The sequence below is a fragment of the Achroia grisella genome, unplaced genomic scaffold, assembly GCF_030625045.1.
Source record: "Achroia grisella isolate CSIRO2021 unplaced genomic scaffold, CSIRO_AGI_Agris_v1 utg546, whole genome shotgun sequence".
In the NCBI taxonomy this organism is placed as follows: domain Eukaryota; kingdom Metazoa; phylum Arthropoda; class Insecta; order Lepidoptera; family Pyralidae; genus Achroia; species Achroia grisella.
The window spans coordinates 4267219-4394660 of record NW_026712931.1 but is presented as its reverse complement, the minus strand read 5'-3'; the positions used below and the strand labels follow the sequence as shown (position 1 = coordinate 4394660).

At 33.4% G+C, this 127442-nt stretch overlaps 1 protein-coding gene across 1 annotated transcript; it reads right to left on the bottom strand.

The window, feature by feature from the left end:
- Window positions 1–69435: 69435 nt before the first annotated feature.
- Window positions 69436–126349, bottom strand: LOC131848131 (zinc transporter ZIP11). Its single transcript, XM_059197895.1, has 7 exons — window positions 126101–126349; window positions 125780–126014; window positions 122150–122340; window positions 119224–119411; window positions 92600–92698; window positions 81800–81958; window positions 69436–71144 (listed from the first exon to the last, which is right to left on the bottom strand). Exons 1-7 carry the CDS (start codon window positions 126206–126208, stop codon window positions 71066–71068), a joined length of 1059 nt encoding a protein of 352 aa, XP_059053878.1. The 5' UTR covers window positions 126209–126349; the 3' UTR covers window positions 69436–71065.
- Window positions 126350–127442: the final 1093 nt, after the last annotated feature.

Genomic DNA, 127442 nt, shown 5'->3' with positions numbered 1-127442 from the left:
AAGCATCGAGCCGCGGCGTGAATGGAACGACCGACATTTTATGAATCGAGAGCCGTCGCTCATTGACCTGAGCGCGAGTAGAGTGCCGTCGGTCCGCGCTCGCAGAACCATCGCTGCAGGGTCCAGCTCGGGTCCGCACAGCTCTAAGCGGTTCCGACTCCGGCGGAAGTGACGTCCCCCAACTGAACATGGCGGCGCGCGCGCGCGCAGGAAGTGCGCAGCTTACCTATCGGGACTTCGACAACGATGGTCTGCGCCCGATCATCGCTGCTACGTTGCCGCATCGTGCATCGCACACGAACCCGCATGCGCCGATACCGATATCCGCAAAATTGCGCACGATCACTACCTTACGAATAAGTTATTCGTGCTGTTATCTAAAAATATTCGTGTGCGCAAGGCGTTCAAGCCCGCAGTCCGAGACGATACGGAGTTGCACACGCGAACAACTGCTCCGCCGCGGGGAGACTGATGAGGGCAGGCCGCGCCGGCGACGGCGGAGGCTCCAACGCACGCGGACACTAGTTCTGTCCCTTTCAACGGAGCGCAACTGTGGCAGAGCGAGCAGGATCTCACATATCACTATTGCAGATTCAAGAACCAATAAAGCGACGAGATGAAAAATATGCGACCTTCACGTTTACGTGTGCGTGCCTTAATGGCAACGAGAAGCACACCAATACACGACTCGCGAATTGTCGATACCGCCGCATTGATGCCGGCGGTGTAATACTTTTGACATTTTTTTCAAAAATTGACATGCATAGTTATCTACTAAAAGGCGCGCCCGTCTACCACGTTGCTGTTATATGATAATCTCTGCAATTTATACTGAAACTTTTATATGTTATTGTTGTGATAATTAGTATTTTACAGCTAGTTTTTCAGACATATTATACTGAATTTCTTTACTGATTCTATAAAACGTGCTATTTTGTAAATTAACTTGGATATAGTGTACATTTTATACTTCGGTCGTTTATTAAATCATACAGATTGTCAGATTTTTCTAAACAAATTTCATAATTATCGTTTAAAAAAATTATTAAAATGTTTAAAATTGACTAAAACTACATAAATTCCATAATGTTAGATTAGAACGCATTTAAAGATACAACTCTATTACTATATTACCACACTTAACATTCCTCGTCTATATATCCATTATTTACTTGTTGATGTACTGCTTTTTTTGTTTATCTACCTACCCACATGATGTTTAAAATTATCAAAAATATTACCAAATAAAAATTAAGCAAATGTAAAATATGTGGAAATAGTTTATTTAATTTTAGGAAAAAGGATATTGAATATATTCACTAAGTAGTTGTTATTAGGAATAAAATTTTATTTTAATAATAACGTAACTGTCTCTGTTTAATATTGCTAAATATAAATTTTACCTCTTATTTTAGTAGATGACTGGTAAATTGTAATAAAGGTAGTTTATTTGACTTTAGCAATAAGTTAATACTTTTGACAGTAAAAAGTAATTACTTTACAACTATAAATTAGTTGAAATATTGCTAATTTCATTATTTTGTGTTAAATTTGGAATCCTTTGAACAAAAATATGTTTAATTTGTAAAAATGTTTAATTGTAAATTATTTTTGTTAAAAGCATAATAAATAATTTAATATAGTATTGGTATCTAATTTTTATATATTATAGTGAATAATATGGTAGGAAAAGTTTTGTGTAATAGCAGAAATTAGCTTTAGTTTAGAACAAAATAAAATTCTGTATAGGTAATCTATATAACAGATATATCAATAATAAATATATGTACTTACTAACAATTGATATCTGACAAAAAGGTTGCAGTTCACAGGAAGCCAGAATTTGAGTGACACTAGAGAAACATTAATGTAATGCTGTACTAATATATTATGATGACTACCTATACTAAATATAGTAGCATATTTATTACAATAATAATTAAATAGAAATAAAACATATCGAAAATTATATAATTTTTATGTCTGTAAAATTAAACCAACATAATATTTAGTTTCAGACCACTAATACTTAATTAGGTGTCAATGGATTATAGTGTTCATATAAATTTAAACAAACATTATATTTCTAATTGTCTATTATTTAAATAAAGATTTTCCATTCTATTTTCTAAAAAATATTGTTTAATTCTTATTTTTACTACCATATTAATATCTAGTATCAAGATTGTTTGCATCTTGCCTAGAGCTACCGACCACTCCAATTGAAGTACATAGAAAAATGATAATGTTAAATTATTATAATATTTATTTAAAGAAATACATTACATTATAATAAAATATATTCTAAAGAATTTGTTACAACTATTTAAAAATAACTAGTTATTTAAATAATTTGAAATTATCGCATTAATAAGTTTATCATTGCCACGAAAATGTGTTATTCGAGCATAATAAAATAAGCTTTTCTACTACATTATTTGTAATTAAAAGTATATTTTTTTTTAATTTTCTCATAGGCGCTGAGTTGTAGAGAGGGTAAATAGCTAAAACCCTCGCGTTACATGCGTAATAGTGTTGCCACACGCAGCGGTAATAGTGCGCGTAAGTCCGCATACGCACCAGCGGGAACACGATCTGTTGACGTTTGACAGCACTGACAAATACATATTGAACATTTTGGTCTATAAAACAAAGTCTCTTTTATTATTATTTCAAAAAAACATTTGAGAAAAATGTTTAATAAATTTATTTAAAAAATAAAATTAATAAATTATTTTAAATATTATAAAAAAACATATATACCTATGTTTTATTTTATTTTATATATTTAATACATATATACATGTGGAATAAATTAAATTATAGGTATAGTTTTATTTGGATATGTAAATACTTCTACCTAGAGTATCTACTAAGGGTATCTATCTAGGTAAATATCTAATCTGCAAATAGTTAGGTAATAGTAGATAAAGAAACTACCTATTTGTCGGTAGGTATATGACTGCACTGTATTAACATGCAACGATGGTCTGTAAACTTTGAATAATTTATAAAGTATTTTTGTTAATAAAATATTTAATTACCTAATTAAATAATTATTAATAGGTATAGGTGTATTATTTTGTTTTTACTTTACAAAAAACATAGTTTATGTTTTTTTAATAATACCTAAATTTTTGTCTATATTTTCAGTAACAGTAATAATGGAGTGTAAATATTAGGTATACCTAATAATCATACTCTATTATATTGCATCAAAAATACATAAAAGCTTTGTTTTAGAAAGAAATAGTAGTAGACCTATAAGAAGCCGCTTTGTCAATTTTCATTGATTAATTATAATCAGTTTGGAGGCGCTTCCAAAATAAATATACCTACATATAACTCCAAAAAGCCGATACCTACCTATGGGAATAGGTGTATACACCAGTAATACTTACTATAAAAACTGACTAACTGCTATTCTCTGTTAGTATGAACAATTATTACATTTCTACCTAATTATTTTCTTTAAAATATCTAATAATTTCATTACTTAGTTGCCAGTTAAATTGTAAGTACATTTGTCAAATGATCTGGCAACACATTAAATAGTGTAACTACTAAACGGACGGCTGAAACGGTACGTGTGTGACCGCCTTTACAAGTTAAAATATTGCGACTTTAATAACAATTAATGTTTTAACAATATGTATTGTTGGTAAAAAAGGTCATTCTGTAGTAATAATGATTCAAATTAGATTTAAGAATACTGTCGCTTAAGTATATTTGCATAAATAATGCAATAAGTTTATATATAAATACATTTTGACAAAAAATTGAGGTTTTACTCTAATAATTCTGGAAATCCATATACAGAAACTCTATGTACTGTATGTGTATTAGGTATTGCCAAACTTTGACTCATTATAACAGTAAATGTGGCAGGTGCATTTGCAATTGTTCAAAAGAATTCGCTTCCGGAACCGTGAAACATTAAAATTAAAAAATAAGTTATATGTGCGTACGAAGGACATAGGTCAGTCAGACAGATAAGCTACTATTTACCCTAAAATACACTACCCGCTATACTACTATACTACTTCTTTATGAAATATTATCATATTGTTACACTGATGTTAAATCAAGGAACGTAATTAGGTACTTGACTTATAGCACTAAACCCTTTTTTTATACATACGTAAACAATTAACATTTAACTTTTGTTTCAATGGCTTTTATTTGAATTTGTAAAATAACAATGAAAGTTTCTATTTAAATAATATTGCAGTAACAAATTGGTAAACTCAAAATAAAGAAACAAATTGTTATTGTTAGTGTGAAATAAAAATAATATTATTTCAATATTTATGGATATATCCGTTATAACGCCTAGCGCCATCTAGTATCGGACTATGCATTAATCGTACTGCGGTAGGTAGGTACCCATAGAATTAGACAACTGATAGACATACTTAGCTACATAAATTATTTTTTTAGGCTAGGATCTTAATTTCATATACCTACAAAAAATATGCAAATGTATACAAGTACTTTATTCTACAGATTATTAACGCGAATTTTCTTAATAAATTGTAGATGTAATTGATTATACAGTATCAGCTCAAGTTTATTAGAAAAAGAAGAATAAATAATACATGTATCTACGTTTTAAGGTAAAATACACAATATATTTTTAATACAACTATAATACTCACTTTATATACTTTATAATATTTAGTAAATTTGCGGCATTGTACAATAAAAAAAAAATTATACCGTTAGTTCATAATTAACTACTAAATTATGTGACTTCAACTTTATCCGGAAGTTATCACAAATATAAGAAAACCGTTGATATACCGACATACCAAAGTACTTGTAATGCATATGTAGTAGTGGCGAGTAGGGCGTGTAAATTGTATGGAATTCGATGTTTCTTATCGCGTAGGGCCATGTTTATCTAATCATGGTCTCCCATTTTAAGTCTGTGATAAAAAGTTACATATTTTGAAAACAAGTTTTAACAATCTACCACACAAGTCGGAGCCAATCACCAGAGCAAACATGATACACAAATAACTGGAAGATTGATCCATACATGACAGATTTTTGTTTTAATGTAAAGAAAGTAGTAATCGTTAATAATAAGATCAAACCATAATCTTGAAATTTTTCTTTATAAAAGGAAACGAAAAAAATATTAACTACTAACAAAGTGAAAATGTTGCCAGCATTATCCTAGAGTGCGTATCTAAGTAGACAATTCTATAATGAGTCTTTACAAACATAATACAGTTAGTTTATTTAAATTTTGCAACACTTTTTATACGTAAAATGATATTCATCATTTTACGTATAAAAAGGGTTGGCGAAAAAAAATTTTAATGTTTGATTAATATAGGAACAATACTTCTGTGTGTAATCTTTATTACACGTCGCTTATTCTAACGGCCATCTTATGACGGCAGCCATTTTGAAAATTTAATATTTTCGTTATGGCATGCATATTACAATATTAATATTGTAATATTCAATATGCAATACCCTAAATATTGTATTTTATATTTAGATAATTACTACCTATACGTGAAGTTTTAACTTCATATATAATAAATCATATTCAACCATGATAAGCAGTCCTTTAGTTAGTTATTAGAGTTAGATGTGGAAACCATCTAGACTAAGAATTGTCTAGATTCCGTAATATTTTTATAGAACATCGTTACTTCTCTTTTTCTTAGTATAAGTTTGTATCTGTAGAACTTAAATATATAAAATTAAACGCAGTTGCATGTAGAAAAACAGATATACAGAAAGAATAAATGAACGTAGTGATGCTTACCATATTATTTAATGACGTTTAGGTGTCTACATTTGACTGTTTCGTTAAAGTATTGGCTATTTAGGTAGTTGTCGGGATTCGTGGACAGCCGGAGCAGGCGGCGACGGTGATGGCGGCGTGCTGCACTCGTCTTCTCTCAGGCGTGACGTCCGGCCGGGGTCAGCGAACGCAGGGCCGTCGATCGCTTTCTTGTGTCCGACAAACGTCCCTTCGAGATGTCATTCACGTGCTCTCTCGTCCCTTCCGTGTTCACAACTTTAAATGATACCTTACTACATAAATCGGTGCTGCAACATCACTTGTGCTATTTTCACAGCAATACTCTAACTCATTAATAACACCAAAACTGCGAACGTTTAAATAATTTGAATCTCTGATTATTTCAGTTGTATTAAAATTATACACGAACAAAACAAGCTTATATTATGAAGCACATTTTTTGCTTAAGTAAACGATTGTTAATTGTTGAATGCGGTTCCGTTTCTTCGGCGCAGGCGCAGTCATCATCGTTAACAGATTAATCGCGCCAATGTATCACACGTGCAGTCCGTGCTAGCGGCCCTTCTATTTGTAAACCGGCGCCGAGGGCAGCACATTCCACGCGTGCCTCTAACCCTGCACTCCGTCGTGCCAGCACTCGATGAATGCAGCGACTCTGCACCACTTACGTTTGTACAGAGGCACCGAACACACTCAACGTTCTATTAGCCCTTTCGCGTGCAGCAATGAACTGCAGTTATCTGATTTAAACGACAGAAGACTTTGCTTTTTTAAATTTCGAATATAGCCGATGCCACTGTGACTGTCAAATGCTCGATATTGTTGAGAACTTCTCTTCAAATTCTTTAGTTGTATATGGAGTTGTAAATGATTTGAACATTGGGTTTAAAAAGGTGTAAAAATTTATTTTTTTGAACACGTTCTCAATTCTACTCGTTTTCGTATTAGAGTCAAGCTATAGCTATAGATGTTTTAGCTTTAATGTTATTTGCTAGTGCACGTATCTACAACAAAATTATATAATTTATTTGAAAAGTTTGAGTTCTTTTAACGACATTTTGTTTTATATAATAGAATTATGGTTAAGGAGTCATAATTCTACTCTATCTTCTATATTGTTTATCATCCAATCAAATTCCAAAAACCGAATTGATTTCGAAGTCGTCGATGTGAAACCGCATATTACAACGTTGAACGGTCAGCATTGGTTCTACGAGCAGAGACTCATTGATTTCATCCTTACACTTTCATACTTCTCTTGCACTCAGCTAGAACTAGAACTCAGCTAAAACTCAGCGCACGATTATTAATGCTTCAATGATTATAAAATGCTATTGAGTGTAGCTGACCTGACTGACTGACAGTTTCACCTATTGAAATTGAGGGCGTGGGGAGACCTTCAAACCCGCGGAAAGCCTTTTTTTACATGAATGAGAACGGATGGATCCTTTTCGTTACATGAATGAGGACAGATGGAGATGAGATGTCCGCAGATGGACTTATGGATTAACTGAAGGCATAGTTCCAACTGACAGTCACAACTTTACTCATTAGAATGGGTTAGGAAATCTATGAGGATTTTTTATTTAGGTACGGTACAAAGTAAACAACATGATTATAAAATTTTAGGAATTTTATTATTTTAGGAGTTACGATTTTGAGCATGAATTGCTTCTTGCAAGCTTACACGAATAAGCTTATAATTTTTACCTTCAGGCCAGTTAACTAGCTAGCTAGGTTAAAAAGTATTATATTAGTAGTATATCAGTCGTTTAAGCATGATTTGGACATCCAAACCTTATTACTAACTTTCATAGAGGTACTTACAATATTAACATAAAACTATCGAAGTTACTATTTAATAAAACTACTGTAGTGATTTATAATACATATGCGCTTATCGTGGAATTTATTAAAACTACTCATAAATGTTAGTCAGTAGACGGTTAGTTCATGGTATGGGGCGTTAATCATGGCCATATAATCACCATTTCATGCAAGTATCATTATGTTCCTATTTACGGAATAATTACAACAAAAAATATTTTTCTCTAACTGTTGCATACACAGGAAATCGATATACCTACGTTTAAGTGAGATCGACATATATGTAGGCACACGGCACATTGGCGCCTTATTGACGCAAATCAATCTTGTATTATCTACCTTTATTTACATTCACTGTTTCCATATTATCGTGTAATTGTATGACATTATTTTGCATAGTGTTGACTAATCTGTGCAAGGAATCTGGTATCTGAAGTGCATCGAATGCAGTTCACACGAAGCCTAATAATATCTATCTTATTATAGATATTTTATTTTATCTTGAATTATAGATATTTAATTGTTTACATAAAACAATATCTAGGATTGCACCCAACGGAAGATCAAAGACTTGATAAGCCTAAATAGATAGGAAGATATCAAAAAGTACAATCCCTGCATTCCGATGAATGAGGCGCGACGTCGACCTCAGACTGTGCGGGGTGTAGACAGGGGCCAAGGGGAGAAACAGTTGGGTATACGCACGCATGCCTGCGCGTGCGCTTAGCTGCGACACTAAACAAACAACAACCAACAACAAATTCTAACAGGTGTCCAACTGTCCAATACATTTCACTTTTGGTCGAGGCACATTGGTATTACCAAATTACATGTCACGATGATTACCTTTTCACAATGTCAATATAATTACAGAGTATTTCTTATTTTTATTCTACTATTTATATATCACTATAAAACCAATATATCTAGATCTAGAGGGGTATGTTAATAATATCTTACCAAACCAAAAAAGATACTTGAATTATTTTATTAGTTCATTATGCACTTCGTTACTGAAATAAAATAACACTTTTAAAGGTGTGTATGGTCTGCAGTTACTGCTGCAGTTGCAGTTGTAATGTATACATATAAAATATTATTTTTTTAATAACACAATAGAAAAGTGGATCTGCATATTGTTTACCCTATAGTAGAATTGTTTTAACTTCCGTCCTTTTAAATCTATCACTACAAAGACAATGTTTCTCAGAAATATGCGCGAGTATTGTTACAGAGTTCTCTGTTATTATAACAATAATATTAATAATTTACTGTAATATTAATGATGAAGTCGTCGAACAGAAAACGTAAAAGCGATTTACACACAATCCTGAAATTAGGGCAATTAGAAGCAAAGATAAGTATCTGAATAGTGGTGGGAAGCACCCTGCATTGCCTCGTGTGTAGACAATTTCTTAGGAATAATTATTGTGTCATGTGTAACGAAATCGGTAATAATTTTATTCATTTTCAGTTCATTTCAGTGTACCCGCTGACTGATTTTATACCCACCACCTAGGTTCCAACATCACCCTAAATTTTAGGGTCGAGAAGGTCTACTGTTTTATACGGCATTTAAATTGCACCAATCTCTACTAATGTTTTTTCTTGAATACTCGCATTATAGTAAACTGTTGTCTGTAAGGAGTATTGTTGTTTACTACCTTTCCTATTCACAACAGTTAGTTGGTAACATTATTCTATAAATAGCAATAAAGCTATAAAACTTCTTTGAACTAATACTTTTGTAAAGGACAGGTTGGTCTAAGAAACACTTAAGGAAAACACAAGTATAAGACTTAATCTTCCTTAGTAGTGGTGACAATCCATAAAGTTTCTGAATCATTGTACTGTAATGTTCATTAGGTAAGTACCTATACAAAATAAAGAAAATATGGTTGGTCTAAGAAACACTTATAGAAGATATAATTATAAGACTTAATCTTCCTTAACAGTGGTAAATATCGATGAAGTCTTTGGGTCAACCCATTGTAATGTTCATTTTATGAACGTTCATGTATGATTTCCTATATCGAGGATTAAGCAAGTATTGGAAGGATTGTGTGACACTTATTACAACTATTAGTCGCGAACATAGATGTTAGATATGATTAAAACTCTGTAATAAATACTAGATTTGCTATCAATAACAATTTGTAAAGAGTATGACTTCCTTGATGGCATGAATGAATATAATTTTGCATTTCATTTGCATTAGTACTTAGGTATTTTGATGGCGAGAAGCGGAATAAGTTAAATAGAAGATATGTATCATGCAATTATTATTTATTTATTAATAACTATATTAGTTGCGGTATCTAGGTATGTAACTTAGATGAATCTAATTATAGGTACAAAGAGTCACATGAACAAAAAATAATTTACTGTTAACCCATTACGGGTTTTGTCAACCTATATAGAAATTTCTAATATACAGCACAAAAAATGCGCCATTATTACAATAAGATATGCATTAACTTAATAAAGATCAATAAAGGTAAATAAATTAAGGTAATTTTTTAAAGAATTAGTATAAAAGAACAAGTTGATCTTAGTGTACTTAAAGAAAATGGCACCAAAATGCTCTATTAGAAAAATATTGAATTTCTCGTATGTTGAACTTTAATTGATAAAATTTAAAGTATTTCCGTTTTATTGAGTTTATAATTAACTGGAATTGATGAATCAGAAAGTGGTAGAGCCTTCGTTAATTAACTTGTTTGTAAAATAACACGGATAGTTTCATTCAGTGGAGATGGAGTATGGCAACCGCATCCACATCTATTGGCGAAGTGTTGGCATTCGTTGGAATGTTAATGATTGTGGTGCAGTGTCGCAAATGACTCATAGCGATGTATTGAACAGCCTCCGATAGGGCATTAAGAACATGTTCTTATGGAATGCGGATGCTTCCGAGAATTTACAACTAGATACGTGTTCGATTTGATAGCTCCTACCCATCTTTGATGTCGAGTATGTTCAATTTGTTTTTATTAGTCTGTGCCGCATACCGACTTATATTAGAGATAAGGTTTTAAGGGTACAATTAAATAATGCAGTCAGGCTTTTAACTAACAATGTATTGAAGAAATTAAATTTAACGATCCTAACATAAATATAACAAAACATATTCAACTTAAAGACGATGGTAACAAATTGAGCTCAATAATTTGCAAGTATATTTAATTGTAAAATTAAATTGCATTAATTTAAACTTAATAATTAACTACGATGGATGGTTTTAGCATCGTTTTGCTAATATTTACAAAATATTATTATCATTCATGAACCGACTAATCAGATTTACCGGGATTAATAAATTCCGTTTGTATATGTTAACGGGTCTAAAATCTCTATGCTTATACTAATAATTTGAATCAAAACATGATATTTCTGTAGTATTTATTCAGATGCATGCGTTCCTAAGTGTAATATGATTTCCACCAAACACTACTAAGAATGATTACCATAATCCTACCAAAATAACAAAACCATTGATATCTGTTCATCTGATGTACATATGCATATATGCAGACTATACATATATACCTACACTGATACAAATAAATTGAGTCCAAACTATATGTTCTATTTGTTAAAATTTTCTGAAATGATTTAGTTACATCCTAACTACCGCCTGAATATCAACAAAAATAGTGAGAACATTTCTGATTACAGCCACGAAATTGGTCCATCCATTCAAAAAATACGACACATCTCGACCCCATCATATTGGCGTCGAGGATTAAAAAACAACAATATTTAAAGAAAGTAACTTGTTATCGGCGTTATCGGGCAAACAAAAGTAATGACAGTTATTCATCTTTAATGACAGTGCGTTGACACTTGCTTAAAAGGTATTTACAGTGCGTGATATCAATAAAGGCATTCCATTGCACTGGTAAGTAAGTGGCTGCGGTGCATCGACGTTGTAGCGCTACCTGAGCAGCTTGCGAGCGAGCGAGCGACACGACGCGGTGCGGCAGCGACCCGCGCGGCGCCAGGGTTGCCAACCTTAAAATATTTTGCCTCGTGCGAAGGAATAAAAAATCTGATCAAATCTTGTATATTTTCAATCTGACTCTCTAACCTCGCACTTTGACTAAATTTCGTAGATCAAAGTCTCATACAAACTAGTACTAGTTTGAAAATGTCCTTATATGGTTAGAAATCTGGTAAATTGTTCAAAGACCAGGGTACGGTTGGCATCCTTGCGCGGTGGGCTGCGCGCGGGAGTGGCGCGTGCGGCGGACAGGTGCGCCCGCGCAGCCGGCAACCTTGTTAGAGCGTCGCGAGAATTCTCCACCCGTTGTAATTACTACTCTTTAGGGTTCGGCACGGGCTCTTATTTTCGATGTTAACTCGCATCGTATAATTTTAAGATATTATTCGTTTAAATATATAATAGGTACTTTTAGATTTGAGCAATAATTTCCTAAACTTTGCTTTTTTTAAATATAGGTAACGTAAATCTGATACAAATGTGTATACGCGATACCTGTTACGTTTTTGTGAATTATTATATATCTACGTAGTTGTATCACGTATTTATATAAATGACAGATCATGGAAGAGATTGACTAAGAACTAGAAGATGGAGATCAATATAATTAAAGCCATATCCTAAGCAGTAGAAATAGTGAATAGTAACAATGATTTTTTTATGGATAAAAAAATCATTGTTACTATTGTTATAAAGGTATTGTTCTCCCGCCTGCGCTAACAGTTTACACTGGTGGGGCACCAGTGTAAGAAAGGTTGAAGATGAGGTTAGGTCAGTTAGCCCATCGTGGTTAATTTATCACGATGGTTTGCAGGGAGAACCGAGTAGAGGTCAACCTGACACGGTACATTAGGGTTATCAGTCAACATTACTAACAATTCCCTTCCTACCAGAAATAATAATTCTAAAATACTTAACATTTATTGACGGCGCGGCGTCGGCCTCGATGGTTTAGCGGTTTAGCACACTGCCTTAAGTATTTCCGATGGTTGCGGATTAGATTCTTTGCACAGTACAAACATTAGTATTCTTGAGTACAATTGTTTGTATCGGTCTGGGTGTTTTATCTATACATTTTGTATGTATTTAGAATAAAAATGTACGTCTCCGTATTTATATGAGTTGTCAACTACCCTAGTATTATAACACAAGCTCTGCTTAGCTTGGGACTAGATGGTGCTGTGTGAAATGTCCAGAGATATTATTATTATGATTATATTTTACAACTATGTACGGATTTTAACGTAACCGTAACCGTACAAACTGTTGTCAAGAATTAACAGTATTCACCCTGAAGAAGAATTTAGGATGAATACAACGGGACGACACCATCGTAGCGGAAGACGAAAACATAGTAAGTTTATTAAATTCCCCCCTGATGATGAGACACCTTGACATTAAATCCATCGCTACCAAATTGACATTTAAATCAAATTTACGAAAAGACCTTTTCCAGGACTGGAGTATTTTCTTTTATTTCAAATTTAAAAAGAATATTCCTCTACAGCTCCTTCTCTACGCCTTAGTTTCACTGTTTATAAATATTTTTATATGCGTAATTATTTATTAAATATTATGTATATAAGAATGGTCACATATGTATGTATATGTATATTTAATTAGATTAAAAGTATTTTTTTTACATAGTATTTTTAATAATGCCCCACATGGATCTCTGTTGGACTGGTTGCCCCTGTGGTGGACTGGAAGAAAAAACTTCAAGGTGTCAAGTCTGCTATGTGCACTTTATGTATTTGTGCTTTAAGTTTTAATAAATAAATAAATATTATAATATTAAATTGAAAATATACATATGTTTTATAAATAATTTATATTTAACACTATTTAACCAACTTCAATAGACGTTGAGGGGGAGCTAACAGTTCATCTGGTTATAGTTTAAAATGAAGTCTTCATTTATTCAGCATAATTATGTTCAAATACATAATGGAATTTAACGTTCATTAACCACGTAATGTTTTTATATAAACGAATGATAAAATGTAGTCATTAGACCTTGTTCGATTAGGCCATAGTCGTAATCTATTCCACCTGTTTGCCTAATAAGTAAAATGATTAAATGCCGATATCTATACAATAATAATTCTTCCCTTCCCTTATTAAGGTTAAAAAATGCATACGATAACATTACATCGTCTTTAATGCTTAATAGTGTGAAAGCGGGCTTAATTAAGTTTTTCTCTGTTTAAAGTACACATGTTGCATATTGGGTTTGTATTTGTACTATGGTTCTATGATATATTTATTATATGGGTATTTATTATATATTTATTATTTAGTTATTTGGACTTTTAGTAATAATAATAATAACCCTGGACTTCCAACAGTCATCTAGTCCCAAATTAAGCAGAGCCTTTGTTATGGGAATTAGACAAATGTTAGAAATACTTCATTTATTTTTTTGGTAAATACATGTTTCGAGTATTTATTATAAAAAATATTTCTAAAAATTTAATACATATACGATGTATTAAATTATTAGAAATATTTTTTTAAAACATAGCCTTAATTTTGCGTATATGATATCATATTGCATTGATACTGTGTTTCATTAGTTGTTTCGCTGAATTTTGTAGGTCAAGTTAGCTGATAACTATACAGTCCTACAAATTATCTTATAAACCGGATCTGTACTGATTTGCAGGCCTGTCCGTGCAATATTGTTGTATTTCTTAGACTAGGATCTCAACATAGCACAATTTTAATATATTCTGAGATTTTTAAGTATTATGTTTATGCTTAGTATTGTTTCATGAAATGTACCTAAAGATTGAGCAAATACCGTTAGGATGTGGATAAAAATTTATTGTTTGTGATTTACTGTAGTTGATTTTGTAAAAAGTCATCTTAGTGATTATTTCAGTCTCTTCTAATCCGTTGTGAAACATCTTGTTATCAAGCTGAATCGGGTGTAGGGTGAGAACAACATTACAAGAATGAGAGGCATGACATCTTATTCAAGGGCTATATATGTCATGATGTCTTTGATGCTGTTCATGATACCTATAAGCGACAGTTATCCTCAGATGAGCCGTCAGCTTATTTTCCATTCAATTTTTTTATTACTAATCAATTGAATTAAGGAATAGCCTCCCGTAACTATCTAGCTTACGAACTACTAATTTCATTAGGATTTTTTGTTGATGTCGAGTCGTCTTTGTGTACCTGTAACGTAATTTTTTTTCTGTGCATAAAATAATACTTTATAATTGATGTCTCCACTGGCAAAGCGCGAATAAAAACTAAAGAGTAATACATCCCTCAGATTCATACTAATGTAGTATAATAGAAAATGCAGTTATAATCATAAATATAAATATTGCAATTTTTCCGCTTTTTCGTATATGCTTATGAAAAGTAATAATTAGGCAGTCAGACACTACGACATGAAAATATTTTTATTCAAACAATGAATAAAGATAATTAAGATTGAATAGCATGGATGACAACGACATTCGATTGATAAAGCTAAATCGCAGAGTCGGAGCGGTCGGAACGAAAGTGGAGCAGGGTTTGTCAACATGGACTCAGCTGGCCCCGACGATAGCGCTTATCGCCCGCGGGACATAGTCCGCTCATTCACAAGCTAGTCCATTCATGCGCCCGCTCCCACAGTTCCTTACGATATAATGTGTTCTTTAAGATGCATATCGAAGGGTCTACAATCCTTTGTCTAGCGGCGAGGGCGGAGGGGCGAGGGATAATGTAGATCGAGGATATCGCGGGGTCAGCGCGGATTGCAGGCGCCCGATAAACATTGCTGGCGTCCAACGACTTTAACTACCAACAAACATACTCATGTACTCGGCCGAACACATTAAAACTCAACTATACCGCGGTTAGCGGACTGATTAGGTCAGATTCTTATGTTTGCTTTTGTTGGAGAAGTATAAAATTTACTTCTATAATTATTATTTACGCCTGTTTATATCTAAAAATCCTGTTGGAGTGGAATAGATATATTATCCATGTAGCAGTACTCGAATAGATGTTAAGACGCTTGATCACTACTTACGAGTAAATACCGAATTCTAGCATTCCTTTCCTTTATTATTAAGGAACCCGGGAAATTATCAGAATTTTAATACCGGTTTTACATTATACTTGCTGCAAACTGTGGTGCTTTTTTGTATATGTTTTTATGATAACTTTATGTTCTAGATATGTAATGTCCCCATCATACCCCTGTTTCGTATAATCATAACTTATCTCCAACATTTTCTGTATAGATTGCAACTTTTTTAAACTAGCTGCTATTAATTATTTTCCTTGGAATTTGAGAAAATAATTTCCAATACATGAACTACTACAAAGTTAAAAAAAACTTATTATGTTGAGTCAGCCGGTCTTGAATTGATTCTTTATATAGAACTAAAGACTGAATAAAACGTACAAATTGTTATAAACACAGGACTTGTTTAGACGCGACACAATAATCATTTTTTACTCGCCATTTCGATTAAGTTGCATCTGTCATGGTCTCGAGAGAATGAAATAATGTCGGTATCTTGAGCATGGGGTTATTAGTGTAACTAATTTAAAAGAGATTTTCTAAAGGTCGGTTTTTGGTTTATTTTTTAAAAGCTTAGAACTTAGCGCCGAGGCTATTATCTTTCACTTTTACTGTTCAATGGATGGTAGTTTTCCTTTAAACAATTAAGGTGGATGCAACTTTTTACCCTTAACTGGCGTATTTACAATCGCTTTTTTTATCTATTTTATTCGTTATGCAAACTTTTTTTATACCTTAGGTCTCTGGGAGCGGCAAATGCATCAAGGTTGCCTAATAACGTACGTTTATGATTTTGACAATGAATCTCCACTAAAGTTGTGTCCAATTATAGGTCTGCTCTGGCACTAATTGTATAGGTATTTCTGATGCTTTTTTGTCTAAGGTTCACACCCAAAACAGCTTTTGAAAGTTGTGTTTCGGGTAGAAGGTGGCATTGGCTTTGAACGAATTTTTATTTTACATTTCTATAAAACAATATGTTTTCATTATTATTTTGTGAAAAAAGATATACTCGTATTTTCAATACATTACATGGAAAATGGTCTATTTTTTCTGTATATTCCTGCGCCTTGAACCATCATTTCAGTCGCTTGCACTGAGTTAAATATCCGAGTATCCCTTCAAAGTCTCTATATAAACTTCAAACGAATAAAAATATATTCATAAAATGCCAGTGGCGCAATATCTATTCGAGCTCGAGGTTTATACGTCTGGCATTAATAATAAGACTACTTACAGGACAATTACGTCATAAGGCATACAATGTAGCCTATAGATTTAGTGATTGTAGACATATTCAAGGCTTCGAATACTAGTGCAATAGCTTAGACCCATATAACACTGTAATTTTACACGTCCAAGTATTAGTCATACAATTAAGTAGGTACGTATCACCGATTTAATGCATCATCGATTTCTCGATCACCACATCATATGTATATAATTTCCGGAAAACTCACCCTGTTGACACTTGACATTGTTATGCGGTGACTCATTCAAAACATGTTCATTCAAAATGTTTAACGTATATCCGCTATACTTGGAGTTTTATCACCAGCAAGTAGTACCTACCCTGTGTCAATGTGTCATCGGCGTGAATGAAAACAACAATTTCATTGTACTGTTAAATAACACTGGCACTGTATTGTGATTCCAGCTCTTAAATCCGTATTCACTTATAGTCAGTGCATTCTCTGTTTGTGTTGACAAAATCTCGATTTTCAGTATAGGAACATAAGGTTGAAATTCATTGACACTGATATCGGTATCAGTATGCGATTGCGCATTCACCTTTATAAATTAAATTGTTTTGATCTGCGGCTGCGCAATAACAGCTTATGCGCATAATAAACCAAGTCGCATATTTAAAAGAAATATCTGACTACCGTCTAAACTGTTAGCGTCATAATATTAGGTATGTTATCAAGCTAAAATTTATAATCTCAGCAATAGAAATTGATTATAAAAAATATCAATGCATTTATTGTGAGTAGAACCCCAATTCTTTAATCGTATTTAAGAAACTGTAATGCGATAAAAGGCATCACAATCAACTGTAATACAGTTGACGCGTTCATCACCGCACTACCTGTATACATGGCTTCAGTAGACATCTTGGGCGACTATGAACGACATCAATTGATCATTTTGCCACTAAGCCGAGGGTGCGAGTTTATTATCGTGCGATTAGGAGTCCGTCGATAATGGCACGTCATGGGCGCCATCGCAGAAATAACTAGTTATCAATGTAAACGGTTTGTTTACACAGTTAGCCGTAATCTTATCCGGTGACCTCCTTAGACTCTCCCGTTTCGAAATTATACCGTCGGTATCGCTTGGTGTCCTTATTATAGTCGGCGGAAGTGCGCGCCGACTCCGACCCGCCGAGCAAATGTTCATTCATGTTATTTATTTAGTGACCGGCCGTACCTACCTCCCTCAGATAATGTCTACATATTTATATTTATAAGTACTTAACCGCCGTTCTCTCTACTCTACTGAATTTTAGTCCTGCGGGTGCCCTGCGCTTCGCTTGTTTAGCTATTTCGATGCGAGGGTGACCGCACGTTGCGCTCAATGTTGGGCTTTCCTCACGTAATATTTGTAAATAAATTAATCTTCATTTGTTATTGTTTTAAATAATGTTCAGAACGGATTGTAATACTTTGGTATACAATTTAGTAATACATTAATAGTATCAACAATCAATTAGAAAAAATATTTACAAATCAAACAACAATTTCTTTCTATTTATATTTTGGTTCACTAAAAAAAATATTTTTTAGATGCAATACCTACATATAACCTCTTATTACTTTAGTGAGTATGAAAAAATATCGTGATTATTATGAAATATAATGATTTGATAAAAAATAATGATTTACAAAATAAATAAAAATGTAATAAATATTCATATAAACCAACACTAAATAAATAATTGACATATAAATGTTTATGCATAACTTTTCTTATTGGCGTTTATAGATCAAATTTATGGGACATACCAGGAAAATATGTGAGCGTACGTATTAATTAATCAGTTACCTATATTATTCTCAGAAAAGGTCACTCGCGATGACCCCGTGACAGCCAGTTCTATATTTGTAAATGGATAACAAATAACTTAACCGTTATACTATTTACTTTAACCGATTTAAGGAGTTGGCGGGTTGAGCGGAAACGGCCCTGGAGTGAGAGGAAAGGGTCGGTGCGCGCGCTACTTAATTGCCGGGAATTTCGGAGGTCGTCCGATAACCCGCGTCTGCGCCGGAAGTCGATAGTGCTTTGATGTGGTGCGATGGCGTCCGCTCCCCTACATTATGTGCTTCACTAATAAGTGGATTCAGCAGTCGAATCAACTTGGACAACGGTTAGGGACGTGTTTGGGGAAAAGCTATAAAATTTAGACCCTAAACAAAGACACCTTACCACACAAGTTAAGTTACGACATATTGTAAATGTAGTATATGATACCGTACAAAACTATATTATAAATTTATCTATATAATTATTAAGATCAATCAAAGTATGTATTAGGTGTAGTATTTAGCAATGGAAGCATTAACATAAATCAAGATGTGGATGTCATAGTGCATTCCTTGACGGTCATGACTGTTTGTAGTCAATAGGCGACTGTATTTCATCTGATGGGATTTCAATTGTGTTGGGCATTATATGAAAATTAAGATGTTAAGTATCATAGTCATTAACTGTTTCATTGCTATTAATCATTCTACCCTTGTTCAAAATTTCCAAAGACAATACATATGTTGATACGCTGAGATGTCTTTTTGTTCCCCTAAATCTACCAAGAGGCGTTTGAGAAAAGATTTGTAAGTATAGGATTATTTAACGACTGAAGAAAAGTCCGAGCCTTGGAGTTTGTTACTATATAATGAACGTTTCTTGACAGTACGTACATATAAAAAATGAATCTGATTATACCAGTCTCCCAAGTCTAGGTGCGTTTCTTAATGATAACAGTTTTAACAACATCGTTGCTCATAGTCTTAAAATATCCGTCTGCTATACTTATATCGATTTATACGTGCAGTACAGATCTTGACTGTTTTACACGTCATGGGTTTTAACGTTTTAGAAGCGCAAGTAAATCAATTACCTGGTTATGCATTTGTATTGCAATAAGGACTTTGAGTCCAGATGTTAGATGATATTTAGACCATTCCCATCGATGACATTTTAATGAATTTCGGAATAAGGCTCAATACTCCAATAATAAGTATTTAGAATTGGTAATGAGTAGTTACCGTTTTCCTGTACTATGTCCAATTCTTTGAACTCAATGTCCCGCAGTCCGGATATTTGCCTATCAAAATAAGAATATCATTGAAGTATATCTGAGATATCTATACTTTTCCAGGAACTTGTCACAATTTTTTTAGTATTCCGTTTTTTTATGTCACCGACATATCGCACCATTGAGTTGTAGCTTTTAACCGGATATTTATATTTTGTTATGTTATTGGAATGACAAACAAACTAGTGGTCGAAATACGATGGGAATGTACGGAATCGTACTATACTACGAAAATCCTCGATGTGTGGGTATGTTTATAGAGGAAACATGGGTATTAACAATTTGTCGTGCCATTTCCTATTTCGAATAGCACATAAAACTGTAGTGTTTAAGTGTCTTCAGTTCATAAAGTTTTTGACCATTTTTATCAAATTGATTTTATATTTAATCTCGGCTACGTGGGATTTCTCAAGTCAACTGCTTCTATAGCAACCTTAGAAAATATACCAAATAGTAAAGTTATAAACAAAGTATTAATATCAAGAAATGAATAATAATTAAACATTTCGAATATAGCATCTACCACGCAATTGGAAGAGTTGAAGGAAAACAAAATATGAAAGATATAAAACTTATCTTTTCTTACAGTAATACAACTTGCTATGCAAGTTGTTTTTCTCCAGGAATACATGAGACAGTCAGACTTCGTAAAAAGTCTCGTTTTGGCGATAGAAGATATTGATCAATCTCTGATCTACATTAACATACTATAAGATTTGATTTTTATATCAATTCAGACTTAGTTTGATCTTGGTATTCCTAGGCCATAGTCAAGAGCTCAGATTAACAGAGATATCCTCGTTTATATAGGTATTCCTTATTGTACTGTACTGTACCCTAATGTCATATGGTTTAGTTTGTTAAATTTATGAATAGTTTGGTTTGAATTGAGTCGCAATCATTGTATGCAAGAAAATTGGGACACAGGTGTCTTTGAAGGATAAACAGATGCGATTTTGGTTTTGAATGGCTTATTATAATTAAATTTTACATTATATCCCTTTGGGATACGTAGTGTAGGATTGTATATACAACATTAAACACCCCTTGGTTTTAAATTTCATTTGTTGGAAGTGACATCTATTATTATACAGCAGCTTATTAACTCTCGTTTCTATTTGTACATTAATATTTATTTTAAATGTAATTTATGTGTACTTTACAAATAAAGGAAAATTACTGTATTCCTTTAGATGTCACTTACAAGATTCAGGGGATGAATCTCCATTGATATAAGTTTGCATTCTTCCTCCATTACCACACGTACGACATAAAACTAGATTTGCCTCATAAATTGTGGTTTAAAAACTGAATTAAAAGAAAAGAGCCATGACATTTTAGATAATTTTTAACGTGGACTGTATTTACGGATATCCTCATTTCTGTATGCAATGAATGACAATAATCATACGTCTACATCATATAATTCATAGGATATCGTAAGAACCGACTAGGGAATTAACGCATATCACATTTTGACTGCCTGCAAAAGAAGAAAAATTCGAAATATAAACCGTATAATCGAATATATATGACTAGCAAGGTTTGTCTGATAAGTCTGATTTAGTAGGTGCGGATGGGCTGGTGTTCCATTCTGCACTAACAGTACATCCGGGCGGGGCACCAGTGAAAGATGACCGACTGAGTAGGAAGTCAGGTCAGTTAGACCTTTGTGGCGTAGTCATTTAGAATAAACTACAATGGTACCTAGGTGATTTGATCACTATTCTTTCGTATTAATAATCTGCTTACTCTTGCTAATAGTAGACTAGATCACCTTTTTTTAGGCGAAACTCGTCAGTGGTAGTTATTACAAACTTACAATCAACAAACTTAAGCCAAAGGATATTTTTTTCGGACTACTCTAATGTTATTGGCCTTTACAGCTTCACCATACTATAGGTGGCGAGTGCAGATAGCACTCCAAACCTGGTTGGACTTATGGTGCGGCTGAAGACGAGCTCCCGCTTGATGAATACGACTTAAGTCTGACGGAACCGCTAGGGGTTCGAACCTCGACTTAGTCTGTCGTAATTTCGATCCTCGTTTGAATTGGACGAGGAATCGATTCGAAGGATACATATGTTTGTATTTTAAGATAGATTGTGACTTTGTGTTTATTAAATTACATTTTTATGATTCTCATTGTACTGATATTACAGTACGAAGGTTTTATACGTGCATAGTGATAATATTTAATTAACACAGGAAAAATTAATATGGGAATTCCATCTAAATGGCGAACGCTTATGGTATTTCCTTGTGGTCCATGTATTTTATTAGTAGCTACATATTGTTTGTAATTTTATCTTGTGGGATATAAGTTATATATAAGTTTAGAGGAAATTCCCGTATGTGGTTAATTTTCTGGGAAATAGTGGTAATTTTGTATTTATCAACCATTAAACTTTAAGCATCTATCAAAAGTTTAACAATGAAACGATTTTATCTAACTCAGAATCAAATATTAAACGAAACTTGATCGAAATACTAAACGTAACTACTCTATTTCTTTTGTGATCGATTACCATAAATATTTAAAATATTTAGTTTATATACCGGTCATTCTATCTTTTTTAGGAACTTTTGTATCGACTTATAATATCGATGTAGCGCATGCTTCATTTTATCAAAAGTAATACAATTTAGATATATCGTCCCCAGTCTAACACTGATCATGTTTTAGGAGTTTTTTATATATAGCTTCATCTAATCTAGACGTTATATATCAGCATGCATTCTGCATTTAGTGTGAAGTGACTACACAATCGATGCACTTCAATATGCATTAATATTATAATTGGTGTAACGACCGGAAGGGACGTTTATAACCGAATGATAGAATTGACGTTAATGTCCTCAGATAACACAGTTGAGAAACTGACATCTGCAATTTCGTCACATGTTAGATGATAAAAAATCAATTTGTGTCATCAAGAGCTAGTTATTTAACCTTTCTTATCATTGCCAGTGGTGGATACTGTCACGTAGGTATTCTTCACTCCATAACTGGGACTTCATGAATGTAACATACAACAAATACCATCCTACGACCATTCTAGTGTTAACTGTGTTTGGAAATTCCTCTTGAAGTATTTATGTTTGCTAACAGAAGCTCCACATAGAATATAGAGTTCTGTATTAGGCATTGTGGTTGTTCATTTCCTGTATCTTCTGATATATGTGCACATGAAGACACTCATCTCAACTGAGTGGATAATTTATCAACACCAGTTAAAATTTGTAAATTTCAGTATACAATTTTTCGTTAGTATTAGTCAGTATAAATGCCATAACATTTCAATAATTTCCAGTTCTCAAAATTTTCCGAGAACAATGAGGAAGCGATTATACATTCGTTATCGACAGTTTAGATTTAGGAATTTAGTTATGAAAATATAAAAATGATATTGAACGAACTACAACCGGTATATTCATTTTCTCAAACCTAATTTTGTCCAGTCAAGGAGGTTAAGGACTATTATTACTACTTAATTTTTTTAAATATAATATAAACGGTAATATTAAAAAATCTGCGATTTCTTTTAGTGCTTAATATTTTCTTTAAAGCCAGGTAATGTGTCACGTATGCTCAACTACTATGTGTAATATCGTATTCTAAATTTCTAGCACTCTTGTTATCTCATGCTAGTTTCTCACGTTATAATAAACTGACTTGATAAGGGTGGCCGATGACACTTGTGACTTGCAATGTGATTTCTTAAGAACCATCACCCGGATATTAGTTTATATTGTTGTTTTGATTTAACTATAAGTATTACTATTTCCTAACAAAATGTAATAAAATAATTTAATGGATTTTTAACATTGATTAATTGATTATTTCAGTGTTCTAGAGTGTGAAATGAAGGAAAAAAGTGCTCGATGCAGAAATATAGTGTGAGAAAATGTAAGTTATAGTAAAAAGTGGAAAAAAGATAATTGAGTCGACAAGACAAGATGATTGGTATAAGCTTTTAATTTATGACATGCAATAAAAATTAAAAAATGGTCACACACATGATTAATTGTGTAGGTACTTTTAATTTAATTTAACCAGTACTAGGTTAGATATCGTTTCGATACTCTCAATAGAATGATGTTACGATGTTACTTATGAACTTTTTTATCTGTAGGTATGAGTTTCTTCACTCTCTTGTGCTACATTTTTATCGTTTTGATAACTTATTTATTCACCGTCTATAGTTAACGTGTCTCAATGAATTTAATGTACCTATATAAGTTATAATGATTCAGAGAGAATCTGAATTGGTCTGTCTAATTAGCGATAGCTATTTTAACACAATTTACTTCTTGTATTGAATAAAAATTGTAGAAATTTGTTTGCTATACACTACCTCTATTCACTTGTCACAAATAGAACTTGGAAATAATAAAAAGATTATACTTTTTATTTATATAATAGCAAGTAGCAAGCAATAAGTCGAGTACATGTTTGTACTAGAAGTTTCGTATAGGAATAGAAATATCGGTATTGAAAGAAGAAAATATGATTTTAAAATACTTTTGGAAATGAATAAAACTATAAATATATTGTGTTAGTTGAACCAAAGACTTCGTGAAGGAGTAAAAGTAATAAAAAATAAACATCTATAGGTATTAATTAATTATTAAAGTAATGGCATTGCCATTACTTTATTAATTAATTAATACATAATAGTAGTAGGAGTACTGAAAAATATACATAAAAATAATTATTTCATCTCTTCAGGAATATTTTTTGCATAGAGATGATAGAATATACTTTTTGGCATTATATATATAGCTCTCTGTACAAATACAATAGGGCGGCCTTATTGCTAAAACAATTTATTCGTGAAAACTTTAGGGTAACAGAAATAATTGTGGAATATATGTATAAAAATAATTTCTGCTTAATTTAATTTACATGTTGACACATACATATTTATTTAAAATTCATTCATGTTTAAAAAAATATTTTTTCGTTTAGCATTCATAACAAATAATTTTCGCCATTGTCATGATTCTACAATATTGTTATATGTAAAGAAGACGTTTTTTTTGTACATAGTTAAAATGAGAAAAATGAGGGGATCCAGGCACTGAGTACTTGGTAGAGATGGGAATATGAAAAGGGGCAGCACACTCCGCTCGCCTCTGTGCTGCGTAAGCGGCGCGTTCTTTTTATTTGACGACGCGAGGTTGCGCACAGTGGCGTCAATGCGGCGACGACGCTACCTTATCGCTTCGTTGACCTATTTTGGCTAGGTGCGCATAATTACATTTTTACTAATAATATTAAATACGTATTTCAAGTCTTGAATTATACACTTGCTATTATTTACTATGTTGACGTGTTTGTTTTAGAAATACTTTTAATAATGATGAGCCATGTCATGTGATTACTTAGTCGATATAAAATTTTAAAAATAACGGATAGTTATGTATATTTGATCTGTTACTGTTTTTTTCGTAAGAGTAATTTTTTTAATGAACTTATTTAATTTGAGAGATTATTACGAAACACACAGTAAAAATGTGTTTCTAGAAAGTTTATACCTTCTAAAATAATGAATGTGAAATTGTATATATCTGTCTGTTTATTACCTATAAAATTTCATTCAAGTTTAGCCCTGAAAAAGTTAAAGACAGTCAGATGCACAGTCTATATGGAATTGTGTAATCATATAAATAATATGTAACTGTACTTAAATTCAAGTCCTGTGAATAACTAATATTGTAACTTTATGTTGACAGCTTCGTTCTCCGGCGAGAGCTTCACGCTTCACGGATACCAGTATTATGAAGTAGGGTTAACTTTACACGCAACCAAACGGAAACTTTAAATAGGTACCTTTTCAAGTTGTGAACAAAGTTTGTCTTATTATACATTGTAATATTTGTTATTTATTTCTAAATTGTGTCATTCTTCGCATCACTTGTTCTGTTAATTTGTTTATTTACTCTTAAGCATTCATTTTTATTACATAATTAGAAGTGTATTGAACTCTCCATATCTGTACACAATAAAAAGTAATAAATCATAAATTATGTAGATATAATTTACACTTACCCATTATACATACATATTTGATTATCATTGCCTGAAACAAAAATAATATAATATATAAATGAGAGACATCATAACAATTAAGTGCATATGGTGATAGTTTTAATCTAAACTGCTCATAAATACCCCAACTATACAGTAATCTAGCCGTTCGACAATTCAGCAATACATCAGAAACATCTTAAAAACTGCGTAGTAATAGATAATTTCTCTTTCATTTTATTTAATGAGAGCATCTAAGTACCTAAAACCTTGTACGTTACAGACGTGCATAAATAAACGGTGCGGTTCAAACTGGTAACCGCGAAGGTGTTCAAGGATGGCCACGATCTAGATCCGGCGTGGGGTTCATCGGGTGTTTGTCCACACTGAGCCCCCGTTCCGTGCTCCAGAAACCTCAGAACCGGGGCGCCAGGCAGACAGTTTGCAATTAATCGATTACAATAATTGAATTACGTGATGACGTCGCGGCAGCTGCGCAAGCGGCGCAGGCCCTGTGTGCGCAGGTGCTGCGCAGGGTTGCCTACCTTTAAACACTTGCCTCTGATATAATTTTCATAAATTTCGTACAGTAGCTCAATTTGGCTCTTTAACTTCGTACGTCGTAAAACATGATTTTCGTAGGTCAACATTTGGAACAAACGTGTATTGGGGTGAAAATATACATGTACAAATGCCAAAAATTCTTGCATTTTTATGAGCGTGCTCGTACGGTTGGCATCCCTGGTGCTATGTGACGCGCTCTCTGAGAAAATCAAAGGAGAGCCACGCGCTCGTCTTGCGCTGTTCGACACGTTTTCATTTGCAAAATGTGTGTTGGCACCTGTATGCCGATTATACAGAGGTATTTTTGCCTCTATAAAAAACGTAACATATTTTTTTTCTTATTATTTCATCGTGAATTATTTCGGTATATTTGTCAATAGTGGTTTTGTATCGACACAAATTAGAAATGTGTCAAGGACTTCACTTTTAAGTAGTACTATTAGATGGCTGCAAATTATTGAAATTATTTTCAACGCAAAATATCAACTTTACCTTGAATATTTTTAAAGTAACACCTAAGTTGACAAGATAACTATCAGGGTTATAGGATTGTGTAAAATGTATGTACATTTTACACAATCTACAGTACCTACTTGGGTAAATTCTAGATAAGTATTTCAGTTATTTACTTTTGTTTTTCTATTTAGAATTATTAAAGAATCATAACTATTATATTATGCTACTACTATATAAACTATATAGATGGTAGTTTATAATTTATTAAATTGTCCTCTTATGGATAGAAATTGTAGTCCAGCAATGGGATTGGATGGGATCTCAGTGGTGGCCAACAACCATAGTATCTATACTATACTATGGTTGCCTATGGAAGCCTAAAACATAAAGAGTGTCTTGTTCGTTGCCCACCCTTAAGATACTTTTTGGTGGAGCCTTCTGGAAAAAACGTATCACCAAACTATTCATGGAAGAATATAAGAGCATTTCTTTTCGCCTCAAAAGACAACATAGTATTGCTTCTTATAGTTTATTCAAACGCAAATGTGATCAATAAGTAACACCTGTGTGAGAAATACAATACACAAAATAAAATATTTGGGATCAGGTCGTAAGTTTTTTTAAGTTATTGTTAAAAATACTGATTAAACAAATAATAGATGTTACAAATATAGTTCTTTTGTAATTTTAAATGAATAATTTAACCAATAAGTAATATTAGTTTCATAGCTGATCTCGGATGAACAAGACAAAGACATGAAATAGTTATTATCTAATAAAATTAGTATTTACCTTAAGATCCTTTCATAAGAAGTAATATAGAAAATAAAAATAAAAATTATAAAATGTACTTTACTACTACATTTGATACTAATTAGAGTATTTAATAAAATGCAAAGTCATTTTTAATGACTAATAGCCCACCCAATGGAAAGTTTAACAGGGTTCTATATTAATAGTGGGTAGTACAAATCTTATAATATCATGCGTCGTATATAGTAGGTAGTAAAGGTGGTCCACGAGGAAAAAAGATTTTACCAGAGGTAGACTGAAAAAATCATTTGCGTGGGTACATCAGTCATTTCTACCGTTCATCTATATCGGTAGAAATTACGTACAATAGAAAATCTGGAAACAAAATATTTGATATCGGTTTTCATAAATGCATGTACCGTCTGAGCATTCAAAATTGAACCCTTAAGTCAACAACAAAGAGTCGAGATTACAATAATTACACAATAAAAACCAAGGGCGCCGGTAGGGGTACCATAAAAACGATTGCAGTCTTGAATAAAGAACCTCATGCTTTACTTAGTTTTTTAAGGAAAACCTTAATCCCATTCTAATACTTGAGCATTTGATGCACAAAACTGCTAAAACAGCATTACATCAGAGTTCATTTAGTGGGGATGATCATTCTAGCGCCTGAGATGATGATAATATTTAACTACTTTAAACAGAGACAACATAGTCGTTAAATTAACTATCAGCTCAGTAAATTCAAATTTTAAATATTGTGTTCAAAGCTAAAGCTAAACAATAACTAATTTTATCTGTCACAATTTATTTGCCATTCATACCGATATTTTTGAAATGACATAGAAAATATTCTGTTAAATATTACACTACAATTTGTTATCCACTTTATGTGGTCATCTGTGCCATTATCCCAATATTTCTATTTCAATGGAGAAATGCCAAATAGCTATACAATAGTCTCGAAGACAACAGGCGGTCCCATTCAACGCCACAATTGGGACACATAGAAATACCATTATTCACAAAAGAGACAAATGTTATGAATTATATTTCCCTTGCCAACATGTAGATAAAGCCAACCACGTTTAGTTTAGTTGCAACCTAGTAAGAAAGATAATTTTTTTGATCATCATAATCATCAATGCACAGAAGTGGAGTCAAGGGCCTAACATAAACTTATATTCATCAGAACATTTGATTTTAGACTTAAGCAACGTTAGGCATGTGATTTAAAAAAATATATCTCAGAAATATAGAGGCACTTGATCAAAACTAATGATCGTTCACTAATAAAAGTTTCATTGTGTTCGAGTCATATAATAAGAAACATACCAATAAAGGGAATCATATATTAAATTAGAATAGAATAGTTAAACTTAAATACAAATATTGTATGCTTATTCCATCTCTAGTGATGGAGGTTCCGAACAAAAAGAAAATGATAGTTCCTTTTGTATTTGACTTTTGTCCACTACAATTAGAAAAGTTCAGATTTTATGTTAATACTACTTTTAACTTCATAGTCTAAAAGTTTCTTCTGTATGGGTGTCTGAAAGTAACTTATAGTGGTCTGTATCTATTAAAGTACTAGTAAACAAAGATCGTAAACAAAATGCTCAGAAACTATCTAGTTCTAAACCTATAGTTATATTCACAACAGCGACTGATACCTGAAGTTGGGGTCGAAATTTTGAATGCATAAGTAATCACAGTAAGTTGTCTACCCGACAGCTTTGCATTTGCATTGCTTTGTCTATTGTCTACTGAGTATGTAGTAGGTATCGACTTATCCAGTTATTTAATATCTATTATCTCTACATTAGATATTGTTCTTCTAATTTGGGATTTTAAGAGTCTCTCTTTAGATCTTCGATATTACATGGATATCTAGGGAGGTGTTCAACTGGCTATACATTAGGAGTCTTAGTTCTACGTGTATAATGGCCCAAATACGAGAATAAACGAAGAAAAGTGTTTCTGCTTAATATTTCTTTACGTAGACATCCAATACACCCTATATTTTAGTAACAAAACTTCACAAACATACATACAATAGTTATTGACTTTCAAACAAGGTTTGTAATATTAATTACACCATGAATTGGTCATTTATATATTAGAATCTACAGGTGTCTGTAGGTTCTAATATATAAATGATTTTCAAAATCTCCAATTATTAGTGTTTTGTTTTGTTTATATCGCTAATTATCGTTTAGAATTGGAAGTACAGAAATCAAACAAAAAGGAATATGGTAAATATGTAAAGAAGCCAAACGGTGATAGCGAGGCGAGAAAGTCCTGGATAATTTATTATATTACATTATAGATACCATACCATTATTATCTGTTGGTAGTTAGTAGGTAAACTAAATAATATGACAGTTAGAGACTGTTGGTTCAACAAGATATTTTCCAGAGAACCTAAAGGTTGTTCAGATTAAACAAATAGACTTCTTCTTCCAATATCGAGATATCTCTACATATAGTAGTTAAGATACACAACTGTAGGTAATTTTGTATCGATTTAATTCAATAATAAGGAAGGTGTTACATATTAATGTGGGTAGTTATAAGGGCAGAGGAAGACCGAAAAACAGATGGATGGACCGTATGAAAGATGAAATGGTAAACAAGGGAAAAAGTAAATAACGAGATGACTGCGAACAGGGATGAATGGAAGAGAAAAACGCCGACCCCAAATAAAGGGGATAAGAAAAAAGCAGATGATGATGATGATAAGTATTTGCGTTGTAAGTTGCTATTCCAGAATTAACCAGTAGTGGGCATATTTAAAGTCAACGCGCATTAGATAAATTAGATTTTAACTAAATGTGTACTTTTATTTAAGTGTTTTTCTTTATGAGTAGTTTATGTATTATTCTCTAAAGAAGTCTGTACCTATTCTTTAAGTTACTAATAAATAGGGATGTCTAATCTATGGCTTTTACGTTAACGTTGTTATTATATAACTTCAATATTTCCTCTACCGGATACATTATTCGAATGTCAGACACTAATTGTAAGTAAGCTATTGTTGCTTATAAATGTATCTGAAAAAGAAAGTCCTATAGGTACCTAAAACCTTTTTATAATTAACAGTAGGTATATTAACTATAGGTATTTCGTATTTGAATAATAAAGACATGTAAACAGTTACACATACATATTATTTTCTTTATATCTATGATATTCAATATCCTTATGATATTGATTAAATATTCGCAATAAATAAGTAAATATAATCTACTCTATATCTACTTGTTCATTGTAAGTACGTATTAATTATAATAAATTTAAATTTTATTGTATATCTATATATTTATTTTAGTAATAGTAAACATTAGACAATTTGATTGATTGGTTGATAATTATGAAATGTATTTATTTGATTATGTTTTAGGGTAAAGTAACCGGGTAATTGTTTATTTATATAGCTATTTATTTAGGTAGTTTTAAGAAACTAGGCATTTAATAGGAATAAAATAAGTAGAGACCTAAATATATTATTTATTTATGGGATGTAAATAACGACATAAGGGGGACATACATACATTTGTAGATAAATTGTGTAAAAATTTATCTTAATTATTATTTATTTACATAGCAGAGTTACTATATCTACTTAGGTAGACAAATGTTTGGATTACCTAAGGAAAATATTTTTATTGTATAATATTTTTATATATAATGTCAGTCTAAAATTCAGTTATTAAGTACTATTATTATTTATTTATATATTGATATTTTAAACAACAAAATTATACGTAAAAATAAATATATTTTTAATTACTTAACATATTTGAAAATACTTATATATAACTATTGTTAAAATTGTGTATATTTTTCGAAACTCTATAATAATATTCTAACATTAATAATAAAATAAAACGTGTCATAAGTTTTAATTAGCGCACGTGCGCGTGTGTGCGTGCGGGCGTCGGTTGGTGTGACGGTGTGACGGTGTGACGGTGTGACGGTGTGACGGCGGCGCGGCGCGGCGGCGCGGCGGCGGCCGGCGCGCGGTAGGTATGGCGAGAGGCCGAGCGGGGGCGCGCACGCACACAGCCGCGCGGCGGCCAATCGCCGCGCACCGCGCACACACACCAACGTGCGCCAGCGCCGCCAAAAACCTAGTTTTCTTGCGAAAAACGCGCTCATTTTGTGCACGTTTAGGGTGTGGGTGACCCCGCGCACACCACCTGCCCTCTTGTTAACCACCCTCCGCAGGTTCCCACCGGTGCAACCCATCGAAAAAAATTCATAAATATTTGCACCCGAAAACGCACCTCCGCGACTTCATAGAATTTTCAGCTTTTCCCTTAAAGGAAAATTCCAACATTGTTATAGTCTTTCGAATCTTCCAAAAATGCGCTTTCCGTTAAGACTGATTGGAATGAAATAAAACTATGGGAAAGCGGCATGGACTGCCCTTAAAGTTGACGTTTCTTCCGAAGCCTATATTTCAGGAACTCGAATAAAAAAACGTGTTTTTATTAATTATTCACTTAGAGGATATCCTAATAAATAGTTTTATTTAAGAAAAAATTAAAGAAAACCATAGGTGTATCGTTTGAGAAGCTTGCGCGGGGGTCCGCCCAGGCGGCTACGAAGCGGGCGCGGGGCGGCGGTTCTACTGCGCCCCTCGTGCTCGCACAGTACTGGTAAAAAAAAAAACTCCCGCAACATGCACCTTATGCCACCGACGTACAGGCGCAAAGTTTAGCATTAAATATATGCAACAAAAATCTGTAATATTTGCCCCACGTTTTAAGGAAAATTGCTTGAAATTTTCCGACGTCGTTGGTACTTTGACGTCAACACCGCAGTACCTACAAGCACAGAGTATATAAATTACATGTGATAATATTCCCTAAAACAATTTTCTTCATTTTAAAGCCATTATATATAGCTATATACTTTGTATTGATTATAATTCAGAAATGATTAAATACAACAGTAAACGCTCTGCAAGTAAAAATTAGTGGTTGCGATTATACAGTCTATACTCAAAATAAAAAATACCTGGACTTATTATCTACATCATAATATAGTAAATTCATAATTAAAATTTTTAATCATTTTAATTACCTTTGAATAAAAAGATTTTAAAGTAAATTCGCGCACGCGCCTTTTCTCTCCAAACGCTGGGAATGGTAGAGTGCATGCGAAAGGGTAACTATGACATACATATATACTTATATTAAGCGCAATATTTATTACAAGATAAATATATATTTTATTTAATAGACAAATAGGTAGAGACATAGATAAAGGACGCGGTAATGGAATATGAGATTTTAAAGTCTATCGCCAATATCTCAAGAATTGTTCCTTATTATTAAAGTCTTTACTACAGAGAAGGTGCATTCTTGTATTTTATCAACGCCAATATACATAAATATTTATACTTAAAATTTATGCGACTGAAAAATACAATAATACCCATACATTAGTATGTGACTAAAATATTTCAAAATTGGTTTTTTTCTCGGTTGCTACAAACTAATGAATTTAAATTTCAGCATGTACCTATATTTCTATAAATTATAATTTACAAAAAGAGTTACCACTACCTACTTAGGTTTTATGTTTTGGATACACGTATACCGTGGATACGAATACTATTGCGGTAGCCCCATTCCATCATCATCTATTAAAAAAAGTAATGTGGACGCTGAAGAACCTTACGTTACGTATGCACTACATATATTATAAATACTCATCTATGCACACAAATTGTATAAGACACGATATATTTGCTTAATTATTAAAAACAATATTCGCACTTAATAAAAACCAAGTTAAGCAGACCAAGGAAGATATTGTTGCTAGGGATATGATAGACTCCTCAGAGAAAGGACGATGTCTGTGACAGGATAAAGTGGCGGACAAAAATAAGGAAAGCTGACTCTACCACCATGTGACATAAATAGCTAAGAAGAGAGAGAGAGAGTTCATAGAGACTTCTTTAATTTAAACGGAAATATTCTTTAATATCCAGAATAGTGCGCCTCGGTAAGTAAGAGGGCACAGTGCACACTGACAGGAATTCCAGGAACGGCCCGGGCGACTGGCGCGTCGTGGCGCATGCGACCGTTGGCGGCCCCTCGCTCCTCACTACCCTACTCAAAATTCTTTGCATTTCTAATTAAATTCGAGCCACTCTCACACGTTCCATTTGTTCCCTCAGTTCGGTTAATACTGTAGTCAGTCAACAGGACTTGTTAATACCGTTATGCGTTGATTCTTGGTAAATCTATATACGATAACAAGACAAAGGTTACATATAATATATAAGTAGTTATTAAATAATTAATGCAATAATATTTAATGCTATATTTATATGCTTTCCTACTGAATGGTGTTTTCAACGGATTGTACCTATTTTAACGGTCGCTGCACAGTTAGCTGATCACGTGCCAATATATTATAGTTTAATATGGATTTATATATGAGGTATGCATGAAAAGTTTGCATGCATACCTCATGTATAAATCCTCATTAAAGGAATAATATTATATATACATTATAGGAATAATATTAGAATATGATTTTCGTACATCTATTTCTTTTTCAATCCCGCAATATTTATTAAAATATGATTCTTAAATTCCTTATTTATGTAAGTTTCGTAGCATACTTATATAGCTAGTTATTGTGTATTATTTATGTTTCAAATGTTGCTGTTATAAATGATTAAAGAAGAAGAAAGAATAATAATTTTATTTGTAAAGGAAAGAAGAACACAGAGGCTTCAGCAAGAAACGTCGAAGAAGAAACGAAAACAGAAGTAGCACAGAATTATGTAATTACCTAGAACTTAATAATATTATGGTATTTAATAAACTAGTATGTAAACTATTATTCTTATCTAATCTAAAAAAATAGTATTCAATACTATTTTCACAGATTTTTTACGAATTTTATTTAAGATCTTGATACATTTTTTTGTTATTTATTTATATATATTAGTATTTTATTAATCTAAATTGAAATTACTTAGTAACGTTTAAGTTCACGTACAAGAAAATATATGTATGGAAAACATGTGGTATAATGATAAATAAATACCTATCTACTACTACTGCTGCTACCACTAGGCGGTAAATATTTGGGCCACTCCTCTCAGAATGGGCATTAACGAAGGTATTTGAGTACTGCGCACAAAAAGCTGCTAGAATAAAGGTAGCCGGCGAAGGAAAAAAAGAAATTAATAGAGATAATATTTTTTTTAAGCGGTTGGAAATGCTAAATGAACTAACAGCTAACACAGTAGAAAATGGTATTATACCTATTGTTATTCCTATTGACAAGTATCCGTTTGTTTGTTCACATGATATTATATGATATAATAATAATAAGTTTATTGTGCAATAAACAGATACAAAATGGACTTAAATAAGGTTATATACCTATATTATTGTTTAGATATGTAACAGTTTATTTTTGCTACCCGATATCTATTCGTTAGTAACTAAGTTAATGGATGGTTACTCAACTATTAATAAATCCTTTGGTGTTTCTCAAGGCAGCTTTCTTGGTCCACTGCTCTTTTAGTTCATTAATAATATCTATGAAGTAACTATTTTTATTTTATCTGTCCCTACATGAACGTATTTTGTTAGTTTAATAATTGAAAATGATAATAACCCAGAACAATCCACACTAGTAGAGCCCCAAGTAATAAAAAACACAAACAATTGATAGGCATAGTTGAATATATTTTTGCAGATACTTAAATTATATAAAAGTTTACAAGAAGTTTAAAAATTTTGTACTTTAACTTGACTTAAAAATTATAAATTTAAGTGAAATTCTTTTTTTTAACCTTGAAAACCATAACGGATCTTCTAAGATCAGTTATGGTAGACAGGTAATTACTATTAATAGAATTTTCTTAATAGTGCCTGCTTTTTATACATATTTTATTCGTTATTATCATGTAATGTTGAAAATTTATGGAAAATGCGTTACATTTTTAAATAATTAAGTTAAGGAGAACGGGACCAAGATCAGATCCCTGAGGGACTTCGCATGTTAAAACATCCCGCAATAGAAAAAATATTCTGGTATAACTTTAAACTGCGGTGACCAGAGGCCAACATCATTACAAGATATTTAAAATTATATAAATTTGTGTACTACAATGCTATGCTTTTAAATTATATTATTGTTAGCTATGCGTTGTAAGTACAAGTATTGGATTACAGTTTTGTTAAAAAATCTATAAGTAGGTACTGGATCATCTGTTAAATAACTTTTCATATACCTAGTCAATTTTGATAGGACTCTGATATTTTGAATAGCTTAACGAAATCCACTCAACAATGTGTACCTACAAGCATTCACTCAATTTTATGCAAATGAACACAATAGAAGTTTTAGTTTCCGTCGTTAAACAATTAAACTTTAAAATATAGTGTCGATTTAGTTTGAACAAACGTAACTATTCGTTAATTATTAGTGGTAATTAAGCAAGACTTTTATTACTGGCCTTGGCGTCCCTGAGGGAAACGAGGCGAGAGGGGCGGAAATGAAGCTACGGAACACGTGTGTCGCATGCGACGATAACGGCCCCTACAAACGCTTCTCAGCCTACCTAGGTACTTATCATCGAGTGTTAAAGTTCAATTTTATGTAACATTAACAATCCGTAAGTAGGTACTATGTACGTGTAGGTATGTAACCTTTATGTACCGTAACTGAACATGGTGCCGTAAGTACAGGGAGACATGGAAGCTATGAAAGTTTAGACAATTTGAACGTAGTTAATAGACATACTGAATAGACTTGCTTTGTTAACATTTATTTAAAAGAAAATTTTCAATCACTAAATATAATTTGCTTGAGAAGAGAAGAAGCGAACTTCAATGAAAGTTAAGATATAGACCATATCACATATTAATAGACTTTATTGTAATTACATAGACCTAATAACTCATACTATACATACATAAATGATGATTCCCGCCAACAATTGACTAAAAATTCCTTTAAGATCAACGCTACTTACGTAATAATAATGAGTAATTTGTTTGTATTTAACATGAAACAGAATTTTAATCCCACGTGGCATGGGGTAAACCTATGGGCAAGTCTCGGAATGTAAAATATGTCTACAAATATTATACTTACAAAATATCTAAGTATATGTACGTAAATATATTTCTATTAACGTTTATAAAAAAGAATATATAAGTAGATGTTCCTTTTTGTAATGGATAAAACTGTAAACCTATCTACTCTCTCGGTGTACGCTAGCGGGTCACCATTACAGGATGATGGGATAAGTATGAGCTTAGTCTCTTATTTGACTGATAGCCCATCGTGGCGATTTCAATGGAGATTATTTGATCTATGTTTTGTAAATAAAATTGAATTGGACACTTCAAAACATTATTTTTTCTTCAAAAGAAAATTTTCCACGCGGTCTAGTTAAAACAAATTCATTCTCACCATGTATTTAAATATGAGTTAGACGGAAAAGTCTGTGTCAGGCGTTTGTACATTACACGTGGAAATGATTTCCGATTCCAAGTAATAGAAGTCCCGTATACCTATCAATTCCATAGGTATGTTGCTGACGCAGTAGGTACTGTACAGTGCGCTCGCTTCGTGTATTAAATTATTCGCAATGTCGATAACAATAGAAACTATATCATATTTTCCTCATCGACTTGTGGCATATGTTTCTAATTATTGTAAAAACCATGGTCATTTTAATAAATTTATTTATTTATAGTATTATACTGTTATAGTGATCACTGGAAAAACGTTTTAATTAGTTTATGTCATGTATTTTAACTTTCCATAAAGTACGAGTAGTCAGTGTTGGTATCCATGAAATTGAAGATCAGAAATATATTTTTATAGATACAAACAGATATATGTAAGTGACCGCACAGTTTGTGCGGTCCCTTACATGATATATGAATGATAAAAACATTTTCAAATTTCCAATTTCTTCCACTCACTGTAAAAAATAAGAATTGAAAGTATAGTACAAAAATATGTAGAATTCTTACAAACTTGTGTTATACAACAATTAAGAATCGTAGGATTATATTTCTTCTTGAATAATAGAAATATAAATTAAGAAATGTATCGTACTCAAATCGAAAGTTATTTAATTATTCATGATAATTTCAATATTAGCACACGTTGAATGGGTAAAAACTAGTGCAAAACGCTCATAATGGTACGAGGTTTGTTTTGGTTAAATTTTGAACTTAAGGAACGCTATAGAGACTAAATATAAGTAGGTTTAAAGAAAACCCTTTACATAGTTAATTTTAAACTTTCGTGTTTAATATACATTATTAAAATTAGGAACCGGGTCTTAACACGAATAATTGTATGGCAAATAAAGGTATTTTCCTCTCTCGACGTTTCGACTAGGTTGTACTAGCCGTGGTCACGAGCTGACTGGAGTAACAGCGATGTCAATGTAGATAGGTGACAGCAGTTTTTTCTTCATCTACCGTCACTATATTGTTTAACAAAAGTTCGCGACACACAGCACTCACGGTATCCGTACACTTATTGACTATTGATGCTACTGAACTATGCTTGAATTTATTTATGACTGGATAAATTATCATCTGCGTGGAATCCCACGCAGATGATAATTTTAAGCCATCCTCTCTGTTGAAATTGGGATGTTTTTTAATTTAAATCGCCTCCCGGACCATTCGTGTGTAATAGTGGCGATCAGTAGAGACTTTTATACTTACACACGAATTGCTGTAAAGTAGTTGACGTTTCGTCTAGGTAGCACTAGCCGTGGTTACGAGCTGACTGGAGTACAGCTAAGTTAATGTGGGTAGATGTTACTGATTTGTTTAACTACCGTCAAAACAACATAAACAACTGATAAGTAACTAACACGTACCTAAAGAAGCCAGTGTTGTACAAAATCTCTACTTCTTCTTAACATAATGTGTTTTGGGTTACCAGATTTCGAGAAAAAGAAAAATTCTATACACCTTTATAATTAGAGCAAATTCTATATATGGTTTTTTATTATATATTACATGACATTTTCGAATATAGACTATTTTGGCGATAGTAAGTACAGATAGTAAATAATGTACCCATTACACCTAAGTATGTAGTTAAATATCGGTGATTAAGTAATATATACGCAGATTTACTTTGTTAATGTTATTAAAATCTGTTTGAGAAACATGTATAATGTATATATCTAAAAGTAATGTAATATATATTCTATTAAATAGGTTTAGAAGACAACACCAAGTCCTTTGAAAGGAATACCACCACATGAGTTATCATTTCTATATCATATCTATCATTCTTCTGCAATTAATAATTTAATTCAGGTTTAGGCTGGTTTCATCTATGTTCTGTAGTTTGTTTAATACTAGATAAGGGAAAGAAATTATGTAAGGTTACGTAATTTTTTTACAAACCTAAATATACAGTTTGGAAGTTACACACTTATATTAAATTTATTGCTACTGGCAAATTATATAATATGTATAAAAGTAAATTTAACCCCGTAAGCCTCTCGGATATCAACACCTACTGATCATAAATTCCAAGTTTGCGAGGCCTCCCACGACATTAGTACATTCATACACATGTCAATGAACCGTCCAACGTTCAATTGAGTGAATTGCAATATTTCAAGATATTGCTCTATTTTCCTTGAAACAGAATATAAGTAGGAAAATAATATGGTATAATATTTAGTACAAAGTGATCGTCGTAAAGTTTTTAATTAGAACAATAGATATAGGCATGTCTAATTTCCCTAATCGGTGGGTATTAGTGTGCGCACGCCGCTGGCGGCTGCCTACTTGGGGCCACGAGGTTGCGCCACAGGCACGCCTCCTAACTCACACACCACATTCTTATTCTATTATACGACAATATAACATCATTTCGAACTACCAAAGGTATATAAATACTATATATTGTACATACCAACAGCAATAACAACGATTAAAACAATTTTTTGTGAACTCTATCAATTTTAGCAGCACTGAAAATTTTCCTAGGAAAGCTCTGAACTCGCGGTCGAGTCTCGTAACGCACACCCGCATATATCGTATAGACATAAGAATATATTATTATAGCGTTGTGTTCATATAGACACATACACGCACACATACGTAATAGCTCTGTACTATTTTCTAATTGCAATTAATGACAGAAGAGTTAAAAAATATTATAGACACACATTACTCCCACTGATTCAACGATGTATGAAGAAGATAGTTGACATGCAAAGGGCAACGTTTTATTCCAGAAATTGTTAACGACGGCACTGGATTCGTGTGTGTGTGAGTGAGTGCTGTTAGCATGTTGCTAGAGATGTGTGTGCGCGCGCGGCCCACCAACGAGGTTATCAATCTATGAATCGTAAAGTTATAGTATTTCAAAAATTGCGCATAATTGCGTTTTGCGACCATGAACACATATAACTACATATGCACGCATGAACATTGGTTACATCAACTTTTTGTAATATTAACTCTATAAAAGTATTACTAAAATATAAACTAAACATACTAATAGTTTATTCATTATCGTCCCACCAGTGGGCACATATTATGACAATTGTGGGTACTACTAAGATAATCGGATGGATTTATTTCATGTTTTTCTTCCTTACATAAATAGCGAAGAAAAAACCATAAACCATCTGACTATGTGTGCTTAGATGGTTCTTATGAAATAGGGTTGAAAGGGAATAATACATCATGAAGATATTGGGTAATAGTAGTTATGCACAGATTAATCTGTCTATTATGATGAAGAACGAAATTACAATTACAACAGCCTGAGCTGATTTTGAACCTCCAATGGTGCCCCGATTCTAAAGCCGTAATCGTCAGAGAGAAGTTGGCTTTCAACCGCCCCATAGTAGATGGAATGGAGTGCACTCTGCACTTGCTCGCGATTCCTCCGGTGAAGATGTAACGAGGTAATTAGTCATTAAAACAGCTATATAAAAATTTTAATATTTTTATAATCAGGAAAATATGCCAACAGAAATATTCACAAGTAACGCAACGGTCAAATTTTGTGGTTCTTACTGTAGCGATGTCCAAATCCATATTCATACGAGCGACTAATCTAACTACTTAATTAAATCACCGCATTAGTATACTTAAGCATTTTTATTATAAAGTAGCTGTACTTACCATTTCGTTTCAGTTTAAGTACACTTTACTAAGTAAATACCAGTTTGTTCATTTCTTGTATAAATTGAATCAATATTCTAAGATTCATCTTATATATAGTTTGACGTGATTCAACTCAAACCGGATCTAATGGATAATATTAATACCCCTATATGAAATTATATACATGCTGAATTAATTATTCAAATATGTAGATGAAAAGATACTGGCTTTAATAGAAGTAATTGCAATCCAATAAAGTGTGCTGTAAAAATATTTTCTCGATTCCTTTCTCTAAGTTTTACCGCACTTTCTGATCTTAATTCAGGCACCTTGTTCAATATTTTCTTTTAATAATATTTATTCACCACTCGCAAGGATCCTCACAATATTATTTGTAGTTTGCACTTTTAAGTAAATAATAGTTGTTCTGTACTAGAAAGAATCCTGTACTGAAGATTTAGATCTTTAGTAGGCTAGGTAACCTTACAGTATAATATTATATATCTTTAATGAATATAAAATATCTGTTTTGTGAGGTATAGTTACATAGTTTATTAGTTTCAAGTCTGGAGGATATAATAGTATGTCTATGTGTCCACAATCCCTTGTGTGATGAAGTGAATGAGTGTGTGAGTGCGTGATAGAAGGTGTGTATTAAAGAATTTAGATATATTTACTTAATGCGTTTATTTTAGAGCAGTTAATAAATTGTTACATCTAGCTTACCAGGTGAATGGAGCCTGGTTTTTGATTCTCCTAAATGTACTGTGTAGCATAACACCCTCTTTCGTCTAAGTGCCATTACAGCCTTAACTATTCGGAATATCAACTCCAGAAGGTTTACATATATCCCTCCAGGTAGGTTTACAGACTCCTTTAAAAGCCATTTTCGCACTTCACTGATTATATCCTGCCATCTAGAGTATGTCTTAACGGTCACCTTTATCTCTTTAAAGTATTATCTACTGTTGTTGTACTGTTGTGTGTATGCCAGTATTAGTGGTATTCATTTTCTTATCACTTCTATACTAATTTTGAACAATTTACATGTGTCTATACCATCAAAAACTAAACACTTGCTTGGCACCTACAAAGTAACTGGTTCATATTTAAGAAGACTTCAAGAATACTCAGACAAGCTCTGAAATAGGAAAAACTATGATTTGCATATTATGGCTCTACTTACTGGGCACTCTTCTTCTCTTCTAACTTTTTCATTGCGATCATTATCAGACCGCTATGCAACCTAAACCTCAAAATTTAGCTATAATGCCAATTCATATTCGGTAAAAACATTTCAGAACATTCACTCTAAAGGTCTTTATAACATTAATCAACTAATATTCGATAAACTTACAGTTTGGGAAAGTATCATACTATTAAGAATATCAAAAACGTTTGTAACTTCGATAAATTAGCCAAATCGAATATATTAATCAGTCGTTTCTATCAAATAGAAAAAAATATGTAAACGGTTATACCAATAGTAAATACTTTAATGACAGTTTGTATAATTTCGACAATTGAATTGACACTGTGACTATTCCATATCAATGAACTCCGATTCTGTATAACATTGTTCAGGAATTTTAAAACTCCATCCCCGGCCATCAAACTGTTTTCGCATGATCGTTGAAATGCATAAACGGCAAGGCGATTAGAGTGCATTGCTATGCAGCGGGCCGGGGCGCGGGCGCGGCGGGGCGGTACGACTGCGACGACCGACGCTGGAATGCGACAGGTAACCAATTCCAGGAAGGCCGCGGCCCGTTACCGCGCCGAATATCTCTCAGGAGTCAAACGCGCCGACAAGTGCGGCCGCCACTTGCGACAACACCGTCCGATGCGCCTGCGCAGCCCGAGCCCCCACCAGCGCTCGCTGCATTCCACACGACGACATTGAGTTAGAAACCAGTCGCTCTCGGCGCATTCTTCCTATGTGCTTAGTGCTCACATCTCGCATAAACCCTCTTTGTTTAATAACACCTTGATTTTTCAAAGGAAGACACGAGCGCGAATTGAGCTCACAATTGGTGAGTGCTATTCATGAATCGGTACAGGCATTCCTTTGTTAGAAATCCAAGGTGTTGCCTTTTATACTCATGTATTTCAGCTACGCATGGTCAATAAACCTGGTGATAATAGGTAGATATTCATCTTGAAATACACTTATCTCCTGATTCTCACCTTTAGCCTGTTATAGTACAATGATGATAATCGAAAGCCCCTACGTTACTTGATGACTGGTTTTAGAACATCTTTTCAGCAAGACGCGTCCAAAGTGATGCAACACTATGGAAGTGAAGATATCCTTTTAAATGTTTGAGAGGCAGTAAATTATAAGTACTCCACTTTAAGCTTGTAATGGCTTGTTTTATTTTAAATTCTTTGACACCCTATTCTGAACGGAATGCACATTGACAGCACATTTGCCTTGATCCTGTTTGATAACCACTTAAAGCACCCTTTGGACGTTCACACCTCACCCTCTAAGAGATTCTATAATTATACATCCCTTGGTTTAGATGTTACGATAAGGAATGTAGCATCTATATAGCAGACATATGGTAAACCAGAAGTTGTTGAACTTGATACATCATAGCAACAGAACATGAACTCTATATGATCACGAGAATTCTTAGAAATCAACATTAGTAGGTGCATTTTTTTTATAATACCGTAACTTGTATGATCATGTTTGGAATTTGTGTGTCTTCAGCATGACTACATTTCAACTTACTCATATTCATTCAATGGACCTTTAAACAGATATCCGTGCTATCTATGTGCTATTTCCCAGAAAACGTGACGCATAAAACTGTTAATATTTTTCTTATTCATATCATATCTACTGCGTTTATCACGAACGTACAATTTTGTAGTATTGAAGCGGTTGTGTTTGTCACACATGATTACGCGTCAGGACCTCCGAAGCGGACATCCATTCATAGATGATCATTCATAATTTACAAGGACATGCCTTAGGGCCGTTCATTCATAAATGGTTGTTTTCTTAAGCTCGGCGAAACAAAAAAACTAATGAAGGTTTTGGCCCAAATGTGTTCCCTAATTTGTTATGAGTGGGAGTCGCTAGATACAGGGCACTGACAGACGAACTCGCAGTTCCGACTTGCCAGATGTGACAGTATGTAAGTACGAGTATGGAGCATATTTTGTTACTGGATAGGGTTGACACCGGGTGGTATTGCAGGGTGGCGGGAGGGTCACAAATGCTTTCCACATGGTGGTAAAGTCCCAGGAACTGTCTGCATGTTTCCTGATTACATTTGTTAGCATTAATTTTTGATTGGATAAGTGACAGAATTTAATCGGGTTAAGCAAAATCAGAAACATATAGGCGGTTTCGCTTTTAGCAACAAGCGATATAATTTATAATTAAAAAGCAATCGAAGTAATAAATAATAATAAAAAACAATAAGGTTGTTAAAATTCATCAGTAAAAAACAATTAATTCGCTCTTTTTAGAGGTTTCTGAACAATTTCAGATTTGCTAAAATTGCTTTTAGTTTGGCTGGTATCTACAATGTTGAATGAAATTAAACTAAGTAAATTTTAATTTAAAATGTTCTAAACATTAAATAATAATTAAATAAATATTCTACAGTATTAGTTATATTATATGATATTATTCAGTACAGTTAAATAAGACTGAGCATCGACTAATCGATAAAATTTTAAAAAGTTTGATATCGTTTAAATATTGTAAATAACAAAGAACAAAGGCAAAATAACTACATAAAAGCAAAACGAAATCGTAAAAGTACGAGAAGGTATGAAGATAAAAACAAAAATGTATCATTGCCACGTGGTGGAGTTAGGGGCCGACCCACCGGAAATATCGACGCGGTATTTCGAGCCGAGCGCCCCCTGCGACGCATCTCAATCATCCACTAATAAGCAGACGGAAGGAAAGTAATCTAGACAAAAGTTTAAAAATAAAATGGCCAGGAATAGATCGAAAGGTGAGCTTGAGCGCGCGGCCCCACGAGTTAAAAATACGTACATGTGGCGACTTCATCAGTGCCGGATTAAGCCAACGCGGGGCCTGTAGATAATTCTTTTAAGCAACCTATGGTTTAGTTACGTTATTTAACTTTGGGTTAAAACAGTACTTACAAATGGCAATCTCTTACTCGGTTTAGATATTGTAACATTTTTTTTTAATTATTAATTTTATTCCATTATGTTCCGACAGGAGTCAGTGTGTGGGGCCTCTTAGCATTTACTACTATTGCTAATCCGCCACTGTATTACAAGCCAGGCGGCCTGCGTCCGCGGTTCGCTGCGTTTGCCGAGCGCCCTTTAAGCCGGGCTGACTGACTTGACGATTCTTTCACATCCTCAGTCGAAGGTTTGCTTGCTTCCACAGTAATAACATAAGCACACGTTATATGTTTCGCTGTCATCACTGCAGATAGAGTCCGGATTGATATTATATTTAGAGTCATAAAATATCAAGTATTTGGAATTAGTGAAAGGTAATTCAAAAGCCAAATTAGTGAGAGGCGAATTTTTTTCATAAAATAATTATTAAAAGTTTTAATCTACAGGAAGAAATTATATCTGATTTAAGGATTCTGCTTAAATGTATATGGGAACTCCTTGGTCAACATTTTAATAATTTTAATGTGAATTATAAGCCTGTACATAAGTATGTTGGTAGCAAACCTTTGCAAACAATTAAAGACATAAATACTTAGTACAAAAATGTTTTGCACACACTAATTAAATTACTTTAGTGCTTCCAGATTTTATACACTCACATATATACCTAAATTAAACTCTCATTGATGCAATAGATATTGTATCTCTATCTGTATAGGCATATAAACAAAATAAATATTTTGTGGAAAATCAAGAAAAGAAGAACATAGGACTAACTATGCGGACAACCTGTCGCACAGGTTTAAAAAGAATGTAAAAGTTTTGTTCTATTGTTTACTTCTATGCATATATGTATTGTATACATTCATTACCGTATAAAAATATATACATATATTGATAGATATTTGTTATAAAAATATAACTAGTAACCATTACTATCTCTACTTTTTAATTAATACGAGAAATACATTTACATCTAGTTAGGATTAATATAAATTTTACTCTCGTAACCTTAACTAAAGCCAATTTCCGTACGGTTCAACAATTACAACCGAGGCAGCCCTCACGGTTTACAATTCGAAATGGTTTTCCAATTGGTAGAATCAAAATATGACTATTCAAAAGTGCTTGTAATGAGTTTATTTGAATAAAGATTATTTCTATTTCTATTCAATACGTCTAATAACAATAAGGAAGCTAGTACATTAAATAATCAAGCACAACTGATTTCTAGTTACGTTTGATACATGCTCTGCTGTTGAAAATCTTTGGGACACAACATTAGCCGTCTTCACCGAGAGATCAAAATATCCTCGCCTTTCATGAGTTTTCGATATCGCGATTTGCTTAAAATTTCAATCATTTTTTACGAAGCTGTGTCTGTAAGTGAAAAATTTCATTACACTACAATCATGGAAGATTGTAACTTACAATTTACAATACGAGAGCTTATAAAGAAGTAAACCATATCTAAAATATTATCGAAAAATGTTAGGCAGGAAGATAAATGTCTTGTGCATGGGTACCTCAGTTTCAGCTATTTCAAGTGCCAACTAACCTGTGTTTCGGTTGAAGGATGCGCGAATAGGCTGTGGAATTATAGGATAAGATATAGATATTGGCAACGTATGAGTAACATATCACGGGTGTCACGTGTTAACATACTATGTAATTCTTCTCAGAATTCATTCCTACAATTGCCTTCTTTGAAATTACTCTCATATCACACCTTTTAAACTAAATTTAAAACAGAACATACATCCATAGGTATAACGTGCAAGTGAGAAGATAAACGATTAATCTGTAATGTTTCTATCACAGATCGTAACTTTCACATTTCTATAAGCCTAGTCATTAATTGTCGCCCTATATTTATCTTATATTATATAGGCTGTTATTTTAACAGTTCGTGTATTAATTAACCATATTACACGCATCGCTATACGTAAATATCACTGTAGCAGTGAAATTACGGCGTATGGCGTATGTCCCTTAGTTCTTCGGAATGGCAATATATGTGTACGTCACATAAAGATGTGATATCTGTGTCACCATTCATATATATATATATATTCACATATAGGTATATGCGTGAGGGTTGCTACTTACCCTCAAGTAGTAAGCCTTAAGCTTAAGTTCAATTTAAGTTACGTAAAATTTCAGTCTCATGATCATAACTTCCTTCCTTTCTTCAAGTGACTTTGTTTGTTCTAATCTCTACTTCTAGTGACTTTTTTACCGTTTGGATGTTATCGAAATGGCAAACAATCTGATGGCCTCTTGAACTAGCAACCGTCACCAATACAATAATAGCACTCCGAGTCATCTATACCCCATCGCCTAGTCATGTACGTCAGTGGCACCCCCATTTGCTGCCACTTTGGAGGACTTAGGTATCAAGCTTCCGTACCATTTAATTTCAATGCTATATCTCACACTTCAGAACTTAAAAACACTGTTTTGAAATAAAAGAACTGCTTGGTGCTGAAATAGAAGAGACTGAGGTAAGCAAAAGACGTTGTACAATGTTTAATTTGGCGTTCATTCTTCTTGTATTGTATGTTTTGCTTATACAGATGAGTTGCTTCTTTCGTTTTCTATTTTTCGTATGTTTCTGTACGTTTGTGGCTCTTGGTATTTAGATCTCCGTACAGGTAGGCATTGCTGCATGCCCCATTTAAAGTGCACTACTTCATATGTATGAATATATATATATAGGTATATATGGATATCGTATCTTGACGCCTGGGGTACCTAATGCGTTGCCAATCCTTAGGATTAAACTGTTATTTCTCTCTACTATGTAGTTTTTTTTCAGTTAATTGATATCTGTTTACCAGTTTACTGATATCTAATAGTGCTTCTATACTGTCTGTATGTCTACTTTTTTTTAGTTTAATGACAGTTTAAATCCATCCTCATGATAGAATCTTTTTGCACGTCACGTCAATTTAATCAAGATCCTTTCAGCGGCTGTTTGGCCGTCAAAAATACATATACAGATACATTTTCGTATTAATAACATTAGCATGGATGTCATTCAATAGGGTTATTTAATTTTGACTTACGACTTTCCACAGAACCATCTTCGGAGGCTGCTAAGTGTTTCTACTGGATTTCACATAAATTTTCATTTATTGTTTTTAATATCATATTTTGACAGCTTCTACAGTTCTAGTGGTTTAGCACACCGCTTTACTTCCGATGGCCGCGAGTTCGGTTCCTCGCACGGTGCAAACAGTTGTATTCATGAATATGGTTGCTTATATCGGTCTGGGTGTTTTCTATGGATATTAAGTATATACAAACAAATTTAAGTATTTATATCAGTAGTCTAATACCGATAACACAAACTCTGCTTACCGTGGGACTAGATGTTTAATTTTCCAGGGTTATTTATTTCTTATTTAGTATACCTACCTATATACGATGGAATTGTCATCGTAATTTATGTACAAAACTCCCTAATAAAATAATGAGGAACATTAATAAACTTAGAATTAATATTGTAAATATAGTTTAAAAGACTTACGAATAGTTTTAGTATTACAGTAATAACTCAATTTAACAACGTTGTACACGGATATAAATGTATTCGGGTCAATCAGGCACCGTAATCAAATTATTGTTTAAACTGCGTGGTACAGTACAATATTTTAATATGGATTATGTTCGTTTTTTTAAATAAACGTATAGTGATATACTTACACGCTCTATATAATGTGTATGTTCTCATTACCACTGAAATTAGAACAACAGAGTGCGTATCGTACGCAAGTTAGATTAATAGGCCGACTTTAGTTCGGCACTCATAATAACATCATCCTCTGTTTATATTGGGTAATTCCATACTAAATATTATTAATGCCATATTATATAGGTATGTCTATCTATCTATTTGTTATGTTTTCGCCTAGACCAACGAATTTTAATGAATTTTAGAACATACACGGTTATTTGTCATAAAAACAAAATTCAAAGGGGTGAAATAGGACTTATGCTCTATTTCATTGATAAATGAATTGCTCCAACTTTGATAAGTTTATTTTTCTAGTCTATTGTTCGATTACGACTCCTTGACAAATGATTAGCTTTGTTTAGTTTAGTTTAGAGTTTGAAACTATTTATTCGAGTAGGTAGTCAATTTTTCGATTAATGAAAAAATACCCGACAAAGACTACCCGAAATATTAATACTACTAAGCCGAAATCATCAGCCAGTTCATTAAATATAGTTACTGTGGATAACAGATTAAAGAAATTTAAGTAATTTTTACTAAGATGTTATTTTATTATCTGAGTTTTGAAAGATACAGTAAGTTATATACCTGGAGTGATAATAATACCGTGTCACTTGAAGTGCCGTACAACGAGTTTTGTCTGGAATAAAGTACTTAATACGAACGTAGATAGATATAAAAGCAGAGCCGAAAAATAGATGGATGCATGTGTTCAATATTATATATATAATAGTTGTATAAACTCTATGATAAAAATGGTCTATAGGGATCGGTGGAAGTTGACTTACTGAAACAACCCCAATTAATGGGATAAAAGCTAGGCAATATGTAATCCTGCAACTTAATGTTACTTTTAATTGTATTTTAATTATTTATTACAGATTGAAAAAAAAATCTCGCCGCAAGTACTCCACTAGTGCAACCTAGTCGAAACGTAGAGAGAGGTAAATGCCTTAACACGACTAAATTTAGTATTACAAATTTATTCTTCTTAAGACTCAATTAATTATATTAATAAGGTTTACTAAATACGTATAGAAATATAAGTTTAGAAGTAAGAATAGTAATATAGTAGTCATTGTATATATGGCAGTAGTATGTATTGTAATGCACTTTCTAACAAATAGTTTCCTCTCTGTACATAATAAATAGTTAGGTATTATTAATGTCTAAGTATTGCTGATTTCTTTTACGTGAGAATTTTTAAATTAAAAGAGAAATATACTGTCTAAGAAATAGTTAATTACTTGTATGTGTCACCAAATAATTGATCTATTATGGATACACATTTCAGAGGGTCTCTCTCTGTCTCTCACTCTGTCTTAAATTTTATGTTATTTTCCAGTTACGATAGGTACTTTATTTCTGGTATTTAGTACAAATCAGTATTACTCATTGATGAATGCAATGACTCAATGTTGAATCATAAAAATATTGACATCTGTAATTAAAATGAAGACTGTTTTAAGTATTTATCATTTTAAATAGTAGTGTAATTATACACTTATCAAAAATAAATTATTCATGCAAGACTTTTAGAGGCTTATGAACGTTAAGTTTCTTGTTTTTATATATTTTTCCCTACTGTAGAAATAAAACTTTTGTCATCAAAATAACAAATTAGAGTAAAAAATCATTCTTCTAAAATGAAGAAAGAAGAATAAAGCACACACAGATAATATGCATGTAACGGAATGTGTTTAACTAAGAGAACACTGGTATACCACCAAGGCGGCATGGTTAGCTAATGTTAATTATTTCAATATTTAATGTACCCAAATATTGTATCGCATACACTTTTAAGTGCTTATTAATAAAATAGTGTATATAAAATAGAAGTATTCATAAAACAAAATCTGAAGCAAATGTATAATATCACGACTGTCGAATATTATCTCGAATTAAGTTCTGTGTATTTAGAACTTTTTCAGGTGTACCGATTTTGCCTCAGTTGATTAATTACTAATGAGTGCCTAATTTCTCACTCAAACTGTAAGCAGTTTGAGTGAGAAATTAGGCCGCCATTATGTAATTCATATACCTATATTTTATTATGTTATGGCCAGTACGCCAGGTGACCGCGTTTATTGACAGTTTGCGTGTCATCCGTGTCTTTTATAAAATAAACAAAATACCTTACAATTATCTACAACAAAGTATTACCTAGGTATATCTGTATTTGCATTTACATTTTATAATGGACATGCAACAAGTGCTAATGACGTTCGTAAATGTAAAAACCCATGTTTGTAAGAATTTTATGGTGATCGGGTATTCGATATTTATTTTTTAAATATAAAATTATTTTATTTGTAGTACGATTTAGGCTTATAAACTCTTTCCGCAATAAATAGATTGTCAAAATAAACCAACCATATACCATCAGTTTTATTAAGTTGTCTTCTTTGTATTTTTTCAGTACGCTCTATAGATTAAAATAATTTTATGGCGTATTAATATTTGTCTTTGTCTATAGTGGGAATAGTCCTGACCGAGTGATTAGGGAAAGAAGAATTCATGTACCTTCACAAATTTATATAAAAGAGTATCACTAGCAAAGTACTTATTATTATTAGTTATGTCAGTTTGTTATTTCTTAGTTATCTACAATATAAAAGTTAATTAAGATTTCTTGTATGTTCGTACCTTGTGTGTTTAAATAGCTTAAGGAATTTAAGCGAAACATAACATACAGTTGTAGCACAATTAATCCTGGATTAACACTTAAGACACTTTATAGTGAGTAGTAAATAAATAATAACATTGATTAATTGTTTGTCAATGTAATCAAGATTACAATAATATATTTCTCTTAGCTAAATGTGTCAAGTACGTAAAAACTTTGTGATAACACTTTTTACCAATACAATTAGGACCTATTAATTTTGTATCCGTGTACATTTCATGTTATGTTGTTTTCTAATACTTATTCTTTATTTAGGTATAGTAGTTTGCAAATCGTGCAGAATATGTAAGGACCCCACCCGTATCGGTAGTTCAGTATCGTATGACAGAACGGCTCCGCGCTTGCGTCAGTTCGTGGAACTCTTGGTGTCGGCTTCTTGACTGTGGTACGTGATCCACGGCGACTGTTCCTGCCTCGCTGGCTTCGTTTGTTTATTTACTTCTTGGCGTTCTAACAGCACCACATATCGACATTGACATTCGCATCACCATTACAACATCTCCAGAATAAATATATTTTCCGTATTTCTAATGCTTCGAATTAGGATGTCAGGATGTGGTCAATCTCTTTTATAACTAGATATAACTGGCTGAGAATTATATATTTTGTGACTTTCCATTGTGATTCTGATAACTCGTTATTCAGAGTAGATAAGTCGGTATTTATCTGGAGAATTTCGAAACTCTCGAAATCTCTATGCAAAGGAAAGGTCCTTTTTTTTCGAGTACAGAAGTACTACGTAAGTAATTGAAAATTTACTCTTCTCTTAATATTACGTTTAAAGAGAAAAGTGAATTTTAGGGTGACATTAAATAAACATTTTTTGATATGATTTTAATCCTCTAGAATAGATATATCGTGAAGTATCGGGCGACTAATAACGAATCACACGTCGACACAGTGCCGTCTTACTATGGGCAAAATATTAATCATTTCCGAGTGCCGCTTGAAGTTGAAACTATTCTGTTCTCACGAATACCGATTCTCGCACAAAAGGTATTTTCGAAAATGTAAGTCAAGGATGATTAGTGTTATGTTCTAAGAACCGTGGGACCGTCGTTTATCCTTCGCACGGCACACAGCACCACGCAGCCGATGTACATATGAGTAATACAGCACAGTCCGGTAGAAAAATGCTTGTCAATAATTATTATGATTTTGTAAAAGAGAGTTGTCCGTTTTGTAATAATTAATTGGTCCATGAGGCCTGGGAAGGCGCCAGGCGCGACGCCGTGCTATACATCAAATAAGTTACGCCGCATTCTCCGCCAGATAAATTTATAGGTTTACCTCTTCACACATTTCATTCATATCGTTTTTACAAGAATGACATTCTGTCTAGCTTTATGTGCGACTGCGCATTTTAATGTGTTTTTTTGGGTAGATTGTATATTCTATAAGCAGGTTTTAAATTCAAATCGACGTCGATCAGCACTAAACACGCATAGCGAATAGGTATTTCCGTCTTGCTCTAATATCTACCAATCTGATAAATCCAGCTTATATGGTACCTATAGTTGGATTTTAATAATAAAGGATTGGCTTATATCTTTAACGTATCTAATACATTTATATATATATAGAACTCACAAGATTTGTAAATATCAATTTTCGTAGGAAACAAATAAATTCCTATAAGTCTTATTACATACAAGAAGAAGACATGTGTGGAGAATAGCGAGGACATAAACAGTTTTAGTGAAGTTCATTCAATTAGTGCCGGGATAATCTGAGTGGGAGTCAGGGGATAAGGGGACGTCATTGAAGGGCCCATGGTGGCGCGGGTCGGAGCTTGCGGGGCGTGCGAGACGCGCAGGGGGCAGCCGGGAGCAGGAATATTCAAAGCGTGAGAACGCCGCGCGACCCGCATGCCGCCGCTTCACATATCTCACGCGCAACTTCCACTCTCGACCACCGTCCGAAAATCCACTGTAATCAACGGACTTAGAGTTCCAATTAGGTCTGAGTGTTGTTGTGGTTATCGCTCGGAACATCGAGGACAATACTTTTCTAGTTTAGGTACGGACGTTTAGGTTGGCATTGGCCCGGATACTGTCTATGAACGCGCACGTCCACTCGCTGCTGTAACAATTGTACTGGCATATTAACTGATAATTTGCAACACGTCCTGCTTCTAGGGCCTATTTAATCCCATATTTTTATTTTGACAATTTGTACTCATATAAAAGTAACAAGAATAGAATAAATGAGCAATAAAATTGAAATAGATGACTTTCGTAACGGACTCATCCAAATGAATCTCTTTTAATGCCTGATCTACCACAAATTTCTTGTGTAAAAATCATGTGATTACGTGGGTACAGACCAACGACGAGGTTCGGACACGAAAGTAATGGTCCTTTTATTGCTGGCTGGGTACAATATCGTTTATGTGTTCGCGCACTGTGGGTGCTGTAATGCTGTAGGCGTCTCGCAAGCCATTTTCTTTTGGCCCGGATCACTATGCCGATCTTATTTTTGCGGTGAACTCAATAATTCTTGGAAGACAATCATATCGTCTATATAACGGTTCGAGCACAGATCACACTCGGGTCGTCTGCATGTCATTGTAGAACCGCCGTCGCCGTCGTTGTCGCGTCGCAACGCTGCAGCGCTACATGTCACCGCTCACCTTGAGACTTGGACGATGTATCCTAAATATAGCAATCGGATTACGTACTCGACGCGACAATGTGACATTGCGTACGGTTCACCTATAGAAACAGGCTCATAGTTTCCTCAACATGTCTGTGAAATTGGGAAAATTTTGTAGGGGGTCAGGGGCATGGAGAGTCAGCGGGGGCCGGGGGTCGGTTTCGGCGGGGCCCCGGCGGGCGTCGACCTCGTGAAAGGCGCGCGGCGGATCCGCGCTCGTCGACCGCTCGCCTTTTTACGCGCTCTTTCCCGCGCCGCCGCCGCCAACCCGCGGGCCCCTGGCGCGGTCGCCGCCCGCTGATAGCAAGCCAGCTACTACCAACTAATTCACTGTCTGCACCGCATCGCAATTATAGTTTCCGCAACTCCTTATTTCTCTACCAGTTCTACAAAGAACATGATACAGCAATGTCACACTTTTGTACTAACTTCAATAATTCACAAATTGTAATTATTTACTTTATTTTAATAGTTTTCTAAAATTACAAGTTAAAGTTAAGTTAGTGCAGTTTAGTATAAAGCGAGTTATATACTATAGATCTTGAAAACGACGAAAAGATTATGGACCGCGTTCAAATGATCCCTGTATGTTCCAAAGATTTTTAATATACCTATAATTCTAAAAAATATCAACATAGAGATAGTTCTCTTGAAGTCGAGTCAGTAGGATGTAAGTCGAAGGATATAAAGTTTTGCGAGGTGTTATTAACCATGCTTTTACAGTAGAATTCCGTATACCACACTCTATGCCTAGCTGTATTAAATATTTTTACCATGAGAAAACGGACGCAAATGGATCAATTAAATTTAGCAATAACAATTAAAGGAAGAATGGAATGGAATAAACATGGGAAAATTTATTAGGATTTATGAGTCACGGTACCTATTACTTTTGATATCCTTGGACTTATGGATCCAGAAGGTCATAACACAGATAATATAATATTAGTAGAGGTACTGCATTCGACCGATCTGATTTACTGTAAGATACGGAAATTGTTGTAAGACAGGTCGAAGAGTTTTAACAAAAAGAAATATAAAAAATATTCTATCTATACTATGCATATATTTCTTGGAAAAAAGGAAAATATTCAAAATATCATATAGAAGTTAAATCAGATTTTTTTATGTATCTACAGGCGATTCTCATTTGTTGTATTCAATCCATCACAGACGGATGGATGTTTTAGCGATGGATTTAAAGAATAATATTTGCAGTAAATTTAGAAAGTTGACTAAACTTAGCAGAAGTTAATAGGATATATGTTGGTATCTTGGCTTTTTGGTATTTTGACATTATTACTTACTAAAAAGACATGCAATTATATATTTTGCATATAGTAGATTTCACAGAGTTTAAAATGGATTAAAATTTAGTACGAAAATGACGTTAACGAGTTAACGAAAATGGTCTAACGTTAGGGGCATTCGTCCTATCCGAACAACGGACATAATAACGTACTGGGTACTGCCTAGGTACCATTTTGCGAGACAGCTGAGCGAGTTTGCGGGCCTTGCGTGTTTGCAACCTGGCCGTCGCTCCGCCGCCGCCGCCGCTTCGCCCTAATTAAACAATAATAATCGAAAAACTACAATGAACGGGCGCGCGGCTCCGCGTCAGGGCTGCCAACCTTAAAACATTTTGTCTGGTACAAAGAGCAAAAATGTTATAGCTTTAGTTTGATTTGTCTCTACATCCATCTATTATATTTTAACCGACGGAGATGATGGTACTTACTTATAACGATGTGTACATTAAATGACCTTGACAAAAATGTCTGCAAGAAATTATTTAATCGTATATTTTCGTAACTTGAAATCTCGTTCTAAATTGCACGCGGACGATGATGTTCTCGTAAGTTGTATCGAAGGCGAAAACTCTCGTACCAGTACGAGTATCTCCGTACTTTTGGCAACCCTGCTCCGCGTCCTCAGTGTCCCGCGCCCCTCCCGTTCTTCAGGCTGCACCCCCGCGCGTTCCTCCGCCCGCACTCCCGTCTGACGTCACCAATGCACTCCTCACCTCATTATCGCCTCTCAGCTTCAAGACATACAGAGGACTGTCCGAATTATTCGCTGGGGGGAGGTAATTTGCGAATCGAATGTCATCTCTGTTCGATGTTCGAGTTGAGTGCGCAGATTTCCGATTGCAGCACACATTGTCTCGAAACATAACACGGCTCGAGGGGGAATACACTTACGGCCGATTCATTTGCTTGCTTAGTATTATCATATTAAGCAAGCAAATATACCTACTATTACCTATACGGTTTACATTTGAATTGTCGAATTGTCGTTTTATTGTGGGTTGTTACGAGGATTCAGTTCAGAAGTTCGAACTGTCTGAATTAAAAAGGAAGTTGTAATTCTATTGGGTTGAACATTTTTAAGATGATTTAAACTTATGTGTGCCGTTTGTTAGACGTCTGCGTCTTGAACAAGTATTGTAACATTATAAAACGTCTAGCTACTAGTAGAGTACTTAGAATGGTCTAAAAATATCAATATGCAGCAACGTTCCGAGGTTGGAGAAATGTTGTAGAGCGATGAACTCGGGTGTCGCGGTGTGACGTCACTGATCCGCCGTGGTGACGTAATACTTAATTATATTCCGCGGCCAACTGTACCTCCCGCTATACTAACCTACACTGTTGAATTACTGTAAGTACTTCGATACATACTACATTTTTAATTACAGTCAGTATTCAGTCTAGTCCAATCACCAGCGTATATAAACTGTGAGACGATAAAATCTGATTTCTCACTTTCGTCGCTGTATTAAGATATTCGTAAGGTTGTTAAGTAAACTATGTGATCGATACAATTGTGAGGTTTTGTGCAAAGTTGTTTTGCAAATGATTCAGTAGAGATATGGAAATATAATAGCGTATGGAAATAATCGATTATTATTAAATAATATATTGATCTTTACGTACCAAAAATGTATTACATAATGATGACCTAATAAGTGTTTTAAAATACTATACCAAGTATTGACATAAAAAAAACAGACATACAGAGTTAATTATTTAAAAAAATAAGATAAATCTATTATTCTATTTTTATGAATCGGCTATTATACCTAAAATATAATCGATTTTATATACAGACTGTATTACATCCCTATGTTGGGCCCGTTCGTTAGCGGCGCTCGTGACGTTGCGTTGCTGTAGTGCTGTCATTGGCGCGTCACCATTATCAGTTATGTAATTTGCCACTTGATTGTCAGTCGCGGTAATCTTACGGTATATTAGGTATCTCACGTATATATAGTATTAGAAAATGGATTTGATATAATAAATGATAGCAAGGTTATACAAGTATTTATATAACGAGGTAAATTTTTAGCTACTGGAAATTAGGATTTTAGGTATGGTATGGTTAGGTATGGTCAAAAGTACTTATACTTGTAAACTAAAAAAAAACAAAAAGACGCTTGGGAAATAAAAAAAAACAGCACAACACTATTGTTAAGCGATCTTACAGTTTATTTTAATTGAGGGAATTTTTATTTAGGGGATTTTGCGCAAAACTTAGGAGAAAAGCAGTCTTGCTAAATGGCCATCTATCATCATACCTATATGATTTCAACCTTCACTAGTGACTGTCAGCATGTATACCTACCATTAAAGCAGGTGGGATTACTATTTGAATATAATTCACAGTATAATCTTGCACATGATGATGAAATTCGCATCTTCAAATATTATGAATTATTTCACGAGTAACCATACCTGTAATTAGTATCTCTATGTAAAGAAGCCAATTTCAATGCACTAAGCTATCAATTTACGTAAATCTAAACCTTATGTCTATAACAGTTAGATCATATTTAACTCGAATATTCATTATATAATATTTACTATGCTATCTTAAATATATCTACCTCTTATAGTTAGGGGCTATAGTTAATAACATTGTGACTTTTGCAGTATATATAATATATATTCATAAGTATGAACACTACCTATTGTATGTATGCACAAGGCCAATTAATTGTCAAGATAATGGATGACAAATGATTGAATAATGAGAAATAAATCAATACTAATGTACGATTATCTCAATATTGAAGACAAGTACCTTTCTATCCCGTTAAACAAAATATTATTTTTATAACATGAATGACAAACAAGCTGCCACTTATCATCAGGTGGGCCACCTCCCATTCTACCTGATGATAAGCGTCAACAATTGCGTATATATACACTATGGACATCACGTTATCATATTATGACCGTGATACTCATCAAGCCTTGATATGATGAAGTTACGCCTCTGTACCATGACTGCCACATCTCACCATCAATTCGAAACAAAGTTTACAAAACCAATTTGCACGCACACGTCTTTGTACAAAGTGAACTTCTGGTATATTCGGTAACGTATTATGATGGCTTTTAAAAAAAAGTCCAACTGCGTCCGTAGTGTTCTCCATGTGCATACATAGGTGACGGTCATCACTTTCCATCAAAGGAACTGATGGTTCCAAGAGGGAGAAAACATCTCATTTCTGGAAACAACAATGTGAACAGGAAATATCTGGTTCCGCATCAGTGAACCCGAGGAATTTAGTTTTAGTTATGTCATATTGTAACGAATTTGCCAACGCGCGGCATGATAAAGTCTGTACTAGGCACTTGTTAATGTTGAGCAAGTCATACACACACACACCTATATACACATTCAAGCACACACTGAAACAGTTTTATTGTGGTGGGATCGCTGGCTGCAGAGATGGACTCCGCGCCACTTACAACAAATGATGCACTTATGTCTTATATCTCTATGTTTTTTTCTCATAAGACATACTTAATGTAGGTATGTAACTCGAACGATTGGCTAACCATCAGTCACTGACTTTCAGCATAGCTGGTAAGTAATATGAGATTTCTATTGTTATGTTACTCAGTTTTCATCTTGACCCCTTATTCGCTATGCGGTCAGTTACATTACTAGGTCTTGATTAATTGGTCTGTCCTGATAAAAATATCAATAACCTGTATGTTAGCAAACAAAAAGCAGACACGTGTATGAAACGAAGGCGGCAGCAGTTTAGTTTGACTTTGAAAAATACCGCGTCATCGAATAGCCTAAATTTCACTCATGATGTTAGTGCAAAACGTTTTAATAAGAATTTAATAAAATAATCGCATTTTTTATACCTAGAAGTATAATTCTTATGTACATAGTTATTAACAGTATTGGTGAAAATCTTCTGTATATTTAATATCTGTATGTATGATACGACAATAAAATTTCGAACATAGGGAGCACATTTTTCTTTAGGCACAGCTGCACATGAGACCAGAGCATTATGTATATTCTATCATCTCCAAGCCATTGTTTTTCATGTTCCATCTGGTCTACCAGCAATAAATAAATAGCATGTTTATTACGAGGAAAACAGAGAGACTTATATAAAAAAATGATTAGTGTCGTATGATTCCAAAAAATGGCTAACTCTTTACAAAATCAAATCTATTAGAAAATTTCAGATTCCTGTACTGTATCGTCGTCTAAATCGGATAGAATCATGCAACTTAATCTTAAAGCAGATATTTTCAATAGCTTGAGTAGAAAATTTTAATACCTGAAACTTTTGGAGAACCTTCGTTATGTAGCGAATTCAAGAGAGAATACTTCAAAATGCTATTGAAATATATATTCGCACGTTGACTCAGACAAATAAAAAACCTTTGCATTTCGGCTTGAAAGAAAGCCCTCGGATTAAGGTACGACTAAAAGTGAGTAATTCTGTTATCAGCGAATAACCATGTTTCTTATGAAGCCATATTATTAAAGCTATCTAATCGCTATTTGTCATTTCTAAACACGCTGTACTTGTGTTTATGTTTACTGTATAAATAGTAGAGCTTACAAAACCTTGCATGCTCTAGAGCTGTTAATTCAATAATTATGTGAATAATACATAATAAATATAGAATACCTAGTAGTAAATGTAATATGAAACGTGGGAGGAAACTGCTGTTTAGTAATGGGGATTAGTAAAGTACCATGTCAGGTGATGAATCGCCAGCTTATCTCTTTTGTAAGAGAGAAATAGGTAAAATAATGATTTCTATTCAACATATTAAGTGTATGTATTTTGAGAATTACTAGCACAAGAGTACCTATGCATTCTTGTACAGTAAGCTTCAAAGAGATTGTAGATGTGAGAACGGTAGAAATTGCCCTATTCTAGTATTAGGTGTCATAATGGATGTAATCTAACTATTACCTATCTCTTTAATAATATAAAGCCGTCATTAATATTTTAGAAACATATATTCCAACAACTAATTAAAATTTTTTAAATGAATTGAAATGCTTAAAAATTCTCATAGTATTGAAAATCACTAGATACTATTGAAACATTTTATCCATCATGTTGTGATAGTAGGTTATAGTTATTCTATCATACATATTACAGCGGTGTCCAATAAGCTGGGAGAGCATAATAAAGCAAAGCGATACTTCACCGTATAACAGAGATTAGTTTAATATAAGAAACTAGTCCGCCCGCATATGCTCTCATTTATGGTTTTTCAATTGTTTGGCCACGGTAACCATCAGATGAGCCGTATCCTTATTCGACACCACTGTGCCATAAAAGAAAAAAATGTTTCACAGTAATTGCATGGCTAAGAAAGGTAAACATCGTATACAATTATTTTATAACTGCTTATCTACTATAAATTCATATTTCTATGAGAGGTAGTGAGGAGTTTTAGAAGTACTTCATAAATGCTTAAGGTTTATAGTACAAAGAATTATGTATGAAAATATATTAGCTTACCGTAAGTACCTAGTATGTTTCTATTGCCTTCAGAACAGAGAGGTACACTTTGCCACATAGTAATCCCTATCCCTATGGACTGTAAAATATATAATTATATATACATATAATCATAATTATCGAATTAAGAATTGAGAGAATATAAAATAACAATATTTCTTTGAACTAACTTTTAAATTATTATGTAATCAAGAGCATCTACAATATGTATTCATCTACTTCAAGGGCAGAAAGTGATACAAGACTACGATTAAATATTAGTTTGAGCTTCATACATTAATTAAATACAAATGGATTTTTGAAAATCTACAAAACACGATTACTGCAGCGTGACTTTGTATCGGACTTTGGTCTGATCCATATCAAATGATTTCAAATACTATTCTTGAATATGTTTGATTACAATTTTAAATGTTACAACAATGTAAATAAATATTAGAAATGTAAAAAACAGCCATGAAAGTCATGAGACATCTATTTGTTGCTGTTCGATTCAATTCTAGCAATAACATTTGAAATTATGAGGATTTGAGTAGCATTAATAATATTAACTCATCCGTTATTACAATATCTATTGTGTGGTGGGAGAGTTTACCACCTTTCTATCTAGAAAGGTGGTAAACTCTCCTTCTTTCTATATGTTAAGAAACTAGGTACATTTAAATCTTTGTCTGTAGTTTTGGTATAACTAAATATTTTCATTTGAAAACTATTGTTATTTGAGAAATATATACCTAAATTAGCTAGCTAAAAGGTATCTATATATAAGCTATATATTTTTTTATATATATGTTGAATGGCATATATCTATCACGGAGGTTCCGTGATCGTTAGTGGGAACCAACGATATATACATATGTACAGTACCACGTACATCACGATGACACAGGTGTTACTTCTGTGATACTCCAACGCTGAAATAAGATACAGAGGTCTCACACGAGCGACTGTAGTATAAAATTTACCTCAGTAAAAAATATAATAAAGTATGCTGTTTTAAAAATTAGATAGTAGTGAACATAAGTAACACATTATGAAATTGATGATGAAATGAAATGTTCAAATTAATTGTCCAAATTAATTGTTTCTTGTTTTTATAGCGTACTGGATAAATCAGTATCCGGCAAGTCTGAAGGCAAGTAACCGCTGTTCTTGAGCACCGGCAACACTAAAGAAATTTGCAGGTGTGTTGCCGGTCTTTAAGAGCTCTTTTCTTGAATGTTTAAATTTCATGTTGCATAAATACAATATTCACGTCCAATTTCATGGCGATTGATTGTATATTATTATCAATACCTAATTTGTTATCTGGCATATCGTGGGAACTTCCAAAAGCTCTTTCATAGCGGTTACCAAGGTCACATAAGAAACTTCCGCACAAAATGTTTGTGTTCTGTTTCAATGCCTCGTGCTTGTGAATTCATATGCATATATGTCACCTAAATATAAATTCCGCCTTTTATTGTGCATATTTAGAGGCAGAAAAGATAGTGGACGAGCAAAAGATACAATAGTAGAAAAAAGTTGTAGCATCTGCCTAACGCATATTAAAGAATTTGGCTTAATGATGTTGATGTTTGATGATGATGAGACATTTGACTTATGATAAAATAACACATTTAATTATTTTATTGCACATTAGACTTTTTTGAGGACTTTAATTTATATTTTTAAAACGACTGATTTTCAAGGTAAAACAAAACCGTAAAAACCGTAAAAATTTGTCATTTTAAAAATCTACTCTATGAGTTGTTGGTTACCTTTATTTTAGTTTAAAATTTAATTATATTTCAATATTATCTAAATAAGTAAATGTATATACAGTATATAATAGGTAAGATAATTAGTGTATAAATACCTTAGCATATTAAAATACGTTATAATTATGATTACAATTGTGTTTGTATCAAAGTTGTTACTTTAATATATCGTTTTCAAACTAAAGGTCGGCTATTCGTGTGTTGCTTATCGGGACAAATATTAACACTTAACTGTAAAAGCAGACAAGACAGCTATTTACCTCAAGTGTATGTGTCATTAGTTAAGTTAGCGCCATCGTATCGTGTCAACAATTCCTGGAATCTGAGAGTAAGCAGGATTATGGCGGCTATTATATTATATTACTAAGAAAACAGCTAACGTAGACGTAGTCTTGAAGCGAACGCCTCTAAATATTGATTAAACGGAACTATGTACAAAAGTATATGAACATTAGGTACATATGTATTGGCGTGTTGCGCATTTGATTATCACCTTTGATAGTTTTTAGCGCGGACTGGTCGTGGGGCCCCGTCTGTTGCAACTTTACATGATCTTTTGCTGTCACTGCTTATAAATATCTAACTAGAAATTCCATTCTAATATACCGCAGCATATCCGTTTAGTAACTATTGCAATGAGGTCAAGAAAAAGAGTAAAGACAATAATATTTTTAAGATAAAACAAAATAGGTAGACCTTATTTTGATTGTCAATAGCGAATGAAAGTTTAACATAAAATAGTTTAAACTTTGGCCAGCTTAGCCATTACAACTTTGTCCGATATGTTGTGGTAATTATGATATCTATTTATTTATTAATTAAAACTTATTGCCCCCCCCCCCCCCAAGCGTGTTTTGAGCCAATACATAATAACAATATATATATATATAAAACAACAGACAATACTCACTAAACTTATTAATGATGTCATGAAAGTTACTAATTTTCATTACATAACACACTTGGTTAGCCAGTTAGTTTTGGTTTATTGCAGTGGTATATACAGCAATTTATTATTTCAAAATCTTAATTATTAGTTCTTATTTAAAAATTCAACATTTGAAAACTTGTGAAAGGTTCCAAAAGGAACAAGCGGGTGACAAGGTAATAATGGCCTGATTTACAAGCTGCCCCAATGCAGGTATTGAGATATATTATCATATTTCATTCAATCTGCCGTTATTATTGTTTCAATGTAGGACTAGAAACACCCCCTTTGTTGTAAATCATAGATACCAATGACATTCCTAAGATTATTGCGCTAGTACCTCGAGGTCTTTGTTCTTAGCTTATAATACTATAATCTGCATACTGACAGATACCAGTATATCTAATAAAATATGCGCATGTTGCATCAATGCTTTGTTGTATCAATGCTTTCACACAGAACACCGCGAACAGCAATGTTTGTTTTTCTTTTATATTGGTATATATTGTGCTTTGTTCCTTTAATCGTAAGATATCCTGCCGATGAAAGGTATGTGTGTGTCAATGTATCGCATTGTATTCGTAATCCATCACCACATGTATATACATTTTCGCCTCCACAATCCAATGATAGGAATTAAACCAGTGTTTTTGTCATCACACATCATGTCTGATGACAGAAGCGACATCACCTTGACTGAATATTAAAGTATAGATTTTAATGTCAGGAGTTGCTAAATTAATATATATATATATAAAAATGGGAACTAGATATATTATTAGCTATGTGATTTATGACATTGTCTAGAATGAGTATTAAAAATGCTAACCCACACATTATTTATTAGCTAAGCTTGAAGTAGATTGTAAGTCGTCTGTACCTCAGTCACACCTATTTCTGAGATGAGTGTTGGTTGTAGGGTCAAATTGGGTAATGAAATTACAAGATAACACAAATGTGTTAAGATTTTTAGTCATCTGAAATAGTAACGCAGGAACCACTCCTGTATAATAGTAACGCAGGAGTGGTATCACGAGTGTTACATGATAACATGATGTGATGTTGTTCATGTATATAGGCGATGGTTATCGCTTACGATCAGTATCGTCGTAAGTTTATTTCCCATTCACATTACATAAAAAATCTGATAGTTATACCACCATAATAATACAACACATTAGGTTCTGCGAAGGAATACCTACTACTATTCTACTATGAACGATGGTTAAGGGTTAAAAATGCGTTGATGTCTTTTGATAGGGAAACTGTGAGGCTTTTATACAACACATAACAAAGTCCGTTATGTCACAAATGTATATTAATAAGTGATGTAAACCTACCCATGATTTAATTGTTAAATTAAATGCCAATAGTGACCGAATTGCCTGCCGATTTTTTAATTAATTCAATCAAAAATGTAATCGACATCTATTTTTACATTCATTCACTCTAATATTCGATAATATGGTTCAAAGTATACACTAGAATTTACTGTCGCCCAAAAACGTATTCTTCATTTAGGAACTTAGTAATGAGTTGAAGTTAATAGCAAAGATATACGATCTTATTCTTACTCTTAATATAGTGACTCCATATCCTAACTCTCATAAGACTAGAGAAATATTATTACTATAGATATTAACGCTAACAAAACACTCTTACCACTTACTTATCCGAGGTAGTGGTAAATTTGGCCCCTCGTTACGTTTGTTAAAGCTTATATAGAATTGTGAATCAAGGGTGAGTCTGCCGTAATGGTTCGGTCATTATCTACACAATGTCTCTAACTATACCGTGCAGGGGTTTGTTAGATAACATACTTATGTATAACTATTTTGTTTCGAACCACTTAGAACCACTACATAAAAAGTGTAGCTTACCACAATACATTAGTGAAAACCGCACCCAAATTCACACTCACAGGGAGACAGACAAAAATTCTAATAGATAGTTATTGTACCACTCAGTTTTTCTAACATATTTTACACACAGCGAACAGTTGCATTTTTATTTATTTATATTATAAATATAAATTCTCACTTTTTGATTGGAATTGATTTCCACATTTTATTAAAAAGAATAATCCGTTTTGTTCGAATATAATAAATCAGTTATTATAGGAGTATATATAATATTAGAACATTACAAATTAACTACATAATTGAACTAAAAATGATATCACGATATATCAAGCCTATGTCACCGTAAATGGGCCGTGTGACGATCATACATCATTATTCAATAACCACTATAAGATTGATAGACCGCTACTTTATAGTAGGCAATAAAATAAGTAATTGATTCAACAATGGTTATGTAAATTATAATAATAAAATTATTCATATGGAAAGGAAAAGGTTAGAGTTAGTGATGTAATACTTTATAAGGGCATGCCATATTATTTAGTACAAAAGTTGCATTTGCACAAGCCCCTAATTTGGAACTTGACAGTGTGATGTGTCGGCGGTGCAAACACGGCATAACAGGCAGGTGTTTACTAGAACACCAGGCGTCCGGCACGCCGCAACACCGCGTGACTGCACCGCACTCCGCAGTCACTTCCGACGCCGCCGTATCTCGCCACCGACAATGCTCCAACCCAACCCGTACGACGCGGCGCAACGGTGGCTAAGTGACTCACTTGCACCAAACATTCAACTCTCATTACAACTGCATAAACTTGAAAATCGCACAAACCGTGTGACCACCACGTGCGCATCAGTATACAGCCATAAATAAATGCACGAAACGAATTATAACGGACAAATAAAACAATATTTCAATTGGCCACTGTCTCCGGCGATGCGATATGTAATGATTCCATTACGATGTACGGAAACGAATATCAAAGATAGTTTACCAGTTACGACGTAAAACGGCGCGGTGGTGACTGTAAATAAACAAACGAGGCGCGAATCGAATCGAGCGCATTGTGAAATGCATTTACGCACACGGGACATGCATAACTTACGTGTTTGTGCGCAGGCGAGGAGACGTAAACAATGGTGTAATAACCCATCGGTCGTGGAGTACAAAGGTAGTGATCAACGACGGTGGCGACGTCGTGTGAGTGTGCGCGTGTGCATCGGGGCCGAGTGGCGGTGCAGCGTGCAGCGTGCGAGGGGCGCGGGCGCACGCGGCCTACTGCAGCGCAAGGGGCACCCCACCGGCGCCGCGCCCTCTGACCGCGCCACCGTCCGATACTTTATCAACAAACACCAATGAATGGAAATAGGGCTGCCGGTGTTTCGCATAACACCATTGGATGCGTGGGTCGCAACTACCCTGGATGCTACTGAACTCGCTACACCACCCAGTACCGCCGTCCGTCGCCACTGTAGCACTGTTCAGAACACACAGAATAACAATTGTTTATTTTTTACACGTACAAGACTTTCAATTCTATCATCATTTATTACTTCGTTTAAACGGCCTCGTTAGTCTAGCGGTTTAGCACACCGGCTTACTTTCCGATCGTCGCGAGTTCGGATCGCACGGTGCAAACATTTGTATTCACGAGTATGATTGTTTATTTTGATTCGGGTATTTTCTATGTATATTATGTTTTTCAAAAAATATTTAAGTATATATATTAGTTATATGTAACCCATAATAAAAGTTCTGCTTAGCTTGAGACCAGATACAGTTGTGTGTATTGTCTAGGGTTATTATTGTTATTATTAAAAACAAAACATAATTATAGGGTGTAATTTTATTGTTTAAACATTGTCTTATCATTTATGCGTAATGTTTACGATAAATACTTACACAAAAAAGTATGACGTTCACAGGACGCAGTGTTTATAATTGTCACACTATGTTATGAGAAACTAACCTCTTAGACCACCCAGGTATGAGAGCATTTATACCGGACTTAAAAGTTAGAATATAGAAATTTAGAATCAAACTCGGTGACATCATTTACACAAGGCCTATGGCTATCACTGGACCACAGGAAGATTCATCGTGATGATAACATCTATAATTTTAAGATGTTGGAAAAGAAAGAGGAATAAAATTAATCCAATTTTTGCCAACTTTGAATCCAATATCCATGCTTTTTGATTGAACGGTTTTAAATTTTAGGTAGCAGATTCGACGGTACTTATTCTCATAATAAACAATTTCATTACCAATTAGAGAATACAGCAGAGTACTCGTGGACAAACAAATAATACAAATGTGTCAAGAGTGGGAGCACGTGCCCAGAGTTACCGCCGAGTCACATGTAGATAGGCGTGCTTCAGATGACATTGAGAGCTTTATGGATGGCGGAGAAGCGGTGTTGCGGGGGCGCGGCGCGGCGGCGCAACTCGGAGCAGAGCTGCGTACGCGCAAGAATTCGGCTGTTAGGGTGCGCGGGCGCACTGCATTTTGGGTCAACGTCCGCGAAGCGCCGCACGCCCTTTGGCTGATGGATGCAATTTAAATTGTAATGAACCCTATTCGTTAAGGGCTTTAGCCAGAAAAACGTAAAACGCTCTAAATCATATCAGTCTGATTATAGTGTTCCATAGTCGACAATTATCATATGAATTAGTATTAATAGAGAATTGTTTTAACAAGTTATTAATCCAGAAATTTAATTAATTTGCTCTACTACTTTTTGTAATTTATTTTATACAAATATATCGTGTATATTTTATAAGTCATTTCAATAAAACGAATTACACACGCGTTCTTAAGTAAGCACCCTATACTTACCGTATGTACGGCTACGTACGTATCGTACTACGACGTACTCGATTACCTAGTTGCAACCGGCAGATGTAATACCGTTAATAATGTATGATAGAATTTTTACAGCATAGAGATCCCCACGAACAAAGGAGAATAGTCCCTCAAGAGTATAGTAAATGTATTGGATTTCACAATTTATGTAGAAACACAATATTCGTAGTAATAATGTACTATAGAAACTGCTAGGCTCCTTAGGTCAGACACGTCTAAGTTCCTACATAGGCACTCACGCAATTATACGTATACTTACCTAGTTTTGAATTTATTTGTATGAACTATTACTAGTCAATAAATTTTCGTCCATGTTGGTCCAATATAATTTTTGTATATTACCATTGTGAAGTAGTAAGTTAATTCTTTTTGTAAAACTATATTTGCTTTATTCATATATACAAGATCTTCACCAAATATGATTCAATTATGTTTTTTTGCAAACCATAGAGTTCACTCCCTGTAGATCTTATAGTACTATTATAATAATTCAAGTCTTTTTAAGTACACGAAAAAGTTTTGAAAGGCATTTTGTTAAAATATGTTTGCTAAAATTACGTAATAATTCTGTTTTAGCATAGCATTATATAAGCTGTACTTTATTTCAAGCAAAATTTAGTAGCGAAATTTATATGCAGTAAATAAAAATCCCGAATGGCATTATATATACTATATTTAAAAAAGAAACTTATCGAACTGTAATAAATTATATAATAGACTGAAGAACTGTAGAAATTATATATAGAATAGTCATAATCAGAGTGCTATATATATATGACTATAGTCTTTCAATGAAAATTGCATTTAAATTAAACTAATTACAATATTTAATTTCTCTAAATATAAGTACAATTGAACTAGGTATGCAGTTAGGCCTGTAAATATACAATATGATGAATTATAAATTATTATAAGATTAAAATTGACATTAATTCCTTCTTAGGATGTTATTCTGTGGGTAGTATCTACTTAGCTAATAACTTCATGTTGGAAAATACTTCAATACAACATTACAATCTATTATCACATTATATAAAACTATAGGAAAATTTTTACATAAAAACTTTTACATAATATAAGTCATAGCAGTTACTTGGTGGAATAACAAATATTACTAGTCGCATAATAACCGGGACTTCGTTATGTGAAATGATTTATAATTATATACATGAATATCATTATCCAATATATCTGGGAGTTGCGTAAAAAGTATTAGAAATAAATTTATATATAAGTATTTATTTCTAATACTTTATACTTCTATATTTTTTAATATTTGGAATTTAACCTAAAATATTGATACATCCATGGCACATATTATAATTTGTAAATTGTACTCGCGGTTCTTATGCATTGGATTCGCAACACTATCTAATTATATGAGATGGTCCGTCAAAAATGAGAATATTTTATATTGCAAGTTTCACGTAAATACTCATATAATTTTATATTAAAATAAACAGCAACATTGAACTAATAATTTATAATAAATCCATCAATTTTGGATCTAAAATACTTAATTTACATTAGAATAAATAAATATAAGATGTAAGTAAATAAATATATAGTCTGCATAGAAAAGATAAATAAATTTAGCAGTGTGTGAACAACTAATATTTCGTCGAGCACTGTATGCCTAGTTATTTGTCCAACATTAGAAACCGTTCAGTGACGAAATAATTAGCGAGTACGAGTTATTTTCTATATTCCTCCACAATGCAAATTTTGTATTGGAATTTTTTATTAATGTGGGAAATACAAACAGAAATCTTTTTTAATATTGAACTATACAACTTGCAAAAATCTATACTGAATTACAAAACTGTTTGCAATAATAATTGCCTGCTAATGTATATTGTTGTACCCCTAACGGCGATTGTTTATTCACCAATTGAGCGTTTTCCAATTATATTATTATAATATAAGCTTTGCATACATTCGAATCTATATAAGTACATATAAATATAACATTATCATTAGGTATAATTCAGTACAAATGGATTTAACAGTAACATTTTTCACTTACAGTGTAATATCAATAGTATTGCTATAACTACATATTTACAAGTAATACACCATTTTCATAATTCTCACTACGAGCATTTACTGATATATATATATTATTTATTATAGTAATAATTATAGCTGACTACTTTATTTGGTAATTATATAATATATAGATTTATAGAAGATACATACGCGGAAATGTCACTTTTATTCTTATACTTGAAAACTATAATGTTAATATTAAGTAATTAAATTACATTTGTCACACTACCTATTTTTTGAAGCATCAATTTTAGGAAAATATGGTCATGTTTCATATACAGGATTAGTAAAAAGTTAACAAGTCGAATGTATTCATGAAGCTGAATAATTTCTACTTAAGAAGTCCAGAGGACACTGAAAACAAATTATGAAATTAGATCAAATTAATTATATGTTACCGAGGTTCAAATCATTCAGCTATCCACTTTGCTTCTAGAGGAAAGTATTTACACTTCCATGAATATCAATCACTGTATTCGACTTGCTCATATCGTTTATTATTGACGCTGTGTAATAATTGAAGCTTTCGTATGAACGTTTAGATACATAGCATGGAATAGGCAGGTGTATATACCCTAAATTGTTTACCCTATACTTAATATCTAAATTTGCCGGTAGTCGTGTGGTGGTCGTCGTTTGGTCTGCATCTATCATCGGCAGCGATCACTCAAGGCCCACGTCCAAGCACATCATTACTACGAATCCGATGATGCAGCCCCATGTTGCTAACTTGCCGTTGCCACTGCACACATAATGCAACATTTTACATAACTACTTCTGGAATATAATATAAATTATAATACAAATTTTATTCAATAGTTATTTTTAATTATAAAATAAAAAATAGTGGACCATAAATATTACTAATTTTCTCTAAGACGTAGCTATTTCACATTAATATTCGTTGCCTTTGTAAATGAGCATAACTTATAGGGTTATGATGTTTCATTTATTGATAATTATAAGTATTACATTTTATATCGAGATCATTTATTAGGAATAAATGATCTCAATATAAAATGTAATACTTATAACATAATGTAATTAACTAATATAGACAATTGTAAAATATATATGCCTAAATCATATTTGTAACAAAAAAATATATAACAAATATTTATTAATGCTCTAAATATGACGATTTGATATTGTTTAAAAAATAAACATAGGACTTTCCTTTGATAATGTTTGCAGAAATTTCATTGTATTGGGTATATTATTGTATATAACGGAGACTAGTATGAGTAAGGTCGTGAAATATATACGACGCAAATATAACAATTTAGTATATGAACATTAAGCACATCACTATTATACTACATGCATTACCCTGCAATAAATTATCATATGTATTGTTGTTTTTATTAATGCTCCTATATTTTTTCACGAATATATTTAAGAACCCAGAAAACATATTTAGTGAGATAGATGCTATAATGTTTAATTATGGTTAAATATAAACACACAACGACCACTAGTATTTCTACTGTCGGTTGTGTTCCCATGGGATTATTTCAACTCGAAGATACAACTGTCATCATCTACATCATATGCAATCACATGACCTATCACTTTAACACTAATTCTCAGGAATGGTAAAGCATGAGAGATATACGGGTGTCACTGTATATACTGCGACGTTTATGGTATTTTAACAATTTGTTTAAAAATACTACATAAGTCTTATAAAAATATATGTTTGACAGAATGATTGGTTTCATACTAGTAACAGTATTTCAATTCATTTTTAGGTAGAGATAGTGAGAGAGTATAGAGCCACATAACCACTATTCAGTCTGTATTATCAATTGATCAATAGCGTTTTTAGTTCTTGGGTCTAATACCTCATTTTACATTAAGTATTACGAATTAATCGGGTCGACGTCTAAATACTATTTTCGTTTTAGTAATCACTTGTGTTAGACAAATCGTAAAATAAAAATAGTTTGTTTTATTTTAGCTAACATGTCGACATATTTTGAATTCCTAGTCGTGTTGTATCATCGATGCCGCTACAGCCACGAGTAACATGTAAACTAAGAACGCGTAAATTTCAACGGAAAAAGATTATTTTAAAATGTTTTACTTTAATTGAAGTAACGCCTTCAACAAATAGCTACAATATATTATAAAATTGGGAAATTTTCAAATATAATAATAATGTACAAAACGTTTGCAGCCGTAAAATGCAATAATTCTAGCCAATGACACAACATAAAAGTAAAAGGCAATTGGTAAAACGAACCTAACTTTTAACGACTTTTTTTAAGTATATATAGCTTCACAATACAACAAGATCTACCAATCGCATGCAAAATCATTTTGTATGGTGTTTAAAATTGCCCTAGTTACACTAACTAAACACTAGAACAGTAGGGTAAAAATCAAAATTAACTTCCTTGACCTTGTTCTTTTGTAACTATTCCAGTTACTACCAAGCAAGCTGACGACCCCCCTAATGCGAAGTGGCAGAACAGTGCAACATTCATCACTTTGTGGGACAGAATCTCACAATTTGATGAAAAACGCGAGAGACACACGCACTATTTCGCAGGACTAGGTGTCATATCTCTCTACCCTGTAATCTAACAGCCTTACAACAGAAACGCAGCTTACAAAGCAAGCTACTTGACACCTAAAATAGAAGAGACAGAAGTACCTAAATAATAAAAATGTTATAATTACGAATATTAATTTTATTAAGCTATTTTATTGAATTAATTCCTCTATATAATTTGTTGTAATGTCACCTTGTGTACTTTCCATGGTCCGTTATAAGTGTTGTCGTCATACTGTACCGGCCATTGAGAAATAACGAGCGAACTATATTTGAATATCAACTAGTTAAAAAAATTACGATATCGGAAAGGCCGACCGATGGCGCTTGCGTCTCACGCACCAGCCTCACAGAAACAATGGCCATTGATGGCCGACCGGAATCGCTAACTCGAATTACGACCATTACATTTAAACGATTCCGTGTAGTTAGCTAACAGGCCAACACTTCCACTCAAGCAGACTATTAAACTAGAATTCTACTTAACAACATATTATTTAAACATCCAGGTACATAGTTCAATTTTGTAGAAGTGTTCGAATCCTTCATTTTGATTAGAAGAATATCTATCGATTCCTTCTAATGTAACGTTTAAACTGTCACATCCGAGGTATAGCAATTGCAGTTGCACACAGGAATGGTCTCTCTTTTCTACAGGATATAGTTACTTTATAATATCATCAAAATACATAAGTATTGTGATGCTTATGTTATTACCTACACTTCTCAATTAAGGAGTATGTGTTATGTTCGTGTTATTACTACGACGCCAGGTATGAGATTGTTAAGTTTCTCCCTTAGAACGAATACAACATACGAGTCTAGTAGCTACTACACATAAACGATCAAGCAGACGACTTCTTTTATGAAAAAGTTACTCTGAAAGATCTTTGAATTATTAGGTACTATTTTTATATTTCAGATTAGTAGTAGTAGATATCAAAAGTACATTTTCATAGTCAAGGGAACATACAAAAGACAAAAGTCATCGGGTACAAAAAAGTTAAGTATTCCAAAACTGGGGAAGGATGAAGATATTATATTTTAGGACGGTAGAAAAAAAAAATATAATGTAAAAACTTGACGTTCCTAAGCGGCTAAAATTTCCTATATGATTAAATGATTTTTGAATTTGTATTTGAATTTAGGAAAATGTGAGTAAACAAAGCATCAAGGAATTATGTGGTTACACAATTTTTTATGTTGTCCGTCTTAAGGTGAAGCAAACCAATAGAGTCATGTTATGTTAACGTTTAAGATAATGGCATGTGTATTCCGATCACGCTGCCTGGGGAAGCCCGATGGAACACACGTTTCGCACCCAAATTTGTGGCTGACATCACTGCCTAAATAGGAATAATTTCACACACATGAATGCTACTGTCCATCCAAATTAGTGGTTTAGAATGTCAAACATTTAACCTTCAGTATAATTGCAATTGATAAGAAAGCTCGGTAAGAAAAGACCTGGCAGTCTTATAGTTGTGTACTAAATATGTTTCGACCATACAGCTTCACGATTATCACATAATCATGTGACGTCCGTAGTATTGCCATTCCAGAGCAGTAAGATGACATGCCTAGTAGGCTGTAATTTCATTACTATATTTTACGCAGAATCGAAACACAGCTGAAAAAGCGAGCTGCTTGAATATGTAAATGAGACGGAAATACCCACGCAGACAATTTGTACAATCTAGCTTGGAAAATTCACTATATTGAAATATATGTAGATTGACAAATCTAAAATTATAACAAGAACTGAAAACTATTGGGAACTATCTAAATATGAACTATGTATTTACTATTACGATCCCGATTAACAATAAATTAAAGATGACGCACTAGTAAGTATACTAGCTTGTCCTGTGGCGTAGTGCTATTATGTAGCGTCATATCGTGTAATGCCAGTAAAAACATTTTTTAAGTGTCATTTTACATTAAACTTAGACTGTAATTAGTTTGAGCGAATGTTTTATGGGTAAAATCAATATACCGAACAATTATTTTGCAAGTTCAATATGTTAATTTGTACAAATAGTTTTTAATACATATATATTTTAATGAAATTATTCATGAAATAAAGTATTAAAAATCTTCAGTAGAAATTATCGTCTAGTTTTAGATTTAGTGAATATTATACTGTGAGACGGTTATATAAGATCCGCAACAACCTTAAAGCCGCTGGGAAAAGAGCCTATTAAAAGGTACAAGCAAAGGGATGGCTGCACAGGTATTAAATGAGACCAGGCACTAGTTAATTATTAAGTTTTTAAATATAGATATTAATGAAATCTAGTTACTTTTAATAGTGTCTCTTCAAATTCAACAAACACGAGCATTTAAAGAACAGAACTACTGTATTGACTGATTTAGATTCCATTGTAACGAAGTTGATGCGAATATTGATTTCAAAATGTTACAGCATTTTAAAAATACTGTAAAGTTGGTTTAATCGTGAACAATAATTATTGTTCAATTTTGTCAATATGAAAAAAAGAGTTATACTGTTACAACGTGTAATTATGTGTCCACGCTAATTAGGTACTACGTGAAAGATATTTTAGGGCAATTGTTTTCAAAATTAGGAAGTACAAAACAAATATATTTATTATATTTGAAAGACGATGCAAATTCTACACATTACACGAGTTGTCTACAAGTAAAGAGCCCAAGTGTTTACATAAAACACCTAGTATTTTATTATTTTTGATCAAATATATATAAAATACTGGGCGCTAAGGAGTAAGTAAGTAAGTAAACCTGTAAGGAGTGTGAGATGCATTATAATTATGATACTTGCGGGGATGCGATGTCTGGAGGTAGGTCAGGGAGAGTCCAGTGCAGCGCGCCGGATTCCCAGACAGTGACGTCTACGCATAGACAAACTAGAACGCCGTCACTGCTGTTATCCCGGTAACAAACGCGTTATTTTATATATTTATTAGTATTGACACCGGCGAGACGGTGACAAGCCCACGCGTGGCGGCGCACCAAATTTACTTCAGACGCACAAGTGTCCGGCGGCCGCCCTCTGGACGTCGCCTGCTACAATTCAAATCCATACATACGCTACCGAGGTAGACTTTGCACAAAGTCATCTGTGTAGGTAACTTTACCTCACCTATTTCTGTTGCTAAGCAGCTAGTATTGTTTCAGTAAAAGGGTACCAAGACCTTCATGACGACATGTTTTCGTCGTGCTGTTTTTGTACACGGCACAGGTTCTCATTTTTCTATTGCAGTTATATAAAAAAATACTACCTCCATTTTCTATCTCAAATATTTATTGTCAATATTGGCAGAAGATATTTTTGGAAATAGGATGAGAAGTATCTAGGTAATACCTGTATCACTTTATTATATGGTACATACCATATAGACTAGATTTTTAAGACAATTGCTTTAAAAATTAAGAAAGTACCAAACAAATATATGTATAATTATACGACGACTATAATTATAATGTATAATTAGACGCCTACTACCACAATTAACATATGCAGCTCAGTACTATATTTGATTGTCTGACTGATATTTTTCTTTTGATATCCGTACCGTTCACCCGGAAATATTTAATAATTCGATGTATCATCTGAAGTAGTACTAAGAATTTGGCATTAATCAAGTTATTATTGCATGAATAAATTAAGATTTAAATTTAACAAATTTTCAAGGTTTGTATGCGTCATTTTCGACGTTAATAAGTTATAATCGATACTTTGACATACTCGTAGCTTATAGAGACTTTAATACAACAATTGGATTATTAAATATATGCTATTGTATTGGAGTTAAAGGCTGGTAGTTTTAAATGTATATATGTAGCTTCCATACTACATAAATTAATGCGTTAGATCAACCTAAAGTATACCGGTAACACGGTAAAAACAGGTAACTTTTGCGTTGCAAAAGCTAGTAGTACGTCTCTTCTACGTCGTTACATTATTGAAAGGGATAAAAAGCTCTGAATGATTTTATGTTTGCAAAGTGCTATTTTAATATAGTCTCCCTATTTATTTAGAGCTCATACATTTAGAGTAGACTGGACATAGGACCTCGACTAGATAGCAAAGAAATTTAGGCTGATTGAAGAGGTGATTAGGAAGTCTTGGTTCCGTTTCCATGTACCACATTCTATAGAAATTAACGATCATCTACCACGACGCCATTCAGTAATGTTTATGGGAAACATTGAACAAATATATTAAAGCAAAATATTATATGACAGAACAGATGCATATATCATTCGTGCGATAATCTACGCTTGAAAAAGGAAATCACTGAGGTAATAAATGTCTCTAAAATGTTATGCAGAGGGTACAGTTGATGTGCCGGTGCTGGCGGCGGCGTCGCGTCCGGGGTGTCAGACGGCGCGCCGCTATTTCTGGCGGGGTATTTGCGTCGCGACGCCACATCGCACCGCGCCTACACTACACGTGCCGTTTGCTGCTTGCACCGTGCGAAATGCTATTGTCATTGCGACCTTTATTATCATTTAACTTTGCTATTATAAATTTGTCACCGGACAACATCGGAATAGTCAGAGGTATTTTTTTAGATTATAGAAGGACGCATTCACCTGCGCTAATGTATAGAAGAACTCTAGAGGGGACATAGTAAAGAAGGATAGACGAGCTCAGTAGAAACGGCAATAGTTTCCTGAGGGGACCGCGTGAAGGGTGATTTGACCTGGGATATTCGTAGTAATGCAGTGACTAATACCATATATCTTACAAATCAAATCCTATATAAATTCTCTTAGACCCATTGTCAATAGTCGACGTCGTGGTGAAGGCAGCACTTGATATGCCTACATTTGGAAGAGTATATGTAAAATTAAACTGCGTGAGCATAGCTCTCAGTTTGCATAGCTTCCTAATTCGCAATAAATAGCATCAAAAATGTGGATATAACTTTTCATTAAATCAGTTTCTTTGTTTTTGCTTGAGGCATGAACAAAAACCGACACCAGTTCCATACTTTTATTGAAACTACGCGGCTTTATCCGTGCGGAACCAGAAGTTGTCTCCTGTTCCCGTATTTTTAAAAACTCTTGACAGATATCTATCGTGCGGAACTTTTGTATATAAATGTTAAGTTTGTATAGTTGAGTTTTTGAGATGTTTGGGAGTAGTGTAATAGGCGCCAGCTGTCTTGCTATTGAGAGAAACAGATATTGTTTAGGGGAATGGTAGGTAATATCAAAATAGTATTTTTATAAAAAAGGAGCAAATTTTCAGACATCTATCGAATTGGTACAGTATCATTAATAGTAGTTATATAAATATAAGTTTTTATGTGAACGAATATACTGTATGTTCATGTAAATTCCCATTTCTTATGTCCAATGTGCAAACTTTATGATAAATGAGTGTGTCGTAGCCAATATTTTTACTCTACAGTTCTACAGAGTAGTGTAACGCTACTAAAATAAAATAAATGCTTTTAATATAAAATTTGTCGGCCAACATCAAAAGTTGGTGGCTATTTTAATTAGCCCACTCACTGCTGAAAATAAAAACACGGTTAAGAAATATAATTAATGTGTAAGTAAAAGAGCTAGATGCTACGGGAGATTCAAATATGTCGGGGGAAATGTGGACAAATAGAAATCAATATGAGTTGTTATACTTTGTTAATCTATTTCCTTTTAATCCACTTTATGGGTCTGGCTCGCGTAAGTACACCGTGGAGATTTTTTGTGGGTAAGAATCCCACACACCCTCATCAGCCTTACGACGGATGGACTGCCTTTTGAAGATTTTTCCAAACATTAAAAAAAGGTAATTTATTTAATTTGCGAATGCAATTACAGTTATAGTTTGTTTATTTTAGTGTCATATATTTTTACTATTGATTTGATTGACTAGTATTTACTCAAATAGAATATCCTAGGAGGTATCCAGATAAGAGCTTAAAAGAAAGTCTAGGTGGAAGATTCTTGCAGTGGAACAAATTACAGTAAAACCTTATGACACTGAATTAAAATTAAATACGTAATCGATGGTAATCTACTATTCTGTAGGTTTTTTCCAACTTGGTTATAGACGGGGTCGTGTCCTATTTATACGATCGACAACGCATTGAATGGAATAGGATTTTTCCGTTCTAACTCTAGTCCAGACATATGTAGCTACGATAATACGATTGACAATCAAATTCAGTCGTGACAACCATACCTACTAAAAACGTAGGTACTTGTATCTTATAATCAGAATTCGTACAGAATTATACCTTTTACTTATCTAGTAAAATAAGTAAAATATATAAAGTTCTGATTTGTAAGATGTGTTTCGGTTGAATGGTAAGATAAGGCTGTGAAATTACAGTCCACCGGTATGGCAACGCATGAGTGGTTGCCACGGATGTCACGTGATAGAAGATGGTTACCACTTACCATTAGGCCAGGTTGGAACTTAGAAATTGCAATTGCAAGCTAAATCATACAGTTCTTAATTGCAACTTTGGAACTGTTCATATTTAAACACGTACTTACATTTAATCTGATTCAAATGCAAATCAGTTAGAAATTACGCGACAATTAAATCACAAATATACATTAATTTACAACATATGAAGCAGTGCTATCAGTCTATGTTAATCCCATAATGAAATTTAAGACAATTCACTATGGTGAAACACAAACAAGCTGGTGTGGCAAGAGAAATTGTACAAACAATAAATATTACTCGTATTATAAGCTAATCAGTGTAATTAAGATCGTGCACGTATCACATGAAGGTGTGATCCGACTGCTGTAAGTACATTAAATTCGGTTAATTTAACACATGGACAAGCGACTCTGTGCATACTAATAATAAAGAGGAAAGTCTTGATTTTCATGGTTGTATGGAATTCAAAAACACTTCATCATCATCATCATCGCAGCCCGGAAGACGTCCACTGCTGGACATAGGCCTCCCCCAAAGATCTCCACGACGATCGGTCCTGCGCTAAAACACTTGATCGATTTAAAAAATCTTAAATAAGAAAATAATATATTAAACCCGTAATTTAAATACTATCTAAACCAAACTTATTGGATTACATTAGTAAATTATTTCACAGTCATGTCATACGTAGTACAAAAAAAACAGTACGAGGATCCTCTTACAGATACAAGACTTTTGTAAGAAAACATTTTCAACCTCATACAAGTTTATATGAATTAAACACCTCAGAAAATCGGTTAAAATACTATGACGTATGAGGTTAAAAAGCCAAGTTTTTTTTTATTTTTACTTACATTTCTTGTGCTTTAAGTTTCAAGTATTTAAAAACATGCAAGTCTACATACAACGCTGGTAATTGCTATGAACTCAAAAGATATGTCTGGATACAGTATCGTCTGCTCTACCATTATCACTATATTGTGAATAATCAAATAATAAAACTACTTCGACTGGTTCTATTCCGGAAGGGAATGAAGACCGGTCCTGGACAATATGCGGAAGATACAATAGTTGCCTGTCACTAAGGGGAATTGCTTTGCTCTCACCATAACGAGTCTCAAAGTATTGACGACCATCAGGCACAACAATAAGTGAAACCCGTGTTTGATGAGACTGACGTGAATTAGAACAACCAAATGCCGCTACGACCCTTGTTAATCGAATTATGACAGATGTCCCCGAATTTCCGATTTCAAAACTAAGATATTATGTATTCACCAGTACAGTTTACAAGAAGTAGGTTATGTTAAAAAAAACTATCAATAAAATAAAGATATTCTCATGACATTTAAATCCAGATGAAATGCACAGAGGCATAAGACATATGTACAAAACAAGCACTGTATATTTTGGCATACAATTACTCAATATAGCACATCCTATTCAGTGAGACGCGCAATAGAAATATAATTTAAACATTTGATTCGTATGCTCGTAGATACGAGTACAAATAGAAGTGCTAGCTGATATTGCGCAAAAATCATTGTGAATTCTCGCAATTAATGATTGCTGTTAAATTGTATTAATATTGAAATAAAATTTAATTGCGATGAAAATATATGAAACAGTGCTTTAACATAATGAAGATAAATAATGTTCCATACCATTACTAAAGGTGCCTCTTTAATAAAGGCAGCGCATCTGTATGACATGAAGGGTCGGACCGCGAGGGTCATTACAAAGCCATGCTCGTCTTTAAATTATATTTCTAGGGCAAATTCAAGGACTTTCGCTGTTCGGAGTGCTTATTTGTAATATATATTTTAAATTTTAATGAGTTTACCGATGATTCTTAATAGCTTATTACCTATATAGGTGCCAATACAGTTAATTTAAACCATATGTCATTTGTCTTTTTCAGTGTAGTATAGTTTCAATAGAAAAAATAATGAAAATTTATGGTGAAATGTCTGTGTTAAGGAATCTTGTACGAAACTAATATGTATATATTATTTATTTACTATTTAGATTTTGAGTTCGTTAATAAGATGGAAAGACAGTTATATAAATGTAGTGTTGAATGCAATTTTGTTATCAAAGAAGAACTTTGTAGATAGACGTAGTCATCATTTTATATTCACACACTGTTTTGCGGTATAAATGGTGAGATACTCAATAACAGTGAAATTACTGGGTGTTTTACAATTCAGCGCGATCAATCGCTTATATAAGAATCCATATATCATTGAACAAGTGCAAAATAAGTATGTTTTCAAATTTTTATACACAAACAGTGAAAATGATTCGAAATGCTACGAAACCTAATGATTACAGTTCTACGAATTTACAATAGACATCAATGTGACAATAGAGATCTAAAGTATTAACAGCCAACGTATAAGAATGATGATATAAACAGGGAACTAATATTCCTAAATAAACTTACGATGCATTCGCCTCTGGTATGATGTCATCGGCAACCACGTAGATCATAGCGCCGGCTGCGAAGGCTAGCGCGTAGGGAAGTGCTGGCTGGGCTGCTGCCACCGCTACGGCGCCCAACACTCCAAATACAGGCTCCACCATGCCTGATAACTGGCCGTACCTTGTAACAATACATACATACATTATACTAAAGGAAATGTGTCTTGCTCTTGTTTGATTACTATAAATTACATACATACAACGTGGTAATTGTATTCATACTAAATCATATAAAGTTGAACATATATATGAAAAGAGCAGAAGTCAAAATTCATGCACGTTGTTCGTAATTGGATCTAAGATTCCTAATGTAACCAGTAGAAAAAAAAATTACAATTTAAAACTGGTTAAAATTAAACAAAATTAATTTAATTGCAATCTTAAACAGTGGGTGTGATTTTTAGAATAGTAGGTAGGTATGTTATCCAGTAAAGGTATGGTAATCCACATTATTTAAAGTGCTTATGAGTAAAATATACTCATAAGCATAATAAAGATTATTATATATCTTGATCTGTTAAGAATTATTCGGTGACACGCTATTATGGCAAGTTTATTTTTTTGTCACTGCATTCAGTAATTCACTTTGGATATAACTATGAATGTACCTGCACTACAATAGTCTACACAACAAAAACGGAGTAAAAAGTGCTAGAAATTTGACCATTAATACTTCCATTAGGAAAGTATTGCCATTTCTAGGTTGCGAACCGAAAAGTAACACGGAACCCTCATAACATTTTCCGTCCATCTGATAGCGTTATAATTCAGAAAATTCTATGAGTTTTAAAATTATGAGATAGGATATACGATTCATACTCATCTTTAAGTATTTCATTTTAATTAAGATAATACAATTGATAATTAATTTTGGCTTCTTTTAAGAGGGCCAAAGGTAATTTAAAATAAATGAGGTGTTACATAAAAGGCGTTTTAAGAACACTTTTTTGTTCGTAACAACATATTTGTAAATTAAACATAGTTGAAAATGAGCATTTATAAATACAAATGTATACTTGACCGTGTATACTTATTTATATTGAGTACTGTTTTGTAGCTTTAACTTTTATTCTACATAATCTTGTTTGAAAAAAGCTCAAAAAATTCATTAAAATGGGTAGAGGAAAATAATCAATGATGGTAGTCGCTACTAATTTTTAAAAACGTAACTATAAATTTTAACAAGAATGGCAGTCGGTCTTATGCTTTCAATATTACTAAGTAACGAATAAAAGCTGACAGCTTTTTAACTATCGTTTCGATGAGGCTAGCACTCGCATATTTGCGGATTGGGTTCCATGTGTCTATATCGCATAAATCATTATCACTACAGTAATACCTAAATATAAAGTAAGAATCAGCATTTACAAATGAAACCACACGAAATATGAATCAAAGAAACTTAAACGCAAGATTTAGAAGAATATATTAATCTTACGACTTTTTGAGTAGGTCCTGCTTCTTTGTTGTTGAGAACTACGTCAAATCTTTCAATAAATTACAAAGAAGCTATTATATCGTTGATAATTATAGAAATCAATATTTCGACTGTAGATAGTTTAAATATAATATAAAAAATATATATTTATGTAAGTACAATACAACTTACAACCTTACAATCTTAGCATAACTAAGTTATTAGATGTAAAAGTATGCCAAAATAAGAGAAACAATTTTCGGGCATTTTTCAACTATTACGGTTTCATACGACAGCAGGCGATTATTGTGTAACTTACATAAATAATTTCAAATGTACATATGTTAATAGTTTTCATTGAAATACGAACGTTTTGAGGTCAAAAGTTCATGTATAAATAGAAGTTATTCAATAACAAAGCTGTTAATTAGATAAATCTTTCGGAATCAAGCGCATATTAAAAATGTGGTTGCAGTCACCCATATCCATTATCAGAGACCATAATTAGGATTCAAAGTATTAGATGAAGTATGTGGTGCAGTAAATTATATTCAAATAAATCCTGAACTATTTTGTAAAGAGAAATCGTCGAAAGAGATTATTATCATCAGATGATTTTCATTACTTTATGTTCATTAGTTTAGTTTATAACTATTTCTAGCATATGCGTTAGAATCAACTAGCCAGATAGACTTCGCTCAAAACTATTAAGTTCTATATATATTTATAAATGAACATTACATTACTCGATTAGGATATTCTACCTTCGAAATCATATAATGAGATTGACACGGTGGTGAATGATATAGTAAGATGTAGAAGTAAATATACGTGGTGGTTAAGTACCAATCGGCTGTTGCTTTCAGCGCTGCGGAACTTCAAAAGGGCCTCGTGTCTAAAACGCCGATCACTGAGTTAAGTATCAGTGTGTTGTTAATTTTCACGTGTCCGGGTAGCGCGGGGTGGCGGGGTGCGACGTGCGGTACGATGCCGAAAGAGCCCGCTAACGAATTGTTTTGGTGAAAGTGCGGGCCGGTGCCGCGACCACATTCCGATGAACTGGTCGAGGAGCCGCCGCTGTGGGAAACGCCGCCAGGGCCACCCCACACGACGAGCCGCAGCCCATACCTGGCGGCCGCTGCTGTCGTCCAGCCTCACATACCACTCTCCACTGTACTATCACATTTTCAATACAAGCCACTTAGATAACAACTCTTTCTAATAAATGCCTCTGAAGTAGAAGTTTCCTTTACAGTACATCATGCGTACGCGCGTGACATACTGAAAAGGAAAAATAACTATATAAACACATACATTTAAATCATATGTTTACATATTTCACCAGGGTAGATTTTATACACAATTTTTCTGAGTGCCACTTCCGCGTTACTTACGTCTACCACCAAACAGCCAGCTTCATAGGTAAGATGTCTTTCTAATTCAAGAGCGAGATATGGGAGTGTAATTACGAGGGTACAGAGACGTGATACCTTAGTGATTAGACATGTAGAGAAACCACAGGCGTCATATGATTAGGTGATATCCTTGGTGCTATTTATGTATAACGAGACTGTTGTCACTTTCCATCAACTTGTTTGCTACTTTAGTTACATAAAATAAACGGACTACTCGTGAATTAGTACGGTTGTGCTTAGTATGATCAAAGTATTCGATTCCTTGGTGCTGGTATACAAGGGACGGTAGGCCGACACGACGGTGTCGGCGCGAAGGCGATGGCTTTGCAGTGACAGCGCGGGACGTGATGTTATGTTATCGCATGCATTATTCAGCGGGTGGCGAAAGCGGCAATTTGCGACAATATCCACCGATTCGGAGAATCGTCGACTGTTGAGCCGCCGACAAGCAGTAAAACAGGATGCCCGTCACTTAATACCCACATGAATTTAAATAAAAGCTCAAAAGAACAACATATATAGTCTAATTAAAATTTGAAAATAGACAATTAAATATATTGTCAGTATATATAATATAGTATATCTTTATACCCGTAATTTTAGATTTCTAGCTCCATATAGCTGTGTACGGTGTACTAAAAAATATTATCCGTTTAAGGACATTCAGCTGACCTTAAATATGCAAATTCCATGGTAATACGACATAAATCATAATTTCTTTTTTATGTATTATAAATTATTTGGAATGTATAATGCAGTAATTAACAATGGCAAATATACAGGTACCAATAGTGAATTTTCAATGTGTATTTGATACTGAAGGAAAATTCAAGTGTTAGTGAATGGCCTTTAGTGACTGAATACGCGAAGGAGTAAATACGACTCAGTGGTGGTAATTTTCATCTACTTATTTCTGTTACCAAGCAGCTTTTAAGATCTGTTATTGATGAAAAATTATGACGATAAAGCAGTAAAATTACAGAATATAAGGAATGCCATCTGAGTTCAGAATAGCAAAACAAGTACGATATCGCGGTCGTTACATGTTAACGGTTACCACATACCAACAGCTTGTTTGCCATTCATCCATCCATCCAGTTACATAAAAAAAATATTCTGATTTCGTTTCATTCTAACTAAAATATGTAAATAAATGAATAACATCTCGCTAAAATGCTCCCATATTTCCTATTTATAGAGTGAGAATTGCCAAAATCACATATGTGGCAAGAATTTCACAAAAAAAAAACGGTTTTTTAATTATAAATTAATAGTTCCGTAGTTTAAATAGTTTTTTACGAGTACAAAAGAAGTCATGGCATTGCATCTTCCCACTAGAAACACGCCCGCATAGTCAGACAGGGCTACTTATATACTTTACGCAAAAAAATAAAGCTAGTCATTAACATAATTCAGTCTGTGTTTGACCATGCCAAATACTTACCGCTAAAAAACGTAGTCACTGTTTTCGTACAGACTTTGTCTATTAAAGGTATTCTTTGATATTAGACTTAATATTTTACACTTGTGTGCCCCAATAGTGATTTCATATGTACGCGAACTACATGCAATTACAACTCAAATACGTTATATAACTTTTAATGTATTAATTCCAGTAATGAAACCAAAACTTCCAAGTTAATGAATACATATAAGTAGCAACTTTTTCTGTAGGTCGTTTGTTTTTCTATGAACTCGTAAATGATAATTATAATAGCGCTATTATATCCGCAAAATAATTATTTACATTAAATTGATATTACTGCCTTTTTTAAAGTGGATAATTGTAATGGCAAATAAGCATTACTGCCAACTTGATGTAAAACAGCAACGGTAGTATATATGAAGAGCGCCAATGACATTGCAATAAGTACTGTTACGGTTTTGTTACCGTTTATGTGTTGCCATTGCAGACAACCAAAGTGTTAAGCCTCCATACTCTATAATTTCTCTGGCATATCTCATGCTTAAATCGGGCCACAGCTGGAAAGTATACACTATCCGCACAATTAGGTAAGACAAGGTTACCCTTGTCTTACCTAATTATGCGGACAGTACACATGTACACAAAGTAGTACAAATGTCTCCACAAGACGATACCTAGTTTGTTTTTCTTAAAATTTATCTAAGAATCAGCATCTCATACGTATCTCAATTAAATCCATTTCACGGTTGTAAGATGAACGTGTGTTTGCTTTTCTTACCATTACTAGTTATTTAAAATTATTTTAATATAGATATATCTCCCCTGAAAAGTTTTATTATGGTTATAGGAATTAGCAACCGAAGTAGAAGGAAATTACAGAAATGATTATAGATTATGACTAGGTAGTCGAATGTTCAAGCCTCGAGCTTATTCGCCTGATACTAGTTTTTTTTTTTATAATAAGAACGTCACAAATACATTTCAAAGTCATTGATCAAAGAGGCAGTGGATTGAGCAGACTAGGAAGGTGTTCGAGAAGATTAGGCGCGGCAACGACGCAATATGCGCACCACAAACCGGCCACGATTGCGCACAACAGCGCCATCAAGGCTGGCAGCGCCTTCCGCGACCGCTTCTTCGGGGCCCGTGTTGCGGCTACGGCAGCTGCGGTCGCAGCGTTGCTCTCTCGATTTAATTATTTAACTGTGAAGGCCGATTGCCCGAGGCGGGCGGTGCGCTGCGACTGGTCGAACGGGTGCGGTCCGGAAGAAGGCGCAGACAGCGCGCCGCCGACCGCTCGCCGCACATACCACCAGACTCTGCGGCACCGCAACGACACATCGCACACAGAGCTCTCGCAACGCTAAAATTTCGAAATAGACGACTTTCTCGGCACCAGTTAGCAATGGTTAACTGACCACATAACTTCGATTGTGACGAGAGCGGCCCCTACGACGCGCTCTTTCACAAGTCTCACTGACTCGCCACACCAACTGGCGTCGTCATACCAATGGCTACAATACAGACATTGTTCATACAATATTACTCAGACTGAGGGCCTCAATATAGATATAACAAATATACGATTCTAATTCAAATTACCTCTGAGTAGTTGACTAAGCAAATGGCGCCAGTGGCGGCACGCTGATATGGGCAAGAAAAAAGATATTATACAAAATTACATGTAGTTATTAGATTAGTACACGAATTGAATAAGTTGTCTAACGAATGAGGCACCTATATGGTGCTTATGCGTGATGTTTTCTACGTCACTATGAGTCATGTGCGCATGCGGTGAGAAACGTCGACTAGACGCATTGTCTACAACAATGGATCAGTACACTACCTGATCTGATTATGTCATATCGCGGAACAAAAAACTAATGTGAACTATTCAATTCAGTACAAAAAGACATGAAATATTTATCGATTAGACTATGGCAACCAATGTTATATATCATTCAATAGGTATAAGTAAATCGATGTGGAAAGGTTAGGTATTGAAATTCGATTACATAACATTGTATTTTATATACCTATCTATTATCTTACGCATTATTTCTATTTGAGAAACCAAATGCTACACGCCGTTACTACATTCTTACATCAGTCAATTCAAATTATGTGTGTTTCTAATCTATTATACAATAATAACCAGAGTATAGATTCCAGTGAAGTTGGATCTACGCTACGGTTTTCGGAAACTGAGATAAGCAATCCGTACCTAATATTATAAATTTTTTCACGATTATTTACCTTTTCACGACTAAACAGCTCAACGGATAGTAATGTCATTTGACATGAAGATATACTGTATTATGAGAACAGACATTTTATGGAAAAAAATTCAGACGTAGTCGCGGGTAATGTACACTGTGGAAATAAAAGTCAATAAAATTATTATTATTTCTTTTGAAAGTCGCAGAAAGAGTTAATTCGATAAAGGACCAATTAAAAAACAATTTATGCAATTTTGTACTCTTGGTTGTTATTGTGCTTATGTACATCATACACATATGGCATCTCCAAATAGTACAAAATTTCAAAAATGACACGGAGCAATGTAACATTGTATAGTGACAACAATAGTACAACTGGAAGATATTACGTAGGGTATAAATGTATGTATACCTAATTTGTAAGGTAACTTACAAGTAAGTATATAAACGTAATTACGTTTATATACTTACTTTAATTTTCAGAGCTATTATAAAAAATAGTATAGCTACATATTATATAGACCCCTCATCCCTAAAACTAGCCATTAAGAAGTAGGTAGAGAAGTAACAATAATATCGGGTAATCTAAATAATTAAATAAAATAAAAAAAATTGAATTATTCATGGCAATAATTAAAAGTTATTTAATAAATATTATAAGACTTATAAGTAAATGTTATGGAACACTTTACGAACGATTTTATATTCAAATGGGATGAATGGAGCACGTGGTATCAGAGAATGTTTACAATACGTTATAGGGAATGAAATTATCTTTGCAATAATTTCAAATAATTATTTGCATAAACAAAACTTCTTTGTCACTTTGACTACCCCGTTGGGTCTGCGCGCACATCGCGGAATGCAAGACGGGTGCACACATTGTGCGGACATTTATTTTCTTGTTCGTATGGACGCGGTCGGTTGCCTGCCGATGCACGCTTGTTCCTACGGAATCCAATGCATTTGTTTTTCGAATGAACACGGCTGTTGACATATCCGCGCGCATCCGCTCCGATGTGCTCGGATGCTCGCCGACTCGCCCTCTTTGATGTAAACCATGCATTAAGACTTCAACGTCAATAATAAGGTCAATAATTTGCATCTTTTCAATTCAAACAAGTTAACCAGTTATATTTTTAGAAAATTAAAATGTATGTTTCAATTTGGGCTAAAAAGGTGTGTATGAAACAACTCTTTGTAGAAAAGAGTACTTTAATAAAAGATTGTATAAATTATTATTACATAGTATAAAATAAAGTCGCTGTCGATGTGCTCAAATCTTTAAAATTACGCAACGGATTTCGAAGCGGTTTTTTTTAAATAGATAAAGTGATTGTATAGGAAGGTTTATATATATAATATAAGTATACCCGGGCGAAGCCGGGTCGAGTAGCTAGTAGGATATAAGGATTTTATTTGTTCCAAGCAGGTTTTAGATTCTGCAACATGTTTCAGTCAAATACTAGGCTATGAAGTAGTAAGAAAAGAATTCTATACTTAATTTGACTTATTCTTAACTGAATTGAATCTTTCAAAGAAAATGTGTCGAGTCCTGTGGAATGTGGTTTCTACCACCCTATATTTGTATGTATGAGAAGGCTGCAAACGCTTTCCCGGTGATGGAGGGGGGTGGGGGAGAGGGGGGGGGGGGGTCGCGAGGCGGCGACGGTGCGCAAGTCGGCGAGGGCACTTCTTGCCCGGGCTGCATTCCTCGCTCCTTGCATTCCGCACTGCAGACCTACTATTACTCACGGCTTTCGTACTCTATAACACTTGCATTAAACTTACTCGCTTGGGGATTTCCAACCATCCAATTTAAGTAAAGGACTTTAATATCTTAATATACATATTAACATTATGGTCGCTTATATACAGACCATTAACGATTTAAGATTTCATAAAAGCTTTTATGAACTACAATAAACGTTATATCATATAAAACAAGTTTCAACTAATAAATATAGTTTGTACATGGAATTTATTCATTAACAGAAGAAGTTTAGTGTAAACTGAGGGTTTAGAGATAGGGCTTGTGACCGAACGCCGCGAGTGCAGGGTGGCGCAGCGAGACGAGGTCGTTGTTCGACTCCCGCCCTCCTCCGCGTCAGGATTCCCACTCGAGCGCATTCCTATCGCTTCCACATAAATACGGACCACGCCACAACACACGAAAATGTAGAGGTGCCATATATGGAAAATATATACGGAAAATTCATATTTTATTAATGAATAAGCATAGGGCAGTAAAATTAAGCCTGACCGTAAGCAACAGACGAAGCAGTTGATCCTATTGTAAAATAGTGCCTTTATTCTATATCGCAACAGTTTAGTCATTTCATTCGATTGTTCGACTATTGCAACTACAAATAATGCACAATTTAAACTTATGGTATACAAAAGCAAGCATATATATTATTTATAAAATGTATAAACCACACATTTTAATAAATAAATCGTGGAAACAGGAAATAGTTTAGTCATATCATATGAAATATAATTCCAAGATAGATTTAATACAAATAGGAGAATTTAAGTGTCATTTGAGAGGTAGGCTGGTGTCAACATTCACTTGTGTTTGTAACCCAAATACTTCAAGTGACAATACTTAGTCAGCTACTAATTGAATATAAAAATACCACGTGTCTAAACGGGGTCATGTTGAATTATAAATACTATTTTTATTAGCATTATAATAGATATAATGAAGGAATCAATTTGACACCTTATTAACTGATCTAAACATGATGATTACTTTTTCCTAAACGTCGAATATGATATATAATAAAACGAAGGATTAGTACAAATAACTTAGAAAATTACGATTTTTTATGATCGTAAAATTGTTAATCTATCTGTTACAATATATAGCCACAACTCGTTTGAATTAAGTATAATTATAAAGAAGATGTCATATGTTAAATTTACAAAGCTTTATATGTAAATAAGTATATATATAAGTTATTTTAACAAAGAAACAGAATAGAAAAATTTTAGATATTTAATATAGTTTGTGAAGACATTGCTATTATATAACAATTTAAGAATCTATATAAATAATTACAAAAGAAACAACACACATAAATGTAAAAGGATTCAATAGAATCAATAAAAGGGCGTAACAGGATGTGATGTGTATATATACAAATTGGAAGAGAAAATGATGTAGTAAGTAGGCGTATCCATGTCCTGGACTAGAATAAGGTAGTTTTGTAGCTCGGTAGCGCGAGTGGTGCGGTGGTGCGCGGCGGCGGGCGGCGCGGCGCCAGCGATTCCGAGAACACCATGGAATGCGACTATTTACAACTTTTACCTATTTGGTAACGTTTACAATGCGGGCACGTACTCTGCGCACGGCAGATGTAACCTTTTGCTCTGACATTCCTTTACTGTAACGAACATATATCGCAACCAGATAGCAACGACTTCTTACCATAGATATAATGAAAATCGCACAACTTGAAAACTTGAAAGCGCTCGATGATATTTGAAGCGGAGCGCTTTATGTACTGAGCATTAACGTCCATTTAGTCGACATGATGCGTTGGCTCGGCAATAGTCGCTAAATGAATTAGCCTGAACAGGAATGGGGTCGGCCAGTCTGGCTGTGTTGGCATCCGGCCTAACGACGAGCGCGGGCGCATTCTAAACCAGCGCATGCCGCTATCTAACTCGCGAGCACCGCAGTGCACCACAAAATAACTCCCAACTAATATGACATATCATTTATTGTTCAATATTATTACAGAATGAATAGTCATGAGGTATATCAAAGCGAAAGACATGTATAATACGCATGAAAATGAAAATCTGAAAATAATTTTTACCAAATCGAACGTGTGATCGCGGAGTCAGTATGACGGGCTTAAAAGTTTTTTTTCTTTGGGAAAGTTCTTTAGTTCGTCGATTTGGAATCATTTACGACTAAACCTGTATATTCGGACACAGATAAAAAAAACATTTATATAATTTACTTGAATTGTCATTTCAGAAAAGTCTTAACACCTTAGGCGCCATGTGTATCTTTTTGTCACACTGTGTACTCAAAAGTATACACATCTTTCTACTTAGTAAATGCGCCGTGTATCCTTTAGGAACATGTTTTCTATATATCTGTTATACAAATGAAAGCCCTGCCCTGTTGCATTTTTGCGATGTAAACGGTCAATTAGGGTCTGGCTCTGAGAGTGTTAAAACTCGACCATCGGTTTTAAGACGTTTCTGTATATCATATGCGAAAATAAATTATTTTAGATATTACTAAAACCTAGAAAACTCTACTCACCAGAAAGCCCTCCAAACAGAGAATCCGGCAGCTTGAAGAGGTAAACTGACTGCAAGTCCTTCCGGGAAGTTCTGGATGCCAATTCCCAACGCCAAAGTTCTATGGACAAAAAGAATTTAAATACTTACATAATAGTTATATAGTAACTAAAAATAGCTGCTAGAATGTTATTTTATATACACAACTGATAAGTTATACGGTATAAAGAAAGCGCTTGGCGGCTGAAATACATAGATAGACTACAAAGACGATTTTCTATAAAGTCTACCATACAATGATTGTTTTTTATAATTGTTTGTATTGAATAATGAAATTGATAAACATTAAATTATTACCATAAAAAGTTTATTTAATATAAATATCATAAATTTTGTGTGAATACAAACTACCAAATAGCAAAGAAATAATTTATTTCTATTATTTTTCAAATAGATCCACATACAGTGATAATATTGCATTTTTTTCCTTGCGAATAGTACATATCGCAAAGTATAATGTTACCTGAAAATACTACATATATTGGAATACATTGCGCTCACATATTCATACCGTATACGATTTGTATCTAACGAACATTCAAATGAAACAAAGAACAGTTTTAACTAAAATCTTCGAACAATGCACATTGACAGACTATGTCAAATGATTATTAAAACAACGTTTTTGTATGTTAATTAAGTTTACATACCAAACGTACATATTACAGTTTCTAAGTTCAAATGAAAATGGTATCCTGAAATTTACACAATCACTGTTTATTTTTATTAAAAATATAAATAAACAATATCATAGATTTTCTAGACTGCTTAAACATTGCCTGAATTGCGTAAAAAATAATTACAGTAGTAAATTCTAATTTCCTCCATAAATAATAACATACATATCGGTTTAATATATACATCGAATGTATATATTAAACCGATTTTCTTTTGTAATTTGTATTATTACGAAATTATTTACATTAGTCATATCAAGTAGTAACGGCCAACGTTTAACATGAATACTTATTTTTCTAGATAAATGGAAAATTGATTCAATTTTGAACGATTTACTAACAACACTGGTTGAAATTTTAATCATCTTATTAATATTACAAACGCGAAAGTTTATGAGACAGCTATGGATGGATGGATGGATGGATGTTTGCTACGGAACGGATTTTGATGAAACTTTACAGTAATATAGCATATACATCAGAATAACACAAAGGCTATAATTTAAAAAGATACTTTGTAAGAAATTTGGTGATAATTGTCAAGTAAGTGTGATACAGACTAAATTCCACAGGTCAGCTAGTTATTTTATACTGTAACAATTTTTCAAACAACAAATAAAATCTCTGAATCAATATACACGATCTTTACATATTTCACTAAAGTTTTACGATTAAGTGATTTATGAGGTTTTCTGAGGTAGACTTTGTATGATGTCTTCTGGTTGATTGTTTGAAGATAGATATTTCGCCCATTAAGTCACAAAACAACTTCTTTTGTAACATATCTTCGTGACAGTGAAATCACAGAAAATGGAGGAATTATACGTGGTACATGCGAGTAGTGCACAAGTTAATGTCACAAATGTACTGCAATTTGTATGTATATTGTATATAAACGACCGTTATCACTTACCAACAGGAGGGCAAACAGGTTGTTCTAGTCCAATTATATTTAAAAGTGACTTTGTAAAAGATTTTAAGTATTTCTTATTAACCTGTTCATATATTTATTTAGATGGATTTATTTATCTAAACCTGGAGTAGTATTTACATATGTTTGAAGTACAGGGGCGGGCGCGGGCAGCCCGCCCACACTACCTCTCTATTATGTTTTTTACGACATTGCCATAACTGGTAGAGCACTCGACAAAAGCTGTTGCAATTAATGTTATACATGTTATAATGTAGATGTATGTGGGTTTAGTACTCACATTTGTAGTTTAATTCTTTACTTCTTGACCATTCCGAGACATACTAGACGTTCAGATAGAAAGGAGTATCGAACAGATATTAAATAATGATTGCGAGTACTAACTTTTTTTTATCCTTTTAATGTGAATATTGATTAGTTCTCCTCTTTTTTTTCTTTCTATATTTTTATAAGTCTTTCTACAAATATGGTTGTCAAACATTTTGGACACACATTGGAAAAATATGTGGCCACTTAAATATCAAGAATTTAGGAGAAAAAATACTTAGAATAGAAAAAAAATATGGAAGAAATACGCGGAGAAGGACGCTCCGTATTTTTACGGTTTTAAATCAAGAAAAATATTGAATTATTTGATTTAATATTATAGTTTCTAATAAAATATACACTCTTGAGTTCTTGGCCACTAAACTGTACTACGGATCGGGACTCTCCTGAGCAAAGGTAAGTAAGTTTGGTGTTACTTTGCTTACTTTGGAATGTTCGGAGCGTGGAAAATATTCTTAGAAATTCTAGGCGAAATCGTATTTCTCCTTCCTTTTCCATTAATTATTTTCTTTTCTAAACTACGGTCCACTATTTTTTTTTATTTCTTTTCTAATTTCTTTCTAATCTGTACAAGATTCGTAATCCAGCAAGCCATATATATATGAATGTATATATACATTTCAAGAGGCGCTCTTACATATACATCCGAATAGCGCACGTACAATACACAAATTAGTTACTTACACTAGTATAAGAAAAAAAAGAATTGTGATTTTATGTATATTGGAATGATAACCCCGAAATCATTAACTACTAGATGAAAATTAGCTATATATTATGTACATTGTACCTGCGAGGAGTCACTGGTAATAAACATTCATTGTAGCACTAATTAATTACCATAAAATCTATACGTAAACGCTTTCGCCTAAAACATCGATATGCAAGAAAATTCAAACTGAAAAAAAAACAAGCTGCAGTTCGAGAACACATTTTTCTCACGAGAAATTTCCACGAGAACGGGGATAACGAGTTTGCGCAGACAAAGATGTGGAAAACTGCTTGTTTCGTTATGTATAATATATAATAATAAATAATCACCATGGTCCATTCACACAAGTTAAGTTGAGCTTGTGTTATGGGTACTAAAATATTACTTTTTTATAATACATAGAATGCATTGAGACCGCAACTGACGATCAAACAATATAATAATAATAATAACTCTTTATTGCGCATACATAAAAATAAGACAATAAGTACATAATAATGAAAATAAATATTTTCGCTCTTATCTCTATCAGCAATCACACTCATGAATACAAATGTTTGCGAAAATTCGAACCAGTGGTAATCGAAAGGAAAGCAGTCATCTTAACCGCTAGACCACCGAGGCCTCCAAAACACAAGAACAGACAAGACAGTTTACAAAAATATGAAAGAGAAATGAAGTCTGAGAAAATAAATCTAAATGTGCGAATAAAAAAGTACATTCGTAGACCCATTCCCTTGCACCTGTCACCCCGCTCCCCATGCCGCTAGTCGCTGTAGGAATGCGCCTAACTGTACAGCCTCTATTGCCGTTAAACGCAACTGGCTAAAGCTTGGCATTGACGATGCATCGAAACTATAGATAGCTAAGCATATTTAATACATAGTGCACCCATTTTTGTGATTATATTCAATGAATTTGAAAAAAAAATTGACAAAAATTTTCCTTTCAGTGATTCCTGCAGTATTTTGAATCAATATCACGCAGCTTTCCCCTCGTAATTTAATTTAAAAATGTATAGTAAATATTGCCAACTTTATTCTAGTACGTGCAGCCGTCAAAGCACGATATACGTAGTAAGATAAACGTCTTTACAAACTTTCTATTTAATTTATAACATTAGTATGTAAAAAATATTTGCTGTTATTTATTAAATCTGTCTAAGGGACTTTATTCAGTTATATAACAATAATATGGACCATGTACATACATATACGTATCATACAATTACTTCAGTAACCAAAAACATACTTTGTAAGTACTAATAGCGGCGTAAATGGACGACAAGGGAATTCCTGTTAAAATGGTTAACTTAATAAACATGCATGTCGGCGCGGAGCCTTTGAGCTCGGTGAAAGCTGCCCGTTACGAAGAGCGCGTGCGCCGACCAGCCGGCCGACCACCGCTGATCAATTGAGTAAAATTTTACAGTAAGAATGACGGCCACATTCAAGAAACGTTTGTTGAATTAACATAATATTATCCATACACTAGCGGCCCGCCCTGATTTCGCATGGGTGGACGTATTTTACACCTTAGGTTACACTACTGAAGATTCAGCAGAAATAACTACTATTTTTCTAGAATAAATTTAGTTTCGTAATTTAGAAAGAATTTTTGAAAATTGTCCAGTAGTTTACCAGTTTATTCATTACTAACATGCAAAAATATAAATCTTATTCTTTACAATATTAGGGGTATGTATATAAATAAATGTATGTAGATACTAACTAACTAATCTATCAATGGAACAAAAATACATGACTTCTGAGCTATAATAATTATCTATTGGAAATTTGTATGTTTGACGACGGAAATATGATAAGCGAGATAGTAACGAAACTTTGCATCCCATTTGACAAATTTAAAAGGAGTTAATGACGTAATATTAGGACACTGTTAATTTCTAGTCCACGTTATTAAAAAAAAATCTCCTATTATATATTATATTAGCTGTACCCGCGACTTCGCCCGCGTGGAATTTAACTTTATTTTCTAAAATAAAAGTAGCCTAAGTTACTCCTTACTACATCAGCTACCTGCCAAAAAAGTCGGTCCAGCCATTTCAGAGATTAGCCGGAAAAAACAGACAGACAGACAGACAAAAATTGTAAAAAATGTTATGTTGATGTATGGATATATATTTTATTTATATATAGGTATAGATAGTAGATTATGTATTCTTATGTGAATGATGATTGAATGGTATTTACTTCAGCGTCAGTTATTTTAATTTTCAGGGCACCATTAATGATGAAAGACCGAAGCTGAAATCAAGTCATAGAGCCAATCGTGATGAATTTACTACAAATTAACCACAATGGTTTTAGTGAAGAGCAAGGAGTGCGTGGATGTCGATGTAGACCGATTGATACTTATCTATTTATGACATTTAGAAACTTTCATAAGTTTATATTTGTAAGTTGTAGGGTACTAGAAATACCTATTAGAAAATAGACGACAATGTTATAAAATTTGGTTGGTCAACTAAATAACATCTTATACTTAGTATTAACAGCTTTGTTGTGCCGGCTGTATCTGTTCAATTATTATATGTAGTAATCTAACAAAGATGAAGTCCACCGTCTTTCATTAATAATTAAAATCTATAGAAAATACGACGTTTCGCGAGCAAAGCCGCGGAAATTGTTATAAAATACAAGTAAATTAGTAATTTTAATAAAGTAGATAAGTATATTCTCGACATACGAAAAAAACTGTCTTGTAAGATGTCTATAGCTAAGATCAACAGGTTATATGCTTAATTGTAAATTCAAATAGGCTCTGACGGAAGGTACAACACGGGGTACTATGACAGTCAGTTTAAAATCTATGATAAGATTAATAAAATGTATCGAATACATTGGTAGCAGAAAAGGCATCTAACGCTCCATCGCTTTAACTATGTATGTCACGGAAATGGCCGCGGTCCGCAGCTTATTATGTCAACTGATATCTATAGAAATTTTATAAGTGAATGGAGTAACGCTGACTCCGGATACATCCGAATTCCAATTACATCACAGACGAGTCCATTTCACTTTCCGACCTACCCGGAAATGAATTCCTAAGCACGAGCATACGGTGCGGCTAAATTTTTATCGCCACGAGCTAAATCCGACCCTATGCACCGGTACTGTAGAGATCTCGATACCATTTGCTGCAGAACGTCTCCATGGCACGCACAAAACGCCGAAGCGGATGTGAATGTTGAAAACTGGCAATCAAAAAGTGACTCAGTTTTCGAGCATTAGAGTGTACAATGTCATGTCCATTTCAAAGACACTCGCGAAAGTAGTTGCAACTTTCACAGCACGATGGGGGCGCAAGAGGCGGCTGCGCGGGGCCCTGCCGACGGCCCATTGACGACACCGTGACCTACATACCGGCACTCCATTCATACCGCGGCCTCGCAATGTGGTGTGCACACGCAGGACTCTAAGCTAGCACAATTGCCACCGTACTCTCATATTGGAATTTCCATAGATCACTTGCACAATTTCGTGTCTGTCATTGTCGTAATCGGACCTGCGCGACAGAGACGAGGTCGCCAGCTGCAACCATCACTACACTTGTTCAATTAGAGCCTTCCAATAATATACGCAACCAACTAAAATGATCCACTCTGGCGTGGTTTCGTCGCTAGTACATTAGATAAAACATACATAAAATGTGAATTGTATTCAATAAAAATAAATCATACATCTTCATATCAACGTTTAAGCACTAGTTTATGTGTTTATTCATAAATAATTTCTTCTATATAATTAATTTGTTGTTCTAAAAGTAAATCGACTGCAAAATACACGGATAAATTAAATGAATTATGAACTTAATTGATATGAGTGTGAAACATTTGGGAAGTCAAGTGTCATCTAACAAAGGCCGAGTACACAGACTCGCATGTCCGTGATCACTGGCGGATTAATCGTGAGAAACACATGTTACTCACACGTCCCAATTGTAATACTTGGATACTTTATATACTTAATGTTCACACCATTTGACAAGCATGGTTACATACGCTATTAATGAGTACCTATTGCTAAATTAGAAATCTTTTAACATGCCATTGTAATGGACGACAAAATGCTCTTTAGTTTTTATGTGTTGCGGTTAACATAGTATATCATTTTCAATATAACAGTTGACTTTGGTTAGTGATAATTAGGTAGGTATGTTTTTTTTTTAATTACTTAAAAAGAACGAATATGCTGACTTGTTAAGATATCAGAATTGTCCAACTTTACGTAATATTTTACGACATTTTATTTCAGTAACCGGTACCCGTGGCATTTTGTTGGAAACAAAAACTATATATATATATGTACTTTATGATAATATTGTCATTAGTTGTAGATTGTCAATTCCTGTAGTAGCTATGCGTTTTCATTATTGTTCCTTAAATAGGAAAAGTGAAAACTACTTTAAATTTCGTTAAAAGTTTATTTATTTAAAATATGATATAGTGTAGTACCTATGGATTTGAAATATTTGTAACCAGAAGTATGACATTCAGTATGGATCGAGATACACGGAGACAAGTATCCAACCTTGGAATTAGCAACGAGAATGTCGACGTGTCTTTGTACTCAATATGCGGTGGTAGATGAAGTGGTTGCGTTAGGTATTGCAGACGGGGGGAGGGACTGACAGTCGCGGTCGGATCGGGGGCGGAGCGGGGAGAGGGGCGAGGTGGGGCGCCAGCTGCCAGACAGCGGGGCTCCGCATGGGAGGCTAACAGCAGCCTCTTGCATCGGGCGGTATCCGCCGTCGCCGTCGCGACTGCTTCGCGAAAGTTGCTCCACTTTAATTAAAACTGCATTTTGTTTGTAAAGAAATGTGTTAATATCCATAAACTTTTCTCTTTATTTAGTATTATTGTTAAAGGAACTTCAAAAGTAGTAAAATAGTTACTTAAAAAATAGCTACTAATAACGTACCAATGTCAAGAAACCGAAGAACCAACTAGGATGTATAACAAAGGGTTAGATCTAGGAACCTTAAAGCACGGAATTTGAACTATGATATGTTATATTATTATATTGATGTGACGTAATTTATTGATGTTAAATATAATATTAAATCTTTTATTATTTTACCATCTAACCTCAAATACTGAAACTTTAAATATGTTACCAGGTTGACAGAAGCAGATGGTTGAATTTCAATATAGCCGAATAAATAAAATAATTGATATATTTAGATTTTACTGTATTGAGATAATACAGTAAAATCTAAATATATCAATGTCTGAGAGTCAACAATAAACAGCACAGAAGTAGCAGGGGATTAAAACATGATATTTGTAAAAAAATATGCTCCTAAAATTACAGTTGATAAAATGTCTAATGTATTACTGTGGAGCTGTTTAAGTCGCTTTTTTCAATCAAGAAGGTAATAAATACAAGGATTAAATAAATTCACTAAAGTAACGAGGTCACTGTAACAGACACGTAAGTAAATGGTAACGACTTTACATACTCACAAGAGTACTTGTAAGTATATAGATAATACATAATATATTATTCGACGGTGACATTGTATGGGGGCTAGCGACCTTTGCCTACTTATGAAATGATATTTGAGAGTTGCACAGTGCCGGCGGTTTTGATCGTTATATAAACATAATTAATACTAACGTCAGAGCGGTGAACGAGGACGACGGGGAGGGCCGCGGGGGACAACAATAACTTACTGTACTCAATGTACTTTTCATCTGAGTATCTGAGTCTGGTAGCGACCGCGGAGGAGGACACCTCGCTCCACATGACATGAACATGATCTTGCGCATATTACATTAATTACAAGTATTTATAGAAATATTGTACACGATGATTAAATACCATCCAAATTGTATACCTAACTACTATTAGTTTATATCTAGCACCGTGTTCAACATCAAATTTTATACAATTTATTTATATTCATACGTACTTATTAAAATTATTATTCCAATTGAAAATACTATTTTTTTTTAATTCCGTAATTAAAAAAAGGACTTTTGTAAAAACTAAACGTACATGTCAGTCCTAAATGATTATTTAAAAGAATAAAATCAAAATATTCAATTTAGATGGTGGTGTTCATTCGGTTCGCGTTACCTACAGATTCCTGAACGAATGGTTAAGATTGGTCTTCTTTTTTTCTATCGCGAACTACGAATCACGTGTGTTGTTGTTTGCATGTAGGCTATAAGACCTGAGAACTACTATAGCTGACACAAAAGACCCAAATCTTAGCTCTCAGACATAGTAATGTATGTAATGACATAATAATGTAATTACAATACTTTGATGATGATGTCTATAGCGATTATTAAACTTCTGTGAAATTTTGTCAACAACAACACTCAAAATGTGTAAACCTGTATGAAGTTGAACTTGTTACCTAAACTACTTTAAAGAATGCGACGAATGATTGGAATTCAATATCTGTTGAATGAGAGAGCAATTAATAATCAACATTGGAAAGCGTAAAAGATTACACGAGAGCCGACAAATTCGTTAGTGAAGCGCTTTCGGTCAGCTGGGCAGCCGTGGTTGTAGTCGCGGCAACCATCAATAGCAGGACATTAACCAACTTCACCGCGGGACAGATGAGAGGCATCAATAACGACGAACCGATTGCCAAACAAAATTTATACGGCATTCAGATCACTAACTGTAAAAAAGCATCATTAAAATGACTAATCAAACGATCAACATTCAAGAATCCAGTAAATGTTAATTATATGTCGGAATTTATTGAAATTATTCGAAATAAAATTAATTCTTGTTGTGATATATACTAGACGAGAGTGATTGGTCACTTGTAAACCAACTGTGGATAGGGAAAGGCTGCCTGGAACCGTTTAAAATAAGTAGGGCATGAACTTCAAATTCAACTAGAATTCGGCATAGATATGGTGCAGTATCTGCAATAGGTATCTTTACCATCAATAATGTTGCAGCGACAATGAATAGCATAGAGTACTATCTCTCTACTACATATCTAGTAAGATATGTACATCAAAACGAGTGATAATAAAACAAAGTGTGTAATCACATAATGGTTCTAAAAGAGAATAATTATTTTGTAATAATTTTGTATTCTTTTAGCATCAATAGCTTTTACGAATTAAATAGTGAAAGACTGGACAACATTGGCAACGTTGCAGACAGTTTGAATTCGTACTTTGAAAACCTCTACGACGGAGTGGTAAGGACTATGGTAGAGGAGAATCAATAAAGTTCCGAATGAATTCTATCTGAATTCTATACATGAATAGATTCCTTCAATATGTAGTCAATATAGAATATTAATGTAATTAATTTTAGGTAATTGAAAGAATTTCAAAATGTATTGCAAATATAGAGAATGTTTTATTTTAAAGCTACATCAAGAAGTTTAATTAATAAAAAGTATGATCTTAACAAGCTATCAATTGATCGCATGGATGTACTATTGATATTTTAATGGAAAATTATTTTTCATTTAGTGAGAGAAAAGTTGTAAAAATACTTCTGATTATCTATATGACTGAAGTGAAGTTGAAAATAATAATAAAGCAAGCATGTACTAATAAATAGACAAATGTGGAAGTTTGGATCTGTTACAATCGTGATATTGTGATTTCTATTATACCTACCACATGTAAATCGCGAGAAGCTGCTACGACCACGTAATGAATGAAGACCACGAAGTCTTTATTGGTTGTCAACGTCTACTTTGCTAACACAGGTATTGTACCGAATTGTTCGGCATTCATGTTTATACTATTATATATCCTATTCCAATCCAGGTGTCGACATTTTCCTGTAGACATCATACATGCTCTTATACTTTCTACTAACATTATCTTTTCAAAGCTGTTTTATTCTATTTATCATAGAGACTACATTGAACAAATTATTTGCCTTCATTACCAAGTCTATTACATTTTTTTATATGAATGGTTATAAACTTGCGCCTATATAAATTTTTCCAAGCAACAGTTTCGTTCGAGCTTCTTTTTTCTTGGAAATTTAAAAAAACCGGATTCAAAATACCAGTAATTCGAGAAAAGGTATGCTTTTCGCTTTGTAATAATATGAATATAAATATATATATAGTTATTGGTCACATTTTCAATTCCTACGTTATTCTTCCAAAATTAGTATAACAAAAATCTATGGACAAATTGTAATCAAAGGAATTAGCCCTATGGTGAAGTGCATCGAGATCGGAGTCGGCGCCGCGCAAGTCATGTGACCGCATTCCATGGCAACTCCATTCATGTCGCGCGAGCGAGAGACCACCATAAAACTTCTGGTAGGAACGAGAAAGGCGAACGAGCGCCGTTACCCTGTATGGGAATGCAATTCGTAAGCGCACGCGCACGGATTCGATGCCGGACTTGGTGCGTTCCATCTCACGTTCGTCACTCATATCGGTGTCTCGCTCTCTCGAAATAAAACTCTTCGGTGCAGCATATTACCGATGCGTTTGTTTGCATACTGGCAGTGTGTGGCTTGATCGATCACCGTTTTCCTGTGAGAAACACAGGTTGTTTATCGAGTCAGATGGCGAAGTACGTCACCGTTATCTAGCCGCCCGGACTTTGATCTGCATTTATAATTTTCCTCTTTACTAATTGCAGTACTTATTAAAAAAGTATTAAGTAATTTGCTCAATAGTAAAGACAACCACGGCCTTCTAGTATTTTATATTTAATTCATGAGAAAATATCTACTATTCATGATTAAAACCTCAACATACATTATATAACGTAAACAAAATAGTGCCATGGTAGCTTTACATTCCTCAAGTACTTTCATATTACGAAATGGAATGTGGTTAGGCACGGCAACGTCCAAGTAGTTAAAACAGGTTAATACTATTCAAACTTTACTAGTAACGTTATTAATGAAGTTCTAAATGAAAAAAAGATTGTTGCTACATAATTTGGGAGTTCCGGAATCCTGACTTCTAGTGTTGCCAAGTCGGTTTTAAGGTCTCTATGTAAATAGTTTTCATTAATGATAGATTCTAAATTAGTTTTACACTTTGACAATTATATTAGTAAATACTATATAATAGATCTACTTTAATATAATTAATTCGTAGTCAGTAATTAAATCTAATTATTTAAATCTAGAATACTGGCCTTACATGTACTTACATTTTAGCTAGTTTGGAATTAGGGCAAAAAAATATTAGAGAAGATCAGTAAAAAAGGACTGTTTCTAACTCTGAAAAGGCTAAGTTGGCAACACTGCTCGCGACATAATGAATCTCGCAATACAAGAATAGAGCATTGTCGCACCGTTACCGCTATGCTTAGTCACATCCGCCTATAATAAACACGCGGTACAATAGCGAGAAATCTAAATATAGAGTAAAATGAATAATGATACTTTCTTAGAAGAAACCATTTCTATCGCCAATATTGTAACAATATAGTACTAATAAATAAATGCACCTAAATTATTTCGTATAAATATTTAAATGATTCTTATAAATTTCTTCTCTCCATATGGTTTGCCTGATACTGATTACTCTTAAATATAATGTCACGCATTGTACTTCTGTATATAAAAATTAGCGAAGGAGAATTTAATAACTTATTTTTTAATCATTAATCAGGAACAGTTAGATATATACATCTAGTTTAAAATAAATTGTGTAGTTTTCGCCTTAAAAAAATTTTGTACGTCAGCCAATCCTGAATTATTTATAGACATGGCAACGCTGAAAATCTGATAGGCTGATTTTTACAAAATCACATATAACGAAAATATAGGTAAGACTATGTAAAATATGCGAGCTATAACGTTCTTTAGTCAAAGTACTTGGATATTACACAACAAGCAAGCAAAAAGTAATGATAAAACTAGTTCTGGCCAAGCAACGGGTTCATCAGATAAACTAGAAAAAGTACCTACCCACAAAACACATAACCTTAACAATATAATAAAATGGTGGCGGAGTGTTCTTTAGGAAGATTTACATCCATCCAAATAAAAGAAATTATGATCTGATCTGAACATATGATGGAGTTGCCATAAGTGAAAACACATAATAATACAATCGCTGTACACATTTAAATAAGATAACTGTACTGTATGAAGAACAAGACAATCGCAAACATATCCAAATATATATAAGGCGCATTGACAAATATTGTCAATTCGACTTCGAATTCTTTTGACGAAGTTGATTGACGATTTTAACAGCTGCTGCATATAAGATAACAATAACACCATGATAAGTTACTCATACTTATGATGCAATGTAACAATTAAGCTTATCATATATAAAGTTAAAGTCACGTTATCCCAGACGGATTGCAATTCCAGACTACGTAATGGGCTGTTTGTTTAATGTCACAATCTGGATCCTAGCCAAAAATGTCACAATAAGGAGAAAAATGTAAACACAGCCGCATTCTAATTCAAAAATAAGGTCGGATCATTGAGACCGTTTCGTCTCCCTGTGTCCGCGAAATGGATGCGACGCGACGTCTCGCCAAAACATAACTCGTGTTTCATATATTACACGATCATGTTGAAAGTATTTTATTAAAGTATATTTGGTGTAATATAAGACTTCTAACAGACGTCGAATGTATAAAATAAGTACAAATGAGATAAGACCAGCGAGCTTTCATACTACAGCAGTCCGCAGTGAAGGCTAAAACTGGTACTGTAAACTTTAAATCATTTATTTTATTAATTTAGTCGGTTAAAAAGATTTATTTTTGTGTTTATATTAAGGTTAGTTTAGTAACCTAAATGCTCAATAATGGCATTATTTAAGATGAGATCGAAAAGGCGTTTTGTATTATCTACCAATCTCTCTTTTCATGTAAGCACCAATTAGATAAATCAAGATGTCTCTTAACATGTCCATGTTTATAAATTACATGTTCAGTAGAATTGATCGGTAGCAACTCTACTATACTGAAACATAGTAACATGAAAACATGAAACAATGTCACACTGAAAGATCGTCCAAAATATATATCCCATATCAGAGTGAACAACGAAATTAAGTGTTATGAAATATTATCGCACATTATTATAAGGTTTATTGTCTAAATAAAAGTCAAAATTTGTAAGAGGTCTATTTTAATGCAATGTCAATGGTAAACAAGCAGACGGTCCACCCGATGGTAAGTGACCATAACGTAATATACGTTGCGTGGGTGGACCAGCACACACGAACAGCACTACAGACATCACTAAGCATCAAGTCATGTGACACCCGCAATACTCATATGTTGCCATTCCTAAGAACTAAGATGTGATGCATCTTATCCTATTTCACTGGCATGTCACATCCTTCAACCAAAACACAGCTTACAAAGCAAGCTTTTAGCGGTTAAAATAGGAAATAGGTGATACAGAGATACCCATGCAGGCGAATTTTTTAAAAGTCTACCGCGGTATAAACTACAAAGCTTTATACAATGGACGGGTTTGAATTTTTTAATGCAGATGGATTAATAAGATATATTTTATCGTAACTTACACTACACCTAGTATTCTATAGAAATAAATTTGTATAATAATGTTAAGAGTTACTAGATACTGGTATTTTGATATTAAATGTATTTAATTGATAACAACGTGATTAAATGGTCCATTCAATAATAACATTAAGAATACTACAGACGTGGTTGTAAATGGGATTTCATAAATTTTTATGGTCTAGAGATTGGAATGTGAGGTACCTATAATATTTTATATTTCAATGATTTTGATGTGAATTTAGTTTTTGAGAAACAGTAACAATTTATCGACAGGACTATTGTAAAACTATGTCAGGGTGGTTCTTAGAGCCGATCATAGCGAAAATGATGTCATAGCTGAGCAATACGCGACACATTGTAGGTACAGCTATTTACATGTAGGCAAGTACGTGCAGAAGGCGCTAATGCGGATTTCCTTCGGCCAATGCAGCATTCCAGGCAAGCCTTCACTCTTAGTCAGCATTTAACGATAACCGTACGAAGGTGCTTGGTGTTTATTGAGCAGGTGAATTATGAATGGGACACGTCATTACGCCCACGTATAACCGTCGTGGGCCGCGACTTGGGCGACTTCGGAGTCGCGATACACTCGATCAATAATTGCTTAATCGCCCTGCTCGTTCAGATTCGTGACGGCGATTATCAATATCCCGTAAAGTCGAAACAATTTAAAAAGTTATTCAATATAAAAATATGAATTGACCCTTAGAGACCCAAAAATTAAGTTTACTAATAACGATAGTAAAAAAGAACTTTAAAATTAATTCAATAAAATAAATGCTATGCAAAGTCAGAACAAAGCATTAGTTTAAAATATATAGGTAACAGAATAGGCTACAATATTTATTCAATTATTATAATAGTACAACTCATGTTCTAAAAAAGCCGAAACAAGTAACTATAAATAATAATATATAGTGATTGACAAATTAGAAAGGAGTGTCTAGAGAAGTGACAGTTTAATAACAAGAGTAAAACCCCCGCAAGACAGAAGGCGCGGTTCAAATCCCATCCGCTTTAATTTTTATAAACATTACTTTTGCATCTACAACATAATATAGCAATGAATGAATAAGGAAATCACCTTTTATATTTAAAAAACGATGAGATGAGTAATTATTTAAAATTTACTATAGGTCCATAAATTATTATCGAAATAGGCACATTGTTTCTCGCTATTTGTCTGAATATTCCAAGTATTATGAGTAAACAGCTAATAACCGCAGCTTACATGAGTAATTATGATCAGTTTGGCTGATACTGTTTTATTAGTTTCTCGTTACACACAGTCTGGCCATAAATACTGTTATAATTAAAAATAAATAAAATATTATGTTTGAATACACAGTATTAATTTTGAAGTACGAATTCTCATTTTCGCGCCAATAGATTGCCAAATCGCGATAATTAAAGTGGAGTAGGATGATAAAGAGAACCGAATCATTGTGATTGCATTACAGAAAGTAGGTATGGAGGCAAATATAATAATTTTTGATACTTTGCATCCACTTGATATTAGTCGAATATTTGTGTATCAGGCTAATGATAGGTACAATGAAACCTACTTTGTTTGTCACAAAAAAGGATCTGGCTATCCACGCAGTGATCGTATGATAATGGCAATCAAAGCTGTAAGGGGAAAAATTTGAAGAAATCCTATCAGAAAGCAAAAGATTCTATATATGATATATCGCAAGATGAAGATAGCTCCTAGAAACATGTCACATATTTTAAAAGATGACTTAGAACTTGCAGCCTATACGAGGTGCACTGGTTATTACTCACCCAGTAATTTAAAAAAGAATAGGGTGGTAAAATCAGAACTTCTACTTAAGTGTTAATAATATAAATAATGTATGTAGGTATACATTAATTATATTATTAGCACTTAAGCGGTTCGCAATGGGAGAAATGCATAGATTTTTTTTTAGATAAGAAACCTTTTAGAATTGAGCAATATTTTAACATGTAGAAAGACCATGTTTATGCTCACCTCTAAAAAACTTTCCACTGTTAAGAATGACTGAGCCATATCTTTATAAAATAGATACTAAAACATCAGCTGCACTTGAGCTGCATCTAGATTTACAATTCTTGAGAAGGTGGTTAAGCCCCTTAACAACACCATGTTCCATAATCAAGAATGGCCTTTTCAGTAAGGCTCAACGCTAGGTCATAATTCTCGCTCCAACCTCAATTATTATGTGACGCTGGTGATACCACTTATGCGTTGCCATTGCAGATGAATTAAGATGTCGTTTAGATGTCGTCGATATCCTGTAATATCACTCCTTTCTCACCGTACAAATGAAACACATCTTACAAAACGGTGGCTTGGCGGCTAATATAGATGGCACCGAGATACCCAAGCAGAGTCCTTTTTACAAATTCGAATTCAAAATATGTATATTCTTGTAGGTCTATTACAGACTCTTATATGTCAAATCTATCAAATCGTATTCTTTACAAATTAATATTATACATGTTTCCAATCCTACCACGATATAAACGTACTTAAGTCCTCGCATATTTGAAAGTGAATAAAAAAAATACTTGTAGATTAAAATTCCTAAAAGTATAATAATAAAATATATAGGTAATAATAATTTATGTGTACACCTAACCAGATATAGCTTATATTCCGTGCAAGGCAGAACTGTAAAAACAGCGTTTAGTTTATAAAGACCAACAAAACAACACTTTTTGTGTACCCCGTACACAAGTAGTGTTGTTTTGTTGGTCTTTATCACCCTTTTAAAAAACATTGAAAAATCCTTTTATAAGTTCATTTATATTCTATAAAGGACAATATGAAATATTTATTTAAATTTCAAATTTTTAAATAGTATTATTAGTTATCAACATTATTTATAACACAGTAAAAGTAAGTCAATTTCAAAACGTGTAGATTAAAAGCTTATTATGTACAAAGATTAAATTAATAGACAAGAGTTCTTGCTTAAAACCTTGATCGCGCTATAGGCCTCCGCCACTTAAAATTTGCGTAATATTTAGATTTTTTTACAATTATGTAATATTATATAATAAAAGGACGTATACTACATACGTTTTAGCAATAGCTGCAAGTAGTTGCAGTTAATACTAGTAGAATGACGGTGATAGAACCATTATGACGCATATTATTGTGTAGTTGACGCACTAGATGACAACGTCACATATTGTTATCAACAAAGTTATTAGTATTACGACGAAAACATTGGTTTTTGACTTAAAATTGTTAGTAGTGCTATACAGTTCGCCGTACATAGTATAAATATGAACAGATTTTGCGGTTTGAATACAATGCGTAATTTTTTGGCCTTAGTGGGCACTAAGACGCGTAATTATGGGTTACTAATTCCTAGCTAAAATTTATATCGAAAAGGGTATCACCTCTCATACAAAGAGTATTTACAGCTAATATATAGAAGAGAATTTGATATTTATGTATAGTTTTTGTAACGTTTAATAAATGACACGTTCAATTTTCACAAAACTTTCAAAAATATTAATTTTAAGTGATTATGCACATGGGATATATCTTACTAGATTCGGTTTATATTATTTTATATGAAAGCAAATTAGTTATAGAATTAAGCCTTCCATAACTTTTACTTTAGATTGCTTTCAAGCTATAATGCGGAATAGAACTGCATCACTGATGTGATGACTGAATTTGTAGAGCGTAAACAGCTTTATAAACATTATAGCAAATATGTCGGATTGACGGCTCTAGAGGCATTGGACAACAATGCACTGCTGCGGACCCAGGGCTTTGGACGTAGACATTGACATAAATATATGAATTGAAATAATATGAATATATATTGTAATTTACTAACATGTTGTTGACTATCATAATATGGATGAATATCCGAAATAAACTAAATATTGTAACATAAACAACTTGTTTATAAGCAATCTTCATTGCAACCGAAATATACTAATTACATGCAAAGATCTACACAGATAGATACATTTGTATGTTAGGAGTAGAAGTATATGTTCCAATTGTTAACATATTTATAATATGTGATGTGAATAATACTATAAAATAAATAAATCATAAGACGCCAACGATCAGTGTGAATAATTAAGCTAACGGGTGAAACGCGCGTCCGCCGCTGGCGCACAGGAAATCGTAAAAGCGCATCTAGAGCGGTAATGCGCGGACTATCTTCCGGACGCGTTTTCCGGCGTCGCTCACTTCCTTCTGTCCGTTGCTTTATTAGGCATTCGCGTTTATTGCACTATTTCGGGACAGATCCGCCAGGTCCTATATGAAATAGTAATGACACGTGATGTCCGCAATGCTTTGCATTATATAGACGACAATAACCATTTTCTTCTGGTTGGCAGACTTTATGTATTTGATTTTGCTATTTAGATTATAAATCAAGAAAAATGGGGCTAGTTAAAACCAAAAATGAACATTGTGTAGTGGACTGTAGATTATAGTCTACATAACAATCTAATCATGTTTCGCGGCAATGCTGAATATCCGGATCTCGACTTCCTGGCTAGACCATATAGATTTTCAATTTCAAATACCTTTAGTAAATATGTACCTATCGTCTTTGTATCATTTAACAGGTAATTTGCGGTAACAACAATTTTGAATTGTAGTATTTATTGCAAAGCGTTTTCCTCATATAGATAATTCAAATTATTCACGTGTTTCAGGTAAAATACAGAGTTAGAGGAGATACATATGTAATTTAAGATAGTTTGGAGGTATACGACATACAATTTTTAACTAATTTTGAAAATTATTGCAATATTTCTGATTACGTCGGAGAAGATATAAACTATTCAAGAGTTTGATTAACAAAATCCATTAAAATCTGCTATTGTTTCGACAAAAGGGTTAGCTTTTATTAAAATACGTACACAGCTTGACACAAGAGAATACACAGATCATCATAACCTATTCAAGCTATTAGGGCTTCGGAAAAATGCATCTTTTATCATTTTAATTTCTATGTGCTGACATATTCTAATTAATTTTTAATAATTTATATACAAAAATACCTTTATCTTAAATCACTCTATCTATTACTAAATACTGCGTCACAATCCGTTGCGTAGTTTAAAAGATCTATCCGAACAGACAGCGGAAGCGACTTATTAGTATATATAGTATAAAACTATGTAAAGATACTCAATCTAGAAAATATAAACATTGCGCCGAAACCTAATACAATCTGTGAAACACAAGCAAAACAATGACAATATGTAAACCCAAGCGACTGTTTTAGAAAGTACCGCGTTAGCAAAGAATCGTTATGAAATAGTTTGAAAAGGTATTGTTTGTGGCGGTGGTAGAAAAAAACGAAAAAGCAAACAGTTGCGCATTCCATTGGCTAGTGCACGTGGTACATTCCAATGGGGTCATGCACCACACGACGCGTGCGTGCTTAAAAACAAGTGCAACGTACAGAGCAATCCCACCCAGTCTTCGCACACTTGCCCTATAGTTAGTTAATTACATTACGTAAACAACGTAACATAAAGATACAATATGCATGATCTTTATATTCTTGTTTAGCGATGGTTTACAAAAAGTACTGGACTGCAGGTTTAAAAAGCAAAGTAGCAATACACATTGTTTCGTTATTAAAAAAAAAGAAACAAATACGTAACAACGAATGTGAATATCCTATCAGCCTCACAGTGTCAATTTCCAAAATGCATTTCATTTTGGGAATTGAGCTCTTGTGATGACTCATTTTAAATAAACGACTTACCTGTAACAAATATATACTCTATACTGGAAAAATTATAAAATTAATAAAATTAAATTGAGCAATAGAGCGATTGTACTTTCGCTCTATTGCTAAATGTCATTTTCTTTCTTAAACAGCTACACGTAAGTGTTCCGTTAATGAATACTCTACTGAACGTAAACGTAGCATATATAATTTAATAAAACCGTTGGACTACCGAAACGTCTACTGAAATTTCTATGACATAATTCGGAAATGTTTTCATTACTCGAAATAAGGAAGAATATTTATATTAAGTGAAACACAAGGTACAAGAAAATATTAGACCGCGTTTGATGATAAGCTTAAGGGCAAATATACATATGTTTTAAATACACTTTGCATACATATTGTGAATGATAACTATTTTTTTGTGCAAAAACTTTCGTTGGGTAATGATCTCTTCCATATTAGGTTCAGTGCAGGCGCAATCCGAAAGAATTCCATTTCTATTATTGTACCACCATCGCCAATAACGACGGTAGCTGGTTCTCAACGATACTAAAAATAACTAATCCCTTTAAAGACATATAGATAGATGATTAAACTAAAGGACTAAAATGACGTTCATTTATTATTCTGTATAGAGTACATAAACATGAAAATACACTGCTCAATGAAGTATGCATTTAGATAGCATTCCATACAGTAGGGAAAGCGATAGAAGCCCGTGGTGCGGTAGGGCGTAGGGTCGGAGGCTTCGCAGGAATGTGGCCGGACTGTTGGATCGAACTGAGCCCCCGCCCGCGCCGCCCCGCACCGATCTACAAGTCGCAACGCAAACCACAAAACACGCAAGTCGCAACGCATTTTTAAATAGTAAAATTGACAGCGCGCTTGTTTATAATCAAGCACAAAAATTTATTGAAAACTACAACCCTTTGTCTACTAGAGTCAGTCTAATTATAACTATTAAGCTTCAACAAGGTCAGATTCACATAATGTAATTTATACTATTTTAATAATTATGTGTGAATATTAAACAGTACATGTAATGAAGATATTATAAATATAGTAAATGGCAAAATAATAGACGATATTAAAACAACATACAAATATCCTAGAAATACTCTTGAAATCGTTGGAAAACCTTCAGTCACTCGACACGTGCGCGGCATAGACACAGTATTCAGTACATTTCCTGAAATTGGCCGCAGCAATTACCATTCAGATTACAATTTCATTCCTTTTTATCTACTCAATATGGGCCTGTTCCAAGGCTAGAAACTGCGTCTGTAGAGATACCAGTTAAACCAGAGGTAATACATAAAAACAAAAATATTTGTGATATTCAATGACTGACAGGGTCTATACATAGACGACGTTTGAATTACCTTTCAATGGTTAATGCAACATAAATAAGTTATTTAAAGCAGCCATTTCTTTTAGGGTCCGAATACCTGAATGAGATATGATTTGTTTAAAAAATACTCTTTTCAAAAAGTTACTTGTACGATTAAACAAAGATTATATATCTTTTTATACTAATTAGTGATGATGATGACGATCAAACAAGCATCATATGATATTAAACGCTTCATCTCAAGTGGTTATATTTATCTATGGGTGGCTGCTATAATATAGTTTAAGTAAAATATTTATTGCACGTATCCAAAAGAAATATATTGACGTCATTTTTAAAAACTTTTTCGAATACTTTTTATACGAAATATATAAAGTATGTAACACTGTTGGATTGAATTCAATGCAGTTTATATACAATGTATATAACAGTATTGTAGCTGATGTATGTTCTTTTGTCAATTTAAGTAATTTGAGAAGGTGCAGACGGATACTTTTAAATAAACCACATTTGAATACGAATTCAGTGCAAAAAGTCTAAAATATTTTGAAACAAGGCAGTCCATATCTCCAAAAAACTGTTTCTAAGAAAGAACGAATGTTGAAATCAAGAAAACGAGTCCAAAATCCGTAGAAGGAGGCAAAGCCGACACATTCCTGAGACATGTAAATAACAGCAGTGCGAGCGGCGCCGGCGCCGCGAGGAGTGCTTGTTACGATATTTGAACAAATTCCCGCCGGTGTTAATCTGCATAATAACAGCGGCAGGCACAAAGCGTTTGCCGACTCCCCATTATGCGCGGGCGCCACCCGCCCTGCGCCCGCACTGACTCTACCTCCTCCGGGCATGCGCGCGCTGCGTCTTGGCACAACAGCATAGCCCCAGCCCTTACAACGATGTTAAATCGACCATCTTATCGCAAGCCCTCGTAATAACAAACGTTTGCATGAACCTTAAGCCAACAAGCCAATTATTTATGTTCTTTTTATAGGGCTTCCAAAAAAAGTTACTGAATGGTGGAACAAAACGCTTATACGTTTTTATCATCTAATTCCTTTGTGTTCATATAGAATACTATTGCTATCTATTTTTAAAATTGCCACGATGAATTGAATGACCTGATTTCCCCCCCTGATTTGTCCCCGGATGGGGATGAAATATGTAAAAGATGATAGCATCTTTCACTGCTTTCCCACTGGTCATCCAGTGTATACCGTTAGTGTAGGCGGGGCACTTTTTCTATATTCAAATAAAAAATCTACTATCTACTAATTAGATTAGAATAAGTAGATTTAATATGAAACCATTCTTTATATTTAATTTCGTTTTTATACTAAACTTTTCTTAATAAAATAGGAAAAGATAATTATTCTTTATTTTCTTAATTTGAATTTGTGAATAGTTATTATGTCAAACTACTCTATTCCTCAATACGCGGACCAGGTAGATCGTACTTCCAAGAATATTATAAAAATTACTTATTATTGGCATATATTTAATGCCAAATAAAAATCGATTACTTCATTTAAACGTACATGTAATAACTATAGTAAAATGAAAGAAAACAAATATTTTCTTGCCAATTATAAAGTTGAAACTTGATGGATTAAAACATTAAATAGAACTGAATGAACAATTAAAAAAATAATAGGTACCTAACTTACTTTAAAATGATTACATAATAAAATTGTTTTGTCTGGTTTCACGATAATATTCAAATTAGACATTACATGAGGCACTTTTGGGTGATAGATAGAAGTTGAAGAAATTAAATATGAACAAAAATGACAGACTACTTTTACAAGATATTTTTAGATGTTTTAATAAACGCATCTAATAATAATCGTGCCCAGGTTATTTTCAACAAAAAAAAATTAAGTACTTCCAATAAGATTGAACAGTTTCGTGATCAAAATAGTCTATTGACTTTTAAAAACAAATAATTAAACATAATGTATATTAACGTCAATATATATTGCGTGTTTTGATACCGAGCAACATTAAATAGAAGAGTTCTTCGACTCTACTTTTTTAATGCTTGAGATGTTGTAAGGCGATAAATTCGGCCACTGTTGTAGGATTTTGATGATCCTTATTAAACTCGATACAGTTAACTGCCACAATCAGTATAGGACTAACATCCATGATAATTTTTACAGGTCTCATGGAACACGACATTTTGACAGATTTGACTTTCATAATCTCATCAATTATTAAATTCGAAATAGCTATTACCTTCAACATGTAACATAATCTACAGAGAACATACTAAAACAATGCGTTATTATAAATTGTGAATATACTAAAGTCTACAATTTTTTTACTTGTATCTTGTATCTACATGTGATTACCACGACGGTTTGTTACGAGACTGGGTCATAACAGCGGCAGAAGGGAATTTTTCATTAGTCGTTATTAATGAAACGCGAAATTCCGGAGACTGTTGGAATAGGTACGTCGACGTACATTAGTGAGAGGTGCCAATATTTAACGGTTATGACTACGCTCGGGAGGCACCCACGCATCGGTTCAGACGACGCGACAAATCGTCAAGGTTGATTTTTCAGTGAAATAGTTTCACCGGCGGCGTCGGCGGCGGCGGTGACGACAACGTCTGCGCCGGCGCACGGGTCGATGCCCTCGCAGCTCGCCATGCGATTTGGCTCGACTCAACGCAAACTACAAATGAACCATCGTTGCCGACACTCGTTCCGCGACTCTTTACCACTCTCCACCACCTTCATCAACAAATGGAAGTTGGTTACAACACCTCACAGCTATATTTTGTTCATCCTAATCACACCAGACAGAAAGTCGTCTATGACAGAAAGTCATCTATTACAAACACGGAATTAAAATTTTATCTTATAGACATAATTAATTCGACATGAATATTGTTTTTCAAATTTATTTTAATCATAAATTGGAAGAAGGTACATATTAACCTATTAATTCCATCAAAAACGGGATGTCACTGAGGTAAGTAGGCGTATGACGGCTTACGCCAAACATTCGATGAGACGAGACGAGACAATTCTCTACACCGTTTTATCTTTCACATAAATTGGACTCTGGTATCTAATATATAACACAAAAATGTATGTAAGATGGTAGTACACTGAACAATAAGTCTGTTATTGTTTATCTACATTGGATCACATTCATTATTAAATCGTTATGAAAACAATATCCAGAGTTCTTTTGCTAACTATTAAATTCTAAGTGTCTTAATTATTTTTTGCTTACACATTAAAACTCTCCTGGCTCTTCTTCTTTGTATCCTTAGAAGTTATGTATAGTTTTAATTAAAGTATTTTTGTATAATATAAATATGTATCTCATCTGAAATACGGCCTAACAAAAGTAAAGAACATTTCAATTACTGTTCTAATTGTAAGTGGTAGATAGCTACACAATACATTTTTAATGTCAATAAATTTGAATCGTGCTTGGATCCGAAGGCCCATTAATTAAAAGGCAATGCAGTGGGTCCGCAGAATGAATAGAAGAGTGGCGGGGCGGCTAGCATGCATCCCACTCCCGCCCGCAACTTATCAATGAAATTCCTGCGCCAGCCAGCGACACCGCGTTGGTGCGACACCAACGGTGCCTCACGTTCCTTTTACTGACGTAAGAAAATGGCGGATAACATACGTGCTAGCCCCATCTAAATATTCATAGGAATTATCGTCAACACGGAAAATACGCAGGAATAAAGTTACAGTGAAACCCAAAGGGGTATTGCAAAATAGTGTAGGTCAAGTTACACAACAATTCTTTTGTAAATTGCTTACTAAATAGACATTGCCACATTAAACGAATGCTATTTTTGTAACTATATTTGCTACAACTATCTATACACATAAAATATCGAAATAGAAACAATTTTATACTTGAAAAAAAGGAGAGTAATAAATAACCTTTGTTTGAATTATATATAATTTATTTTCAGTAATTCATTACGTAAACCCCGTAGCGCCATCTACCTAATCGATACACTGAATGTACCTATTCAATGCGCAATCACAATGTATTATTAAGATAGATAATAATATAAACACTTTTAAGATGGCAGCACTACATATACAGCAGTTTATACATGTATTTCGTATTTTACTGCTTCAGAACTAGATGGCGTTAAGGTGAAAACTATTTTATTACAATGAATTACTGATAGATGGAGACTCTTTTAATAGATGATGACAGAAAGCTATTTCTTCTTGGATTAAGAGTAAATGTTGGTGAAATACCACTGGAACCTGAAGATTAGTTCAATCAGTTTAATATTAATATTTTGGTTTTATAAACAGAAACACAAACCTTTTCTCAAATATTAAAATGATAAAAACTCAGATGTATTCTAAATTTCTGTTGTATGGTGTCCTCATTACCAGGTACACATTGACCGCACATAAAAAATACAAAAGCTATTTAAAAAATCTTAAACTACCGTACTAATCACTATGATTATGGTATTGGTTAAAACCTCACAAGTTTGATACAAGGACACAAGTTATTTAATATGGTGTTTCTGTACAAACCTCGTGAATAATAAAATTGGCTCCTCACTGTTATCTAGCATCTATATCTCTCAATGTCCCTATCGTAGACTATCTCGTTTATCGCGCCCTAGTAAACCCTTCTTTGCCGCACCCTCATTTAAAAATAATGTTACTGCAAACTGCCTCTTGCATTGCTACTTAAAACAATATAATTCTGAATTCTCTGAACTAGAACTTTTTCATAATTCACTTATTAAAAATCAGTCTTAAAATTAACACAGATTCATAGTTTACAGATAAGGAATTCTTAATTAATCAACTATAATGTGTCAACGAAGCGATTCTTTTAGGTACAACTAGTTACATTAAACAGTGAGTAAGTGGTATGTCATGGTAGAGAGAATATAAAAGTATATATAAAACATGATGGGATAATAAATATTCGCTGTGGTATATTAGCCAGGCAAATCATTTTATGTTTATTATTCTACAATTTAATATATCACCACCTTTACTAACCAGTAGTGAACATGAAAATGTATTTATGCATTATTTACGTTCACTGCAATGGCAATAGTCAAATAAGTATATTTTCGTTTAAAATGTGACTGTGACACTTTAATAAAACAAAATATGCAAATTTAATCGAAAAATAAATTTCTTGTAAACTAAAATAGTCTCACTTTAACTATTCCAGACGCCAAGCAGAATGCTTTCTTTGCGGTGTTTCGGTTGGAAAGTGCGACAAGCAGTCAAAATTTCAAGACAAGAGAGGATATCAGTCCCAGCCTCTCAAGTCAGGATATCAGTGTATAGTTGCCATTCCAGAAGAGGTTTTATTCTAATTTCAATTACATAAAAAAATAATAACTAACCTGGCTGTGTGGAAGTTGGCTGGTTCTTTGGCAGCACCAAATGATACGCCCACGGCCAGACCTTCAGGTATATTGTGGACGGTGATGGCTACTACTAGAAGCATAATTCGCTTCCATTGTGACTGCCTTGCCTCCAGTGACCGCGCTGCGCTGTCACGACGGTCGACCTCGCCATTCTCACCAGCTTTCTGTAATTTGTATAGTTAAGTTATAGGCAAGTATTTTTTATAAAGCTAAAGAGTAGTGCATACACTATGTATTGAACAGTGAAGATTCTTTCGTGTGCCGATTGTGTTGGTTACATATAAAAATTGCCACAGCGCCATCTACTTGTATTGTATAGTTGTGAGCAGAATTTGTTACTTACAATGAACATTTAGGCATAAATATTTATTAGAGAGAAAGGTAGAGAGAGAGGGAGAGGGCGGAGCCGAAGATATATAGATATTTTTAAAAATTGTTTACCTTAAAATCTCGGTGTAGACAAAGCCTTGTCTATGACACTATTTGACACAAAAATATTAATATTTGAACCCCTCATTTCTAAAAATTCATAAAAAGTATTTCCGAACATTTTTTAGTCCATCATAAAAAGTAGCTAATTTTAGCGTAATTATTTATCGAAAATAGACGATTAAAACCAAGATAAAAATAAAATGAACTGATTAATACTGTGATCTTATCTCTGAAAAAATTGTACCTCAACCGAAATTAATACCTACTGATTAATATTTATATATTATAATTAATTGTAAAATAGCATCAAAACTGATATAAAATATCACAGACATAATTTTAGTCAAAAGAAACATTGATTATTTATATTATTTTTTAGTTATTACAAATTGCATTGTCTATTTGTCAACCATTATGTAATTCACAAGTTAAATGTTTGGTTAAAATTCAATTAATACAGAATAGAACAAAAAAGTACATAATTAATATTCGTAATATTTTTTATGTGTTTGGAAAACAATCTGACTGCCAAAGTGATGGTAATGGAAACCAATGCCTAAACAATTTTTTTTATTTATTGACATAAACAGGACTACGAATGTCACGTTATCATATAACGCCCGTGATATCACTCATGCGTTGCCATTCCAGAGGACAAACATGGCATACTTCTTAGCTCGCAATTTCACTGTCTTACCTCACCCGTCAACCGAAACAGCTTACAAAAAATGCTGCTTGTCGGCTGTAATAGGTAGACTTAAGTACCCACGCAGAAAACTTTTAACAACTCGGTAAATCAGTATTTTTTAATTAAGGTAAATCATGAATGAAATTCATTTCCCCCAGACCCCGTATTGTTCCAACCTGTATATTTTGATTGATTGCTGATTAGAAATTCATATTTACTATTATGTAGGTGAAATAATTCTAATTTGAGTTATGAAGGGACTGGTCTCTTTTTCCAAGGTTTCATATTCTTATCGTTCACGTAACGCGATAATAAATTATGTTTCTAATACGAACGACACGAGGCAATGCCGTTGCAAATGTGATATGTGTAATATGATATTTAAGAGTATGCAACTCTACACTACTCTGTTGGTAATTTATTTTATAACATATCTTTTATTTTGTAATGAATCACCTCTCCCACCTCCCCTCCGATCGATTCCCCGTCCAATTCAAACGGGGATCGAAATCACGATGGCCTAAGCCGAGGTTCGAACCCCTAGCGGTGCCTCAGACTAAAGTCGTATCTATCAGGCGGGAGTTGGCCTTCAGCCGCTCCATAAGTCTTTCCGCGAGAGTGGAGTGCCATTCGTACTCGTCTTTATCTCTCGGAAAAGCTGTAAAGGCCAGCTGCAGCCAACAGCATTATAGTCCGAAAAAAACGTTCGATTCATATATACCTTGCGAAATATGAGCAAGACAAGTGCTGCGTTTAATACAACATCGACAGCGCCTCTGACTACCCTCATGTAGGATAAGAAAAGCTAAGTCATGCTATTTTAGTCCTGCTATATTGTTAAATTTATTTTATTTTATCTATATTAATCCTAGTTTAAACTAATTTATAGTCGGCTATAGAATAATTTGATACACGAACGAATATAGTCATAATGAAAAGAATTAGGTATTCGATATTTTCTACTTTTAAAACCCTTATTCACCTTTAAGTACTTATTATTGAATTTATAGCTTTTACTACGACTAGTAAAGTCAAACAAGCTGATAACGTCATTATAAGTATGTACTTATTTCTTCAATCCACGAGGTACATTAATATGAATTGAGAAAATTGAAGATTGATCGTTTTTACTGAGTTTTATAATGCGTACGATCTCTTTTCTTAGCTCCACTTAACTAACTTTAGTAAAGCAGTGACATATGTCATTTTAACTTATAACATTAAAGTGTCACTGCTCTAACATAACTACTAACCTAACTACATCTCTAACTCCAACTCTACTCTCTTTAAATATATACATATTTGAGGTTAACAAAGTAATATCAAGTTCAATAGTGTATTGTTGGGTACTGATTTACGGTTTGAAGCAAGCTGTTTAGGCGCAGAACTAAGATAAAGATGAGATAAGAATGGGAAAGAGATAGGAGCAGACGATTTTGTATTTCTCTAAGTACTAAGTTGTTTCTTTCTTTTCTCTGGTAAAATTATAATAACATTGAGTAAAAAAAGAAAACAAGACAATTGACCAAGTTCCAAAAATCTAATTGTTTTAAAGATTTAGACTTAAACCAAAAATTTAACAAATTAAATGGTTCCTAAAATGAAGAGTTCAAACCAACAGGGAAAAAGGATGGCTCGTGACGAGGACTAGTAACTTCATTGCCAGCATTTGCCACAATGGACTAACTGACCTGACTTCATGCTTATCATCATTCACTAGTGTAACGCTGGCGTATAGTTTTAACGCAGTCGGGTGTACCACTCTATTAAAAGAATACAAACCAAGGAATGGTGAGAATTGTGATGCCCTCTCCGCCGTTGAGCTGTATGCTGGTTTGTGATGCAGTCAGCAAAATCAGCCGGCGGTGGCGGGCCGTCCAATGTGACCACGCTTGTCGACGGTCGCCTATTCAACGCCGTCATCATCTCCAAGTCTTCCAATTTCTCTTTTGAATCTTTTGTCTTTGTAATAGCTGTAATATTGTAAACACAGTTTGAGTCAATATATCTTATTTATAATAAAAAAATTGCGAGTGGGGTAGAATTAATCAATTAAATACAAGTCAGCCATTTATTTTTTTTCATATTGACATGTCACTCTATCTCTCAGTATGAAGCTCAACGAATGGTAACAGAACTTTATAATTGGGTAATAAGCTTACTTAAAACAAGTTTAGGTACACATGTGTACTCAGATCAGTCTAGATAACCACGACATACAGCTTTATTCTCTCATTATACTATAACATACTACACAGGCATATAAAGGTTTTATTTTTCCCAAATTTGAATTCAAAAATAAATCTGTGTTATTGCAAACATGTACAACCATATTTGAAAAGAGTTCGAGGTGAGTTTATTCTCAAAAGCGTTCCGAACTGACTGTAAATTTGATATATAATAAATGTCTGTAATAGATCTATACGAATACCTCAAGGTAGTTTAATTTGATTTTATGATCGCAAAACGTCACGGACTCAGTATAATAGTATAAGTGTACATTGGCCTTACTGGCGCGGAACTCGTTTTCTTATATATCTCTGGAAATTACCAAAAGCCGTTTCTTATTTCCTCGTAGAAACTGCGCAATTTTTTAAATTACATTAATATTTAAGCATGTGACTTAAAATTCTACGCAGTTACATATTATACAGAAAGGCCATTAAAACGTTAAAAATCATATTTCAATAATTATTTAGTGGTCGAAACTATCGAACCGGGTTCATATGGTCTTTAATGTTATACTACTCGGTATCCTGAATGGATACCGAGTAACGTCCAGATTATAATACTATTTGAGTATGATTTTATTTTGATAGATATAGGTTATGTATGAACTCCACTACGATATTCAAACTTCATGAAAGGTAACACGTAACGGAGTACAGATAAAACAGCTTGTGTTTGGAACTTCGTATAATCGAGAATGACAATATTAAAAAATGGTCGAGCTTCTGTATCCTGTAAGAACTTTTTATAAAATCAAGTAGTTAATTGGCAGATGGATGAGATAATTAAACCATCATAATTCATTTTGAGAGAGTACTGATATAGCGGTTTACCACTGGGTATTGACACCAATGTTCGTAAATTTGCAAATAGAAAAAAAGTGTTATATCTCTGACTTCCAGACATAGAAAAACACACAAACAGAACCGTCGGTTTGTGTGTTTTTCTATCTCTGGAAGTCCACAAATATGATGCGATTGATGCGATTACAGCGACATCAGTTCACAGCGACTGTGCTAATTGTGTAATTGATGAATAAGAAATACCTATTGACATCAAACGAAAGACGTTCGTATGAAATAAGTAACGACAATGCATTCATTGTAGGTAGGTATATACTTATCTCAATGGTAAATACCTAGTAACAACAATGATTTCAATTCAATCAGTAAAAGACGGCTACGAAATATATGATATTTCGTAATATAAGTAAGAATAAAATAAGTTGGTGTGAATTGGGTCTGTCATCTAGTCCCCTTACATAATTCCTAACTTCCCTTAGATTTATGATATGACCTGTCTTGATAATGCAGGGCAAAACCTAAACCAATAGGGGTCTTAAAGTATCCGTTTTATAAAAAAATATTGATCACAAGAAAAAATAAAAATTCTAGTTAAAATTACACTCATAATACAAGAGGTAAAATAAATACATATTTGTATAATACTATCAAGAGTATCTAGGAAACACCTTGATCAAATACAAATAACATGAGACAAAAACTTCAATAACAGTAGATATTTGGGTGATCGGCAAAGTAAATCATGGCACGCATAGGCATAAGCAACCTTTATCTAGATCAAACTCTCGATATGTCTCGCTCACGTAAACGAAGTCGTGAAACAGCTAGTAAATAATATATACTTAAACACTGTTTATACAACTACAAATAAAAGCCATATTTTGCGTGATAAGGAACACCACGCAAACTTCTAGTAGCACGTATTTTAAGATAGATAACAAGTTAATGCAACTTACTACAAAAATGAGTTGTTAATATTATAATACCCATTTATGAAATAAGTAAATAAGAATATAACATAATTAAACATATATCAGATAGACTTATGGTATATCTTCATTTAAATTTATTTATGTATTTATTCAATCTTCAATAAGCAAATAAAATTAATGGTATAAAAGATGTACTTAACAGAAAGAAGCATTGTAGAAGCATTCTCTACCTTTAGGCTAAACAATAATTGAGAAATGCAGTACACATTCATAACTGTATGAGTTAAATTGTGACAATACGAACCTGTGTTCTTACTTAAATAAGAAAGAGCCTATAACATATAGAACATAAAATGAAATTATGATATTGACAATTTATTTTAGCCATAAGCCTATTATTGCTCTGTTGCCTTACCATATACTATAAGTGTTATTGAGTTTGGAAGGAATAATAAAAAGTTTTCAACTTTGGCCTGATTATATAGATTTTAATAATTATATCAACTAATATGAACATCAGATGAATGTTCATGAATGTCGGCAAAAGCCAAAGAACACTAATGCTTCAAATGATTAAATTAACCCATTACTTCCCAAGCATCAATGTAATAGGATTAAGGTCTTAATATGTTAAAAAAAAAGTTATAATATGTATTAAAATGACGTAAATTACTAATTACTACCAAAAAAAATATTTTAATAGAAAAAATATTTTAAAATACAAATTTCATTAGTAGCTATAGTGTAAATACATAGTTTCACACATTTTGTATACATGCATACTCATATAACAGGGATCTCCTTTTTTACTCCCTACTAAATATATAAACCAAGCATTTTTGTAGTAGAAAAAAACTTTCTTTTAAATTAATTCAAACACCTAATTTGAGTACTACATACAGTTACTTATAATTTTAACTAATCAGATCCTATATTCATATAAATTATTATGTTTTTTTTATTCTTTATTACAGATAGATTAATCTTTAATTAAGCATAAACTGGATAATTTTTTTATGTATATACAAATAGAAATATGCCAGACCATAATTAATAAGTAACTATATTATTAATAACAAGATCTCGAACAAAATGTTTTTAATTAAGGTACTGAATATCAATAGATAAACAACAAAGATATTTTTAAACAGCAGATAAATTCAAAATGTATTTTTTCACACCAGAAAATTGAGTCCATTTTTTAATCCTAATTGTAAGAAAGGAAAAGAAAAATACTACAAAATCTAATCCTACATTAGAACGTATAGCTGTTAAGTGATTAATTTACATTTTAATTTAATAAACTTATGGAAAAATATATTTCTACATAATGCAGGCCAAAGCATCACTAAGTTTTTAGCTCAATTTCTTAAAGTCCTTTATAGTTTTTTAATTTATCATTATGTCTAAAAATTTATGAAGTTAATAAAAATAAAGTTGTTACTTACACATCATCATATTTGTTGAACTAATTCCTAAGTAGTCTAAGAATCTATCAGTCGCGAACACAAACGCAGCTCCAAATAGAAAACCAGCTGCAATCGGCAAAAATGCAAACTTGCCATTTTCACCATACAAGTCAGATTCTTTGCACAATTTAATAGCTGGATCAAGTAAAGACCAGTAGGAGGCCGCCGTCATAACTCCCGCAGCGAAACCAAGAGATACATCAAGTAATTTTCTCTGCAACAATAGTCACTCATTATTGGAACATACTGAAAAGTAGTTCATAGTAATACAAAAATAAATAGCAGAAACGAGTTACGTACATGTTTCCCTCTTATAAAAAATACACAACCGGCTCCAACGGCTGTGAGCCCCCATGTCAAGAGGGTCCCTAAGAGGGCCTGAGTTACAGCACCGTATCCTTCTATCATAATGGCGTATTAAATTATTTATCTTTACAGTTTAAACGTTAAGTACTTTTCAGCAGACATAATTTAAGAGAAGTTTAGTTTGAAAGTAAATTTAAAGATAGATTACTATGTAGTTTTATAGAAAAAACATGTTGTGTTGTCATCAACTCATGCGTATTGTCATTTGTCAGTGTCACAATCTAGTACAGACGTCAGTAGCACTGTCATTATATTAGCTGTCAGAAGCAATATTTTTTTAATTATTAGTGACTTTGGATAGTACACTATCTGTCTATAGACCAACAGAATATAATTTCCAGTTTTGGAAGTATATATCTGATACTTAATGTAGAAGAACTTACGTTTATTAAATCTTTTTTTTCTATTTACAAATCAGAAAACAAGATCAAGTATATAACCTTTAATTAAAATATCGTGTTCTCAAGCAAACACTAACTACACATTTACTTACTAACTACAGTGCTATTACTCGAACAATTATTCATAAAATAAATATACACGATTGGGTCATTGAACATAATTTATACCGGACGGATTTATTAGCAGTGGAGAGTACGTCAGGTTAAAATCTAATCTATCATATATTGATTTCTCGTGATATTACCATCTACTGGATAGCGATGCTGTATTAATGTATTATTTCATCAACACTATTTAAAAAAAAAATGTTCTTCGTGGAAGAAATACTCATAATATTTGATGACTTGTTCATACTCATCACATTTTTGAGTGAGTGCTGCTTGTATCTAAGGATTAGTCCATACCAGCTACTGATCAATACTGTTCTAACTAAATTAGTGTAAATTATATATAATTTACGTGATTTATACATTCTTATGTAATATCTTATTCATTTTTTTATGTATACAGCTACACAAACCGTGTGTAGATATTTCGTTTCAATTATCTCTTGTACTAAACTTGCCCATTCACTAAGTACTTCCCATGAAATGCACTTTTAGTTTCGCTGGAGGGAGATAACTACTATAGATAAATATACCGTTGTTAACATTGTTTCTAAGTATAATTTTATTTTGTTATTTATTTATAGATACATATAAATTATAATACTGCCTAATATTAAAGATAAAGGCATTACTCAATACGTTGTGTATTCTATTGGCCAACTAGGTAGCTCAGAGAAAATTGCAGGCGTTACAAATATATTCAGTCATAGTTGGAACGCCTATAATTTTCGCTGAGATAATTTTAAAGTGCATAAAAACTTAATTAT

What these genes read in the sequence shown, in the direction of transcription:
- LOC131848131 (XM_059197895.1), bottom strand. Translation starts at nt 126,208, where the DNA reads ATGATAGAAGGATACGGTGCTGTAACTCAGGCCCTCTTAGGGACCCTC. An exon ending in TTCAACAAATATGATGATGT is followed by an intron (nt 122,341 to 125,779) that starts GTAAGTAACAAC and finishes ACAATATTACAG; the next exon opens with CTATTACAAAGACAAAAGAT. An exon ending in GCCAACTTCCACACAGCCAG is followed by an intron (nt 92,699 to 119,223) that starts GTTAGTTATTAT and finishes TTTTGTCCATAG; the next exon opens with AACTTTGGCGTTGGGAATTG.